Genomic DNA, 144,179 nt, shown 5'->3' on the forward strand with positions numbered 1-144,179 from the left:
AAATTCCTAATTCACACATTTAAGACACATGTAAGTTGTACATGTGACAGGTGGGAATGGAGAAAATCATGGGAGGCTCTTCCATGGGTAGATGCTTCTCCTCTGCACACAGTTGCCATCCTGATGTAGAAGCCAATGAGAAGGGCAATAGAAGGCTGAGAGGGTCACTGAGCCTAAGCACACATCAAATCCCAGAAGAGTTGGCGTGTAGTTCTGGTTTAGACTAGTGATCTGAGAGTCACAACATTTAAGTTTTGCCTGACCTAGTTTTTCACCTTCCACCCTTCACCTTCCAAAAGTAGTGGTTTTCCTACTTTTCTAATTCTGCTTTCTTTCTGTCCTTTTCTGGGGATTTCATAATTATAACATTTTGAGTTATAAGATCAAGAAATGACAAAGCATGATGACTTATGTGACAAGGGCAGCATCTCAACGGTAGACAAGCCACCTGGAATCAAACCTTTAGCTCCAATAAGCTTAAAAAGGAACTCCTTCTGAAATATGTCTTCTATCTCATTTTAACAAACACCTCTCATAGTCCTATCTCTTAGAAATAGGAGTGAATTTCTAACTCCAACCACTGTCCTATTTATTACACGCAGCTTTTTAAAAATGAAATTAACAGTAATGGAACCACACAAAACGTTTGTAAGTATTCTGGGAATCTTTGTTTTAAAACTAGGCTGTGACTTTGTTTTTAGATTTGTTAATTTGATACTTTACCTTTTTAAGCTGGTTTTTTTGTTTAGAGAGGTGGCATACAAGTATTGTATTAAAAGAAAAAATGCAAGGAAATTTTAGCAGTATTAATAAACACTTGCTATTTTAAGAAGTAATTCAACATATTTAATATGAACTTACAGTCAAAAACACAATATCCTTAAGCAGCAGCCATTACCTCTTATTTATAACATTAACATTGACTTTTCTTTGGCAATCATTTTAAATAACACAAACATATTCTCAGTTTCTTTTTATTGTACTAAAGTGGTAGCAATTCAATCTGAAATTTTAAAGCAGCAGTATCCATTAAAAGTAACAATCAAATTTGTATTGCCATTTTAAAACCATTACTTAAAAAACAAAAGTGTTACTAAGCCAAATCAAACCTTATTTCCCCAGACTAGGTTATATTTTTTTATATTTTGGAAGCAAACATTAACTAGTTAATATTCTTCTGCAGTTATTATGCAGCTTTAAGCCATGTACAGCAAGTCTTAATAGCCCAGAGGATATAAGTACAATTCCCATACACAAAACTCACAACCACTTGAGATAAAATGCAAAAGAATAAATAACCTCAGAAACAAAGATGTGATGTTTTTTGTAAAGCTGAATGGGGATCTAAAGTATGTGCTAAAGAATTATCTTGAGACATCAAGCCACAGTATGACCTGCTTTGCACGTAGGGCTTGTAGTTGAACCACCATTTGGAATATGCCTACTGTGCGGCTTGTCTTGTCATACAACTGCAGACCACCATGGTGTCTACTCACTGCAGCTTGCATATTCACAATGGCAGCTGGTGTGCATTGCTAACCGCCCCCTATTAACATATGCTGGCTTGTTTTGATGTGCAGACAAGCCCCTTGTCTGATGAAGAGGTTGCTCTAATTTGGTGGTTTAAAAAAGTCTTAGTATATGCTGGTTAATTTAATGTACAGGATAGTTTCAAAGGAGATTGGACGCTAGATGGGAAGCAAGTAGAAGAAAAGTTGAAGAAAACTTAATTGAGGGTGTCCTCTTGAATGCAGTGGTAGTTGCATACACAATGCCTGGGTTCACATGACATGGCAAGCAACCCAGAGCACAGATTTTGTTCACATTTACCAGTCAGATGATCACATAGTTGCCCAGGCAGCACAGTTGCTGCTTCCTCACACCCTAGTCTTCACCATGCATCCTGGAGCCCCAATAAATAGAATCCTCATCTTTTCCTATTTTTGCCTATGGACTACAGCAGCCTTCTTCTGATTGTTCTACTGTGGTTCTGAGGTGGGTTCCCCATCTCCCTCCTGAATGTACCTGCATGTCTGCAGCACTTCCTAACCACCACAGCATCCATGGAGATGTTTATTAAAAGAAAAAAAAATTGCCACGATTTCTCATTTCTCCCTCTGTATTTTTGCACTGTTTCCATTTCCAAAAGTAAACAGGGAAATGGACTTATCAGCCAATGGGAATTGAGTGAGCAATGACACATCTGTTGCTAGGTTGTTGGGAGCACTAGAGATCAAAGGCTAGAAGTGGTCACTTCCACAGTGCTCTTGTCAAGGGACTCTATGGTGTTTCTATACCAACAATGGTAAAATGGAGATCCTGGGTCCAGAAAGCCGTGAAGCATGGAAACCTTAGAACATGCTGTTGATATTCTCCGTGGTTTCAAAAAACAAACCCTACCATGCAGGTACTCCAGAGCTGGGCCCAGACAACACAAGATACCCATGATAAGATTTCTCCATGGTTTCTCATGTTGTGCAAACCCATTTAACACAAATCTCCTCTGCAGGTTAAAATGGGCTCCTGGAGTTAATTGCATGGTGAAATATCTGATATTCAGGAGCACTAGCAGAAAAGAGCAATGAAGAGCAAAGGAGGTACTTGGAGTCATACTTGGAGGTATTTCTGTCATAACAAATGGAATTGCAAATGAAGATTATATAGTTTCCCTGAGTGTTACCAACATTTGCTTACATTTTGAAAATGTTTCTAATTCCAGATGGTAAATTGGGCAGAATTTTATGATTTATAATGGATACATCTTTATTCCTGTAATTAATATTTACTTCTTTATACCTGTATGAAATATTTTACATTCAGAAGAGATTACACATTCAATTTCACATTCATAATAAAAAAAATAGAGCACAATCCAGTGGAGTTGTAAGTAAGCCTTTGAACTTGGAGGATTATAGGCTTCCTAAGCTGGGTGGGAGAAGTGTAGAAGCAATTTCTACCCTGTGTTCCTCCCACCCTGCACGTCAGTTGGATGGCTCATTTTGGCAGTCTCGTTGTGGTGCTTCAGACTGGGAGGGAAGGAGGATGAAGCACCTCCAGGATGTGTTGTGCTCCAGTCTCCTCTCCTCTCCCACAACACCCTTCATTAACCCTTCCCAGTGGGCACTCTTAAAACCTCAGAGAAGCAGCCCATGTGGTACTTTCTGTGGATTCCCAGCTCCAAGGTTGGAGCTCTTTTCTAACTTCAAATCTCAAGAATCCTATGGGAACAATAAGACTGCTCCGCTAGTTTATGAGTTAGATTGCATCAGTTAACAAATATATTAACAAGTGAATAATGATTCATTTTAGATCTTTAACATAATTACAACAGAGCATGTAATGTATGTTTAGGATTTCATCAGTATCAAAATGCTAACATAAAACCCATCACTAATCTGTAGATAAGAATACACAGGTAGCTTTCTATATAAAATGTTGAAATAGGTCTGTCTACATTGCCAGACTTTTGCACCGTAGAGCAGCTACTGGTGGAAACTAAGGAAAAGAGTGACACAGGTGAAATTAAAAACAAAAACAATTCTTGGCATTACATAATTAAATCCAAGTTTGTTGCAAGAATATTGCACAAAAGATCAAACCCCAACCTAGCCAAACTTAAGCACTAAAATTTCCAATGATTTCATTGATGAAATTTGAATAGATTCCTAACTTTTACATTGAAATAAATAGTAATTAAAAATGTTCAAGTTTAGCTGAATTTTGTCCATTCTGGGGTTTTGTTTTCTTATTTTGGAAGTGAAGGTGCTAGATCTACCACAAGTAGTCAGTATTTGGAGGTGGGGAGAAAGAGAAAAAGCAGACCTGTTAATGAAATAGAATTCTTTACATGAACATACAAAAATAGCCAAGTATAATATCCACTAAATTTAAAGAACAGGCTAACATTTTTTAAATATATAGATTTGTTTTTTCAACATTTATTTTCCATTTGTAGCCATTGGCATAGCACCCATACAACTAACACCTCCCCGTTTCCCTGATTTTACTCGTGCGTTACCAATACTGTGCTGTAAACAAGGCGCTGGAACCAAGAGCCTCTCCATCCTCCAATTAATTCACAATATAAAGAGTTGTCTCCAATCTTATGCAACACTGAGTAAACATCCAAATCTGCTCAGATGTTTAAGCACAGAATTGTAAACTATTTTCTTAGGAAATGAAGTATTTAAAATGCAGCATAGCAATATATGTGTGTGTATATATATATAATACATATGTGCGTAAAGACACACACACACACAAAGAGAGCTTTCAAGAATTGTACACACACCTTATGCACACATTCTTTAAAAATTCTCATAGCCCTATCAGAATTAAATTCCAATTCAACAATTGTAAAAGGCAATCATGATTTTAAAACTAGTCTAGAAAGCTTCCAAATAAAAAGTTTCCTTCTTAATGTTAGAAGATTTATTCTTCTACAGATCCTATGCAAATGTAAAAACTTAAAAAGCCCAATCCTAATGGATTCACCTAAAAGTAAATCCCTTTAAGTTGAGTGAGTGCTGCTTACTGGTAAGTATACTTATGCTCCAAGTCTTGGATTGTTAAAGTATTGTTAGAAAGGTGAAACATACATTTTATTAGAAGAATGCTTTATGGATTTTTGTACAACATACTACAAAGCTTACTATGAAGGACATGCTTACAGAAAGAACATGTAAAAAGACTTGCTCCATCAGCCAATTTGTTTGCTGCACGTGGAACATATTCTTGGGGAGTTCCCTTAAAAGTTTTACAAATCCAAAAGCCTCTTAAAAACAGACTTGTTCAGATACAGCAAATCAGTTGCCTTCATTATATAAACAGCTTAAGTATTTTGGGGGAAAAATAGTTCACTGAAGAAATATGCAAATTACACTAATTTGCCCCTGAAAAATATGTGGCAGCATTTTTCTAATCAAAAAAATAAAACCAGTGTAGAGTGCATTGGTAGGAAAAGTAAAAATGAGCTGAAATCTGTAAACGGTTTAGTATATTACCCTAGTAATTTACATCTTAATTAACCTGAAACTTGGTGATAACAAAAAGCCTCATACTATGAACTCTTTTTTAACAAGTCTAACTTTCCATATTTTCTATAAAATCACGTTCCACGCACTCCTCCAGTAGCTTCAAGGTCCTTGTGCTACTGCCAATGGGATAGTCCACTGCAGGAGACTCTGAGCTGTGTGTGTTGAGTGTCTTGTTGCTTTCTGTTTTAAAAGCACAGCTTAGTATACTGAAGAATGATATTAACTGTGTGATACTTGATATGGAACGAAGGTCCAAAAGAGGAAATCTATAGGTTTTTGTTTCTCTCTCATGGGTATTTTGTTCCTGCAAGAACACAGAAAATTCAAATTGTTAAAAATGTACACATTTTCAAGAAATTTTGAAAGTATACAATGTAAGTAGAAATTTGTACTGGATGCTCTCTTCATCTGAACACCACAATTTTTAACCTTATATAATTAGAATGCACAGTAAAACCTTGGTTTGCGAGCATAATTCGTTCTGGAAACATGCTTGTAATCCAAAGCACTTGTATATCAAAGCAAATTTCCTCATAAGAAATAATGGAAATGCAGATGATTCGTTCCACAACCCAAAAATATTCATATAAAAATGATCACAATACTGTAATATAATGCAAAATAATAAATACAAAATATAAAGAAAAATAAAACAAATTAACCTTTGAAAACCTTCGTGGCTGGTGTGAGGGAGACAAGAAAGAGGAGGGTAATTGTGCAGGACAACTTTCAGTATCACTAACAGAATCACTGCTATCTATTGGCTCAATGGAATATTTTTCTTTTCGTGCAACTTCAACAAGGAACCTATCCAATGACACTTGCTTTTGCCTCCTTTTGAGAATTTCACAGAAATGTGACATTGCATTGATGTTAAACAGATTCATCGCTCACACTGCTACAGCCTTATTTGGGTGGTGCTTTTCTATAAAATTTTACACATCTCCCTAATCTCATTTGAAGTGAGGGATTCCTCCACCTTTTTTTCCTCCTCCTCTGTAGATGAGATCTCCATAACCTCTTGCATCTGTTTTACCTTTCAGTATCTCCCTCTGGGAGAGGGGGATACTGAAAGGTAAAGCAGATGCAAGATTCTAACCTTGTAGTACAACACACCATGTACTCCTCCCACACAAGCCTTGAAGTCCACAGTTAAGACCTGACATGATTTTTAAACAGATCTTCACAATAAAACACCAAATATACACCAAATCATTGGAACAGTTAAGTAGAACCTGATTTAAGTTAGTCAAAGTCAGTGTACAGCACTAAACAACCCAAGACTCTAATAAAACAACCCCTTCAGAATGAGTGTATGCCTTGCAGTAACCAACAAGGAAATGTTTTCAGCTTAAAGCTGCTTCCAGTGCAATCCTATGCATGTTTAGACAGGAAAACAGTTCTGTAATTCCCATCATACCCTCCATTCCTGGAGGGATGCTGGTAGTTATAGGACTACAGCGAGTGAGAGACAAGAACCATTGGCTCAGTTGTGATCATGAGATGTTTGGCGCAGAGATAGAGAAAGAGCACAAGTGTGAGCAAGCCAGCCATTGGCTTAGTTGTGATCATGTGAAAATCGGTGTTATGTACTACTCATATTGCAAGACATCACTCATTTATCAAGTTAAAATTTATTAGAAAAGTTTGCTCGTCTTACGGAACACTTGCAGAACAAGTTACTCACAATCCAAGGTTTTATTGTATTTCCCCCCAGTAAAGTCCAAGAATGCAGCTTCAGTTCAGTGTACATGGCCAAGCGGTATTACCTCCTTCTTGCCAGTTCCATTATTACTGCCAAGGCAGACATGTATGGCTGAGCTGGGTCATCCTATGCAACTACCAAGGGATAATGCCAGCTTTTTCCCAGTTTACACAACTGGTAGTGTTCGGAAAGGTCTCCTGCATCACTCCAAATGCTTCACTGTCATTTTGCAAAAGTGCTTGAACAGCCCTGTATTTTTCTTAACATGGCAAACATGAGAAGTGTTTCTTGTTCTTCCACAAAAATCTCCTGCCATTTATTTTAATCTAATCAAGCCAAGGCACCTCACTTTAGATTTGAGGATATTTAGGAAGAAACAATACCACCTGTGTTAAAGATGATATACTGTTTCTTGAATACAATGATGAAATATGGATGCAGATTATAAACAAACCCAAGTGCTCACACTTCCATTATCTATGGCTATTCCGGTTCTCTGAACAGGCCAGGGGATGTCCTGTAGGGCTTCTAAAGCTGCCTGCTTGAGCAACATGTCAATTCCTCTCCCCCAGCTGAGAACAAAAGAGAATGCCTCTTGCAATGGATTTTATAAGGTTTCTCTCTACTACTATTTCAGAGTTTGCTCAGTATATACCCAGGCTCTAACTCCTGTTCATGCAGTGGGGAAGCCAATTCAGTAGGTCATAATGTTTCATTCTCACAGCAAAAGCAGCCTTTATCTACAGGATGATTGGTGAAAGCAGTTTCAATCATCCTGTGAAACTGAATTATTTCCAGTTTCTTTCTAACCAGTTGTTAATATCAAGTTCACAGCCGTAAAGCCTGAGCATGGCGATAAGAAGCTATCCTGGCTTTTGGATACCAGGAAACTTCACTACACTGGCAGAACCTATACAATACACCATTTGAGAACACTTCTCCTTTGAACACTTTTCTTTGAAAGATATATACAGTGGTACCTTGGTTCACAAATGCTTCTGTTTGCAAACAAATTGGTTTGCAAACAGGAAGTTTGGCAAAATTTTGCCTCCGCGAACTCTGCATTGGGTGATGACCACGATAGCGGCCATCTTCCACTTGCTCGGGCTGCAGCAGAAGCTCAAGATGATGCTGTGCCGCCCGCCGAAAGGGAGAGCATGATGCGAGGGGGAGCTGTGAGGGTGTGCTCGCCTTGGCTGAGGCCTTCTTGGCTCCTCGCTGCTGCACCACTTTCGAGCAGGAGGAAGGTTCCCTCGCAGGCGCTCGCCTGTCTCCGGGAGGGGGAGCAGGAGGCTAGAGAGGCGGGCATGGGATGGCTTCCCCGGCCGGGAGAGGGCCACAAGGAGGGAGGTATGGGCTGCTTCCTGCAGCCCAAGGTGAGGGACGGAGCCACCTCCCACCTCTCCCTGCCTCTCTCGCCGGCGGCAGCAGCTTGCCCTAAGAAGGCTGCGGCAGAGGTGCGGGAGCCGTGGCCCTGCTCCGGCTCTGCCTCGGCCCATCCGCCCCTGGGCTCAGTGAGGGAGCTGCGGCTTGGCCCGCAGCCTGGGGACATGGCTCATTTTTGTGGTTTTAAAAAAATTACATATCTATTTTAAAATTTTATATGCCATCCTTTATGTATAACATAAAGTTATGGTTCAGAACAGAATAACCTTATTTACATTAAACCTTATGGAGAAATTTGACTCAATTCGCGACCAATTTGGTTCACAACCAGAATTGTGGAACGAATTAAGTTTGAGAACTGAGGTACCACTGTACTTGTCCTGCTTTTTAAACCAAGCATGGTGGTTCTGTGCGCAAAAGACTCAAAAGAACCCATTTAATGCAGTAGCCTCCATACTCTAAAAGAACATGCTGCTGAAATTAAGACATGCACCAAGAGTGTAAGCTTTAGGTGGATGCTAAAACCATTTCTTTTCATCCAAGAAAAGATGTTCAGCTTAGGTTTTGTTGGTAAAGTATGCTGCTGTTACTCTTCTAGATGTGGGTATGCTGAACAGCTGGGAGAGGTCATCAGGAGGTTTGGACTGCAGAGTCATCAGTATGCTCTCATTTTCAACTAACCCAGGTGAGGCAGTGGCTGTCCTGAACCGGTGCCAGTCCAAGGTAATGGGCTGGATGAGGGCCAATAAACGAAAGCTCAATCTAGGTAAGACGGAGGTCCTGTTGGTGGGTGATTCGAGCTCCTGGGTAGGTGACTTGGGCCCTGCCCTGGACGGGGTTGCACTCCCTCCAAAGGACAGGGTCCGCAGCTTGGGAGTGCTCCTCGACCTGGAGCTGTCCTTGGAAGCCCAAGTGACAGCGGTGGCGAGGAACGCTTTCCTTCAGCTTTGGCTAATCCATCAGCTGCGTCCCTACCTGGAGGAGGATTGCCTAGCGCCTGTAACACACACATTGGTTACTTCCCGGTTGGATTTCTGTAATGTGCTTTATGTCGGGCTGCCCTTGAAGACAGCCCAGATACTTCAGATGGTACAAAATAGAGCTGCCAGGATGCTGTCGGGGACTGGGCATTATTCTCATATAACCCTAGTCCTCTATCAGCTCCACTGGCTTCCCATCAAAGTCTGGGCTCAATTCAAGGTGCTGGTGATTATCTATAAAGCCCTAAACAGTTTGGGACCAGGATACCTAAAGGAACGACTTTTTCCCTATATGCCCTCCCACCCTCTGAAATCGGCAGCAGAAGCCCTCCTCTGGGAACCATCTGTGAAAGAAGTTAGGAGACAGAGTACCTGGAGGAGGGCTTTCTCTGCGGTGGCGCCCCATCTATGGAATGTACTCCCCAGAGAGGTCTATTCTATGTTTTTCGGCACCAAGACCTTTTTATTTAATCAATATTTTAATACGTATTAATAGTAATTGTATTTTACTGTTTGTATTTTATTAATTACAGCCAGCATGGAATAGTCAATTTATTTATTTTATTCTGATTTATGTTGTAAGCCGTCCAGAGACACAAGTAATGGATGGCATACAAATTTTATAAATAAATAAATATTTGTACTGAACTTACATTATGGATGAAGGAAGCAGTAGAGAGCAGCCTCCCGGGACACTTAACACCCCCATGATTTTCTTGTATCCCACCAATTCTGTTGTGCAAGCAATGGATTCCACTGATTTTGTTGCACAAGTAGGACACACTGCTTGCTCAACAAGAAATGAATGCTTCCTAGAGCAAGTCCAGAAACTTATTTCTGTTTGGTCTTCAGAAGAAAGTGCTAAATCTTCATTCTACAAGACACTTGTTTGGGATGGAATTGGCAAGGCTAAGGGAAATCAGTAGAGGTATAAGTTCCCTGTTGGGTATTGCCCACTCTCACACAGGCAGACCTCCTCCTCCTCCTAAAAGCAAACAAAGCTTAGACATCTTATTGGGGCTGTTTGCATGTAACAGTGGGAAACAGTTGTTTAATTAACCTACACAGCATGTATCAGGCCAGTCAGTTGTTATGTGAACCATATAGGTTAAACATGGGTTACACAACCCAAAGTTAACCTAATTACTAATTGTAGGTTAACTGTGCCTTGTTTGACCCATGATTAACCTATATTTCTTGGATATCACTTGGCAACCCTTGATCCAGGCTTGAATAGTGAAAATAGTAATGGAACATGCCCAATCTATGTTGTGGCAAATTGTGGATTAACCTTGGCTACATGGGTCTCCTAATGCATTACCCATTTGTCGTCGTTGTTGTTAATTGCATTTATATACCACCCCAATAGCCCAGAGGGCTCTCTGGGTGGTTTACAAACACATTAAAACCCCACCAATCCTAAAATAAATTGGCTACACCATGACTGAGTATAAAATAACATGGTTAAAATGAAATAAATAAACCATTAAATTTAACTTTAAAATATTGGTTAAATAAAAAGGTCTTGACCTGGTACCAAAAAGCATATAATGATAGTGCCAGGCGGACCTCTCTAGGGAGCACATTCCATAGTCGGGGCGCCACCGTAGAGAAAGCTGTACCTGTACCTTGTTTTATGCTGAACATAAGTAGTGGCACATTCCGTTCCCTTGTGAACACACAGCAGTGAAACTAAACACTGAAGAGGAAATCTCTGCATGCCACTATAAACCACTTCTCTCTCTTCTTGAATTCATCTATGTGTTGTGCCTGATTATATAACATGTGCCAGACCACTGTCCTGAATGTCTTTCATATGCATTCCCCAAAGAAAGATCAAGCAACAAAGAAACAGAAGAGTGTTTCTGAGGACTGGGGTTGCCAAATCTTAGGACATACAGTCTTCTTGGTGAACAGAAAGGCTGCACATATTCCTGTGTGTGCTCAGCAGCATACAGATTAGTCTGAGGCACATAAGTTTGCTGCAGCTAAGCAGGCCTGGTCAATGCCTGAATTCCATCATGGAAGAAGAAGAGCAGGATAGAAACGTAATACATCAAATCAAATCTGGGCTTAGATCATCTAAACAAGGCATTGTCCAATGATGCCAAGGCATGGCCCATCTAGACCACAAATGTCTACCCCAGATCACATACCATCTCACCCTGGCCCCTCACTGGAGAAAAAAGCTTCTAAAAAAGCTTCTCAGCAGCTGCTAATCAGTGCCAAGAAAGCAAGCCTTTCTCAGAGCCAGGCAAGGAACATGCCTGCTTCCACATCTGATCTGCATGGGTAATTTGCAAAGGTGGGGCTAGGGAAAATATGTGCATGCATAGTTGAAAGAAGTGTAATTGTGTGTGCATGTCTGTGTGAATGTGGGGTGGGCACACCTGCTGCTGGTTTCATCTGTCCCCACCTCTCTAAACAAGCCACAACATTGTTAACACTGTGAAAAATATATGACATTTAGTGTTTACCTGACATCTCAGCTTAAGTAAATCCATTATTCTTACAATATGTGGTTTGCATTCCTGGTGATTTTCCATTAGATCTGAGGTCACATTGTAAGCCTGCATATCTACTTCTGGAACAAATGCCCATCTGTACCTGAAAACAGAGGCATGTTGAGGTAAGAAATGCAACACTGTCTTGAAAACCTTGGTCAATATAGACAGAGAAAAGGAAACACTAATATCTATTTGTTCTGAGTTGTTTAATACAAAGAGATCAAGTAGCTGACCATTATGAAGTCAAGCACCTATGCATCATCGGCTCCCCTCCCCATTATATTAATTTAATATTGTGAGAAGCAGAAAATTACTGTGACTAACAGACTAGAACAGGCTATAGATCACTTAGTGATTAATATGATTATTGTGACTAACGGACTAGAACAGTTGAGGCTATAGATCACTTAGTGAGACGTGGCATTAAACTTTTGAACTTAGAATCCAAAGTATGGCTGCGTAATTAGCTAATGCATATTAATGATACCTCCTAGTATGACTCAGAAGGTTATTAGCATGAACATAGAACACCTGAGCAGGAGGGGGAACATACCAAGGAGTAGTATGATGAAGGCAGGCGGAGAAGATTGTGAACTCTTAGTACCCCAGCCAATGGGAGAAAGGAGGCAGGGACTTTGCACGAGAAGCAGGGAATAGAAGACTGTGCAAACTGCTCCTCCAGTGCACTGCCTTCGGGGTGAATGCCTGGTCTGGCCAGAACATATTAAACTGTTGCTGCTTAGTACTCTGTGTCTCGTCTGTTAAGGGAAACTTTGTTCCCCACAATATAAAGAACATAAGCTACACAATTCTATTTCCTCCAACGCTGTGCTTGTCACTTGGAGAGAAATTTTAGACAAAGTATCTGAAGCCCCTGATAACTGACCAGAATGCTGGGAGTTGAAGTCCTGAAAAATCTAGAGATCAACTTTCTACCCACTCTTGCCCTGTGGCTTTATGCAGAACATTTATGTTGGCTCTTTAGTTTCCAAGCTAGAAGCTCTGTTATACCACGTTGACTAGCATTTCTAGTCTCTGAACATATTGAACAAAATGAGAAACTAGTTTGGACTCCAGTGGCTGTTTTGGTATAGTAATCCTTCTCTATTTGTAGGAAATTGTCAATAAAGCTATGCTAGTTCACCACTGCAGCCACTTTATACAAGACGAAGTTTGTTCTAGGAAACTAATTCTGTGAAGGAAAATGTGGGAATTTTCCATACAGCTCTGTGTATGTAATATGTGTAGCTATTTTGCCCCACAAACTTATTGGGAAGGGGTACGCAGCTAGGTACCTTTTCCGATGTTCTAGAATGCAAATCCCATTGGCCCCAGCCAGCATGGCCATCCATCAATGATCGCAGAAGCAGTGATCCAAACCATCTGGAAGGCCTCTGGTGACCTATCCCTGCAAAGCAATTCCTGCCCTCTATATGTTCATCATACATGAGCAAACAAGCAGATACAATAGAGAACATCTCTATTGCCATGCTGCATGCCTTTTAATGTTTAAATAACAGATTCCCTGATCAAATATGGCCACTAAAAGGAAATGCACCAAAAAGCAGTCACAGTGGAGACATAAAAGAAGCACCACAATGCAGAGATGGTTGTTGGGTAGGTGACTGCCCAGCTCCCAACTTTCTGAAATGTAGTCCATGAGCAAAATTGCCACCCTCCACTCCCACTGCTTCCTCCCCTAAGCCTGAACCAAGGAATGTTCATGGTCTTTCAGAATGCAATAAGCTAATAGTAATAAGGGTATGAGCTGATACACATAATGTTCAGTTCTCTGCTGAAAATTCTAAACAGTAGCAAGATCAAATGAAAGGCTCCAATTCAATACTGATGGCAATGTAGAATAAAGCACACACAGACATGTAGATTATTTTCAGTTAGTAAGGGGCAAAACCATATACAAATAACAGAAAAAATGAAGACCAAACGGCACCAGTAGCCTCCCCATTTCCTTATACAAACCCAGGCCCTTTACAAACAATCTAGTAGGCTGGATATCTTTCTTGGCTTCCAGAAGGGGTTAAGTGAAATGAAAAGCTCTCGCTGTAGCCCAGCTGAAATCAGTCAGTGTTAACCTGGCAAGAATTCAGCTCTGACCTTGAGGGTCTGGAGACTAAAACAGCAAGAGATAATGCATGTATTTTAGGGAGTGCATGCAGGCAATAATGAGGTGTAGCCTCATTCCAGGCAGCTAAATCTTAACCAGAAAATGGATGTCTTGATAATCACTAAAAATGAAAATCCACTCAAATGGAAGAAGCAGCAAAAACACATCAAACTAATAAACTTAAGAAGAGCTAGAGCTGAAGAAAACAAATCCATGCAGCAGAAAGATAAAAAAATTCTGAAAAAAACAAGTGCTGAAGTGGTAACGATGCCCAAGTAAAGAAGAAAACAGCCTGGGTCAGTTGTACATACTGAGTGACTCCACTTTAGAAGGGCCTCAAGAATCACTGGAACAAAGTGATGTGAAAGAGTTTCATCAGTTGTTTTCCTTTCTCAAAATTCAAGAACATCAATTAGCACACTTACATTTGAAATAACTGCATCTTGTCAGGTGGAAAGGAAAGTGCGGTGTCCAAGAACTTACAAGCTGATAAATACAAATTCAGTTCATTCTGCTGAATGTCACCAAACAATGGATCATTGTCATCTGATGATTTCTGTTTGTTTATTTTGCTGCTGTTTCTGTAACATTCATAAAAACAGAAACCAAGTATTGAAAAGCAAACCTAGTGAACTGTAATTTTATTTCTGATATTTTAGAAATGTGAACATTGAAAATAGGACAAACTACAAACTATATACAATACCTCATGGAATTCTGAAATACAGGTAGGTCTGTCTCTGAAGCACTACTGGAGAAAAGCAGCTGAGAGGTGATTTTAAAGGTGAAAAAAAGTGAATTGGCAAAGGGCTAAGGATCCATTCAAAGTCTCAAGACACCATAGCCATTGTTGAAGGTTCATTCCATGTATTTGGGTGTAACCTGTAGCTTGCATCAAAGACTTCGAGCAGTGTTCCTAACATGGTGCTCTCCAGATGTATTAGCACACAACTTCCATCATTCCCAACCAGCATGGCTGACTGGAAAAGGCTGACTTGGAGCCAACAGATATTACAAATGATACTGCCAAGTTAAATGAGCTACATTTGGCAAAGCTGTGTGAGGCAGACAATTCCCCCCAGCACCAGAAACAGGGCTTTTGTCACCAGCCTATTAACTGAGAACACCTGCCTTGATTTTCTCTTATGTAAGTAAATGGTTTGCATGCACTCCTATTGTTATGTGCCATCAAATCATCTCAAACTTAAGGTGACCATATGAATGAATGCCATCCAAAATGTCCTGTGCTTCACAGCCCTGCACTGCTCTTGTAAACATTCACTCTTATAGGAAAGAGTAATACTGCACTTGGCCTGCGACTTCAGATCTGCTCCTGTTACTAACAATATTCCTTAAAAGATGTGAATTTCTGATTATGCAAAATTTGACCTTCTCAGTTCATCAAATACTCTGTCCTATCCAACAAAGAAGAATTATTCTACTCCATATATGTTGCTTTTCAATATTATTACAACTTTCAGTCAACAATCTGAATTATAATTGTGGTATTAATATTTTGTCTACACCTTTTTTCCTTTCTACAAATTTCAGTTGATCGAGCCTAAGAATATGGACAAGACACTCACAGTGATGCAGCTGACCATATCCCTTATTTATCTTTGCCCATCTTGACTTGTTGGGACTATTCAGAGTGGTTTGCTGGGAGGATCCAGGGACTGGTTAGTATATATTTATATTAGCAAGTAGTATCAGCTGCTTTTAAAGCAGCAATTATGTGACCATTCCTGAAAAGGCCTGCTGAATCCAGATATTTATGGCAACTACCATCTAGGTAACCCTTTCTGGTTAAATTGCTTGAGAAGATGATTGTAACACAGCTGCAAAGGCTCTTGGATGATGGGGACCCATTCCAGTCTACATTCAAGCACAGATTTGGAACAGACTCAGTCCTGGTCATCTTTACTAGGAAAATGACTGGGGAGAACCTGCTGCTTCTACTTGATCTTTCAGGAGATCAAGCAGGTAGCCTTGTGAACCCATTCCATGAGGCTGAAATAGGATGCACTCCATGGTGATATTGGAAGAGATACTGCAGTCATTCTGTTCTTACCTGTGAAGTCAGTTTCAGGGAGTGATACTGGGGGATTGTGACTAAGCCCCTTGGTTATTATGCTATGAGGTACTATCAGTGCTTTATAACTTCTGTGATAGGCATAGTCAGGGGATTTGGGATGATGTGTCACCAGTATGCCAAGGACACTCAGCTGTGTTTTCCTGTTATAGCTGAATCAGGTGTGGCCATGCATGAATTGGCCCAATGCCTAGATGCAGTTGTGAGCTGGATGAAGGCCAACCAACAGATGACTACAATAGCAAAATGAGTCATCACAGAGCTCGTATCATGGAAAGAAACTTCAAACAATTTCCAATACAATTCTGTATTCACACAGTCAGCTGCTAGTCATCAAGTGCTGAGTTGCCAAATGAGAAATAACCTCCAGCTGAGGTAATGGGCTGGATGAGGGCCAAGAAACTGAAGCTCAATCCAGGTAAGAGGGAGGTCCTGTGGGTAGGTGATTCGAGTTTCTGGGTAAATGACCTGGGCCCTACCCTGGATGGGGTTGCACTCCCTCTAAAGGACAGGTTCTGCAGCTTAGGAGGGCTCCTTGTCCCTGGAAGCCCAGGTGATGGGGGTGGCAAGGAATGCTTTCCTTCAGCTCTGGCTGATCCATCAGCTATGTCCTTACCTGGAGGAGAACTGCCTGGCAACAGTGACACATGCACTGGTTACCTCCTGCTTGGACTACTGTAATGTGCTCTACATGGGGCTGCCCTTGAAGATGGTCCAGATACTTCAGAAGGTGCAAAACTGAATTGCCAGGGACTGGGCGTTATTCTCACATAACTCCAGTCCTCTATCAGCTCCACTGGCTTCCCACTGAAGTCTTGGTTCAATTCAAGGTGCTGGTTATTACCTATAAAGCCCTAAATGGCTTGGGACCAGAATACCTGCCTTTTTCCCTACATGCCCTCCCGCCCCCTAAGATTGGCAGCAGAGGCCCTCCTCCAGGAACCCTCTTTGAAAGAGGTCAGGAGACAGAATACTCAGAGGAAAGCTTTCTCTGTGGTGGCGCCCCAACTATGGAATGTGCTCCCTAGAGAGGTCTGCCTGGTTCCCTCATTATATGCTTTTTGGCATCAGGTCAAGACCTTTTTATTTGACTAATATTTTAAAGTTAATTAATTTTAATTGTATATTCATTTAATTAATTTTAATCATGTTATTTTATACTCAGCCATGGTGTAGCCAATTGTTAGGACTGGATATCGTATTTGGGGTTTTAATGTCTATAACCACCTAGAGAGCCCTCTGGGCTATTGGGGCGGTATATATAATGCAATCAATTAATAAATGTATAAATATAAAATAAATAAAATTAAGTACATGTATATGTAAACCAGCACACTGTCTTATCTATCCTGATCCTTTTAAATGAATGAATTGATATCCTCCTTTATTTGTGCAAAACTAAGGTGAAATCTTAGTGCAATCTGCGAAACATAAGAAAACTATTATCAGTATTGTTTACTCTCACTGGCAGTAACTCTCCAGCATGATGTCTTCCATCATCAGCTGCTTCCAAATGCAGATATTAGGATATTAGGGCCTGAAACTGGGACCTTCTGTATGCATTGCATATACTGTGACCTAAGATTCACTCCCAAAGCAGGGGAACCTATAAAACTGGTCATACAGTTGACAATAGCTACCATCACCTTATCGAATGTCTCATCAAGATTGTTCATCTAATTTGACTCTGATTATTATTAATATTACATTACATTTCTATACCACCCATAGCTGAACCTCTCTGGCTGGTTCACAACGTTTAAGTCACCCATCCATATTTCAATCAGGGCTGACCCTGCACAGCTTCCAAGAATAGGCAGGCACTTTGTTGTTGTTGTTAGTCGTGAAGTTGTGTCCAACCCATCGCAACCCCATGGACAACATTCCTCCAGGCCTTCCTGTCCTCCACCAGCCCCCAGAGTCCACTCAAGCTCACACCAACTGCTTCAGTGACTCCATCTAGCCACCCCATTCTCTGCCGTCCCCTTCTTCTTTTGCCATCTGTTGTTCCCAGCATTAGACTCTTCTCCAGGGAGTCCTTCCTTCTCATTAGGTGGTCAAAGTATTTGAGTTTCATCTTCAGTATCTGGCCTTCTACAGAGCAGTCAGGGTTGATCTCCTCTAGGACTGACTGGTTTGATCGCCTTGCTGTCCAAGGGACTCGCAGGAGTCTCCTCCAGCACCACAATTCAAAGGCCTCAATCCTTTGGCGCTCAGCCTTCCTTATGGTCCAGCTTTCACAGCCATACACTGCAACTGGGAAAACCATAGCCTTGACTATACGCACTTTTGTTGGCAGGGTGATGTCTCTGCTTTTTAGTATGCTGTCTAGATTTGCCATAGCTTTCCTCCCCAGGAGCAAGCATCTTTTAATTTCTTGGCTGCAGTCCCCATCTGCGGTGATCTTGGAGCCCAGGAAAATAAAATCTGTCACTACCTCCATTTCTTCACCATCTATTTGCCAGGAAGTCAGAGGGCCAGATGCCATGATCTTAGTTTTCTTAATGTTGAGTTTCAAGCCAACTTTTGCACTCTCCTCCTTCACCCACATCAAGAGGCTCTTTAGTTCCTCTTCACTTTCTGCCATGAGAGTGGTATCATCTGCATATCTGAGGATGTTATTTTTCCCAGCAATCTTGATTCCAATTGGTGATTCATCTAGGCCCGCCTTTCTCATGATGTGCTCTGCATGTAAGTTAAATAGGCAGGGCGACAGTATACAGCCTTGCCAAACTCCTTTCTCTATTTTGAACCAATCAGTGGTTCCGTACCCAGTTCTCACTGTTGCTTCTTGACCTGCATATAGGTTTCTCAAGAGACAAATAAGATGGTCTGGTACTCCCATCTCTTTAAGAACTTGCCACAGTTTGTTGTGATCCACACAATCAAAGGCTTTAGCATAGTCAATGAAGCAGAAGTAGATGTTTTTCTGGAACTCCCTAGCTTTCTCCATGATCCAGCGTATGTTGCAATTTGATCTCTAGTTCCTCTCCCTCTTCGAAATCCTGCCTGTACTTCTGGTAGTTCTCAGTCCACATAGTGCTGGAGCCTAGCTTGTAGAATTTTGAGCATAACTTTGCTAGCATGTGAAATAAGTGCAATGGTGCAGTAGTCTGAACATTCTTTGGCATTGCCCTTCTTTGGAATTGGAATGTAAACTGACCTTTTCCAATCCTGTGGCCACTGTTGAGTTTCCCAAATTTGCTGGCATATTGAGTGTAGCACTTTTACTGCATCTTCTTTTAAGATTTTGAGTAGCTCAGCTGGAATACTGTCATCTCCACTAGCTTTGTTGTTGCTCAGACTTCCTAAGGCCCACCTGACTTCACATTCCAGGATGTCTGGCTCAAGGTCAGTAACCACCCCATTGCGGTTATCAGGGATGTTAAGCTCTTTCTTGTATAGTTCCTCTGTGTAATCTTGCCGCCTCTTCTTAATCTCTTCTGCCTCTGTTAGGTCCCTGCCATTTTGGTCCTTTATCATGCCCATCTTTGCATGAAATGTTCCCTTCATACCTCCAATTTTCTTGAAGAGATCTCTGGTCCTCCCTATTCTATTGTTTTCTTCTATTTCTTTGCACTGTTCATTTAAGAAGGCATTCTTATCTCTTCTAACTATTCTCTGGAATTCTGCATTCAATTGGGTATATCTTTCTCTTTCCCCCTTGCCTTTCTCTTCCCTTCTTTCCTCAGCTATTTGTAAAGCTTCCTCGGACACCCATTTTGCTTTCTTGCATTTCTTTTTCTTTGGGATGGTTGTAGTTGCTACCTCTTGTACAATGTTGCGAACCTCCGTCCAATGTTCTTCAGGCACTCTGTCTATCAGATCTAATTCCTTAAATCTATTTGTCACCTCTATTGTATATTCATCAGGAATATGATTTAGGTCATACCTAGTGGCCTAGTGCTTTTCCCTACTTTCTTCAATTTAAGCCTAAATTTTGCAACGAGAAGCTCATGATCTGAGCCACAGTCAGCTCCTGGCCTAGTTTTTACTGACTGTATAGAGCTTCTCCATCTTTGGCTGCAGAGAACATAGTCAATCTGATTTCTGTGTTGACCGTCTGGTGATGTCCATGTGTACAGTCGTCTCTTGGGTTGTTGGAAAAGAGTGTTTGCTATGACCATTGTATTCTCTTGACAAAATTCTACCACCCTGTGCCCTGCTTCATTTTGCTCTCCAAGGCCAAACTTGCCTGTTATTCCGGTTATCTTTTGGCTTCCTGCTTTAGCATTCCAATCCCCCATGATGATAAGGACATCATTTTTGGGTGTTAATTCTAGAAGGTGTTGTAGGCCTTCATAGAATCGGTCAACTTCAGCCTCTTCAGCACCAGTGGTTGGAGCAAAGACTTGGACTACTATGATGTTGAATGGTTTGCTGGATTTGAACTGAGATCATTCTGTCATTTTGGAGATTGTATCCCAGTGCTGCTTTTCCTACTCTTTTATTGACTATGAAGGCTACTCCATTTCTTCTGAGGGATTCTTGCCTGCAGTAATATACCTGATGGTCATCTGAATTAAATTCACCCATTCCTGTCCATTTTAGTTCACTGATTCCTAAGAAGTCGATGTTCAGTCTTGTCATCTCTTGTTTGACCACATCCAGCTTGCCTTGATTCATGGATCTTACATTCCAGGTTCCTATGGAGTATAGATCTTTACAGCATCAGACTCTCCTTTCACCACCAGATACATCTGCAACTGAGTGTCCTTTCGGCTTTGACCCAGTCGCTTCATTCTTTCTGGCGCTACTAGTACTAGCCCTCCACTCTTCCCCAGTAGCATATTGGACACCTTCCGACCTGAGGGGCTCATCTTCCGGCGTCATATCTTTTTGCCTTTTGGTACTGTCCATGGGGTTTTCATGGCAAGGGTACTGGAGTGGGTTGCCATTTCCTTCTCCAGTGGATCACATTTTGTCAGAGCTCTCTGCTATGACCTGTCCGTCTTGGGTGGCCCTGCACGGCATAGCTCATAGCTTCATTGGGCTACGCAAGCCCCTTTGCCACGACAAGGCAGTGATCCATGAAGGAGCAATTTGAAAGCTTATGTTATGTACAGTTAAAAAAATCCTTACTTTGCTGGTTCTTCTTCCTCAGCTAAATCATCCTCAAGTTGTATAAATGTTTGAATCTAGGTGGTAGAAGAAATAGATGGTAACAAACAGAAAAGGCATTAGTGTATGCAGTTCAGAAACAAATTAAGCTTTAAAGTTATTATGAATGCAGGAACTGTGCATCTTCATGTATTTAAGGAAAAAAATCACAAGGCTCTACTGTCAATCCCATTCTATCAAACAGTATGTTTCAGCGCAAAAGAAGTCTATTTCTGTTTAAGAACATAAGAAAAGCCATGCTGGATGAGACAAAAGGTCCATCTAGTCCAGTGCTCCATACACATGATGGCAAACTAGTTGCCCAAAGGATCCCTGAAGCAGGATGGGTTCAAGATGTCCCACAGCCCAAGTTCCTCAGCAACTGGTTCATGCAGGCATGCCACCACTGGTAAAGGAAGTAACCCATACCAAGCAAGGCTAGTAGCCTCTGATAGCCTCCCCACTCATGAATCTGTTCAATCCCTTTTTAAAGCCTTCTTGACTGGCAGTCACTACCATTTCCCATAGCAGCAAATTCTATAAATGTAAAGAAATACTTTATTTCATCTGTCCTAAGTCTCCCACCAATCAGCTTCATGGTATTACCCTGTGTTTCAGTGTTATGAGAAAGGGAAAAATGTCTCCCTCCCTGCTCTTTCCATATCATGTCTCCTCTTACTTGCCTTCTTTTCCTAAGCTGAACAGTCAGCTGTGTAGCTACTTCTCGTAGGGAACCGTGATAATTTTTGCTGCCCTTCTCTGTACTTTTTGTAACTCAATGTCCCTTTTTAGCACTTCTGATTTCTATTGTGAGGGGGTGTCACATGGAGGTGGGTAGATACCTGTTCTCCCTGCAGAGGAAGGCAGTACGCATTCCAAAGGAGCCAAGCTCAAGGAACCAAGGTTCACTTTGGATGCCGGGAAGTACTTCCTGACAGTTAGGACCCCTAAGGTATGGAATGGGCTTCCATGGGAGGTAGTTGAAGCCCCATTGGTGAGGGTGTTCAAGGACAGACTAGACTTACACATGGTAGGTATGTCATGAGTGCAGCCGGCTGGAGCTGGGGGTCAGACTAGATGGCCCAGGAGACCCCTTCTGACTCGCTCAGTTGCTATTCTGTTCCTAATTATGCCTAGCATGGAGTCTGCTTTCTTCACAGCATCTGGGCACTAGGCCAACCTTTTCATCAAGCTGTTCACCACCACCCCAAGATCCTTTTCTTGTTCAGCCACTGCTAGTTCAGATCCCATTAGTTCCCAGATCCCATATTTGAAATTGGGACGTTTTTGCCCCAACATGCATTACTCTACATTTGCTTATATTGAACTGCATTTGCCATTTTAATGCCAGTTCTCTCAGCTTGAAGAGATTCCTTTGGAGCGCTTTACAATCCCTTTAAGCTTTTCAGGGTGGTTAAAATTAATGTCATCAACATGACACCTCACTACTCACTCCTAATTCCAGATCATTTATAGGCTGAAAAGCATTGGTTCTAATACAGAACCTTGTGGGGCTGCACTGGTGACCTCTCTCCTTTGGGAGAAATTGCAATTTATTCCCACCCTCTGTCTTTAAGTAGTCAGTGATCCATAAGAGGACCCTCCCCATTTATTCTCTGACTGTTTAGTTTGCTCAGGAGCCTTTGGTGAGGAGCCTAATGATTACTTACCAGTTCTGTCACCATGATTGGCCATAATGAAGTGAGATGCTGAGGGGAAATTCTGAGTAACAAAACCCTGAAGAACAGAAACATCTGTGCTGCTACTAGGGATGTCTGTCGAACACGCAGGGTGTCAGTCAATCGCTCTAGAATAAAGTTGAGTAGATAAAAAAGTACACATGTATTGAAATGTAATAAACTAGAAGCACCAAATGCAATTGGCTTAGTCATACCATTGTGAATTGATCCAATCTCGCTGCAGTCATTACCCCAAATGCACAAGGGATGGAAGACAGGGACATGGATGCTCATTGCACTCTCAGTACATATGTTCTCCCCATCCATTCTCCAGACCTTTGCATAAGATGGTCTGAAGGAGCTTTCTACAGACATCAGGAACCCTGCTTGATGAGGCTTCCTGAAAACAGGGAAGCACTTAAACACACTCACCTGAAAGTGTGTAACTGTGCTAAGAGCAGGGTGCAGTGAGAATTATAGAAACAGAGCGAATCAGAAGGGGTCTCCCGGGCCATCTAGTCTGACCCCCGGCTCCAGCCAGCTCCGCTCACAACATGCCCACCATGTGCATGTCCAGCCTATCTTTGAACACCCTCACTGATGGCACCTCAATGACCTCCCATGGAGAAGGAGATGGGGCAGAACTAGTTTTAGCATCCCTGCTTTTAGCTCTCATGTGTTTAGGGAAAGACTTGAACAGGGCTCTGTTGTCATTATTGGAAAATACTTTTTGAATGACAATGCATTATTGTTCAAATAACAGTGAGTTGTCAGTTTTGGTGGAGCTTCCCCTTCATTATGGTAATTTTTTTTTTTAACTTCCTTCTGTTAACTCACTCTCTCTCTCTCTCTCTCTCTCTCTCTCTCTCTCTCTCTCTCTCTCATTCATGCCCCCCCACCCCCAGGTGGAGAGAGATAGCAATGGAGGATGGATATCTGAATTAGTAGCATTTTGCCATATATATAAAAAACACACCTCAGTGGATGGTAAAACTAAAAAGAAAGGAACACGAGAGCACCGTGGGAATCAAGAAGACTGGCTTCCAGTAAATGATCCAGCAGAAAAGAATGCAGATTGCTAGAGGACATGAGCAGGAGGGAGCTACTGCACTTGCATCCTGCTCTGGGAACAGAATGCTGACCTAGCCAGGGTTTTACTCATTTCAAGCATGACTCTTCTTATGTTCTTAAAATTGCCTTTCACTTAATCTTTTTCAGTGATAAACTGTCAGTTCATGGGAAAAGATGAAAATGCAAGAATATGTAAAACTGTGCAAGCGACAGTGTAACATGGGGCTTTTTCAGTCCTGGCGATGAGGATTAACTTTGGCAGATTCATTGTCAAAGCAGAAATACACACCCAGAAGGCCAAACCTCTTGCAAAATCAGCTGAGTAATGACCAGCGCCCTGTTGCATGCCATGATGAGGCATCATGATGAGGCTTTGTGTAAACCATGCTGAGGCTTTCGCAAAGGACAGCATACAAATATCTTAAATAAATAAATAAAACCAGCCAATCTGGCATGCATGATGAAGAGGTTTTCTCCTAACCACAGGGCTATAAAAGAGCCAGTATGGTGTAGTGGTTAAGAGCACGGGACTGGGAGTCAGACGATCTGGGTTCTAGTTCTCACTCAGCCATGGAACCAACTGGGTGACTTTGGGCCAGTTACAGACTCTCAGCCCAACCTACCTTACAGGGTTGATGTTGTGGGGATAAGATAGAGGAGGAGATGTAAGCTGCCTTGAGCCCTTTGTAGGGAAAATGGCAGGATATAAATAATAAATAAATAAATAAATGGAAAAAATGGATTTGACTCTGGACATGCCCTCAACTGAAGTAAGGCTCATAAAGTTACTGGACGTGGCAATGCAGACACCAACTGGAAAAAAGTTCTCTATCTCCAGTGTAAATAAAGCAAATTATGGGCGAACATTGACACTTCTGCTGCTGGAGGTAGATTAGAGTTGGAAGAAGAGGGATGGAATTACAAAGTGTAATATGTGCAAACAGTTGTATTTTTCTCAGGCTGTGCTATTGATCTAGCAAGATATCTGGAATACTCAGTGAAAGGATCCTTGGGTAAACAGAACAGTCTCTAGTTTAGCTCAGCCCATACTAACCAGCTTCGTATGAAATCCTCTTAGCCAGGGAAAGTACTGAAGAATGGAAAGAGGAAGGCAGGAATTCCACCACAATATTTGTTTTTGCTCTGTGCTAGCAGAGTACAAGTGCAGAGACAAAACAGAGCCTCTGCCTCTCCTCCCAGGTTCTAAGCTGGAAGGGGAAGGCAGACACCGAGCTCGTCTCTGCAGCTGCAGCTGCAGCGGAACTGGCAGGCTCAGTCAAAGCTAGCCAACATGCCTCAGCCTCCCACAGTCAGCTCAGAGGTGGAAGGAAGCAGAGGCATGTGTTTCCTTTTTTTATTTTTTATTTTTTTGGCTTGTACCCAGCAAGTACAGTCAGTGAAGCCTCCAGGACCAAGCTGGAGGGGAAGGGGCGTGAGTTGGTTTTGCTTTGTACAGATTCTGCAACCTCTGCTCAGCTCCAAGCAAGGGGATGGAGGGTTATAGCAGAGGGATTTCTGCTGACCTTACACATTGTTTCGGACAAGGAACAAGACACACCATGTGGGGGACAGGCAAGGTCTTGAGTAGCCACAAAGCCATTTGGCAACCAAAAAGAAACAAAATTTATGAGTCTGCGGCTACAGCTATCTGTCAGGGTAGGCAAACAACCATCATGGAATACGAATTTACATTCCTTAGTTCTGGGAAAGTCAGCTCTTGATAAAAGCTACCCTCATTCTTATGAGCAAAGGATTGCGTTGTCAGACTGAAACTACCACTTGACCCAGTTCACTGTGGTTTGGTGGCAATTACTTTAGCGAGCGTCTGGCTCTGTGAGCCTTCCTTTTTCACCCCATCTTGCATGTTCTAATCCCCTCCCTTTTGCAGCAAATTATTGCTTTTACATCTGGTTTAACAAAATATGCTTTACGGTTAAACAACCGGATACTGAATCAGGTGTAACTTGTAATTACTTATGCATTTTATTGATGCATTTTCTTTGGAAATGTTTGAATGGATGATTTTTTATGTTTTCATTTTAACTTTGTTATGTTAGCTTTATTTTATTGTTATTTTAGTGGAAATGTGTAATATAAATATAATTGCAATTATGGGCTGGAGAGCAAGCACAAACTAAAGATTTGCAACTTTAAAGCTGATGCAAATGTGGAAGTGCCCAAATCTTACTCTTTTACATCTAGCCTATAGTTCAGCACTACATTTGAACTGAGCCTATGTCTTTGTAAGTTTGTAAACATGAAGGCTGAATTATAACAGGCTGGTCCAGGAGCTGTTAGTCCAACAGGAAAATTAGCCACCAACACATATATACTGTATATGGATTCTGACAATTAAAAACAAAAACATAAAACAAAACAAACCTCTTGATCTGCCTGTGCACAACTCAGGACCCCAAACTTCTATCATCTTATGTTACAAGCTATTGGTTGTTTGCATCTCTGAACTATAAGTTATAAATTAATTTTAATAAGCTTTAAAATTGACATCATTGAACATAGGTAAGCAGTGCAAAGTTTACGCTCACCTTGTATTAAAGGAAGGTAGAGGTGATATTGATCAATTTCTCCACTGAAAATAGCAAAGGCTTGACGCTTTATCAACATTGCCTTCTGTTCATAACTTGGGAAAAGTTTTAAGGAACTGCTCTGCATATCTGTAATCAAGATAATAATTTGTAGTAATATTAACTTGCAATAATTTTTGAAACACAGTTGCTACATTGACAGGTTGCCTTGACAGGTTACTAAAGAAATAAAACAAGAACAGAAACATTACATATCAGTAGCCTAGGTGGAAAGAATTAGGAAACATGTTTAATTTCTTGTATTCATCCTGTTTATTCGCATTTTACTGAAACAGAAAAATATTGATGTGGGGAAATACTTACTCATCAAATCTTTAAACATAGTTTTCTCATGTGTAAGAAGATGATCAACAATGGCTCGCCAACTGAAAAAAAAAGACAAATCAGAATTAGTCTAATGTTAAGTATAAACCTTCCATCTTCATGAAAGTAGATGATAAACCCTTGTGAATAAATGCATATGGGAGAAGAGCCATATGCATACTTCCCATATGGCAAACTACACAATAATTTCACACCATTAACTACAAAAGGCAGAAGTGACTTCTCTTCAGGAAATTTCCTCTTGTGTTAAAACAGTCCTGAGATACTATTTTTAATTTAACGTTCCAGGAAAAAATAAATAAAAACATACTTTAAAATTAGGTCTCAGGAAGAAATAGGTAAAATTATAAATGTATTGACCCAAGTTTTGAAGAAAAAACTTTCTCTGCACTGTGGTGGAATGCTGCTCTTTTAATAAAGCCCACAGCTGAATGAGATAATTCACATTCTGTTAACTACTTTTAAAAGAAATTTTAAATGCCATTTAATATTTATGGTTTGTGAGCCACCCCGAGGCTTTGGCGAATGGGGCAGCATAGAAGTCCCCTAAACAAACAAACAAATAAAAAAATACATTAGAATCCACAGAGGAGTGCCAGTTTGTTGATTTAGAGAACTAACACATGATTTCCCCCTCATATGTCTTACTGAATGCAGGAGGTGTCCATCTGGAAAAAGGCTGGATCCATATATAGTTCCAGAACATCTTTCTTCCATGCTCGCTTGGTATAGGCATAGCCACTTAGGGAACTGAGCAACTGACTGCTAGCCCGGAAGCTAGGAAGGTTGTAGGTACTGCAAACACACACACAATATATTTCTTAATGTATTTTATATCTATACAGATCATTTCTGCAATATGTCTGCAGCATGCTCCAGTGGCAAAAAGTCACGGCTCTTGGGGATCTTACCCATGCTGCGCCTCTAACATGCCTAAACAACACACTGGATGGAGTGCCCAGTGGTTGGTCACCCTTTTTCAATGTTGGGGTTTTTTTACACCCTAAATGCATGTAAAATTTGTTCATAAAGTGCCAGGTTTTTGTAGGTTTCATTGGAGAAATTGATCAGTATATCACACTTACCCTCCTTTCTTATAAGGAGAGTTTTAAGATTGCATTGCTTAACATTTTCAATGATACCAATTTAAAAGCTAACTAAAATTATTTACATAGGTCAGAGATGCATGCAATCAATAGCCCATAGTATGAAATAATAAAGGTTTGGTGCTTTGGAGTCCAGAGTTGGACACTGGCCAAAAAAAGACTCCAAATGATTTTTCCCCTCAAGTCAACCCAAACTGCAACTGCTCATGATGGGCTAGGCACCATTTCCCCCCCTTTTGCATCAAGATCCCCATGAACCTCCCTTTTCACTAACAGTTGCTTCCTATGCCATCAGAAATAGCTGGGGGGTGGGGGTTGGAAAGAAGGACATCAGGCAGGGCAAAACAGGGTAATTTGGTCATGAAAGTATACAGCAAAAATTACTTGCAACTTTAGTTTACCTTGACAGCTCACACTTTAACAGCTGACTTGGGAAAGCAAAGTGAAAAAAAAATCTTATTTGGAACCTCTCTAGGTAATATTGTGGGTTGATACATGGTGAACTTTGACAGCAGGTGCCTTCAAGACATTGTCTGGGCATGGGATCCCGTTATCTGACCTGTGCAACTGCACACCTACACAGTTGTGCAACTCTGACTAAAAAGAACATCGAACAGGAAATCACAAATAAGTCTGTGAACACCGGGGCATCCCCCAATCCCGCCCCTTTTAATGTAGCTGCTTGGGCCCTGCACAAGGACTGGCACACACTGCATATTCTGAGATATGCACAATATCTGGGAAAAAAGGGGAAAAGCTGCAGTGACCTAAGAAGACTTGCCGTCATGACAGAGAGAGGAGACAAGGCAGCTTCATGAGGTATCAGCTGCAGAACCAACAGGGAAGCAGGGAGAAGAGTCAATCCATGGGGAGCCCAAAGGTCTTTCAGGCACACAGAGGGCTGTTTGCAAAATATTGCCAGGGTGGGTTACCATGACTTGTGAAGACTGAGAGGAGATATGATAGCATTTTTCAAGTACTTGAAGGGTTGTCACAAAGGAGGAGGACAGGATCTCTTCTCAATCATCCCAGAGCACAGGACATGGAATAATGGGCTCAAGGGACAGGAAGCCATATTTGGCTAGATACATTCCTTACTGTTAGAGCAGTACAACAATAGAACCATTAAGCTAAGGAGGTTGTGGGCTCCCCTACACTGGAGGCATGTGAAAGGGATGGTTTAACTTGGAGTTCTTCACTGAGCAGTGGATTGGACCCAATGGCTCTCTGGCCCCCCTCCAACTCTACTATGCTATGATTCTATGACGCAACCCACTGTTTCTTATCTTAATTCAGTACTGTCAGCTCTGATGAAAAAAGAGTATCTGTTTCCATAGATTATTCTAAATTCTTATGTTGCATATTACCAAATTCCCACATTCTAGGTCATTCAGTGCTGACCAATTGTTCATTTCCCACCATTAGAAAATGTAAAAGAACATCATTATTAAGCACTTGACTCTCAAGCTTTAGTAATATAATATGTGTGCTAAGATTTCATTTGATCAGCACACATATTACACACAATGAGTCTTAAAGTGGTGCAGACCTTATAGCCAGAGTAGGGCCCACTGTTTCACGGCTTAAGTTACTTGTGTATAATTGAAGGAAAAATTTACCTGTGATTACGTAAATAAGGAAACACATAATACAGCAAACGAGAGATTAAAGGAACTGCTTTCTCTTTTTCATCACTTCGATAAACCATATCCAGGAGAGAAGCAAGAACCTAGAAAAACAATTTTCTACATTAAGAAGGAGCAACACTTCAGAACAGTGAAAACTGGGTATCCTCTGTGGATATGATTTAGCGTTGCATGCAGGTGATGCACTCATATTGCCAACTACAGAAAAGTAAAAAGTGGTGTATGCTCAAGGAACTCCAACTGTAACAAAGGATGGAGGAAAATTCTGTGACTTTTGAAAGGTTGCAAATGTGATATAGATATGAAGAGCATATATATGTGCATACTCTATAGGTAGGTAGGTAGAGCAGCTGCAAAGAAAAAAGGCACCAGAACTCACCTCTGCAAGGAGAGAGAGGGCTTGAACACTATACATTGATGGGGCTGAGGCAGAAACCATTGAAGAAGGTATTGCTGAAGTATCTGTAGAAGGAAGACATTTAATTTGTTCTTTTTATTTTTAGAATGAAGCTAAGATTTTTACTATAATAATAGAAGTTTCGGAAATATGACAAAAGCATATAATGTAGCTTGGATCCAAATGCTGGGTGGGTGGGAAGTTCTGCAGAAAATAGAAAAGGCTGGAGACAACCAGTCATTTTGTTGTCTCAAACAAAATTATATCCAATGCTTTAAAAAAATAAATTAAAGCAGACCTGGACAATTACGAGCAGAGAAGCAGTGTATGAGAAAGGGGTAAACATTTCTCTCAACCAACATAGGGAGTTGTGCATTCAAAAAAAGTGCCAGGAGTTGCCCTATCCCTTCTGAATGAGGGAAGCAGTGGGCAAGCGCTCCTCACTGCTTTGTCTTTCAAGAGTGCTGGATCCTTGTTTTACAATGCACACGTTAGCATTTAAAGCTTGGTCAGGAGCTTGAGGAAGAGTATGTATGCATTCTGTGCTTTGAGAACAGCAGATGGTGCAATTCTGTTCCACTTATTTTTGCTTTCTGGAGTCAACATACCTACAAAGACTTGGTTGAAGCAGAAGTATGGACACATTTAGAACTTGGCTGGGTGTGTATTGAGGGGAGAGTTTTGGAGCAAAGAAGTGGCTGTCCTAGAAAAGTGTCCACTTCCATTTCTCTGTTCCACATTGCCCCACCCAGCCTACTGCACTTAAAAAAAAGTGGCTGTGAGTTTGCTAGGATCTGAATTCATGTTGGATGAACAGTGCTAAAGGAATAGAAATCCCAACCCCCTCTTTCCCACAGCAGCCTCTCAAGCTCCCTGAAAATGCTACATAGGGGAGTGCTGAATGGGTGAGCAGTGGGGAGGAAGGGAAACCCCAAATCAGATGAAAGTTCCTTTCTCTCACAGAGGTGAGATCCTGGATCTGGTCATCTGCATGCAATTATCAGTATTGTTGATACTGAGTGGCAGAAGCTCTCTAGGTATTCAGGCAGAATTCATTCCTAATTCTACCTACCTGGGGTCTTCTGCATACAGAGCATGCACACTAAGAGTGAGTTACAACCTTTTATAATACAAGGACATATTATGAATCTTAAAGTCTCACTGACTTGGGTTTGCACATAACAATAAAGCACGATGTACTTTGTTCTGCCTGAATTGATCCTTGCAATTAAATGAAGCTTTGTTAACTGTCTGTAAACCACAAAAAGAAAGTTTGTTTTTTTGTTGGCTAAAATGTCAGATTTGTTTGACCCATGTCTTCCTTTGATGACTGAATCAACAACAATAGCTTATCCTTACCTTGTTTATGGTACTGAAACAGAAGCTCCTAGTAAGAATTGCCTGTAAACAAAACTGCTCTGAAGGTTTACAAAACTTGGCAAGAGACAACCCAGAAATCAGGAAAACAAGTCATGTTTTGACTGCCTGTCTGCTCACCGCTAAAAGCAGCAAAACATATTTAACATGAACCATGGCTTAAGGTTAGTATGAACACATCCCATACTTGTATATGGCCTCTGCAATTGTCTGTTCCTACTTCCTTCATCCATCTTTAGGCCGGAAAGGTCTACAGGTAATACGTTAAACTAAGCACAACATACAATACCAAAGACACCATTTCTTCCTGCCTGTTCCCACTTCATTTTAACAGTCTGTCAGTCTGAAGAACTGTGTATTATCAAAAAAATAGCTTATATTACTGCATTTTATTCACTAGCTAATCCAAGTAACTTTATACTGTTTCTCTTACCACACAAATCATCTTCAGCGTTGGATTCATCTAAAGAAATCTGAGGCTGGGCTTTCACTTCCAGATTTCTACTCAGCCAGCTAGTTTGTTCTAGAGAGGAACCAGCAACATTCCCCACAGCTTCCAGTATTTTCTGGGTTACCTCCTGAAAAATGTGAACAGAGAAAGGAAGAAAACATTGATACAGAGGATGGTTGGTTTTGTGAACGTAATACTTGTGTTATTTTAATAAAGGAGAAATGGGTACAAAGCAAGACCAATTACTGCTCAAATAATCTTCCAAGAAGACTGAACATTTTGCAGAGGTATTTGTGAAGGGGGATGGCAAACCAAGGTTAGTAATTTCTCACTGGTGAATCCATAAACAGGAAAAAAGGGAAGAAAACTCCAGCTGTTGAAAGAGGACCGCAATAGGAGTCACTGGAGTAGTCCTTTCAGTGGTAGACCATGGTTGAAATCTTGACTCTGAGGAAGATTCACTCAGTGAATCTTTCAGCATCTGGAGTTTCTTCCCTATTTTTTCCTGATAAGTAAGGCGAGGCATTTTGCTGCCTGAACAGCAAATACCACCCCATTGCTCCAAGTCAAGATGCTGGCACCCAAGGCCAGTTGAGTTAGTTTGACACCCGAGGCTAGAAATCTCTTGAGCAGCTCTCCTCAATCCCCATGCTAATACAATATTATAATTATAATAAATTAAATAAATAAAGAGGAAAAAGGTGCCCTTCCATGGCACCCAGAACTGTTTGCATAAAGCAGTCATCTCTCTCTGCCAGCCCTGGGTAAAATCAGTGAGATACTTGAAACTCGGCTCTTGGAAAGAAAATTAGGTTAATCCACAGACTGAATCAATTAAATATAGGTCTTCCATACACTAGTAAGTTAGTTACCAGGTTAGCTGCATGACCAAAAACATGTTATGGAATACCTGAAGGTCTTTCTGGTCCTTCTTATTTTCCTGGTTTGGCATTCTAGTCACAAAATCATTCAGGGTGCTGTAGGAGAATAAACTCAAATTAGCAAAATGACATATTAAGACTTACTAATGCATATAGTAAAGAGATAACTACTGTCATACCTGAGAAGCAAAAAATGCCCAGGTGGCACCAAATTCAGTTGCACAGATTCCTTCAGCACTCCTAACAATGACTGGAAGTTTTCCTGCAAGGCGATGGCAGGGAGTCTGGGGGAAAAAAGCATCATATCCATTAAAAAACCTCTTAAAGGGTTGTTGTTGTTGTTGTTGTTAGTCGCAAACACATCGCAACCCCATGGACAATATTCCTCCAGGCCTTCCTGTCCTCCACCATCCCCCGGAGTCCACCTAAGCTCACGCCGACTGCTTCAGTGACCCCATCTAGCCACCCCATTCTCTGCCATCCCCTTCTTCTTTTGCCCTCTATTGTTCCCAGCATTAGACTCGTCTCCAGGGAGTCCTTCCTTCTCATTAGGTGGTCAAAGTATTTGAGTTTCATCTTCAGTATCTGGCCTTCTAAAGAGCAGTCAGGGTTGATCTCCTCTAGGACTGACCAGTTTGATCGCCATGCAGTCCAAGGAACTCGCAGGAGTCTCCTCCAGCACCACAATTTCTTAAAGAGTATTTCAGTACAAATGCTATACCCACCAAAAGCCCAACTGAAAAATTCTCCATTCACCATAGCTGATAAGGTTTTGATGTCATCAAATGAGTTGCCATTAAGTGTTCACAAACATAAATGGCTTAACCAGGAACTAAGGAATTAACAGGGAGCTATGTTTAATTCCAGCTCCTTAACAAGTGTGCAGGTCATCTATGCCTACATCAATTGTATCCAGTGGTGTATTTCCACCAGCACAAAGTTTCTACTAACAGAAACCACATAATTTTTCTATAATATTGGATATATCCCAATACGCTTAAAACATGCACGAATAAAAATATTTAAACAAATGCAGGATGGAAAAAAAGAATTGTCTCCTTTCCACTCAGCACTTATTATGCCTTTATTAATGTACCTGCCACAGGTATTTTGCAAAGGACAGGCCCTTAAATCTGTTGCCAAAAAACAAAAAAAAACAAAACAAAACAAAACAAAACAAAACAAAAACAAAACCAATGCAGAATTTGTGGCACCTTAAAGACTAACAAGCTGTGGTGGACAGATTGCTGAAAACATTAATCCAATGCACAGCTACTGTGAAAAAGGAAGCTCTGTGTTAGGCATATTTAAGAATAGAATTGAAAACAAAACTGGAAAGATCACACACTGTTTATACAAATCTGGTGGTTGCACCTGCACTTAGAATATTGTCTACAGTTCCAGTGCCACACCTAAAAAAGAGAAATATTGATTTGGAAAAAGTGCAGACATGATAAAACTAAATTAAACTAAAATGATGAAGGAGTGGTACAACTCCTATATAAGGCATAGTTATAACAACTGGGTTTGCATAGCTTAAAGAATATGGGAGTAAGGGAGGCATGATAAAGGTGTTTAAAAATATGGATGGTTTGGGAAAGGCGGAGAGGGAGAATTTTTTGTCCCTTCTCCCATAATGCTAGAATCCAAGGTCATCCCACAAAGCTGACTGATGGATGATTCAGGACAGAGCCGGTCCCTTCCCTCCTTTCTTCTGGTTATCAAGCTCAGGATGGTCCTTTGATAGTGCCATTCTTTTATCAGAATAGTACGACTCTAAATAATCTTTTGCGGCTGCCTGCTACTTGATCAAAGTAGTTCTAGTTTCCTGCAGCACCAGGCACAAAAAAATTTCAATTTTTTTTTTAATAAGATGCTACTGCTAATAGTTACTGGAATATGCTTCAAGAGAGAAATGCTTGTTTCTAGAAGCCCATTTACCTTTGTATGAAAGCATAGCAGAAGTGGAGCACTGGGATATCCACTAAGGAAGATTTCTGCAAACGAAAGAAATCAGTGTAATTCTTATGTATTCCATTACTAAAATGTATGATGATTTATTAAATATTACAGGGATTTAGACTAAACCCTAAAATCTTTACTTTAAGTAGGGTTGCTTATGTTGTGACTGTGTAGAGAGAAAGCTGTTTTCTTCCAGTTTCATTTCTTACAAATTGCTTACAAGAATAAAAACAGAAATCAGGAATACCTGAAATAACCTCAAAGATCATTATGCTCACAAAGGCTCCCCCAAATTAGCCAGCTAATTTGCCAAGAGTTTTGGGCACATTCTTTTGATTGCCATTTCGAGCAATTCAAAAGTGACTATGAGAATTGTATGAACTGTAAATACTACCCACATATACACCACACAATCATTTACAAAGCAACAAAAGGGGCAAACAACTAGAGTACCTATGCTACCCCTGCCTTTCAGTGTGTTTCACCCTTTCAACTATCCTTTCATCTGCCAAAGCTTACAATTGTATATTATGTGTTCTGCAGATTGCAGATCTGGGACTGAATCTGAAAAAGGTTTGTTGGGGATCACTGGGAGTTGCAGGATGTTTTTCCTACCCTATGCATAGGCTTACAGCCTAAGGAAACATAGAAAACTGATGAACATCTGTAACTCAACAGCACAGATTAATTAAAATTTTAGCAAAATGAACTTTTACCTCTTCACCCTTGATTTGGGATGGTTTCTTTACCACTTCTTTTACTAGCTGCAGTATAGTGTCAATCTTCAGAGTACTAAGTGCACAAACTAAGTCAAGTAGTACGAGCTGAGATGCACTAGCAACAGGAGAAATCTGAAACAAAAAAGGCATTAAGAAAGAAAAGTCCCTCATACACAGATCTGTGATACATATTTTCTGGAGTATATATAGTATCTATGTAAGCTTTCTCCAAACTGATAACCTCCAGATGTTTTGGGTTTCAACTACCCTTGGTTCAAGTGAGCATGGCCAATGGTTAGGAACACTGGAAAATGAGGTCTAGAACATATGGAAGGCACCAGTAAGCTGCTTTATATTATCTGAATAAATATTGTTAACCTATGGCATCCAGGCACAGTGAAAGAAGAAACCAGACATACCTGCTTATATTCTGGAAATAATCTGGCAAAAACATTAAAGAACACTTGAGGACGTAAAGTCGGTGCATTAAAATTCCGGCATGAGCATACGTGTTAGCACTGCAGACATAAATCTAAGGGATCTCTGGAGGAAATCTAGCCACAGAAGGCATGATCAAAGTATCAAAGAGTCCTTGTTCTGACAAAATGTCAGAAGGAGCCCACTTCAAGACTAATTCAGTTCTGCTACTAACATTGAAAATAAGGAGGAAATTAATGAATGGTCAGTGTAAATTGATTTTCTGGCTCTATGGACAAACCAAGATTTATTTTACAACACTGGAAGGATAAAGGCTCCCCTCCTTTAATGCAGGACCATACAATGCTTGTAATATTTGAATGGATAATGTATAGATACAACCTACAAATAGACACTTATTTGGCGATCTGGGGGAAAGGTATATTTACATATATTACATGAATATTATTCATTTATTTAAAGTTTTTCTATACTTTTATTCATTACAGAATCTCGTGATGGTTTACAATTTAAAAAAAATACAAACAATAAAACAATTATAAATTCCCTAGTGCCAGTTCCTGATGCCAAAATAATTAAAATACGATTTAACAATTAAAAAACCATGTAAATAAAAAGGTTTTTGGCTGGCATTGTAATTAATAAAGTGTTGGCAGCAGGGGCACTTCTCTGGAGGGTGAGTTCCACAATCAGGGTGCTATAGCAGAAAAGACCATTCTCGTAACAGCCCTCCTCACCTCTTTCAAGGAGGGCTCTTAGACAAGGCCCTCTGATTAATATACATATTGATCAACATTAAGATACATACTAATTGGTGTGTGTGTGTATAAACACTTCATTATATATATGTGGTGTTATATATCACACCCAGCCACCCACCCAATGTTCCCTTTGTTTTTCCTTATAATTCCTTTTTGGTTGGAGTTTTACAATAAAAATGAATTTTTAAAAAGTCATGGTGGGGTACAATGATTGTGTGAACTGGCTGAGTCAAACGCAAACTCGCCGCTTACTGAATGCGTCTGAGCTGCTTTCAGCACTTTAATCTGGAAACTGATGATGAGCATGTGTGGCTCCCTATCTACTGAGCAGCAGCCCACTAAATTCAACGGTTCCCTTGCATAGCCCCCATTCATACTTGGTAGACCATGATCTTCCTTAGTCTTGGCAGAATAATCTTTCATGATACCTTTCTTCTTTACCTTTGTTTTCTTTTGCCGCTTATGAGATCTCTTGCTGTTCCACACTGCTGCTACTGCAGCCATAAACTGCATTCCAAGATGTCCAGTAAGAGGATTCAAGAAGTCTAGGATTTTATTCTTTAATGTCTATTAAAAACAAAATATCAGGTTTCTCTTTTGGAATGGGTTCTTGTGGAATTTGTTTTCCTAACTGCTATGCATCCTGATAAAATGCAATGAACTAGATCATACTATTCCCAATCAAACTTTTAGTTCTCACATTGATAAATCCTTGTCTGTAACTTCCTGAGATTTTGACTACCACAACAAGAACTACACGAACAGTTGGAATTCAGATAAATCTTTTTCAAGACAGTGGTTTCTTTCTGCCACAATTGGAAGTGGTTTCTGAAACTAAGTGCTTCAGTTGCTGTTGGGAATGTAAAAGAATACTGCTGCATATCTGCAAAGTGAGCTTTACCTTTTTGAATTTGGGCCTATTTACTAAGTCTACTTACTATTCAGTAGGACTTTTGAATAAGAATATTGAGAGCTGTGCTAAAAGCAATTTACCTAAATGCAAATTACCACATATGCTGGTACCAGAGCCACAGCAGAAGGTGAAAATGGTACCGATGGTTCAATAATAGTTCTACAGCCATGGCAAAAATGGATTCTTCATTCACAGTGCACATTTGTATAATTAATATTATTAAAATAAAATTTTAGTATAGGAAAATTTATTTCCCAGGTGCAATGGAACAAAACCAGCAAAAAAAGAAAAAGATGTTTAACAAGACAAGCAACCTCCTCAGACAAAGAATCAACAACTACCTTGCATGCAGATAGGTACCAATATCTGAGTTCTTTCCTTAGGAAGCAGAATGTATATGCACAGATGCAGTTATTATGAAAAAGGCAAAACAACTGTGACTGTGTTACTTTAAAACCTAAGACAACCCTCTGTTTACACTACCGTGTTTAGAAATGGAAGCCTTTGCAATTAACCAGTAGAAAACAGAGTCAAGAAGATCACACAGTTACCTGCTTTTGATGTAGCAATAAGTCAGAATACCCATGGAACTCTGACTTGTTGTTTTACAGGCAGTTTGCTTGGCTTCTCCTGAAAGTGGGGACAAATAAACAAACCATGTCCATGATTTATTCATTATTATGATAGAACTGGAAATTCTGCTTTGGTTTGTCTGGGGAGAGACAATCCAAAATTCCTGGTTTGCACATAACAATAAACAAACCATGAAAAATGTTTTTGTTTATTTGTTAGGTCCCAGTTAAGAAGGAGCCATGCAGGAGACATAGGAACAGTGCAGAACATGTTCCTTGAGCATTAGCTTATAGCGATCCCTGAGCCAGGCCAATTTCTATTCAGAATATTCTCCACTAGAAAAATTCAGAATTACTCCAACAGTGCAGCACCCTGTCCACATGTTACCCAAGAGTGCTGAAGCATTCTTACTTTGGTCGCCTTAAAGTAAACGGAAGAAGAGCCTTTTGTGCCTAGGAAGTCAGTTGGTCTTTTTTGAGATTCTTCCTTTTTTATGACACTCCAAAGGAGAGACATGGTGTTAATAATTCGGGGGAGTTCTTCCAAAATGGCATTCCTAGCATTTCTTAAACTTGTAGGGTCAGCAGTCAAGGAGGACTGGGAAGATCAAAAAGTCCACATTACAGATATGCAATAAAGAATTACTGCATTCAGAATCCTAAACAATTTATCATTAAAAATTAAACAAGCTTATCCACTACAAGAAAGATACTGTAAATTAGCCCTGTTTTATAATATTTTACCAAAAAATATACAATATCTTATGCAAATTTTTATTGATACATAAAAAGAATGAAAGAGACAGATAAACATGGTTACCTTTTTAGTTTGGTTTGGATGATCCAAAAGACAAAAATGGCCAATAGTTGTGAGTCCTTCCAAAAGAGTTAGAGGATAATCTGGTGTAATGTTCTCTCGTTTAGAATGTATGCTTTAAGGGAAGAAAATTCATTCAGTAAATTATTTCAGTGAGAGTTTCAGGGATAGTCACTTAGATCTATTATAGCAAGAACCTTTTCTTCACACTCCTTTTCCTTCAAACTCCTAACTTTCCATATTCTTACATTCTCCTTCCTCTGAAGATAATTTGGAGTACTCCAACACTGATTTTCTAAGAAAGCATGCAAATACGGACTGACGCACAAGCCAGAAGCTAAATTAGCAAGACATGAAACAGAACACGAATAGGCATTTCCTTACCTTACAGACACTTTTGCTGACATCTTCAGAGTTTCATGTTCATATTGTTTGACAAGTTCATCCAGGTTCTTGCAAATCTGTACAATAAATGGTGCTACTGTCCACCCTAAGGATTTCCCAAAGTATGGCAAGGAATAAGCAACCAAGCTCACCCAAGCTGGATGCATGCCATAGCCATACTCGGGCTGCAAGCCTCGGACTACAGCAGATACAAATAATCCTTGTGAAGTTATAGGGTGTGGATGCACATACTGCATAGCACCAATTGCCTCCTGAAAGTTAAGAGCCCTTTGCCATTCCTTTGATAGGCCTGTCTGGTTCTCTAGTTCTTCCTGAGTCTGTCCAAGATGATGCTCCAAGACTATCAACACTTGCAGAAGTTTCAGCAGCTCAATTTGTAAAGGATGCTCACTCCAAATCTGATCACGACCAAAGTTGATGAGAGTCTCCTCAAGAACACAGTCTTCACTAAAGCCATTCATCTTATCAGCTGTCATATGTTCATAGCATTTTTGACTAACATACATAGATGCAGATAGAGAGAGGAGGACAAATTCTTGTACTTTACATCTTCCCAGCAAGTTGTGTATAAATTCAATGTTCTTGCTTTCTGTTGCTTTGGCCATTGTAGCCAGCTGGGTCATCATTCTGATCAAGACTTCAACGCTTTTGACTTGGACATCCCTATTGCCAAGCACATCTTTGTGGGTCACCTTTAAGTAACAAGGATAATAAGAACGCAGGAAACTCAGACAAAGGTACGTCAGCAATTCTATTAATAATGAATGTGGGCATACGGTTGGTGACTGAGTCTGAAGTTTTCCATAGAAACTCTGTCCAACGAGAGCCTCCTGGTGGCGAGTTAGAAGATTGTAAATGAGATTTAGATGAGCTGTGGAGCTGGTATCCATACTAGTTGTGCCTACAGCTTCGATGAACTCTTTAGGATTTGTTTTGAGCACTGCCTCAAGTACAGAAAAAGCGTACAGCACCCTTTTGGAATCATATGGCTGCAAGTACAAGAGAACATGCTTAAATAGGGCCTCAACTATCTCCTGTTTTTCCTTCTGCTGTTTTAGCAATCGGGATGTGGTAAATGCCTGAAGCTCCAAGTCCACCTCCTCATCACTTGAGAAAGATTCTGATGCTTGAGTTTTCTCAGAATCTACACGTACAAGGTTTAACATGGTGCTAGGGGAATAAACATTGGAGGAACCAACATGTTTCTTGTTTTCTTTGCCATCTGTAGAAGCACTATAGTTTTCCTCATTGCTCATATCTTGCTGGTCCAGAGAAGGAGAAAACGATGACGTGTTATCACTGTCAATCGGCCCAGTGCTTGTGTCAGCAGACTCCGTGTGCTCACTATCCTCCTCTTCACCCATCATTCCTGGAGCTTCTGCACACTGACAAGGATCATTTATAGACTGTTTATTTTTTAGCAGACATTTCTCTGGAACTTTTTCAACTTCAGCCCATATAGCTTCCCTGTCCACTGCTGTAAACTGGCTCATTGGCAAACTTTCTTCAGAGCTGCTTTCCTGTAGTTCACGGGCTCCCAAGGTCTCCTGGAAGGACCCTTTTTTCTTTTTATACCAGAGATGCATGTCTTCTGAAAAAAACACAACAGGTTTGTTTTTAGAAAATCTCACTTATTTGGCAATGACCAACTTTGTGACTGTCCTTTCAGACAACCACCACATTCCTGCCCACTGTCTGAACACTGCAGAACCTGGATCATGAGAGCAGGTAGGCCTTTTCCTCAGCCTTCCCAAGCTTTAGATGTTGTGAACTACAACTCCCATAATCACTGATCAACAATGCTTTCTGGGGTTGTAGTCCAAAACGTCTATGGGGCAACAGACTGGGGACAGTCGTTTTCCTCTTGAACTATGCCATCTGCACTGGGTATCCACCAAGACTGTATGCACATTTAATTAACTGCTTATACACCAGTATCTTATGGGCTTTTGCTCTTATATTCCCACCTGTCTTTAACCTTCAGACAGAAGGAAAAACCACAGTCCGGATAGAAATACCAAATAAAACTTTGAAAGCATGTAATAGCATGCTGCTCATTTTTATTTTTATTTTTAATTGAAGTACAGCAGCTTTAATAAGTGCTATATTTAGAAAGCTATGTTCACTTTTTCAGCATAATGCTTTATTGAAATAATTCAAGTGGAAGATAGGAATGTAACATTTTCCCCAGGTAAATTGATGGAAAATGGATAGAATTATCATTCACAGAGAAGAGCTGCTAAAGGAAGAATCAGCAAGGCTTTTGCAAGGGAAGTTTTGCATGATAATCTCATATATCTATTTAAGCAAAACACTTTTGATAAAATTACTCAACAAAAGGATTCTGAATACATTTATTAGTCATGGAAAACCATCTTTTTATAGAGCAGCTATACAATAATCAGCAATGTTTCCCAAATATCTGTATCGGATCACTGATATTTAATTACTTAATAAGTGTTCTGGAATTGGGGTTCACAGTGAAATAACCAAGTTTTGGATAATGCCAAATAATAAAGGATAGTGAACACCTACATGGACTGTGAAGAGCTCCAAAAGGATCACTTCAATCTGCGCACATGGAATTGCAGAAGACATTCATTCAATCCAGGCAACCATACCCTACTGATTTCAGCGGATTTATTCTAAACTTGACTAAGTCTGGAACCAGCCCATAGTCTGCAAATGTAAAATGTTGGCCGCGGGGCGGGGGGATCCTAATTCACATGTATACTAATACAGCAACAATAGTGGTAGCCAATCATGGGAGATCTTAAGGTCATGCTGAACAGTGAAATGACACACTGTCATGGAGGATAAGAAAAAATACATTTATTGTCAGCCCAGAATCATTGAAACTCTTGCTTAGCGCATCCCTTTATTCAGTTTGAACTGTGCTTTCCTGAGCTTTGTAATAGTCTTGATTTTACAAAAAAAAGGTACATAAACTTAGTTTTAAACAAGTCTTTAATGTTAAACATACTGCTGTGCAAAACTGGAAGCATGTGCAAATGTAAGAGATAACTGAGTGGTGTTTTCCTGGTATTTAAAGTCCCTTTGTAATCCACACTTTCTTCCTGCCACTCAATGTTTCTTTTACTTGTTCCTGTTTTGGGGTCCTGGGAACAGTTATTTGGTATACATGTGAGCTGTTCTAGAAGACACCAACCGTCTCCTATGTTTGCCTTTTAAAATATTTTCCCAAATATTTTTCAGCTGTGGATTCAAAAGGTGGTTTTACTGTGTTGCTGTATGGATCTCTCCTGTGCCACAACCCTCTGCTGTGTGTGTTCTTGTTCAGATCTCTCCTTCCCCCATATCAAGTACCAAGTGTTCCAAACATCAATTGCTCCAAATATCTTTTTCAAGATTTGGAGGAAAGTTTTGTTTCAAAACCAGACAAGCTTTGTTTTAAAAATTATACTTTGGAAAACTCTGGAGTAAATTTCCTTTTCCAAGCAGTGGTGTTTTCTAACAGGAAAACTGTAGCACTTGTAAGGTGTGGTAGAGCCAACCAATCCACACCCAACCTTTCTGAACCATGATAAGTTACTATTCTTCACTGTATATAGGTCTTATGAAATTGTAATATTTAAATTAAGAGTGCTTAGTGTCTTTGCAAGAGAGGAAGATAATTAGATCCAGTGGGCTCATCCAACTGTGACCCTTTATAAATGCCCTGTCCTCTATCCCACCAGCCCCAGTCTGAAAAGCTATGACTTGTCTATAAATGGCCATTATCCATGACAGTTAAAGAAACCACCAGGCTCAAAGGCAGCAAGCCACCAAATATCACTTGGTAGAGTGAGAGAAAACAACATTGTTTTGGATTCTGAGTTGTGGGCTTCTCAGAGACATCTGGCTTGCAACCACAAGAAACAAAATGCTAGGCAAGATTGCCTTTTGATATGATCCAGGAAGTTGCTTCTTAAACACAATCTTACCTGATGAGCTTTTCTGCTTGACACACTGAATGGAGGTACGCTGTGTCTTGGGATGAAGCAGAAGCAGAAGAACAGGTTCAAGAATTCGTGCAACATCATTAAGTGAGAGGGCTCGTATCAACCAACCCTGTGCTGCAGCTCCAATTGCTCCATCAGAATAATTAAGACTGTCCAGTACAACAAAAAGGGACCTGCATGGAGATATTACAGTAGTATTAATACAGGAAAGTCGAGCTAAAGTAAAAGATTACAGCATAGTTGATAAGGAGCATACATTGTTAGACTACTTTTGATATCAACAGTAAGCTTTTTCACTATCTTGTATCTCTCTCAAGGCATGGTGCTGTTTATGTATATTCATGAGTGGGTGGGTGATGGACCCTAACATCAGGTGAAGAGAAGACTACACCTGACCTGAAATAATGGACTAAAAGCAAACCTCAGATTGCAAATACATGGGCTGTTTATGTGGTAAATGTGTAGCTACAGGGAAAAACAAGCTAAGCGTAGTGGACCTGTTGAAATAACATTATTTTTTGGTTAGGTACATTTTTAATACACATGAAAGTACTGGGCTACATCAAATATTAAGAAGAGAACTTTTGCAGTACTAGATTATCTTTCACTGTGGAAAATCCATTTCAAGGAGAACCTAACTTATCTCCAAAGTCTGGTTCAGAGTTCTCCAACCGTCTGCAGCAGATTTTGCCTGAAGAAAGAGCTGCAGGGAGAACAGGTATGCACTCTCTTGATGGACACAACCTGATTTCACTTTTAATCTTTTTAGTTCAATTGACTCAAGTAAATATAGTTTATCAAATTATACAAATGAGGAATAGCAATACCTGTCAAAAGACCGATTGTGGGAAGTGACTCTGCTGCCTTGAATTTCTCTGGTCAAATGCCACATGATAGAGAATCGAAATAGTGCCTCTAGCCTTGTCCCCTAGTCGGAAAGAAATCCAAAACAGTTAAGAACAAAAGTAGATAATATAGCACAATGTATTCAACTACACACATTTCTAAGTTATCCTTGCAAGGTACATAGATCAATAACTGTGAGAAACATAATTCAGTTTGTTGAACAGTTGCTCTAATGTGATTTTTTTCCAGTCCAGAGCTGCAGGTAGCTCAGTTGCTGTTAAGCAGAATATTTCTGCCCCTTCTATTATTCTTGATAAGACTCACTGGTCCAAGAATGAAAAGAAAAGGAAACAGGGTTTTATTGTAATCCTAAATGGTAAGAATTTGGCAAATGTTAGTCATCCTAACCAATGAACTGTATTTTTAGAAGATCTTGTTTTTAAATAGCATTTCATGGAATTCAGTATTCACCATGAGGAAGTATAGATAATTCTGAAAGAAATGGTCACCCCTCAGCACTTGATTATCCTGTTACCAGTATTGTCGGCAAAAAGCTATTGCTAGTAAAGAATATGGAGAAAAAGGATGGTTTCTTATAAGCAAAGGCATCAGAAGAGGGTGCATTTTATCTCTCTATCTGTTGTTGTTGCTATTTATTTCATTTCTATACCTCCCATAGCTGAAGCTCTCTGTTCAATTTGTATCTGGAACATACACAAAGCTGAAGCAGGATCAGAGGGAAAAGGAGTGAAAATCAATGGAAGAGAAATCAGTGATTGAAGATATGCAAATAATACCATAATGCTGGCAGAAGTCAGCAATGAATTGAAAAGACTCCTGAGGAAAGTCCAAAAGCAGGACTGCAGCTGAACACTAAGAAAACAAAAATCATAAATATATAAGAATTATACAACTTTAATGTCAACAATGAAGAAACTGAAATGATGAAAAATTTTGTGTATCTGGCTTAATCAATTCAAATGCTGATTGCAACCAAGAAATTCAAAGAAGAATGAGACTTGGAAGGAAAGCAGTGAAGGAAGCAGGATCATTAAATGTACAAATGTTTCACTAGGGACCAAGGTTAAGATCTTCCACACCATTATATTTCTGATTGCTATGTATAGGTGTGAAAGGCTGGAATAACATGGTACTGGAGGAATGTTTTGTGAATACCTTGGACTGAAAAAATGACAAACTAGTGGATTCTAGATCAAATCAACCCCGAACATTTCCTGGGAACCAAAAATGACTTCAACTGAAGCTCTTGTACTTTTGAGTACATCATCAGGAGGTAACTCTCACTGGACAAAATAATAATGCTAGGGAAAGTTGGAGAAGAAGATGAAAGAAGAGAAGACCACACATGAGATGGATCGATTCCATAAAGGAAGCCACAGCTTTGAGTTTTGAAGAGCTGTACAGGACTGCCAAGGACAGGGCATTTGAAGGACTTTCATTCCTCAGTCAGAGACGACTTTATAGCATGTAACCACAAGTGTAGGGGTCACAAAAGAATTTATGTTCAAGTAAATAGATGTACAATTGTGATGCAGGGCTTCCAAACGCTCATGCACTAACTTAGGCTATGCAAACATTAGTAAGCTACTTAGAACAGTAAGACCTACTTTGTCATGATCTAGTAATGCAAGGCAGATGATGTCTTCACAAATATTAGCTGATGGAGCCAGGCAATGCAGATGGTAGAACAGTTCTACACATGTGTTGTGATGCTCTCTTGTCTCTTTGTTTAGCTGATCCCAAAGCACTTGAGCCACTCTCTGTAGTAAACATGAAATCAATGAACTATTTCAAGCAGATTTGGCACACAATAAAGAAAACACTGTATTAGTGAAAATATTTCAAGTTTTACTGTTAAACAGAACCACTTCATACATGCAAAAAAGTGAAAACACAAAACTAACTCTGAGTAAAATTATGTCACACAGCAGGTGTGACAAATAAGATCTCACATGAATAAATACATGTTTTAGTTCTTATTATTGTTATTAATTTTATTTTGTACTGCCCAATAGCTGAAACTTCTTGAGCAGTTTATAACAACACATAAAATACAATAGAATGCAATATAAAATACAGATAAAAATGACAGCATCATAAAAATTACAATATCAATCTTTTAAAGTTTTTAAATCTTCAAATTTTTAAAAAGAAAACTAATAATATCTTTTTAGGCCAGTGATATAATGCTCCAGTGTAATGTTGAAACTCTCAGCACAGTCTTAACCTGGCTGAGAAGATCCAGCTAGGCCTCAATGATAAGCTCATTCCCTAACTGGGGGGCCACCGCTGAGAAGATGTTGCTCCTTGTTACCACCAGCAGAGCTTCCCTTAGAGGTGGAGGTAGGCCCCACATCTTGATTGTTGTGTCTTGGCAGAGTGTAGGTGGGAGAGGTATTTCGTCAGGGACTGTGGTTCCAAGCTGTGAAGGGAGTCTTTTTGAAAGAGGAGAAATGCCTACTTGGTGAAGGAGCAGCAAGTATATGTATATGCAGGGGGCTGTGTGGCTAATAGGGTGGGCTAAAAATCAATTAATCATCAAACAAACAATAAATCCAATCAATCAATCAAATAAATAAATAAAATATATGCACTGTTGCTAAGGTTACATAGGAGATTCTCTAAGTTCTAGAAGTCCCTTTCACAATTAACATTAGCAAAGGAATGCAGGACTCACGCTTTCTATTTTTGTTCTTAGCCATTTGCAACAGCTGTCTATTATCATTGTTGACCACTAAAATGCCTAGTTACTTTTACCCAGTAGAGAGAATAGTGTAACACCCGACAGAGTTTGCTATTGTTCCTTGTACCTACAGAACCACCACTGCTGCTCTTCCAGCAGCTTAGCTGCCATTTCATTGTATCAAGTGGGTGTGAGGAAAAGATATTGCTACAGCTAAATAGTAACACCACTGAACCACTATTCAGCCAGAATGGTAAATACTGGTAGACAGGACAAGGTCATGCAGACAAAGTCAGGGCAAGGTCATGCGGATCTGAGAAAAAGCAATCACATTATGGCTTTGCATGCATTTTTCTTTAAAAAAAAAAACAAAAACAAGTAGAACACCTGATAGAAATCTGTTTTTTCTGAAACAAGCTTTAGAACTGCAGGTGCAATGGGAGGAACTGTGACCATCTGTAGTTTTCCAAAGAAGGGATTTTGGCCTGGAATTTTATACCGCTTTAGCCTGTCTTCAAGAACCAGTGCCAATGACTGGGAATGGTTTATTATTTCCAGCAGTACTGAGATGGAGACATTCTGAATGTAGCGGTCATTCTCACAGCAACATATTGTCATCAAGGATTTGAGCCACAGGGGGAAAGTGGGTTCACAGCCTCCTGAAAAAAAAGAATCAAATAGATTAGCTACAATTTTGCAATGATAATTAATGGCTTCTTTGATATAGTTGAAAAGTGATATCCCCAGGTTAAATATTGACTATTTAATGCATATCAGTAAGAACCACAAAAAGTTGCAATGTATTCTTATCTGAATTGTCGCAGGGTATCTGAAAATAAAACAAAACACAATAATACCACACACCAAATTGTGCATGGAAAGTGCCTTTGCTTCCTCCTATTTATATCTAAACTGTACAATCTCATGCATGCACACTCAGAAGTCATTATGCACAATGCAACCTATCCTCAATTAAATATGCATAGGATTGCAGCCTAAGAATATTAGCTCTTTCCGGGACACCCCATTCCTAGCATACTGATACCCTTTTTGGTACTGTCTGCTTGATCTGTCTATCACAGTTATAGTCTATCATTTAGCAGAGTTGAAATGTGCTCAATACATTGTGCACAGTTCTCATGAAAGTCTCTTGCTTGGCCAAGACAAGCTTATTTCACATTCTTCTGCAAGGGGAAGTTTCTGTATATTAGTCTAATGAAAATGTTCTTCTTACCAGGCACTTGAAAGAGGGAAGAATAGAGCTGTTCAGTTTCTTCGTCTGAAAGATAGACGGGGAATGTAGTACAATCCAGTAAGAGGTAGCACATTGCTGCAAAAGCCTCTCTGCAATCCTCCTTCAAATCTCCCAAGTCAAGCATGACTTGGTCAAAGTCCCATTCTTCCTCCTCTTTCTCTCTTTGATTACCAAGGTCATCCACAGGAGACTGAGGCCCCAAACCTTTCTGTTTAAATGGAGATCCCCGGACAGTGAATAAATCGGACAGCATCTGCTTAAACTGAGGCACAGTGATTTGCTTGGAGTCCCACGAGTGCTTTTTCTTGTTGGTAGTTTCCTTGTTCTCCCCTTGTCTTACACATGCTGTCTGAACACTTCCATTCCCGGAGTCTTGTAAATGAACCCCAAATACATATTTACTGGCAAACTTTGCAACCAGGCCCTGGATACAGTACAAGGTCTTCTGCATGCTCCCACCCTTTTTCCAAACATCATCTTTCTCAGGGATTATTCTTGGAATTCTCAGATGCTGGGACAGCTCTGGGGATGAAGCACTGAGAGCAATACCACTGTCTTCTGTTTTTAGTGGAGGAAAAGAAGCCTCTTCTTCATTCTGAAGTACTTTCACTTCTGACCTCAGCTCCTGGTTCTCTTCCTTTACAGGGCTCTGAAATAAATCAACAAACAGCATGTGCTTCTAAATGTGAATGCTGAGATTTAGTTCATGTAACAGCATTTCAAAACAACATAAGCAAGAAAAAAATTAAGTTATCCTTGCAGTTAAGGGTTCCACCCTTAAAGGCAGCCTAGAAATAATTTAAATTAAATGAACTGAAACACTGCAGGCACATGAAATGAATGCAAGGCTGGCAGAGAAAAATTGTAGTTTAGATGTGTCTAGAACAATTTTAACTGGTCAAAAGTTACAGCCTGTTTAGCATCTAGTATTGCAAGCAGGAATATAAAGTAGTCAGTCTGAAGGTCAGACCAGAGATAAGACATATGTCATGTAGTTTGGCGTTGCATAGCTGTCTGCTTGTTTCAAAGTCAGAAAGGATTCTCATGCACCTCCACACTATTTGCAATGCATGGCAAGTTTCCTTTGACAACGAAGTGTGTTCTCCCATTACAAATAGCATGCAGTGACCTGCGCAACTGAATCAGACTGAGACTGAAGCAGGAGCAAATGCGTAAAGACCGCCTTTCCCCACACACTGTTCTGATCAGCTAGGGCTATTTTTACTAGTTACATAAAAACAGCTGTATAGCACCAAACTATGCAACAAATGTCACCACCAGTTTGGCCCTGAGGTAGACAAAAATGGTATTGTATATTATACCATCATAGTATTAATAATGTGTTGTTGATATTGCATAATGTTAAAATGCATAGGCTCTATGAATATTTTACTATTGCACCACCTGACTCAGTTTCCATCTAATTTATAACTGTGAAGTCAGTTCTCTTCATTTATGAAACCACTGACAAAGAAAATAGCTGAAAACAAGACTAATCTGATACTAATCATTATAAAACCTAGAGACTTTTATTTGGACACAAATATTGGAAATACTTCCAGATGAAAATCATTCCGTTGCACCAGAAATCAATTGGCAAGTGAAATGCATTTTTGAGGCAAGTTCACTGCCTACATTTAGTAGACTATGTTAATTTTTCAGATACTGCAGTATTATTATAGCCAAATGTGCTGGAGCATGAATACCTCTTATAATGTATAAGTCTGAGCAAACTGCTTCCATTAGCCTGCCAACATGTAACGTCACACTCAACATTCACGTTGCTCTTCACATATAAGAAACATGCTTTAGAACAAAATAGTACTGATACCCAGTTTTATTCTTTTGAAGGATAAAAGTAGCATGAAATGTCCCATTATGACACAAAAACAACACAAGCAGCCTTAATAAATCAACTCTTTAAAGATCTGATCAATCCGTTTTAACAAAGCATATTAAAAAATAGACACATGTTAATACCTACAGTATCTGAGCTTCCTGTTTCAGTTCCTAGATAGGCAGGAGGCATTTGCACTTTGCTAAGCACTTTGAAGCATGTCCTTAAGGCGTGGGTGAGCTCTGGTAAACTAAGAGTGTCCATGTTTTCAAGGAGAGATTGCACCAGGCAGCTGAGCATCTGTGGCAGGTAAAGAGACTGCACTTCCGAATAAAGCTCCTACAAGAATAAGGGATTCCAAGTAAGCAAATAATTAAGGGTGTGGCACATTTCATTTATTAATTGATTCCTATGTACTTTTAAAGAAAGATTTCCAAGAATTTAGAGAGATCCTAGAATAGTTGCTTTACTGTAGCACAAAGAATGATGAAAGAACATAGTCTAGCTTAGACATTGTTAGGCAATGTTAATTAAGGATATGAAAATGTATTTCCAGAATATTTCAGAACTCCCCATTATCTGGCATAAAATCTCACCATAAATGTAAAATATGCTTAGTGAAGGCTTTGCCACATTTCTTTATAGATATGTAACACTCAGCAGTGAGGAAAATCAAAATACATGACACTTGACAAGTAAAAATTTGATTTTGAGGATTTTTAATTATTAATATTGGCAAGGCTCTGAATGCAAAACTAAACAAGTTCACTTACCAATGGTATCACATCTAAAAGAAATACCAGTAGTGTGCAGAGTTCTGAAACAGTTGCAAGGGTGGTAGCATTCTTAGTCGGAAGTTGTGTCTGCATAGACGTACTTCTGCCAATGAAAGGAAAGCATTCATTAGAATTTTACTGTGTTGATCATATTATTTGCTCGCTGCATTTAGTAGAAATGCGGTTAAAACATGTACTAATATATATGATACAGCAGCACACACAGTTTAGAACTATAACTGGCATTAAATTCCTCAAAAACAAACAAACAAACAACAACGAGTGAGGGTTCTCATATTCAAAACTGGATCTCACTTAAAAATAAATCTTTCTAGTTATTTTCCACTCCAGATAATCTCTTGTCGGATATAAAAACTTGCCACAATTTATAGGAATACTATACTCTGGATGTTCAATTTATTTAATGAAACATGAGTGATAGGCAAATAAAGAACTTCAGCTGATATTTGAATTATAGGGTGTGATAGTAGCCAATCTCACATTTATTTCAACCAGTTATTAAAGAATTTCACAAGGTATATTTTTCATACTCTTAAAATTGTATAATTCAGTACCTTAAAGTACTGCTGAGGGACTCCTAACCAACCATTAAATCTGGTACATAGTTGAACACCCTAAGAATTTTAGTTATCACTGAAACTCTCAAGCTTCACAGTTAGAAACAGTAAGTTTACAAGCTTAGCTTGGAAGGATCTCATACACAAGGTTATATTACATAACGAAGTATCTGTGGTAAACAGAAAGTCTAGACTCCTTGAGAAAAGAGAAACTTCAAAAGGATGATAATGTGGTCTAAATATAACAGTTTTAATGCACTTCAATAAATGTTCTTCAAAAAGCCTCTCTTTGGGAGAATGTACAGATATTTTATGACAATTAAGCATTTTAGTACAAGGGCTACTTTCTCCTTAATTTTAGGGGGCAGCAGTAAAACTGATTTTACTTGGTCTCTCCTTCAAGATCAAGGCTCCCTACCACTAAGTTAACTTTTATTCAAAAGGACAATTGAAAGAAGAAAAGTTAACAATTTTAAAAAATAATAAACTGCATAATAAATTGCACAACTGTATGTCAGCATATGCCCTCACAGTATGAAAAGGAATCAGCAAAGCTATGAAGTGTTAATTAAACTAGCTCTTTTAATTCATCAGACTTCAGTCTCCCTCAGTCCAGATCCTTCTGTACAAAGCAACATTATATGATGTATAGCTACCTGAAGCAGTCTTCAAAACATCTGGTCATATAATCCCAGAGAAAATCTGTGCTTAAGGATGTGATCAACAGATTAACCGTTTTAACTATTTCAGATGCATTCTTGTTTTCTTTGATTGCACTAAAATGAAAGAGTAACCAGACATGAAGTAGTGTTCTGAGAGGAAGTGCTCAATTCATATTGTAAAGAAAAATGTAACCTTAAGAGAAATAACCCATTTTCAGATATGATAGTGCCAAAGCTTGGAATTCAGATTAAAAAAGTAAAGTGAATCTTACAGCCCATTTCTCCTCTAATGTTTAGGCCAGACACACGGCCTCAGTGCCAATCCTCTTTCATATACCTAACCTCCTCATTTTTGCATTCAGACAAAATGGAAGGTTATTGTGGTACCACCGTTATCAAACCTGTGCTGTCACAGCAGCATTCCAGGTTGGTAGGTCAGGGAAAATAAATGTCAGGGGAAATGCATGTTTCTTAGGTTACTGCTGTGGAGGCTTATGATAGCATCATAAATGTGAACAATACAGTTCTCATCAAGATAAAGATGTTTTCACAGGATTCTTGCCCTTGAATGCAGGTGATTGTCTAACAGAAGCCCTGCAGCAAATCTTCCCTGTGCCATCAGTAGGGCTATGGCAGGACCTTAACTAGGAGTGGGCTGAGCAGGAGTGGGCAGTTAAATGTGCTTAAGAACTGAACTGTGGTCAGTGACATAATAATTGTGGTCAGCAGAATATCAGCACAGGTATGGCAAATGCAAAGGCAGTGACTGATCAGGAAAGGCATCCTGGGGTGGTGGAGGACAGCTCAACTTAATGAAAATGTTGACCCAGTGAGCAGCTGCTTATACAAAACCTTGGTGTGCCTGCACTTAGAATATTATGTACATTTCTGGTTGCTTTGCCTATTATTCAGGATATTACTGGACATTACTGAGTTAGAAAAACTGGGGAGCAGGGAAACTAAAATATGAAGGGATGGAGCAACTCCTCTATAAGGAACAATTATAATAGCTGGTTACTTAGCTTAGGGGAAAAAAGCAAGTAAGGGGAGATATTACACAGGTGTTTAAAATTATGCGTGGTAAGGTAGAAGTGGAGGAGGAGACATTTTAAAAAAGATAAAGGAAGTACTTCTTCAAACAATGGAGAGTTAAAAAGGAAGTTCCAATTTGGATGACTTTAAAAGGGGATTGGAGGAGGAGACTATCAGTGGCTAATAGCCTTTATATGTTTATATTAGCCTATATATGTTTGCTGAGGAGCCTGGGGAGACAGAGATCTTGCACCTATCCTGTTTGAGGGATCCTGTGTATGGCTGGGTTGCCATCATGTGAACAGAGTGCTAGACATTAGGCTTATCCAGCCTAATGAAACATTGGGATTATCCAGGAGGGACTTCCTTATGTTCTAACTTCCATAAAGGCAAATAATGTACATAAGAAGAGCCATTATCTGGCCAAGGATCCATCTTGTACAGCATTTGGTACATACAGTGAACAGATACAAAAATATGAAGATGCATGTTTTATTTATTATTTAGTTAGTTAAAACATTTATATGCTGTCCTATTGCAGAAGCCTCAGGACGGCTTAGAAGAATAAAAATCCAACATAAATAACAATATAATATTATAACTAATGTAAAAACAATCTAGAGTAATACAACTGACTACAATACATCCTCTCTTCATTAAAAGACGGAAAAGAAATAAAGAATCAAGACATTATTTTTATCAAGCAAGAAAAGTTTGAATAATGAAGGTTTATGGTTTACCTTATAAGGGAATTGCCAGTCTGGGTATAGCTGAGTTTAAGATCAGAACCCAATATATCCTTGCAATAACTGTAGAATGCTCTAATTACTTCAAGAAACAAATCAGCAATAACTGGCGGTCCTGCAACAAAAGGTAAATAAATTAATCCAGTGAACAAAGCCTGATTATAATTAGTGCTAAGATCTTATTTTAGAATGCATGTACAGAGAATATAAATCCAATATATTGATTCTACATAGGGGTTCCATGTAACAATGTAGATAATTTTCAAGCTTTATTCTAGTTTCACTGGTGTAATTAAGAACTGGAAAATATGACCAGAATTTGTGCCCCGAATGCCAGTGTTTTGAGAGCTTCAGCCGTGGGGCAGTACAGAAATAAAATAAATAATGCTGCTCAATGAAAAATGGTTTTAATTCATTCATCAGAAGCTGTAGATTCTTAGCTAAAATGCTCACAAAAATAAACTGCTTCAACTTTAAGCTGTCACTGCCACAAACAACAACTCTTCTGCAAGGCTTGCTGTAAATGCTCTAGAAACATCGGTATTTTTTCTTGCTCACTGCAGCAATTCATATAGTGAGCTACAGGGCCATACATCATCACACACTAATTTATAAGCATCACTCCATCATCACCCAGAGTTCAAACACAGCAGCAGATAAGTTTATTACTCCCATTTCCCATTATAAGCAAGCTGTCACTGCATTCCTGAACATTGAAAGAGTGAAATAAATGTTGTTTATGTAGCACTGCATAAGCTTTACATGAAAAAGGGGACAAAAAGCATTGAGTATACAGAAAATCAGGACTACCATGAATTGATTGTAGTCAAGTCATAATATGAATTTTCATGTAAAGCTGAAATGTGACTGTTACTCTTGGAAATTTGCATATCCTTGACACTTCCTTCAGAGTGGGTAACTGATGAGCTTTGATTAAGATTGAATGAAAAGCAAAAGGTAATGATTTTGGTCCATAAGAAGCCCCTCAGCCTACAAAATCCACAGTCAGGCTATGAAAACAACAAAGGATTATACCTGCAATAAACTTTAGCCTATTTTCTTTAATTTTTTTTAAACTGAAAGGAAATCTTGTTTGCTAAATCATATACACCAATTTCAAGCAAGATTTTAACAAAAGGTTCACTATACCAAAAAAAAAAAAAAAAAATTCAAGGTGTTGATCAAGGTTGTTTCAACTAAAATACTGCACTGGCATATGAAATAATGGTAGCATTTGATACATAGCAGGATTTTAGAAGTATCAGCAACTTGCTTTTACCAATGGAATGCACTTCTGACTTTCATAAGAGAGAACCATAAAAAGCAGGTATACAAAGCACCTTCCAATTCAGCCACAAAAGATTCTCCAAAAGCAATTTCTTCTAAATGTTTAGAGAACTACAAAAGGCAGCTGCAAGAAGTAACCAAGCACTGTCAGCCAGTGGCCACAAACCTGATATAGACAAAACTATTTAGTAATATTCAATATTCACTGCATTTCTTGGAGGCAAACTGAAGTCTTGTTCATGATCTGAACAGAACATTTTATCTGCACTCATAGAAACATGGTTGGAAGGGACATCTAAGGTTATCTAGTACAATCTCCTACCAATGGAGTCAATTCACAGTTACAGCATCACCAATAGGTGACCATCCAGCCTGTTCTTAAAAGCCCAACACCTTCAGTTCCACTATCAAACAACTCGTACCATCAGGACATTCTTCCAAATGTTTAGCCCCTTTCTTGTCATCTCATTCCATTGGGTCGGCTCCTACTCTCTGAAGCAACAGAAAACAAATTTGCTTCACTGTCTCTGTGTCAGCCCTTCAAATATCATATGATCATTATCATATTGCCACTTAATCATATTGCTAAACATAACTCCTGCAATTCTTCCACACAGGACTTCATTTCCAGGCCTTTCATAAGCTTTCCTCTGCACACAGTTGATATACTTCTCAAATTGCAGTGTTAGATATCCCATCTAGTTCTATATCATGTGCAAATTTGATGAGCATCACCTCTGTTCCTTCACTGGAGTTTCTTAGGTTGCTGTTCCTTCACTGGAGATACAAAATTGGCCCAGGACAAGAATAGTGTGGCATCCCATTTTTCACTTCTGTCTAGAATGATAACCATGCTTTGGATATGGTCTATCAATAAGCTACTAATCAGCTGTTTGAGTTGGTAAGCTAGAATGGCCATGTTTATGTGTAGTGACTAAATATGGGGTAAACAACCCATAGTTATTTGGTCACCCTGGAGTGAGTGAGTTGTCTCCCTTGCACTCTCTGCTTGCACTTTGCATCCTGTTTATTAAACAACCCAGGAACACATCAACTCTAAGTTGTTTGATATATCCAAACCCAAATGGTTGTTGAAGGACAAACAACCCAAAATTAGAATTGTTGGGTTAAAACTGTATAGTTTCTCCCTCAATGACTTATATTCTAGGTTTATACATAACTACCATTGTTCAAGGATAGGCTAGAAATGCACATGGTAGGCATGTTGTGAGTGGAGCCGGCTGGAGTTGGGGGTCAGACTAGAAGGCTCAGGAGGCCCCTTCTGACTTGCTCTGTTTCTATGTTTCTATAACAACGAGCACCCCAGAAATGGGCGTTCCTGGGTTGTTTGCAAAAGTGACTGTGAAGCAGAAGTGGCAAGCATGCTGGAGGTGGCAGGCTTGCTCACTTTGGTGTAACCCCAATTCACAGTGATAATCTATAGTTACATGCAACCAGGTCAGTGTGCCATGAGTCACCTGAATTCCAACACACTGTAGTTCATTATACTGATGCACAGGCTTTCTTTAGAGACTTGCCTCTTACCTATTTCAGGTTTGTCAAGCAGGCTTATGAGAATGCGGAACGGCTTCAAGTATGCATGATACTGTTCTTCCAAGTCAGATTCTTCAAGTTTTTGCTGTAGTATTTCAATCAATCCCTGTTAAACAACATGAACATATTGATATGAAACCCATATTGATACAGAACTCAATATTGATATGGAACCAAAATACTGATATTTTGGTTCCATATTTGGACCCAAATATTCATATGGAACGCATTATTGAAATGGAAACCTGAAGCCCATAGAAAACAATTGATTTTATTCACTGAAGTTAGTCAATGTTTAATATTCTTTCTACCAATAAAGTCCACCATGTTTTGTGTGTGCATGTACAAGTGTTGGGGAAGAGTGCAGTAGCAGAACTTAGGTTCTGTAATCTCTGTAAAGAAATATGTTGTTGTCATGATTGTACTGTTGAGAAGAAAAGAGAGTACCACTGGTGTGAATGGTTGCTTTTTAGGATAAGGCAAGTTACCTTACACAGGGAGTGTGTTACACTACATCAACCAAGATCTTGAAAGCTATATTAATATACATACCTCAACTAAAAGATCTTTGGAATATTTTCCAAAGAAGTAGAGGGCATGGTCTTCTGAAGACATGGAAATAGAAGAATCTGGCACTAAAGTAACTCCTTTGATATCAGAACCTAAAAATTAACCAATGCATACAGTAAATATAAAAATAGCTTATATAGGATTTAGTCTTAATATATTTTAAAATTAATGGCACAAAGAATTATGGCACAGTTGGTACAGATTTTATCCTCTTGACACCATAACAACAACAATACTCCTTGCCATCATGATTTTCTCAGTGATGTGCACTGTGGAACTGGAATCCTGGTTGTGTTTTGTTGTTGTTTCCTTTTAATTCTGCTGGCCACCAGCTATTGGGTAGCATAAAAGTGTAATTAATTAATTAATACTGCACCTCAGCATTAGGACTAAAGATACCATACTAGCATCAACCAGCACATGCATTACAAAGCTAGCGGTTTCTGGGACACTGGGGGAAAGTAGCAATTTGCCACTGCTTTTCCCTAGTGCTACTTATGTTGCACAAGCATTGGATTACTCTAGCACAGTAATTAACACAGTAATGGAGTATTACCTCTTTACTCCATTGGAAGGAGGACTCACCTATAAAAAGCAAGCATGGCACAGCCTCTAACTTTCTCTGGTCTTTTCCACACACACACACACACGCCCTGTTTTATACTGGAAGGGACAGAAACCTACCATGTCACCTTCTACTAGGTATAACATAAGGATGCTTCCTGTGAGGTATGTAAATGAGAAGAACTTGTTTATTAGCACACACACCATCAAGAAAAATGTGCATGAATCACTTGGGCTTCCATTGCACACAATGATTCGCAGTAGTAGCTAAGTCCACACACTAGCTAGTAGTAGCTAGGTCAGAACTTGAACAGAGATTAACATTTCAACTAGATGCCTGCCAGTTGTTTCAAAACACATGCAAGCTTGACATGAGAGCTTAACAGTGATTCCAAATTCCAGAAATCTTTGGTAGCAGAGAACTAGGTGACTTGGTTATCTTCCTGTGAAAGCTCACTGTGTGGCACAGGAGAGTATGTTCACACAGTGGGCCATTCACTAAAATAACTGAAGACATCCTTGCACGCTCAGAAATTGCTTTGAAAACATACTGTCAGGTCATCCTGCTATATTACTTGCTATAAGCAAATCCATCAGCAATTTCGTACACACCACTGTCAGAAGTTGCCAGTGTGCTGCTTTAATATCCTGACATATAACAAGCATTTTATATAGGTATAACACATTCTGTAATGGGCTTTTCATTAATTTAATTAAAATCCATGGCACTTAAAAGTTGTATTTTAAGAATGCAAATTCAAGCCCACTAAATTCACATCACAGAAATGTACACAAAAGTGGTATGACTCTAATTCATACAGTACCTAGTAACCATGCATATAATCTTCTGTTTAATGACATATCTCTTCTTAAAAGAGTTTGGGCAGCAGCTGAGAGAAGATGGACAATATCAGACCTAGATAATGGAACAGCACTTTCATTGGGATCCTAAAAGAAGTACAAACAAGTCAGTGATGTGCAGAAGAAAGAAAGAAACTATAGAAACAAAACTGTTCAGGTGATAAAACTCTAGCAGACGAATCCTTACTTCACCAACTGTAATTACTCTCAAATATGAAAGAAGCTTAGTAAAGTGTGTGCTAGTGACACCTTATCTGAAGCCCTGGCTTGACTTTGGGTTTTACTTGACTGAAATATTCATGATTATTCCCAAGCAGACATGATAAAAGTAAAGAAAAAGAACACTGTCACTTGCCAACTTCTCCTTTATTGACATGGCCTACACAGCAGTAAATTTAGTCACAGGTAGATGAAGCAAAATGTTCTTTCAGTCACTAGGTGGAGCAATGAGGTACTTCTGTATGACTGCACTGTGTCCCCCACCCCACCCCGCCTTCCCCTTTTAAACAACATAAGCCAGAACACACACACTCAGACCAAGGGTTTGTTTGCTATGTGGTGTGTGGAAGGGGTGGGGCTGGTATTTTAGGGAACAGCTTTATGGCTTCCAGACATTGTCTGATGGGCCATAGGATACTGGGGACAGTGCTCTGCTATTAGGAATTCAGAAATATATACCGCCCCTCCGCCCCACCCCAGCAGCTGGTGCAGAAATAATCTTGGATCATTTACTCACCAGTGAAGAGTAAAATGGAAAGAAGAAGAGAACCACTTCTAAACTGTTTCTTTGTACAAGAACATTTGAATCCAGCATTGACTCACAAAAAGCTTTAATCTGTAGCAATAGTGAAAACAGAAGAATTACTTTTGATGCATCAATGAAGCCACAAAGGTTCTCTATCAGCCCATAGCAGGCCAATTGACTGTATTTGATGGCAAATTTGAAGGATCCGAGCCTTTTAAGTTTGTTTTTCTAATAAACAGAAGCTCTAACAGTTTCATATCATCTGTTTCCATTTCAATGTAACAGTCAAACAATTGACTAGCTGCTATCTGAGTGAAGAAGAAAGAAGGAACCTTGCCCCCACTCAGTACAAGACACAGTGGGGTGTTTCTTCCTGGGTATCTGCTCAGAGTTCTATTCTTACAGTAACTGTCAAAACAGGAGGGATTTCAAATGCATAACCACCAACTGAAATAATTTGATAGCAAATACAAAGTGACAAAAGGTTGGCAGTCTTTTATTTTTAAATAGTACAAAATAACTGGAAGAGTGGTCAAGTTCTTATCTTGAATTCTTATTCTTTTTAAAAATTATTCACGATCAACACTTAATCTATGTTCCTAAGTACTATAGCCTGAGGTATCTGTTGGAGCTTTTGCACTACAAAATATAGTTACATGCTTGAATTGAGAACAGGCAATTTGAGGTCATCCAAATGTTTTGGCCTACAGTTTCCATCCTCCCTCACCATTGTCTATGGTGTCTGACAGGAGCTGCAGGCCAAGTCATCTGAAAGGTCATAGGTTGTGCACCCCTAGCTTAAATCATGAGCTTCTGGTGCTACTGCTGCTAAGTACCCAAGAACTGGTTTTGTGTGTATATTCCCAGACTGTGTAATAATCATGATAGGAAAAGAAGCAACTATTTTCTGTACCCAAACAGCTTGGATAAGCACTGAAGAATCATCAGCCTGCCTCCCTAGAGGCTGTTCTGCCATTACAGTCCACTACAACAAAGAGGTTGCACTCTTACAATGCTTGGCAGAGAAGAGTTAACTGGTCTACAGAGTCCCTGGGAATGCAGCCTGTGGAACTAGTTCAGCGTGATTTAGAATTAAAGGTTGGCAATTATTGAAGAAAGACAAATAATATATAAATTCGGAACTACAGCTAGTATGTAGTTACATTCTACTAACCACCAAATGTTTTCTATGTACAGCAGAAAAATTTTAAAAATGTTATCACTCTAAGGACTTATATTTAATAGCTTGACCACGTAACTTCATGCTATCGGTAAATGCTAAAGAGGAATATCATAACTTGTTGTAATTTGCTGCTGTCATGATCCAAACTAGACAACTTCATAACAGAACTCATTGCCACTAAACTGAAACAGCTGCTATTTGGTGGTTTAGCACCACTGTGTAAAGCTCTAAAATGATACACAACTGGGTTGAAATGGAACATACTGTGGATGACTCATTTAAGCCACTTTGGCCACAAGAGAACTAGGTGCAGGACTACAACTGTAGGTGCCTAATATTGGTAGGAAGCACAGAAGAAAACATAACGCTAGTATGATGAATTTCCCTTTACTAGGTCCTTTCACAGAGGATTTGCTTTGGCTGTGCTAACATGCAAGATTTCAAGCCTTATTCCAGATTATGAGTTCAAGCAACGTAAGTGTAAAAGTAATTCAAAACACAAAATTTGGTACAAGTGATACTACAAAAGAAACATCTTTTTACAAAAAGAAAGGGCAAGTTGCTCCATTGTTTCAAAATCATCTTGTGTGCATTCCCTGAATCATGTGATTTGTAGGGCACATCTGCACATAGCATGTTGCTCCCAGCCTAGAATTGTAAGGGAACTTGCACAGAACCCCATGTGCTAAGGGACTGAAAACTGGGTCCACTAATTTGGCATTTCTGCTTTCATTGGAGGCATGTCAGTAAAAGAAAGGTGAGGTCCCTTGCCAAAGCAATCAGCAGGAAAAGGGCTACCACCTAAATCTCTCTGCACAAATGCCACTTTAGAAACACAGAAACAGAGTGAGTCAGAAGGGGCCTCCTGGCCATCTGTCTCCCGGCTTCAGCCTGCTCCACTCATGGTATGCCTACTTGTGTGCATGTCCAACCTATCCTGAACCACCCTCACCACTGGGGCTTCAACCACCTCCCATGGAAGCCCATTCCATACCCTAGGGGTCCTAACTGTCAGGAAGTACTTCCTGGCATCCACCCTAAATCTTGGTTCCCTGAGCTTTCTTCCACTGGAATGAGTCCTGCCCCCTTCAGCAGGGGAAAAAAGGTCATGACCCACCTCTGCATGGTGCTTCCTCACATAACAGATCCCCCTGAGTGTCCTCCTCTCAGGGCTGAAAAGACCCAGCTCCCTCAGTCTCTCCTCATATGGTGAAAAGGGGTAAAATGTTACATCCAAAGATGGCAACATTACTTTCCCTGGGTATATTAGTAAATCTATTGTTTGTTCATGTTTCTCTCATTGTTTATGTACAAACACATGCAAGAAACTCTGCTGTGTGACTTACCATGAGCTTAGCATCCGTGCCCAGCATATACTTCTGCTGTTTCCCTGATAATTCTCTGTTGATATGACTAACAACAAAAAGGGATGCAGGTAGCCTTATAGAAGGACTAACTAGGACACTTCCCCACAGGGCAGAATAGAACACTTCTTTCCCAATTACTAGGGACAGCTTCACCAGCAAGGCATCTGTTCTGTTAAAAAAAGGATAAAAGAAATGAAGGTGAGCTAGGCATTCAAAACATATCACTTCTTTGATTTTCACCAGTCTCTAGGCTCCAGTCAAAGTGTTGGTTTCAAGATTTAAATCCTAAAATGTCTTAGAACTTGGGTACCTTAGATGCTGCCTTTTCCCATATGTTTCTTCCTGCATTTTTTGATCCCCATCCAAGGCCTCACTCCAGATTCCCCAGCTAACAGGCAATGGGAAGTTATGAGAAAGAAAGGCCTAATTTGTGGAATGTCCTTCCAACTGAGACTTGTCAAGTCCCAGCACTATATGCATTAAGGCACTAAAGCATGGCTTTTAAGAGATTAGGCTGAGAAGTGTGGTGTACACGCACATGTGCCAGGTGTACATGATGTGAATTCTGTTCCCTGTCGATTGTGGTTTTAAATTGCTGTTCTTCCTAATCACATGAAATGTTGGCTTGCTATATTAACCCTGCTTTATATGAGCACAGGCTTTATATTCCTTATGATCTTTTATTACTATAACTTCATTTAAAAAAAAAGGTAGGGTATATATTTTTTAAATTAAAAAAAGATTTTGTTCAGGAGGATCATAAATACCGAGCTAAAAGGAGTTTTTCATGTTGTTCTGAAATGCCTTTTAGTGCAGGAATATTTGCATACAAAGATTCCTCCCCACCTGGAAGTGCCCATTTCTTTACCCTCAAAATCCTCCAGCAAGAAGCATTTTCTGTTGAATTACTATGCCCCATTCCAAATACAGAAAAAAGATATCTGAGTTACAAGTCCATAGGGTCCTGTCCTTTCTGTTTTCTTTTGATAGTTTATCTCCCCTATCTCTAGAAGCTGTGGAAAGACAAGCCCTGCCCCAACACAACATCAGTGAGTAACTAAATGTGGGACTCCTATTAGACAGGGAAGTATTAAAAGTAGGAGAGCTTTGCCTGCCACAGAAGCAGGAGATAAACCCACCTGCCTAAAAGCAGAAGATACCAACCTGTCATAGATGTCTGACCCTTCCTCCAATCCAGGGAGAAGACCAATTAAGAAGGCTTGAAGGCTTGGCAAGAGGCACTTTTGGAGTGGAAGAAAATACTTCTCGTACAGACCAAGAAGAACTGGCCTCACAGACATTGCTGCATTTGCCAGCAGGGGAAACAAGCCAGAGCTGCGGAGGGAGAGATAAATTTCTGTGGTACTGTTTTCTTAAAAGGAAACCCTGTTGGCTGAACTTGCATCTAAACCAAACATAGTGAGCCACAGACTTGTGAGCTCCTATGCCAGTGTGGCCATGAAAAGTTTGGAAACTTTTGCTTCCCTTTTAGTTTAACCACAGAGTTTTGTGTCATCCAAGCCTAGATAAAGTATGATTAACTTAAGTATAGTTTATGAAATTGGTTACTTTCATTGAAGCATTGTTAAGCATAACTATAAATTAAGGTTCTGACAAAATGCTGATTAATCTAAAGCTGAAACAGAAGCTTTGGGTTTTTCCTCATAGCTGCAGTGCAGGGAGGGCAGACAGCAGAATGCTGCGGCTCATCCTTGGCAAGTGTTTGGCAAGATGTGTAAATGTAGCCCCAGCACATTATGTATGTCCCATTGAGTTCAATTCAGTTTACTTCCAAGTACGTAGATATAAGGCTCCAGTCTCGGTTAAACTTTGTCATTTAAAAAACAGAACAGAGCAGGAAAATGCAGGAAGCTTACCTGTACAGAAATAAGTCCTTTGCCAGCCATTTTGTCCCAACTATTTTAAATATTATTTCATAGGTCTCTAGTGCTTTTAGATGCACTCCACTAGGTAAAGCCGGGTGTAAACATTGAGACAACCTTTTGCTGATAATTAAACGTCTTGGTAAAAGAGAGTACTTCAGGTTACTCTGAAGTGCCTGTAAAACAGTCATAAGAATTAATTGCTCACATCATCTTTAGCCAGTAAACATATCAACGCTAAGCTTCTACTTAATAGAAGCACAAATGAGAATTCCATAAGTTGCATTCTATATAACTGTATAAACTTCTCACCAAGTGCCTAGGAATATCTTGGAAACATCCAAAATTAATATACAACTTCATCATACAAATAAATCCTGTCTCATCATTCAAAACCAATTACAAGATTAGTGTCATACCAGTCCTTTCCCTTCCCACAATCCTTCAAAACAGAATAGGGCAAAAGGTTTTCAAATAACAGTCTTCATTATGTCAAAGCCAGTCAGTCAGGCTGGTTCTGTAATATAAAAGAACAGTATTGCAGAATTCGTGACCACTGGCACAAGCAAAGTCAGCCTGCTGTCCACTAGGGAAATGTGGCTTGGAGCTGTCTTCACCTTCAGGGTTGTGTCTGGATCTGGGCTGTTCGGGGGCTCCAAACAGAACCACCACCACAGTATTTGCAGGACCAGTCCTAGATGCTGAGGGAGCTCTCAGGTTCCTGATGAGTACCAGCTGGGAGACATGAGGGAAGAGCTATATAAGAGCAAGCTCTACTCTATATAGCTGTCTGAGCTATACAGGTCTTTCTGCTTGCTGTGGTTCTGGTTCTTGCCTCACCTTGTCTCAACTTGCCTTGTCCTGTTTTGTCTGGCCCTGCCTTGCTAGCTCACTTTGCTTGACTCTGACTTCTCAATCCTGCCTGATTGTCATATCTCAAAGTACCTGCTCTTTGGTCTGTTGTCTTGTCAGCTCTTGACATATGGCTAGTTTGTGACTGCATCCTTGCCTTGCTCTGACACATACTTCTAGTTCCTGACTTGCCTGTTTATTTACCATGCCTCTGCATCTGATCCAGCCACCTAGTTCTGAGTGATATTTAAACTCTGTCTTGCTTCCTGTTCCCCTGGTCCCAGTGCCTCTGTCTTGAATCCTGCCACTCATGTCCCTGACCCTTACAGGTGGTTCTTGCTGCTTATAGGCCAATTATTGAAAATATCTGGTGCTTCTCAACTGGTTTGTCCCTTTTACTATATGTCATACAACTGGACTGATTAGTTTACTCCTACCCATCTCTGAATGTTCAATTGAGTTCCCTGCAGAACATGAAACTTTCTGGTTCTTCTCAGCCCTCTGAATTATTTCTTGGCATTTGGCACTTGCTTATTTCTTGGCCTTGACATTTCAGTGAAACATGCCAATCCCACCTCTTCCTATAGTTCTGATTCTGAATCTGAGGCAACAACCTTTGAAGCATGTATTTTGTGAGAAAAGGACCTAATCAGCAACCTTAAAAATAATACACATTTCAGCAAGTTAATCTCAGCAGAAAGAGCAACTGTGGTAACAGAAAGCTTGCCTAGGAGTAAATGAAACAGAATTTAACTTAATGGCTATCGTGGCCCATTTAAAGGGATGTTTAGGTATTACAACTCTAGATGTGCTGTGACACAGCTGGATATACAGGTTAGAAAAATCTGCTGTTTTCTTTGTAAGAATAGGGGCTAAGTGGAAGCACAAGACAGGGAATAAGCCATTTATTAGCAAACTATTGTCTGTTAATTAATATCCCATTCACAAGACAAATTGTGTATAGCCGCTTTGTGTTTGTCATTTCCTACAACCAAATTTATTATCTGATTAGAGAGGCATTATCATGTGACAAAACCAAAAGTATTTATTCTATAATTATTGGATACATCAGCAAATGTTTATTAAGGAGCTTTCATTGCTAGAGATGTAATTCAGGAATTGAAACACTCACATGTTCTATGATGGCTAGTTATTAAAGATGCACATATTTGATTAGGCCATATCCCTAATGTGTGGAATCTATATCAAATGTTATAAACATGAAGTTTGGCTAAGATAATTGAAATATAGCATTGGAAGGACAAATCCACCCCCAACTTACAGCAATGGATAGTTGTGTGTTCTTCACCAACATTTGAATTGGTTCTGTCTCAATGGAAAAGCAAAGAAGAAAACTTCCATTTAATGTGGTCTAATTTCACTGAATTGCTCACTTTTTAACACACACACACACACACACACAATTTTTTCTTCTTTCTCTTAATTTCTATTCATATATTACATATATTAATATAATAGATACCAGGCCTGTAGTCTTTGTAAATTTAGATTATACTGCCATCCAATGCTCATAATACACTGAAGTTGATACTTGTATTTTTGAATCCTCTTTCTATGAGAATTAAAATGTAGAAGTTCCATTTATTTTTGGAATCAACTTTTGGCTAGATGCCTGACTACCTTAGTGCAACCTTGCTCTGGTCATCCAGTGGGAAGGCTTGAGGCCAGGCCTTCTTTCTCCATTTTCTTATGGTTTGTCTTTATGCCTACTGTGTTAGCCAATTTGTCCTTGGTGTGCTGCACACAGGGAAAGACAAACCTGCTTGCACTCCTTTTCCCTCCCTGATATCACAAGACCTCTGTCTTTTCCTTCTCCCTCTCACAATTAGCTTTGGGACCCCAGTTTACTTGGGCTCAGCTCTTACAATATTCTCAAGTTCAGCCCAACCGAATCACATGCTTTCCATGCATAAGCAGCCCTCAGCGTGGACAGACACAGAATGGATTTTTAATCCTTTGCCCCACATTTCAGATGCTATGCAAATAGCTATTTATTGTATTTTGCTCTGTGCTTTACCTATTTGATACACCCTGGATTGTTCATTTTATACACACTAACTGAATCCATATTAGAATTTGCAGAAGTGCCTTACTATGATTATTGGAAGAATCTAATTCCCCATGAGTGATGATATGTGCATGCTGATTTCTGTTAAAAAAAAAAAATCAATCCTGCTGTTTTAATAGTGACTGTATGGGTTCTTTGTAGCAAATTTATCTAGATACTGTACAACCAACATTAAAAAGACAAACACAGATGTATCTGTATATGCATGCACAGAGAGGAGATTTGTTCAGTTCATACACAAGTTTGAGAGTCAAAGTTATACAGCTTTTGCAAACATGCAGACAATTATAGTATGGTTGTATGCAAATGAAGAAAATCTTCAAAACTGTTTTTTTAGAAGTTTAAATCCAAGAAATAATCTTGATTTAGTGGAATTTAAGATATTATGCCAACACAATATTTTGCATTATGATTCATAAATTAGGCTACTATTTACTGCAGCAGTTTGGGCTTTAGTCGGTTTACTTAAAATAATCGGAGCAATTCACACACCCTTAACAAACACTTTACACCTCCATCTAATGAATTCTACATTTTATAGCAAAGTTACTTATTAAAAGTTATAGTAAAATAGAATGCAAATTAAAGTAACTTTGCATATTTACTATGCAGTAGGTCCCCCTTTTTGCAAAGAGGTAAAAATGTGATTGAGCATAATAGGCCATTGAGCCTATTCTGTCTTGCTGAGATCAACCCCAGTTTAAGGGTGAAAAAGAAACAATATTCTTGGTCAAATACCTAAAATGGACCTACATAGTACTGACCAACACCTACTTGCATTGCTTAGTGTTCTGGCCTCACTCTGGGCCAATGGTGGGGGGAAAACTTTTGTGTAATCTTCAGGTGTACATTTATACCTAATCTTTCCAATTAGTTCAAGGATAGAGGACTCTGGCCTGTGAAAGCTTCTGCCACAATACAACTGTTTATTTATTTGGTATTTATGCAAATGAAAATAACACTCTTGACTGTTTAACCTTGGCTACTGAATAGTATGGCAATAGTGCTCATTCACTGAGTACACCCATTTAGCAATCAAGATGGGAAACCTTTCAGAGATCCATGGAGAGAAGGAAACATGCAGAACAACTTCATTGCCAAGCAAAACCTATTTTTTCCAGTCCATTCAGGAAGAATTCAGGCTTTGGCATCAATGCTGTAATGCGGATCTCAGCAGATGAAAAAACAAAAGTAGAGCCAGCAAACAATACAGCTAATGCTTCTTCCAATTGTAAGCTGCAGATAAGAGGATGTAGTACCAGTAGGAAAGGAAAGTCGCATTTGTGGGAGCGTAAAGCTGGGTGTGACAAAAGCAGAACGGTTCTATCAAATTAGTAGGTAACAATCTGTACCATGTGTAGAATACCTCGGTTACACCAAGTATTTTCAGCAACAATTACACGAGGACTAGATTACATGTTTTTAGGACTAGATTACATGTTTTACAACATTAGTATGTTGTAGCACACCTGACCCAAGTTTTCTAAAAATTAAAGCAAATACAAAACAAGATTCCAAAGCCATAATATCTAATCTTGCATAAAACCACCAGCAGAAAATAAGTACCACAAAGCTCACAGGTACGTCACAATAGCAAAGATCTGAAAACTTAACGAATATCCAAAGATCTCCAAGGAAAAGAAACCAATATAAGGTTTCATGACTGAAATGTCTGGGTAAATAAAGAGGTTTTCATCTGGCACCGAAAGGACTACAACATGGGCAACAGGTAACCCTCACTGGGGAATCACTGAATGATTTTCTCTCTCATAGCCACACACTGCTTACTGTTTTCACAACACTTGGACAAGGGTCTAGGGAGATATTTGCGGGAGGAAGAAATCCTTCAAGCACTGGATTGGCTAACCCTAAACCATTTAGGCCTTTAAAAGTTATTACCAGCACTTTGAATAGTTCTAGAAATGGGCTTAGCAAGCGTCAACATGATAGGAACATGTTGCCCAGATCTAGTTCATAACCTTGCTTCCATATTTTGAATTGGATGAAGTTGCAGGCTGTTTCATTGCCCAGTAACTTCAGCTGAGAACTTACCAGAACTTGCTTTACTATAGCATGCACGCACACCCACAAACACACACACTTTCCAGTCTCACCACCTCAATAGATCTGTGCAAATCTAGGGACATTTTGATGCCCAGAACTGAAAAAGAGTTCCATTCTCAAACCAGGCAGGAAAAGGGGGCATTGCTATTGTAGTTACAATTGTTTTAACGGTGTATTTTAAGCTATACTTTTAAATATATTAAACTGCTTATAATTATATTATAATAAGCAGTATATATTTACTCTTATTATATTTATTTATATCCTACCTATTCCCAATAATTGGACTCAAGTTGGCTCACAATATTAAACATATTATGAATACATAACTAAAAGTATGTCACCAACAGACCCCGTCTGAAGAAACTCAGAGGGGATCTGTTGGCAACATACAGGTATGTGAGGGGGTGTCACACGGAGGTGGGTAGAGGCCTGTTCTCCCCTGCAGAGGAAGCAGGACACGCTCCAACGGAGCAAAGCTCAGAGAACTCAGGTTCAATTTGGATGCCAGGAAGTACTTTCTGACAGTTAGGACCCCGAGGGTATGGAATGGGCTTTCACGGGAGGTGGTTGAGGCCCCATCGGTGAGGGTGTTCAAAGATAGGCTGGACATGCACGTGGTGGGCATGTTGTGAGCGGAGCCGGCTGGAGCTGGGGGTCAGACTAGATGGCCCGGGAGACCCCTTCTGACTCGCTTTTTTTCTATGCTTCTAAATCTTAGATCAACTGCCAGTCAGAGAGAAAACATATTGCCTGTGAAGGAAGAGGAGCTGTGGAGTAAGGTCATGGACTGGATAGGAAATTCTTGTGGTACTGATGTTTTTCATGACTGCTTTAGCCAGGAAAACAAATCGCTTAACAAGACCCCTCTTTACATGTTTTAAGAAGTGGTGAAACTCACCACTCAAGAAGAAAACAGGCCACAATTGGTAGCTGCAACTCTGCTGTCATGAAATTTCATAGCTTAACAGGCATCCACGCAAACAGTTTGAAGTCATGCAGCAGGGAGGCCTTCATGCATACAGTTGTTCGCATGCAAGCTTTCATGCTATTCTGAACCTCAATCACATAGGCTTCCACAGCACATGGAAACCTAACATGCAGCTGTGGGTGAGGCTATGAGATATGATATCAGGAGATACCCTGATCACATGATGAATATCACCATTTCTAATCACTCCTGAACAGGACACCAATTTCAGCAGCTATAGGACCTTTGTAAATAATACACCAAGGCAGTAATGGTTCTCAGCTATGAACACCTGCAGTTTGCAGTACAACAGCATCAGTTGCAGTCTTAATGGACAGTTTGTAGTTACTGAACTAACCATGGTTTGTTAGAGTGGCTGGGTTCAGACAGCATGATCGTTCACTGTTCAACATCAACCCATGGTTCAACTCATACGCAGCACTTGGGTGTGTTACCACATCATCTGAACCCAGACAAGTCTCACTTAATGTTCCTTTCTTCCACTTCCTACTTTTTCCCCAAATCTTCAGATCTTTTAAGTATGTTGTTAGTTTTTGAACTAAAATGAAAATAATGTTGTTCAAAATGATAAAAAGCATTAATGTACCAACCATGCAATTACACATCTACCATGATTCTGCTTTTTTCACCATGGAATAATATTCTCTAAACTGTTAAACAGAGACAATAAAATATGTTTGTTACTGATCAGAGATTTTAAACCAAGTATATCCTTGAGCCAAAATAAAGTGCTTTTTTGTTTTGAAATGCTTAAGTTCTGATATATTACTATAAAGCCCCTGGTAAAATCCATTATCTAGCAGTGGTTCCCAACCTTGAACCACCACATTTTGGACTTCAGCACCCATCCTCTCCAGGAGCATGTCCAATGGTCAAGGGATGGTTGAAACGGTCCAACATCTGGGGGTTTAAGTTTTGGACTCGGTGAACTAAAGATTCTACTGCAGTTCCTATAAAACTAAGAATGCCTTTAGTCTGGTAGTGTTTTTTAAAACTATCTGCTACTGCTATTCGTACAAGGAGAAAATAAGTACAAAGGAGCATGTGCAATCCAGACTTCTCTGAATGTGTCATACTTTCCGTAACATTTCCCAGCATAAATGTGTGTAAAATGTTGTTATGCTACCACAGGACTCATTCAACTTTCTTTTTTAACTTTATATGGCTAAATTCCTTCAATAGAATTGAATTGCTGCATGAAGATCTCCTGCTCATTTGTATTTTTCTAGAGAAGGTGGATCTAGTTTGTTAGTGTGGAAGGCTATGTAAGCATAATTGCACATATCTGATATTTATTTATAAATAAAAGAAAACATTATCTTTCCTATTCTACATATGTATGAGAAAAATACAATTTTTTCTGGGATTGTGAGTGATAACACTGAAATGAAATGCGACAAGCATGCTAGCCTGAACACTGCATAAGCAGATTAAGGAAATAAGAAAACTGTAGCAGATGGGCTGGTGGAACATAAAAGCTGAGTTTTGTAATCTAATCCTAGTCTTACTGTGTTGCTGCATATTTTACAACCTATAGATGAGAATAAGCTTCTTTAACTAGCAAATCAAATGCATATAACTTCTATTGCTCACTGAGGTAGGAAAACAACCAAAGAGGGTAGATCTCTTTGAGTTTAGCAATCTGAAAGGCTCTCAGTCTTGAATAAACATTCCACTGAAAGGCAGCAATAAGATTAACTTTTGACTGGGGAAACTTGATTTTTTTCCCCCCAAAAAACACATGTGAAGCTTATCACCAACCAGTCTTTGTGTGACTGTTTTCTATAGAAAACAGCAAAGGAATGCAACACAAGAAAAAACAAAAAGGTTATAAAAATCAGAAGTAGTTAATTTATTTTATTCTTAATATCTGTCTACCATTTTATTTGCCAATAAACCATCAAAACAGTGCACAGCACTTTAAAACAATACAAAATAGATCATCAAACCAGTAAAACATCATAAAATTAAAATGACAGAATTAAAAAAGCTACATCTTCACACCCTTTCTAAAGTGCCAAAGCTTAGGGAGCAAATTATAAATTCTTAGAGAGTATATCCTGTAGTTTTGAGAGTGAAGCATGAAAGCTTCTTAGAGCAAATATTTAATGGCTTCACTGGGGGCGCCAATGTAAGGTTTATTTAAAAGGTTTATTTAAAAGGTTTATTATGTATCAAATACTATTTTACTTGTTAAATTATTTTTAAATTTTGTACTTTGGAAACAATTATGGAGTTTTATTGTATTTTTATCACTTTCCAGGAACTGCTCTAACTGCCCCTGAAGTTTCAGCAAATGGGTGGTTTAGAAATGCAATAAATAAATAAATAAAATCTAAAGTCTAAAACATTTTAAATAAACAAATAACATTTAATTCTGCAACTCCTCTAAAGCACAATTTAAACTTCCTTTTTATATGTTTAAACATTTAGATTGGTTTAGCACTGCTTCCAAAAGGTGAAATTGAAGCTACAATTTCAAACATGAAAGATTTGTCCTGCTACATCCATGTCTAATTTGCTGGCACTACTTTCCCATTTGGGACTAAATTTAGGAAATTTATACAAACTTATGACACAGAGCAGACAGCTGCTGGTTTGTTTCCTGGTAAGTGTATGATCAATGTGTTACTGATTTTTTCATTAACACTTAAAATATTACAAAAGAACATTACATGCAGATGATTCAATCTATAGTTTTAATTTTTAAGTCCTTTCTTCTGCATGAAAATAGCTTTTTAAAGTTAGCTTTCAAAGTTAGCTAATTTATTAGTTTAGAAGGCCCACTCTTGCATCAGCTACCAGGATATTGCTAAAAGATAACCATCTACTCTATCCTTAAAGCAGCACAAAAGGACTACAATGTTTCAGTCTAAGGAACACCACTAAGATCCTGCTGCAAGTAGAAAGAGAACATTTAAATGTCAGCCAACCATACAGTACTCTTTCAGTATTGTAACAGAAACAAGTTCTATAAACAGAAATTTACTACCTATTCTTGTTAACTTTTATGTAACTTGTTTTGTACTCCTCAGAAAATTTTAGTATTTCCATCCTTAATCTAGTATATTGAACATTTTATTTCACAATTAACTTTTTCCTATTCTATTTCATCCAAAATCTGCTCATGAAAAGCTTGTCAGAATGATATGTAAGTTATAAACCTATCAATTAGCACCTAAATACCATACAAACTCAATTTCTAAACAAAGAAAACTAAGATATGGTACCTTGTTAAGTTTACCAAGTGAAGATATAAGATCTGCCCATTCACTTGAAGATTCAAAGTTCCTCAAAGCTTTATCAATTGCTGAAGCATAATTTCTGTATTTATAATCTCCAAGCAACTCCTGCTCCTCAGGGTCCATTTTAAGTTTTCATAGAGAAAATCTTCTGGGGAGCTGAAACCAACAAGCAAAAACCGTGATTTGACACTCTGAACACATTCTTGGTCAACACTCTATGCAACTATCTGTAATGGCACACAGTATATACAAAGTCAACATTAAGAAATATTAATTTTATATCCTACATGAATAGTAAAACTCTACAAAACAGTTGCAGCACTAAAGTTCTGGAGCTTAATTTCAGTACTTGGAATGCTCTGGAAGTGCAGGAACCATTTGCGTACTTTCATACAGAACCACAGAAGTCTGGATTTACTCATCAGTTTTACTGAAAATACTCAAGTGGTATTTGCATTAAGTACTAAAAATGCACTCTTTCACTAGGATACCCTAGCACAAAATACCAGCTAAACTTGCTATAAAAGTAACACCTATCTATATTTAATGTTTGATGTTTTCTTTGTAAAATTAAATGTAATTAAAATGCACTAAAGTCAAGAAGTTACTTCAGGGAGATTGACAAGTCCCTTATCATTCTCTGTAACTGCCCACAGACACTGAGCTGTATCCAATGTGCCTGTTCATCAGCTGTACAGACAGAACAGGTTCCTCCTCCTCTGGATCCCCCTCCATCTGCGTTCCAAACTATCAGTAGCAAAGGAAGATCATCCCTGATTATAGTTCGTAAGCCTACCATTAGTGCCTAATGCTAAAATCCTTCGCTATTAAAACCAAATGTGTTTTTGCAATTTCTTCAATGAACTTGAGATGAACTTCTATGTAAACTCTTTCATGTATATGTAATTTACAAATGAGTAGTTTGCTCAGTTAGGATATCATTCCACTTCCTTAACTTCAGAAATGGCATAAATATTACCTATCTCACTAAGTTTTTATTTTGAACATATTAGCAAAATCAATGTGATTACCTTAGATTACTTATTTCATTAATTCATTACCTCATTGATACGGAAGTGTTTTAAATGAATAGAGGAACATGGTAGCAGACACGGAACATTTTGCCCAAACCACAACAACCAGTTAATTTTAACAGAAGCTAAACCAAATCTACATAGAAAGGGCTGCTTTCCTAGATCAAGAGAGTTCAACATACTTTTATTAAGTCAAGGACGTTACAGAAATACATTGGTCACTTTAATTTTACAGGTATATTTTTAGTTGTCAGTAAACTAAGTATTTGCATTTAGGTAATAACCACTTAGTAGTTTTCAGTACCACAAATATAGTAATTTTCTGGAATGCCTGAACTTGATTTGAGACACCATTTTAAATTGTTTTTAGTCCTTCATGAAGGGCATGTTCTAGAATGTGCTGCTTGGTAGGAACTCCTGTTATTACAAGAGGTGTTGATCTATGGAATTCAACAGTGTTCTATTTTGCCCGTCATGCTATTGAAAAATATGCATATCATCAGTGGGAGAGAGTGTTCAGTGCCGCTAAAATGCAGATGACACCTACCTCTATCTCTCCCTTCCTATCTCAGTCCAAGGTTCAGGATTGGATAAGGATAAACTTACTGAAACTTAGTTCAAAAAAGACAGGGATGCTCTTGGTCAGAATGGGATATCAGGGAATAGTGCAACCTGTTTTGAATTCTTTTAAGATAAAAATACACGGTTGACTATATTCCTGGTTCCAGGAACATGGTCAACTGTGTGTGCAAGCTTGGATGGGCAGATCTGGCCAAGATGACATGTCTTAATTCAGTTATTGTGGAGTGTCCTGAGATATGCTCTCTAAAATTGCTCAGAAACTTCACTTAGCCAGAAAATAATAGAATCATAAAATAGTAAGTTGGAAAGAGCCAATAAAGTCATTAGGTACAGCTTCCTGTGCAATGCAGGAACTCCAAGTTAAAGCATGGCTATCTAGCTTTCTTGTGCCCAGAACTGGACGTGGTACCAAGATTTGGCCTAACCAGTGCCAAGTAGAAGGGAACAGTACTTCACATGATTTTGAATAATACTTCTGTTAATCTAGCCCCAAATATCATTTGCCTTCTTTGCAGCCACATCACATTGTCAACTCATTTTCAGCTTGTGCTCTACAGCCATTTCAAAATTTGTCCTGCTTGTAGTACTGTTAGGCCAAATATCCTCCAGTTGCATTTGGTTTCCTTTTCCAAGGTGTAGAAATTAGAATTTGTCCCTACTGAATTTAATTCTGCTGTTTTCAACCCACTATTCCAGTTTATCAAGATCACTTTGAATTTTGCTTCTATCTTATCAGGATATTGACCATCCTACCCAATCTTCAAACTTTTGCACCAATTTATTTTCTATGACGCTGTCTGATGGATTTAGCTGGCTGTTTTTATCTGCTCTTGTTTTTGCTTATCTGTCCTATTCTGTTTTGATCTAGCTTCTTTAGTTAATGCATTTTAAAAAAATGGTAATTGCTGTTGTCACCCATCTTGAAAGTTTAGTATGGAAAGTCAGGGCAAACATTTAATTAACAATTACTATTGTGATATTTATTTAAAATGGCCACCTCTGAGATGCAAGTCCTCCCAAAGTAGTATTATATAACATTATAGTGATAGAAGTGATAAAAGTAATAAATTAGTCATTATTTAATATTTCAAATTCCTTAACACTATCAAGAATGATATGATCATATTCATCAGTGTAATATATTCTGAAATTCTTTGTTATGATTGTAGTTTAGATCTGTTATTTCCTGAGGCCAGAGATAAGATGCCAAGAGCTTATTTTTATCAATGTATAATTTATTATCTAACCACTTGAGTATACATTAAATATTATCTCATCTCTACATTTCTAGAAAGCTACATCAGGCATCTCCCCAAGGTTTGGATTTCTGCCTTACTGCAGAGGAACAAGACTTACTGAATAATCCTATTCTAATTGACAGTTTTGAAATTATACACTTGTAGGAATATTTGCATACTTAGTATATCCTCAGTGCAACAGCATCTGAAAGATTTGGATGAAACAGAGCCACTTATATGTGACCACAAAATGGGCATCCTAGTTAAGCAGGTATTTGAACCTGTGGGCATCCCACATTCGGATTCAACAATCGGGTCACACAACTGTATCTATTTTATCCCACTGCTTTAGAGAGGGATAGAAGGCACAGTCATGGTCTGAAGCTACACAGAGCTCATGCAAAAAGAGCTATCTTATATTACTTATATCTTAACACTTATTGTTTTTAAATTTTGTACTATAAACAACCTTGTGCATCTGACAAAATGTTGAAATAAAAATTTTCTAAGACTGCATCTGTAAGTTCAGGTGCTTATCTCTAACATAGGCAGAAATAAAGAAGAAAAGAAGCAGGCAAGAATGTTGTGGTCAACTCTACCTTCAAAACCTATTTGAAAATTCTGATGGTCTCCCAAAAAACAGTTTGAAAACTAAGCAGCAAGTTAGCAGCACTCTGGCTGTCCTATGTAGACTCCAAGAGAGTAACCTTGATCTAATGGCAGCATTCTGAGTGGTCCGCAGTAGATTGGCTGCACTGGAATTTGGACACTCGATATTTTACCAGAAGCAACAAAACAATTCTTCCAACACCCTGAATTATATGACTGAAATTAAGAAGGCTTGAAGTAATAATCATTAGTGGGACTTTATGTGGAAGGACTGTGAGCTCTGTTCAGTTCTGCTACAAAGCACAATTCCTGAGCACAGCATTGTTTAAGAATGTAAGGTCCTATCTAGGCCAACATTCTGTTCACAAAGTAGCCAACTAGATGTTCATGAAAATGTTTTGATACTGCCTCTGATAGTGGAAGTACTATGTCCTAGCAGTCACTGATAATCTTACATTCCAGGAATTTGTCTAATTTAACTATATATCTTAAATTAGAAATGTTTGAGATACATTATAAAGAGATACAAAGAGAGAAGACAGCATCAGCTGCAGCTTCTTTAATCATAATAAAGCTGCTGCACCTAGTGAAATTCTTCCTTTCTTATGACAATTAATGGCACATAAACCATGCTTCTCTTAATCCAATTATTCTAAATTTTCCAGCCCACTATATGCATGGTGCTGGAGGAGGTTTATATAACTAAGAGAGAGTGTTGTGCAGCAGTTACAGCGTTAAGACTAGTTTCTGAGAGATCCATGATCAAGTCCTCACTCACCAATGCAGCTCACTGAGTGTTTTGGAATGGTCACTAGGTCAGCATGAAACAAATGGCCACTGTCAATTTTTTATTTCACAATGTACACGCTGAGCCATGCTTGATTGAGGCATATATGTCCATTCTTGAACCCTCAAACAACCCTTGGTGGTCAGGTTGGCAAAACACAGCACATGCGCTAATCACCCCAATCAGGGGTTGCATATTAAAAATGGCGACCATACATGCCTGGGACAAGTTGCAACTCATTGTGGGTTATTTAACCCGTGATAATCCACTCTGTTGTGCGACTCAGATCACTGACTCTTAGCCTTAGCTGTTAGGTACATTTTTTAGTGTAAAAGATGGAGAGAATTGTCATGAATGCTGCCTTGAGCTCTCTACAGAAAATGATGAATATACATATAATCAATAAAATAATTTAAAAAAATTGTGACAGCTTTGAAAACAAATAAACAGAATATTACAGGTACAGGATAAATATCAAGGAGAAACATGAAGCAGCGCAGAATAAAACAACTGCACTTGAACAAAAGATACCTTACCATTGTTCTTTAAATATAGTTTTTGGCAAATGCTCCAAGAGACTTTTATAGCTGTGGACAAACAAATACCATTCTTCTAAATATCACTGGACACATTTTTCACTGCCATCTTCTCTCCATTTGGCTTGTGGACGAGGAGAAACTGCAGCGTGCGGCAGTGATGTATGTATGCAGTGAGTATAGCCCCGCAGGAGTCAAACCAGTTCTAGAGGGCCTGTTTACCAGGAATGAATCCTCTCTCCTGCCGCCGCCCCCCAGCCACTTTCGTTTCAGATGCCCTGAACAATGGAAGCACGTGAAGCTGGGCAAATAAAGCCAGGCAAAGGAAGAGATCGCGTCGATTCTGCAGTTAGCAGCCTTTTCTTCTGGTCTCTGGCAGGCTGCTGCACCCACATGGCAAACACAGCCCAACAGCTGTTAGAAAGCGGTACCAGCAGCACAGACGACACAGCACGAAGCTTGCGAAAGCAGCTTGGGGCAGGCGGCAACCTGTGGAATCCGGGTACACACACACAGACGTGTACGCATTACACGCGTCGGTGCTTGCGTGGTTCAGGGGCTAAGAAGAGGAAGGCAGCACTTTCTTCGTCTGCCCGGCTGGGATAGGGAAGAAGAGCCCGTATTACAAAGGCAGGCAGGCAGGCAGGCAAGCAAGCAGGACACGCTCTCCCCCTCCCACGTCCTGTTCCGAAATGCACCTGGGGCAGCTCCGTCTCACTGGCTGGTAAGCAAAGCGTCCTCTGCGTGGAGAGAGGGGAGAAGAGGGAGCAGCAAAGAGGCAACCAGGGTGCACTGCCCGCTCGATCTCCCAACAAGGCAGCAGCATCAACTACCCCTCCATCTTCCCTGCTCACCATCTGAAGGAGGAGGCTGGGCGGAATGCCCTGCCCTGCTTTCCCTGCCAGATGCACCCACCGAAACAGAAAGCGCCGCTGCAGCTGATGTTTCTCCTGCTGCGACGACGTGTCCCAGGACGGGCGGGGCCGAGGCAGGCGCTCACACTACAGGAAAGGGGGAGAAAGTCGAGAATGGAATATGCCGTAACCATGGCGGCCAGTCTAGGGGAGGTGCCCCACGCCTCCTCCCTCCCGCCGCCTGCTGGGGATGTACCACTTCGAAGTGCGAAGGTGGTACAAGTGATGATAAGATCGATGGATCAATTTACTCTGCGCTCACTTCTCTCAACGCCATGAGCTCGGTGACTCGGACGTTGGCCTGCTCGGACGGACGGACGGACGGACAGCAGCCTGGCGAGATACATAGTACAATAGCGCCCGGTGGCAGGAGCGCGAGCTCCACCTAGTGTCAAAAGCGTGAACTGCAGACAAGCGGGAGACAGCTTGTTTCGGCGAGCGTCGTCCTGGATAAATGTTAATTTGAGCCGCAACTCACCTGGCTCAGTGCCTGTGCCTCCGTGAAAGACGATCGGTTCAGGAGCATACAAACAATAAAAATGCTTTTCCTATGACATATTCGATGTATATGGCGTGTTACAAGGGTGACTGAGGCAGAAAAATAACAATTCCTGTCGAAAAGACATGCAGTCTGAAAAGCGTGTTGATGAGGTCTTCCAGAGTGCCATGCTTTTCTTCTGAGTAAGCATGACCTTTCATAACTTATCAGAGATGGGGCAGTTTCGAGACCCTGCTTCTCTGTGTCAGCGTAGAACATAGCAACTGAAGGTGTCTCTGGTGGACTCCAGATGTTCTGGACTGCAGCCTCTATCCTCCTGGATGACTCTATATGCTGCTTGCAGCTGCTGAGAGTGGTAGTCCAAAACACGTACTGTAATGCACTCAGATTATGGAGGACACTTGGCCAAGAGACCCTCAGTGGGGCCCCAAGCTCAGCAACACTGCCTTCTCACTGCTTGCTGTGTTCAGCGGCTGATGTGCCTTCTCTTCTTTCCCATCACTGATGTCACTTGCGGCTTGGCAGGCAGAGAACAGGGGCACCTCCTCCTCCCCCCCCTCAGCACTGGTGCTGCTGGGACCAGTACAGCAGCTAGGTGAACATGGAGTCTCAAGGAATGGTCGGGGCAGGAACAAGTTGAGGCCATTCTTACTAGAGGGCCCCTGCAGGCCTCTCGGCTGGTGGCCTGACCATGCCTCTCTGGACATCAGCCCTGACTATAGCGTATAGACTTGTTCTTTTAGCGGGTAGCTATGCTTGTTTATAGGTCCTGTAGTCATGCAATATTGCTGAGAAACTTAATGTGTGACAAGACATTTACCTGGCTGGTCTATTCACACATTCCTGTGATTCAGTCATACCCACCATTCCAGTTCCACATTACAGAAAAAGTGGGACTCTGATGCAGTCCCTTCCCAGATGACTATGAGGTCCCTTCCTGATGTGCAGGCAAAATCACAGCTGGAGTGTTATGGGGTCTTTGCCTTAAGAATGTAAGAAGATGCCTGTTGGATAAGATCTAGGACCTATCTAGTACAGCATCCTGTTTCCCCATGACCAGCTTGGTGCCTCTAAGAAGCCCACAGACAGGGCATGAGGGCAAGAGCCCTCCACAGCTGCTCTTTCTCAGCAACTGGTCTTCGAAGACATACTGCTTTCTATATGAGAGAACACACAGCTCTCCCAAGCAGTGGTGCAGCTAGGACTGGACCTTGGGCCAAAATCCAGGGTGCCATTGGCTAGGCCAAGCCAAATAACCAGCCTTGGCAACTTCTGCTGCAGTTGCCAAGGGCAGCAGAACCTAACTCTTTTTTTTATTATTTGTGGTGCTATGCTGTTGCTTTAAGTGGGTTTAAAATGCAGAAGGGGTCATGCTCAGAATTGTTAAAGGGTTGTAACAGTTGTGTTTCTCAAATATGAGGAACACAAAAGCAGTGGTAAAGTATGGAGTGGCAGTTGTGAGGTGAGAGTGGGGAAGAAGACGAGGTGCACCCATAAGGCCATGATGTCCAGCAACTAAACATAAAGTTCAATTTGCACTGGCTGCTTACCCTTCACCATTACATGTCCTGCCATGCAGCCCAGGCCCTGTTACTATGCAACTGCCGACACTGCAAGTGCAAGCCTACTAGCAAGGCACACATTTAAAAGAAATGAGCAAATGGTATTCCTACTTCGTAGACCCACAGTAATCAATCTGTTTCTGGATGACTAGGGAAAAGGAATATGTCAACATTGCTAAAGGGCCTCGAATTGTATGGGGACAAGATTAACCTTGGTCTCTATTGTTCTGCCTTTCTGGATGAAGTCGTGCGCTTCTGAGAATTCAGAGACAAAATTCCTCTTATCAGCTTCATGATAAGTGTTCTTCAGTGGTAGAGCAGGAGGTGAATCTGTTTGTATCTGGAGGGATTCTACTCCCCCACATTAATGCCCATTTTTCTTGGTCATGTTACTGGAAAAACATATGATAACTCTTTAGAGAAGTTAGATGGTTAGAGATTGGAATCTAGAAGGGTTCTAACACAGAAATGCAGTTAGACCTCTCCTATATAGATTGCAGTGTAGAAGGCTACCATGAATGGTGGCAGCTCCTCTGTAGAGGAGGGAATGGTGTCCCACCCGCACAATGGGAGTAACTTCTAATCTACTTGTAAGTGATTAGAACTTGGGGTAAAAAGATTTCCACGACATCACTCAGCAGGGTGAGGGGAAATGCCTCCACAGACTGATTATGATTATGATTATGATTATGATTATGATTATGATGATTATTATTATAACATTTCTATGCCGCCCCTTGCCGAAACCTCGGGGCGGCTTACAACATGATAAAATACATTGAAATACAATAGTACATAATAAATTACCATTAAATATAACAATACAAAAAATACATTGATTTACAAATACAAAATTAAAATTATCAGTATAAAATAAAAATATAGGAGGAGAAAGAGAAGGAAGAAGAAGTTGCCCAGGCCAGATCATATGTTTTAACAATTGAAATGATGTTTAAATAAAAAGGTCTTTACCTGGCGCCGAAAAACCAGTAACGACGGTGCCAGGCGGACCTCTTTGGGGAGTGAATTCCATAGGTTGGGCGCCACCGCAGAGAAAGCCCTCCTCCGGGTACTTACTCTCCTAATTTCTTTCATGGAGGGTTCCCGGAGAAGGGACTCTCCCGCAGATCTCAAAGGGCGGTCGGGCATATACGGACGTAAGCGCTCGTTCAGGTAGCCAGGACCCAAGCCGTTTAGGGCTTTGTAGGTCATAATCAACACCTTGAATTGGGCCCGGGCTTCAATGGGAAGCCAGTGAAGCTGATGGAGGACTGGAGTCATGTGAGCATGACGCCCCGTCCCCGTCAGCAACCTGGCAGCTCTATTTTGCACCAATTGAAGTGTTCGGACTGTCTTCAGGGGAAGCCCCACGTAAAGCGCGTTACAGAAGTCTAGGCGGGAAGTCACCAGCGCGTGTGTCACCGTCGCCAGGCAGTCGTATTCCAGGTAGGGGCGCAGCTGATTAATCAGCCGAAGCTGAAGGAAGGCGTTCCTCGCTACCGCTGTCACCTGAGCTTCCAAAGAAAGCTCCGGGTCGAGGAGTACACCTAAGCTGCGGACCTTATCCCTAAGAGGGAGTGTTGCACCATTCAGGACCAGGTCAAATCCACCCTCTCCGAAACCCGATCCGCCAACCAACAGGACCTCCGTCTTGTCTGGGTTGAGTTTCAGTTTATTGGCCCTCATCCATTCCCTTACCTCGGCCAAGCACCGGTTCAGCACAGCCACTGCCTCATCTGGATTAGTGGAGAATGAGAGGTAAAGCTGGGTATCATCAGCGTATTGATGATTCCGCAGCCCACACCTCCTGATGAATACCTGTTTAAAATACAGAATCACATTAAATTTGTGATACTGTTCAGTTCTGGGATTCTGTAAATATTCTTGAACAGGCCTTACTTATGTTTAATCCAGCAGTGGATCAAGTTTAAATTTCAGATGAGTACTTGCCAACACTTTAGATTATTTGGTGTAACTAGCTGATGGATGCAAAATAACATACCAAGTTTCTCCTTTTCTTAGATTGCCTTGACAAAGAATATTTGAAAGGATAATCTCATAAAAAGATAATCCCATCATATTCTTATGACATAAGAAGCTCCAGGAAACTAAGTGGTTTTGATATTAGCTCCACACAATGGGCTCAAATCTTACAAAAGAATAAGCAAATAATTATTTGTCTGGCTATTATCAAAGTATATTTGTCAACCCAATATACCACATTCCTTTTGCATAGTAATTTGGCATGCTAATTAGTGGCAGGAGTCATGTATGAAGATGCAAAAAGGCAACATTAGGGATAAGATGCTATGCCTCCCCTGGAGGACTCATCCTCAAAGGTTGAACACAGGTCCTAAAGATGGAAGCCATTAGCTATCTGTGGTAGAAAATAGCAGGAACTTGGGCTCTTGAAGGAGATGGCTGCAGGTCCAGCCGTGTCAGTGTGAGGGGACTCTTTCCTTGAGGCAGAGGCTGAGCAATCTCCTGATCTCTGATCATGTTGTTGCCTGGACTGACAGGCCAGTGGGGCTCCAATGAGAAGGACTCCTCAGGAGAAAGACCCTGTAGGAGCAGCATCCTTGCAGGCAACTCTGATGGACTGCAGCTGAGACTCAAGAATCTCTGCTGTTAAAAACCTTCAGTTATTCCTCTCTGGCCCTGGAAATGTCACTCTTTCTCAACCCCAGAACACGCAGCTTTGTTTTCTAGACCTTGCCTTGATGATGGATGTTCTGTCTTCTTGACCCGTGCATTTTTAACTGTCCTTGTTTTTAGATTGTGTACATATCTGACTGTTCAGCAATGTTTTTGATCCCTGTTTTTACCCTGACCACTCTTGCTTCACTGAAACCTCAGCACCTGAGCATCTGCCTTGCAGAGTTCGCTGCAGTCAAAGCAAGGCAAAGCATCAGAGCAGCATAATGGTGCTCACTGGGACCGGCTGCTTAAAACTATGTCATGAGGATGGCTGTTTACTGCATATGTGGGAAGGCCAAATGCACTATATTCCTACAGCTCCCAGTTATCAGCAACCTTCCTCTTTCAGAGCCAACTGCAATATGGCAGAGAATCCCAGTTATTTCAGGACTAAGATAGGCTGAACTATTTTTTACTAAGGTATTGGGATTGAGACCCATCAGCATCAAAGGGTAAAAAGGCCAAATAAACTGGAGATTTGGTGGTTTTGGGACCTGTTGTGCTGGTTTTGACCTACCCAGGGCCAGAGGCATTCAGGAAAATACTATTGCCTTTCCTCATCTCATTCAACATTCTTGCCCGCATTCTGAGCAAAACCATCACTCCACATTGGACACTCCATAAGCAGTATTTGGCCAACCCTTCTGTTCAAGTACTCCCGTTTTGATGCCTTCTGTTGGACTTTCCATGCACTTCATCAGCTCCTCTTCAGTGATCATGTCATTCTGAAATGCCTGTTTTAGGACTTGGCTGCATCTGGCAGGTGCTATGATACTCAAGGGACTGGATATATTCAGTGCCCTTCTTGTGCCAAATGAGAACAAGGCATTCCATAGTCAACTATGCTCTGCAAAGTAAGGGCAGATGGAAACTAACCATGCTGCTGGCAAACTCACAAAGAATGCATGAGCAAGTAATGTTACGCATGCTTGGAGTGGAAACCTTTCTATGACTACCTCATAGAAATCCTAATATTAGAGCAATCCTTTGGAAATTTAAAATATGAATACATATTAAGTGCTGGGAGGATGACAATGTGAGCAGCAGTGCATGTTTGGATTACCTGGGCTCTTTCTTCTATGGCCTGGATGCTTTGTTGGCTCCTTAGAAGGTATCCAAACAAAAGAACACAAAACAAAGTCAGTGTGGTGTAGTGGTTAAGAGCACGGGGCTGGGACTCAGACTATCTGGGTTCTAGTCTCCGCTCAGCCATGGAGCCAACTGGGTGACTTTGGGCCAGTCACAGACTCTCAGCCCAACCTACCTCACAGGGTTGTTGTGGGAATAAGATGGAGGAGGAGATGTAAGCTGCCTTGAGCCCTTTGTAGGAAAAAGACAGGCTATAAATTGAAAAATAAATAACAAAACAAAACCACTATCTATTCGGAGTTTTTTTATGAAGACTTGCTTTTTGAGGATGGTGTGTTTGGAGACTGCAAGGAATGAAAGGACACAGGTGTCCTGATCAGGACAGAAATTCAAAGCCAGTAACATTCAAACAGAGTAGCATGGATAATTATGTTTTGCTTTCCAAAGAAGCTGCAATCACCCTACAGAGCTGTCTCACTCCTTTGTGTACAAAAATAGCCAAGCAAACATTTTCCAGACTTAAAATGAAGGATGCAGCTAATAAAATTAATACGTCTTCAACTGTCAAACGGAGACTGCCAGACAGAACTGTGGAGCTGTGGAGGAGTGCTGGGTGTTGACCAAACAGACAGTCCAAACTGTCTTTGAGCGTTTGGATTTCATTTTTAAGAACCTGGCTCATTTGGATTAGAAGCTCCAATACACGCTTATACCTCCAGTAACATAAGCTGAGGAGGAGCAGAGGATGCCTAATTCTGTGTTGCTAAAGCTAGAGAGAGCTAAAGAAGAGTGCCTGCTCTTGCAAAGTAGCTTAGTACTGAGATCTTGTGAAGTTGTTTTGCAATTTATTAGTAAGAGGGGATAAGTCATGATGGAGTTATAAAACATTATGCATGGTGCTGAGAAGATGTATAAGAAGTTTTTCTCTGTCCCTGCTAGAATCCAGAATCATCCAACAAAGCTGAGTGGGGGGTGATTCAGAGTAGACAATATGAAGTACACAGCACAGGTTTGAATTATAAACTACAACTTTGATATGATGGCTGCCAACTTCTATGGCTTGAAGGGAGATTAGACAAATCCATGGAGGAGGAGTCTGTCAACAGGTTCTAGACACAATGACCAAGGAATGCCCCTATTACATTTCAGAGGCACTCAAAAATAGTTGATGGGGGACAGAAGCAGAATGGTGTTATTGAACTCATGCCTTACTTGGAGGCTTTCCGTAGGCATCTGGTTGGTTGTTTCATGCAAGAAAATAGTGACATTTTACATTTCCTTTTGCTTTGATCTGGGCTTTGTTGTCATTCAAAATACACAATAAACAGTAAATGAAAAAGTGTGCTTTAATTCATATCTGGCATGGCTAATGGTCAGGGATTGTGAGAACTGTAGTTCCAAACAACAGGGAATGTTGGCCCACAAGCAGTAGGGCTATATGATTTCCTGTGAAGAACAGAGTCAGCTCTCTGCTGCTTTTCAGATTCAGACTCAGCATAGTCTAGGTGGCTTTCCTGGGGACTCGGTGGCAGCTGGAAGGCCTAGAAAAGGCAGGAGCAGGTCAGCTGTAGGCATCATAGAAGCCAGTAGTGGAGAACTGTAGGGAGCCAGTGGAGAGCAACCTGCGAGTTGAAGAGGGTTGTCTGAATGGAAGGGGATGAATAAAGTGTGTGAGAAAGTGAGGGGGGAGAGAAAGAAAGGGCTTGGGGAAGATTTTGCAAGAATCCCACAAAGTTTTTTCATGAACTTGGGATGGATGTGTGTGCATGCATTAGAGACACTGAGCAAACTGTAATATACCAAACAAGATAGTTTTATGAGCAAAGTAAGTTATGCATAGCATATTCTGGGTTCTTAGTCTATGTCTGACCAACAGGAATGTCAGCAAGTAGTTTGTGAAACATGACTCTTTCTAGAAACCAGGAAAAGCAGGAAAAAACTGAAGGCAGGACAAAATCTAGACAACTATGAAGGTTTATTGTATTTTGATATGGTGACTCTGCTCACTGAGCATTACTCAGGGTATCCCCAGATGCCTAAAAGATACACTAGATCAACAAGGAATGGAAGAAACAATAAATAAGAAGCTTCCCCCTTGGAGGGAGGGAGGTCTTTATTTCTGGATAGTTTGTATCTCTAGTCTTTCTATGAAAGTCTTATTACAAGGTTTTTTGAAATAATGGTGGGGGAAAGTAAATAGTTGTTAGCACTGTGATAAAGTGCTTAAGAGTTCTAGTTTCCCCTTGGCTATGAAGCTCATGGCCCAGTGAATCCCAGCCTCACCAACCACACACAGTTGTTGTGAGGATAAAGTGGAGAGATCCTTGTAGGTTGCCTTGGTTTCCTTGCCAAAGAACATGGGACATACATATTCTTATTTTAAAAACAAAATCTTTCATAATCCAAAGCTGTTCATTTATTCCAATCTTTGAGAAAAGCCCCAAAACAGTCTTTAAAAAATTTTCCCCTCCAAATTCTTCCAGGTCTTCACATCTTAATCTGTTCCACAATCTGCTTCTTGGCTTTTGCTCCTAACACAGACTTAGTCAGTCCCTTTCTTCACTGAAGGGGTGTGTACAAACAGGATGTTTTTGCCAAAGCATCTCTCACTTGAAGGAGGCAGCTCCAGCTGCTTCTTACCTGCTGTTAAAGAACGCTGACTCTGTTAATGCTCTCCTATCCAAACTGCTACAAAATGCTTGCTCAAACTGGGTCCTACAGAATACTGTGGAGCCCTAAGCAGCTCATGTGCTGTGGAAGGTAGTCTAGTGTATTGACACAGCCAAAAACTCATGTACCAAGGGGCGAATAGCAGCCCGTAAAATTGCTTTCTACAGCAACCAGAAGGAAGCAATTGATAGGAGAAACTTGGAGGCACACAGTGCTGCTTTTCACTGAAATAAAAGTAGTCAAGTTAAGCCTAGGGCATAGCCTGGCCCAGGACTTGAGAAATTGCAGTCTCTGTTTCTGTATGAACCATTGCAAGATTGCTCAAGGTAAAAAGCCTTTATAGCACACCTAAGGGTTCTGTATGTGTTTAAAAGGGAGAATAGGCTTACAGATTGCACAAACCTTCTGCAACAGTAGGCAAAATTATATCTGTGAAAATAATTTTTATTTGATGTTAGCATACAGTAAGATTAGATTTCAATAGCTTATCCAATATGCTATAAAAATAACCCTGACCAAAAATGAGAAAATTAGGCACACACATTTTGTAAAGAGTGAATGATTAACAAAATAGTAATAGTCAGGTGAAGCAATTGAGTGAGTTGCTCAAATCAACAGAAGAAAAAGCACTATAAAAGCCTCTTGTGGGTAGCTGAAAATATCATCTAGTGAACAGATGTGTGGACAGGCAGTCCTATATAACTTTTTCCCATTGTTATTTGCCACTGATCATCAATGAATGGTTTTCCAGACAATGTGGGACTGCAACTCCTATCAGCCCACATGAGCATAAGCAATGGTGAGACATGATAGGAATTGCAGTCCAATAAATCTGAAGGACCATCTCCCACCCCTGCTACGTGCAATTTTCTCTTCTCCTACATAACTTTTTCAATTTGTTGCACATTTTGATCAAGCCAAGTATCTAGAATTTCCAGTGTGTATATCCAGGAGCATGACTGAACAATTACCACTTCTGTACTTTCTTTTCACTAACATGCTGTCCGTGAGGCCCATCAGCACCAGGAGGTAAAAGAGCCAAATAAACTGGAGTCTCAGCTCCCTCATCTGGAGATTTGGTAGCTCTCGGACCTGCCATGTCAGTTCTGACCCACCCAGGGCAACAGGCGTTCAGGAGAATGCCATCACCTTTCCTTGTTTCATTTAACATCCTTGCCTGAATTCTTGACAAAACGGTCACTCCAATTTTGGTCACTCCATAAGCATGATTTGGCCAACCCTCCTTCTCATGCACTCCCTTCTTAGTATCTTCTACAAACTTTTCCATAAGCTTCACCAGTTCCTCCTCAGTGATTGTATCACTCCGAAACTTCTGCTGTAGGTCTTGACTACATTTAGCCAGTGCTGAAATGGCACACATGCTAGAGATATTCACCACTCGGCCTATTAGAAGAAAAAAGTGTTACAGGAATATAAGCTATTTTTTGGCCTTAGTTAACGTTGCTGCCTTATATCAGGGTTGGTAACATGCCAGCCTAGCTAATGGGAACTGCAGTTCTACAACCTCTGGAAGGGCACAAATTGCCCAAGCTTGGTCTTAGGTTATTTTCAATATTCCAAGGCTACCTTTTAAGATCAACCCCCCTAAAGGCAGCTTACATAGAAATAATAAAACTTAATTCCAATAACATAATTTTTATGAAACTGAAGTCAAAACATTCCAAAAACATGTTTTATAAGAAATGTCAGCATCTAAAGATACAAAACTGGCAACATTATAAGCCATTAAAAAGTTTGGTATGATATCTTAACTAAAAACAACTTGGAGTAAATAGGTCCATTTAAAAGCCTGCTAAATACAGGTCCCTTGGGAGAGAGGTATACAAATAAAGGCCACCAGTGAAATGTCCTTCTCTGCTCATGACCCATTATACCTTCACCCCACTACCTGTTGAGATAAAGAGCAGAATGATTCTTTTTTCTTAGGGACTGCAAGATTGGCTAGGAGTCTTGAAGGGATTTTACTTCCATATGAAATGTGATGTACAGCTAAGGGTACAATGCAGTGCTCAGAAAAAGATCCTACAAAAGGCCCTACAAAAATTCATGGCAATGTAAGCATTTGGACCAGGTAACTTTCAAGTCCGCATTAACAGCATGGCATTGGTACATGGTATTACATATCTGAGATAAATGCTTTCTTTGGCAGAACATGTATTCATGAGCTAAATGTTCATTAGTGGATTTTAGAGCATCAAATTCATTCCAATTTAAAAAGCCAAATATTTTCCCCTTTCACAAACATCTTGTAAAATGGTTCCTTTGGCCTAGAGCCAATGATGTGCAAACACACTGCTGATCATGCAATGCCATTCCTTATCCTCCTTTCCACTGGCACACCACCATCTCCCAGTCTGCTCTAGACACGGCAACCTCTTTTCATGAGTGTCTCATGCATATGTGTGGGGTCAGTCTGCAATAATCACAGAGGATGGTCTGTCTATGTAAATCCATGTCATAGCACCAAGGCTGTGAAACCTAGACTAAGCATGCACAGTAAGGGTTGTCCATTGCCTGGTTATTTTGTTGAGGGCAGACTGCCCTAATCAGCTTGTAATTTTGCAGTCCAAATAGTCTGAAGTCAAGGAGGTTAGTAAACTGAGGGACAGAATTACACACCTCTCCTCTGCAGAGGAGGAACTCCCCCATGGAAAAATGGAGTGGAAAGCATCCTGCTTCATGGTGCTTCCAAAGAAATGTGGCTAGGAGCAGGGGTCTAGGCATGTTTAACATTATATGTTTAAGAGATGGGAAAAATCATTATTGTTGAATTTAAAACATTTGGCTTAAGGGATTTCTTCTATGATGGTTTCACCTATTTGCTGATCGTGGTGTTTGTGTTGCATTTTACTTGACAGATGAAAGGAAGCTAAAGCACGATTAGCTAATAGCTGTCTGTATTTGGTGCAGTGCACTTACCGTTGGGTTTCAACAGTGGTAGCAGCTCTTTGCAAACGTTTCTGGTTGCAAAAAAGTTTGTTTTCATTGTGACTTCTGCTTGCACAGCAAATGGTGCTGTATCCGCAACTTGTTTTCCACATTGGATAGAAAAAGCAAACAAGAGTCAAGATTGATAATAAACAAATACAAACTTTGAAACCCCACCCTTTTCTTTCTTTCTGAAAAATTTAAGGGTGGTTTTAAACATTATTGTATATGTATCTGAAGAAAAAGACCATATATCAGGAAGCTTATGAAGCCAGAAAGGTGTTCATATAAAAATATCTAATCAGCTTTCTACCTCCTAAAGAGCCAGTGACACAATTTATGCCAAAATATGGCTTCCAATGATTGCTTCATAGAAAATGACTTGGTGAGATTTTAAACCAGCATTCTTATACCCAGTTTCCTGAGAATAATCCCTACTGAACTAAATGAAACATCCTTTTGAATAGACATGTTTCATATCACACTCTATACCAAGTTAAGAAAGTGGAATCTGCAATAATCAAATATGTCGAACTCCACAGATCGAGGAAATGTTATTTTTTTAAAAAATGAGCTACGCATTGCTTCATCCATGACTTTCTAGCATCACTTAAGTCTGCATTCAGAGTTCTCATGTGGCCAATCAAAATAAGGACCAGTGTGTTGGTTTTACCATTAAAGGCAGCCTACAAATAATGTTAAAGTTGCTGCCAAAACATGGTAGAACAGCAGGAACACAAAATGGGAGGGGGATTTTTCTATGCCACTAACATTTGACTGAAAACCAAAATTTACTTTCTTTATGTCAAAGCAACTGCCTTCCTTTCTAGCTCCTGCCCTGCTGAATTCCAGTGGACAATTAGGAGGTAGTGTTTGTACAGGGCAGAAAACAAAAAAAGCCAGCATGTAACCCATATGCTGCATTTTGCACAATATGCAATTTCTGAATAGTCTTTCAGGGCAATCCCTCACCAAGTATATTATAGCAATCTAGTTTAGAGATTACCAGAAGGTGAATTATGGAAACCAGGCTATCCCCGTCCAGACAGGAGCATAACTGGGCCATTAGTCGAAGCTGCTGCAAGCCATTCCATGCCTCTGAAGTCACCTGCGCCTCAGTTAACAAAGATGACTCAAGGAGTGCTCCAAGCTACGAATTTCCTCCTTCAAGTGGAGTGCAACCCCAACTAGAACAGGCTGAACACCTTCCATGGGTTTAAATCCCACGTAGATTTACGTAGCATCACTTGGTAAATATACCTAGACCTTGCAAAACAGAAGGTGTGTAGCAAAGTTGTTGTAATGGGTCTTGCCTCTGGTGATCCATCCTCTGTTCTACCAGCCACAGTGAACAGCAGCTGCACTGAAGCAGCTCAATAGGCAGTATTGCAAGTGATACACCTCTAGTTTCCCAAGAACAGAGATGGCCAAGACTTCAGTCTGGAGTCAATTTAGGCTGCTTAAATCCTGCAGCCTAAGGGTACAATCCTCTGAATGTTTACATAGGAAAGGACCTACAAGTCTTAGCATGCCCAAGCCAGCATGAGTTTTTCTGTCCAAACATACATGGGCTGATGTCCTACCGGACAAAGAAAACTTAAGTTTAAAAACATAGCAATAGTTAAGTTTTTATTTTTACCCTGGAAAAACCACAAGGGGCCTGTTCTAGATTAGGACCCTAGTGGGGTGTTTAGGGGGCTTTCCTCCTTCTCCCCTTCTATTGGCACACTCTGGATCATGTCCAGTAAATATGGTCCTTGTGTAAGAAAACATCTAAAATTAGTCCTTTAGTATGTAATATTTTAAATGTCCAAGATGCTTCATGAGCAGCATTTTACCTTTGAAAGCAATCCCTGCATTGTTGACTAGCACATTTAATCCTCCATATTTCTCCTTCAGGAAGTCGCGAAGAGTTTGGATACTCTGCTGATCATCGATGTCCAGCTGGTGGAAGAGCGGCTTCAGTCCTTCCTCCTGCAGCTTAGCCACTGCTGCCTTGCCCCGTTCAATGTTGCGGGATGTCAGGTACACATCTCCAGAAAACTGCTTGCATAGAGCCCGTACAATGGCGAACCCAATGCCTTTGTTGGAGCCAGTCACCACAGCTACTGGAGTGTTAGACATCCTTCCTGCTAAGTGAATACCAAAGTATAGTGGTACTTGGCTCACAAACTTAATCCGTTCCAGGACTCTGGTTGTGACCCAAATTGGTCGTGACCCAAGTTAAATTTCCCCATAAGGTTCAATGTAAATAAGGTTAACCCGTTCTGCAACTATTTGTTTTAATCAGAAAAATGTGAAGCAAAGTGACAAAGAACAACAAAGATTGTGGCCATTCCCCCCCCCCACACCCAGCATGAGCGTGGCCATCTCCCCAAACCCCCCAGCACAACTGCGAATGCGCCCATCATCCCTGCATGTGCCCATTATCCCAGTGTGCTGGGGGGGGGGGGAGATAGGTGCAATCGTGGGCACGCTGGGGGGAGAGACGGGCGCAAATGCAGGCACACCTGGGAGGGAGATGGGCGCAATCTTGCTAGGGGGGACGGCTGAGACTGCGGTTGTGCTCGTGCAGGAAAGATGGGTGCAATCACAGACGCACTCATGCAGGAAAGACGGGTGCGTTCTCAGCCATCTCCCCCAGCATGATCGGGGCCATCTCCCCACTTGGGGTGAGGGTGGGGAGATGGCCGTGATCACGGTCACCACCCAATGTGGAGTTTGTAATCCGAGTCAAAATTTTAATGAAATTTTTGTTCGTGACCCGATTTGGCAGTGAACTGAGGCGTTCATGAGGCAAGGTACCACTGTAACTCCTTAGCAAAAATTTAAATGAAAAGGATCAGAAAATAATTTGCTTACCACAAGATGAGTAGTGTTTGATACAAACACCTGTGTTTCTAATTGCCTTTAATCTAATACATGAAGCAGTAGGGGAAAAAAACTGGAAAAGAGCAACAGTGCAACACTAATCTGTCTACTGAAGTTTTCATTTCAGGAAGCTTTTCTTGCTTAATAATGATTTGCTGTTTTTATGGGCTGCTGTTGTTAAATGGCTATGATTTCCAGCTACTGGCTGTGGCTTTAGTATTCAGTGTGCAGTTTTCCTTTTAAATTTTGTTTGAAGTTGATCATATCATTTTCAACATTGAAGAGCACAGGGCTTTGGAAGCATACAGTGAACTGGCCAGCCCATGGCATTGGGTAAAAGAAAATTAATGCAAACTGTGCTGCAGTGTTTACCAGAACATACTGTCCAATATCCAAAGGGAAGTCAAGAGAGACTTTTGGCTATTGCACAGTATAGAAAAATAAGATTAAGTCATCCTAACTTAGAACATAATCCTGTATCAGACATTCCCCAATATCTCACTGCATGCTTGAAACACCAGGAAACAAAACCCGGGCCCAAGCTAATGCAATGCTATAGAAGAACAGAGAGACCCCTGTTTTGTAGTATGCACTTTTCCCCGTAAGCACACAGAACAAATGGTAATCCTGCAGCTCATTTTATGTAATTCAAAGAGATTTGGACTTTAGTCTCCAATCGACCAGGAAGCTCATTAGGTTTGGCCTGACTCTCAGCCTAATCTACTCCACAGGATTGTTGTGAGGACAAAGGTCACGAATGTTGTTTTGTGTTCCTTGTAAGAGGAAAAAGAGCAAATAGAAATGCAATGCAATTTAGTCATCATTGGAACTACGATAAAAAATAAGCAAAAAGGCGATAACAGCGTTTAAAAATTCCCGTGTGCTTTTAAACCATTTCACACTAGCGGCATATTAGAAAATTAAATCTTATAATGCAGGACTGGGGTCAAAAGAAACATCACTTTAAATGTATGCTGAGCAGCTACATCCTCCCCCGCGCCGGCATTTTTGCTCTAAACTAGCTGCGAAAGTCCAGACTAGATCGTAAACCCGCCTCCCCACCCTACACCCTCACGGTCTGAATAGGCCCTTGTGCCTATTTTAGAAAATCCCACAATGAAAGCAGCAACCCTAAAAAGAACGTGGGGAAAGGAACACTGCAAATCAAAGGAAGCTGCAAACCTGCCGAGGCGGCTCCGTTGCGTCACGGCCCTGCCGGAGGAGCGTTCTCACTGCGGGAGCGACGCCCCTGCCCAATGGGACGCGGGCCTCTTGCGACGTTTCCCGCAGCCAACGGGCAGCCGCGAACGCCGCGCTCGCCCCTTCCTGTTCCTTGCAAACCGGGGAAGTTCGCTCGGATTGGTTTTGCTGACTGGGGGGAACAGCAGAGGAACGTGCCTCCAGCCCCGGAGGGAGAGCGTGGCTGCGGAGAGCTCGGCCGCTAGGCAGGAAATGGATTTCGCAGCATGATCGTCGCCGTGTTTGCTTCGGCTTCTTCACCCTCTTCTGCGAGATTGATTCGCGAGAGAGGCTGCCGTTCTCCGTAGGTTAACTTCAGAGTAAGCCCCATTGATCATATTGGGACTTGCGACTGAGAAACATGTGCCTGTGTTCGGCATTGCAGCCAGCGGAGGGTTTATATTTTATAGAAATGCAGCTGTTCATCCCCCCGCCCTATAAATTCTAATAACACAAGAAGAGAATGTGCATGCCGAGCGTTGCATCGAGTTAACCTAACCATTGGTGCATACAGCCCAGTGTTATTGCTACTGATTGGCAGGTCTTGCTCGAGTTTCAGGCTGAATCCCCTTCTTTGTCTTTTTGAAGATGCCGGCGATTGACCCGGCGATCTTCCATACACAAAGCATGCATACATAGCTTAGACTGGCATCCTCTTTAATTCTGTAGTCAACCAGATGCCTCCAGCAAACACACAGTCAGGGCTTGCAGTGAAGCAGGTAACAGTCAACCTTTGCTGATGCTCCTCAGAAATCAGTGTCCTGGCATGCTGCCTCTGAACAAGCCCTGCTGGGCTCTACAAAGCCACAGGTGTGTTTAGTGGCTGCATGACAGCAAAAGTGATAAAATATTACTCTTTGTCTTTACATATTCAGTTTTCCCATTGCAAAATAAATACAACCATGTTTAAGTATGTAGCCTATGCAAGTTTTGTCCCAACATATTGTTAAAACAAGGCGGAGTGAATTTTTTGTGTATCTATAGCAGTGGGATGAATTTTTGTAAGGAATATGTTTGTTTTTCATGTGTCTCTATGCACAGGTTGCATTCAGAATCTGGAGGCCTTTGGTTAACATGAAGAAAAGCAGAGGACGGACATGCCGAAAGAGACTAAGAAAACAAGCTAGAAATTTTTCCTTAAGTGGTGGTAATGTGATTTAAAAAACAGCAATTACTAAACCCCCTTTGGTTCCAGAACATTAATTAAAATAGCTAACCTCTCTCTCCTTCTCCTGAGATAGATAAGGACATTGTTTTCTGCCTTAATATGAATAAGATTATGGCTTTAGAGTCCTGTCTTAACATGTGCCAGGACAATGTATAATTGCTTGGGATATTTATTTATTTATTCTATTTGTATGCTGCCGCATTAACCATAAGACTCTCTAGGCAGCTCACAACATATACACAACAATTAATACATCTCACAATATAAAAACAATAAAAATCAATAAATTTAATAAAATAAGCAATAAGATAAAGTGAAATGGAATGGAATGAGAGGAGGACATACAATTAATATACAATATAATGAACCTTTTAAAACAACCTTGAAATAAAAAATAAAAGTATACATAATTAAACTAGATAAAATATATGGTGCTAAAGTCATAACATGGCAGCAGCAATTTAACAACATAAAACAATTAACTGTTAGAACCAAACAAATCTTCCATCAAAATAGTTCCAGAAGTGGAATCTTTGTAGTTGGCATCTATATTGTATTTTTATGGATGTTGTGAGCTGCCCTGAGGCTTTGTTGTGATGGGGGCGGCATAGAAATGTTTTAAATAAATAAATAAAAAACAAAGGAATGACGCCAAGTGAATTCCACAGGTGAAGTGCTATTGTATATTAAAGATACAATCCCAAAAGTATTTATTTATTTAGACATCTGTATGCCGCCTCCTACTCCAAGTGGAGTCTCTGGGTGCTACTGAAGAAATATACCAGCCTCCTGCTTTTCATTGGTGTAGGGGTGGAATGTTAGGCCATCACTGTCTACTGCTATACTTGGCTTAATATTTATGAAAACCAGTGGGCTGATACAATATAATAAGGTAACCCAATACATTCTTTCTCAGAAATAAGTCTTCTGTATAAAAGTTTTACTAACTTATTGTATGGACTCTAACAACAGAATTGGGACGATTGTTAAGGGTCAACAGTGTCCAAAACCCAGCATAATTTCATAAAACTATGTTGAAACTATGTTCAGCTTGTTGGGAAGACCACCGGAGATAACTGCCTCAAAGTTGCCTGCCCCAATCATTTTACAGGCATATCTCAGAACTATCGCTGGTTCAGTTCCAAACCACCGCAGTAAGTCAAACATAGCAATAATTCGGGGCACATATAATTAGACTGCTGGCTTCCTGTTCAGTGCAAGAGGCCTGTCTTGGTATTCAACATGCCTTCCTCACTAAGATCAATCATTTCCACTGTAGGGCTATTATAGTAATTGACCTAATTTGCATATACATTGTTGTGTCTCTGAATAGGGAGGCCTGAAGGGAGGAAAGGATGTGGACGAAGGTCAAAAGACCCCCAAAACAGTTACAAAGATCACCGTAACATCAAAAGTTGCAGATAACCAGAGCAGATAGACAGTACAATAATTAAAAAAATTGAAATACAGTGCAGAATGGCAAGAATTACATTACCAAAACAGGCGACAAAGTGAGTGACCCCTGTTGGAAAAATGGCACCAATAGATGTGTGCTTGCACAGGGTTGCATCCTGGAAGTGGAGTGCAATAAAACAAGGTATACCTGTATAGGCAAGGGCCACTATTGGTGTGAGAATGAAACCATTTGCCTTTTTGAAGTGGCTTTGTCAGGAAGGGAGGTTGGCACCAGAGTGCCTACTGAACACCCTGCAGTAGTGGGAGAAAGGAACTTGACAAGGTGCTGCCTTTTATTCTTGGCTTAAGGATAAGAATTTCAGTGTGGACAAGATTGTTGTCATAATGGGTGTTTAAAAACGTAAATCTCAATTTGCTGTGCTTATAGGAGCAGCCATATGAGTATTATGTACACTGTTTGAGTTAGGAGGCAAGAATTCCTATCTATTTTCTTTTGAGTGGAGAACAGTTTTAGAAGTAAAGTTTTAGAAGTGAAGAGTTCAGTATTGTGTATTTATTTTCTTATGCTAAAGGGATTGAATTGCACTTACCTATTTCAGTATCTGTGGTTTATGGTTTATTATGTGTAGTACTTATGAATTACCTTTTTTGTAAATCAGTGTGGAGACGAAGTATGCCTTGAAATGATAGATTTTTTCCCTGCCACGTTTAGTAAATCTTGGACACAAACGTGAATACATACTCCTTAAGAAGTGGCTGAAAGAAAGAGGCTATAATGATAATCAGTTAAAGCCAGCACAATTTCCAGGTAATGTATTAATATCTTTATAACAGACTGTGTGTTTTGATTAGTAGACAAATGAGACCACATTGTCTACAGCATGCTATCACCTATCCAGTGTAGATGAAAGTTCAAAATGATCTGGAGTAAGCAGTGAGGCAGCCACGTTTTTGGACAGCAAGTAGAGCTCTAAAACAATTTATCTTAACTTTGTGAAGAAAATGGAAAATGAGATTCAGGGTGTAATCCTATATATGTTCAAAAAAAGTCTTACAGTTCCCAACATTTCCCGGTCAGCATGGAGTTGTAGGATTTTTGTCTAAACCTGAATCGAGTTGCATGTTCAGTGTAAGTGTAAAATCCTGTAGACTGAAGCAAAATACCCTAACTTCATGTGTGCACTGATGGGATGTGAACTGATGGTGGCTGACTGGAAAGATACCATGTCAGGGATGAGTGCAACTGGGACAGCCCAAGATTGACCCAGTGGGCAGCAGCAATGAAAAGGACAAATCTTGTGCTAGGGTTTATTTCATGAAGAGTAGAAATTACGTGCAATCTATGGCATTCTCTTAACCCCATCTCAAAAGTGAAATAAGAGCTGGAAAGGTTGCTAAAGAAGGCCATTGTGGCTGCACTTATGCACTTAGGTGGGAGCAAGACAATTATTCGGGGCAGTTCACAATAACGTTTAATAATACATCAAAATAGATACAATACTATATAGATTGTAGTTGTTGCTAGTTGCGAAGTCATGTCTGACCCATCCCAACCCCATGGGCAACATTCCTCCAAAATACAGTGCAAATTCTAATATACAAAATTTAAAAGCTTTAATTATGTATCTTCCTTATGAGTAAACATGCCTAGTATTGTGATGCAAGATGACTGAGGGATCAGAATTTCCCGTGTGAAAAGATTTAAAATTTTTTTTTAGAAAAAAAGGACTATTGGGAAATATAGAAAATTATGAAGAGCAGAACTATATTTTTGCCCTTTCTCAAAGGATATCTTAGAACTTAGAGTAACTACATGAAATTCACAATAAAGTACTGACAAAAAACATCAAAACAGTGTTGTGGCACCTTAAATTCCAGCTTAAATTTTAATACAATTATTCCAAAATGTCAAGACCTGAGGCAGCTTCAGGCCTCCCTCTGCTGGCCGAGGACTAGCACAGCAGCCCGGGTAATTGCAGGATTACTACCCCCTATCTACTGCAGCTGCCAGGGCTCTCATTAGCTAGATAAGAACAGACTGCTCTCCACCCGAGGAGAGTGCCGTGCTGTGGCAATAAAGATTTTCTGAGTTGTCAGGGTGCTTCTGGTTGTGGACTCTTGGACTTTGCTCCTGGAATTCTGCCTGTGATCTTGCTGCTGGCCTTGTTCCAGCCCTTGAGGTACCTGTTTCCCTTGGCTTGTCTTCTCAGTTCCCTGACTCTTGGCTTGTCTGACCATGCTTCCTTTGTGAACAGACTCTGCTTTGTGCTCTGACCTGTTTAGTGTTTAACTGTGCCTTCGGACTGGCCCTTGTGCCACACCCTGGTTGCCTGGGTCTCGGTGCTCCCGTCTTCTAGTCAACTGTCCATGCCCTGGATGGTGACGCAGAATAAGCTTTCATGGACAGTAATTCACTTCCTTAAATGCACGGAGTAAAGTGCCTTGAGGAAGTATTCATCACCCATTGATTTTTCCTCGCCTTTTGTTGTGTTGAAATGAATTTAATTAGCATTATCCATAACTTGAAGTATACAAGTTATACAAAATATGTATTTGTGAAGGTGCAAAATAAGTTTACTGTGGCACCAAAGTAAATCATGTAAACGAAAATGAACTGATACCCAACTAGGACCCTGAATGTTTTAGAATGCCAGAATCAAATCCCAGACCTCAATCTGATAGAGAATCTATTGCAAGATGTGAAGGTTGCTGCTCACCAGTGGTCCCCATACAACCTGACAGACCTGGAGTGGTTTTGCCAGGAAGAATGGGCAAACAAGTTCCGACCTGGTAGAGGCTTACCCAGGAAGGCTCACTACTGGGATTGTTGCCAAAGGTATGTTTACCAAGTACTGATGGTGTCACAGTCTGGAGCTTGGGTGGCAAGAGTCTTGGCAGAGGCTGCAGAACCTGGGCAGGGTTTAAACACTGTTCAGAGCCTGGTAGCTGGGGCAGAGGTGGAACTGTGATCACAAAACAGGCCAAGAACCCTGAGTGCAGATCAGAACAAGGTAAGGGTATGGGTGTGAACAAGCCAAAGTTCAAGAGCTAGGAAAACAAACAGAGCAGCATGTGGGTACCTGATGCAGGGTAAGCAGGCAGCATGCAGGAGAAGCAGGAGGTATAGCAAATGTGGACAGATAGTGAGGCAGAATCTGGCAAGGTAACGCAGGAGCCTGATCCAGCAAGGGTCAGGCAGGGTACAGGATCTGGAACACACTACAACTAATAGGAAGACCTGTTCTGCCAGGAGAAATACCAGAGCTTGCTCTTCTATAGCTCTTGCTCATGTCTCCCAGCTGGTGCTCATCAGGAGGCTGCGTGTTCCAGCTGGGCCTGGGCCCAATCCTGAAATCACTATGATGACCACTCTGGTTCTGGCCACCAGATGGAGACCCAGGGTTGTGTGTGAATACTTAAGTAAACAAAAACAGAGTGATTACCTAACTTTTGTGCCAGAATAACAGTATGTGCCTTCACAGTGTTGAGTGTTATGTGTACATCAAGTGGTAGCAGTGCCAATTACATCCCTTTTCAGTTCCAGATTGTGGCACAATAAAATGTGGAAAAGTCAAAGGAGGTGAATACTTTTACAAGGCACTGTATTATGAAGTTTCAGGGTTTTTTTTTTTTTTTATAATACATATAGTGCTGGGGAAGAATTGTAAGTTCTTGGAAATTTGATGCAGAAAATACTGTCAGTGACAATCGCTTTACTATCAGCATTCAAATTGCATTTGTTGCTGATGCCACAAACATCCTAGTGCTAGGAAAGACAACTAACCCATGTAATTTTATTAAGATCCTTTAATCCTGCTGAAGCGTTTTCTGCAGAAAAAGCATGTTTGGTTTATGAGATTTGCTGCTGCTACAAAATGCAACAATGCTGCCCTCTGTTTTAGATGACTTTAAAAAGAAGTTAGACAAATTCATGGTGGACAGGTTCTGGGTACCAGCCAGTGCTGGACAACTCAATGGACTTCTTTCTGAATATTAATTACTAGGGAATAAATGGGAGTGCAGTTGCCTTCCTGTTCTGCTTGTGGGCTTTCCTGGCACCTGTTGGGAATGGGATGCTAAACTAGGTGGAGCTTCTGTCTGCTCTTTTATATTTCTAACCCATCCGGTTCAGATGTGCAACCAATGTGATGGAAGTATTGAAGCTGCCTATGGCTTTTATGTAATTGCTCATCTGTAAGTGTGTACTGAATCATTTGCTGGCCAGTGCAGACTTCAGGCTCTTGGGAAGTTAAGGGACCTTGATTCTAAAACACATTGGCATACCTGGTATGTACTTGTATATTCCATCTCATTTATTCTGGCTACAAGCCAAAGAACTATGAAAAGAGTTGTGTTATCTGATGGAGCATTTTAGGATTCTGTCTAATCATATTTGAATGCAAGTAATATTGATTGGACTGAGTGTACTTAAAGTAGGACACATATTGGATAAAACCCTACATCTTGTTTTCCCAGAATGGGACCGGGAGCCTATCTGTGCAGTGTACAGTTCATAGAAGATTTTGCTGAGCTGCTGCAAACCCTCATCTATTTCTGTACTTGAACTGCTCCTGGACACCTTTTTATGGTGCCACTGTATTCTGATAAACTGGGGGATCAATCCCATGTGTGTTTAGACAGAAAAAGGGTCTGCCAAATTCTGGCATTCCCCAGCCAGCTATGCTGGGAATTGTAAGACATCTTTGTGTTAACATGCATAAGATTGTAGCAAAGGTGAGCTTTTCCATATGAAGGCTATAACATTATGGACAATGTAAAGAGAGAAAGTGCAGCAAATCATAGTATCACTTCAAAAATGCAGTGCAGGATTGCCATACATTTCTAAACCACTTCTGTATTTTCCTTATCCCGTTTTTTTGAGTCTAAGCATTCTGCAGTAGGATTCTGGGGAAGCTAGTAAATTTCACTGAAGCTTTTTCTCTTATTTTTAGAAACAGGAAGAGGGCTGATGACCACAAAAACTCTTCAGGTTAGTATTCCTATTATACATGGATGGAGAAGTACATGGATTGAGAAATGAATATTTGTTTGTGGCATTCTCCTGCATTACTATTAATACTTCTGTAGTAGTCTTAAAACTTCTTAGATCTACAAAATGAAATTCTGAATTGTTAGGAAAATGTATATTAAATTACAGCACCATTTTCAAATCTGACTTTTGTACAATTGTTGTTTAGTCAATGCAGCCTATCTATTTATGTTTGATATTTCACTCCTGGTCAGTCTTAAAAAGCAGCTTACAGTAATTTAGAAACACAAGAATCCTTTACAACAATAAAAATTTCATAAAACTGTTCCTGACTGTGGACTGTGATTGCTGGGGTGGTGGGAGCTGAAGTCCGAAGCATCTGGAGGGTATCTGGTTGGGTAAGGCTAGAACAGAACTTAAAGGTGAGTGTATGAGCAGGGCTTCTAAAGCGAAACAGAAGCCCTGGAGAGGTCTGCATGGTTGTAAGCCATCTTTCAGATAGCCTGTTCCCAAATCATGTAGGGATTAAGAGGTGCTTCAATTTTTTTGGAAACCCAGTAGCAGTCGGGTATTAAGTATTCTGGGAGGTTGCATTCTTGCACATTGGAGTTCCTGAGTACTCTTTGAAGGTAACTTCATGGAGAGCACACCACAGTAGGCTAGTCTGGCTGTTTTGCTTCTCCACATGGTATTTGTTATGCCAGCCAAAATGATTGCAAATTAAGAATTCATGGTGGTGAATTTCTTAGAAAGTTGGCATGTGAAATTGAAAACAAGAAATCCTCATGACTTGACTAGGTTAAAAGTCAATGACTGGGTTTGGATAGGATAGAAAAATGTAAATAAATGAGTAAATAGGACTTTGTATTCAGTAAGTGATCCTTCAAGGGTCATTTTGATTATTATTAGGACAAATAATTTGAAAATGGTGGTATAATTTTGTATATACATACAATGAACTATGGTACCTGCTCAGACTTTGAGGATCATTTAACCCTTGCATAACCTATGCTTTCCACATTTATACTATGGTCACTAAATAGGTGTTGCATAGTAAATGCAAATGGCAGCCCCACACACCCCACAGGAGTGCTTTTATCCAGCTGTAAATTGAAGCTGAGATATATTTGCCTATTTTAAGTCTAATCAAGTTGTCTTTTCGAGGATCTTGACAGGAAGACATATTTTTCTTAAAGGTAAGATAATTTAGCATTTAATAAACAAAGGTTAGCTCTTGTTGCTAAAAGAAAATGATATCTTTATTTTAAAATTGAACTTGGAAATATGGAATAACTCCTTCATGGTAATCCGTTGTTTTGGTGTCTTAGCTCTGAGGTTGGTCAGTATATTCCCTCTGATGTGGAGATAGAGTTGTTTGTGTGTTTTAATATTCTATAGGAAGAAGAGTTGATTATTTCATTGCCTGAAGAATGCTTGCTCACCACTAAAACTGTACTTAACAGTTACCTTGGAGAATACATTGCAAAGTAAGTTGATAGTCACTTAACAAAACCTTGAATTGCCTGTTGGGAATTCATAGATCACTCACTGAAGCTACTGTTGGGATGTGTTACCCCTTCTTAATGATTTCTGTTGCTTTCAACAGAGCTGTGCAAAAATTGCATCTTTCACTATAGGTCAGGGATGGGCCACCTGGACTGCAGATGTTATTGAACTGCCTTGGGTATCACCTCAAAACACCTAGGCAATATTGATGGATGATCCGGAGGGCTATAATTCATTTACCATTTCTCTTACAGCCAGATAGGTGATGGTGTATTAAAGGCAAATATATCAAAGGAATGCTGAAAAGGAAATCAGACATTTAGAGTGCCATCAGGTGGTTTCCTATAACCTTCCAAATCTGGCAGATTACTGGACATCTAATATTTATTTAAAGCTTTTCTTAAACTGTTCAATTGGCAATAGCTCTCAGAAGGCAGGAGGAGAATAGCAGTCGTAGAATGGCACCTATGCTCCCTTTGCGCTCCAAAAAATGGAGACAGATGATTTTGGCCACTTAAATGTTTTCCCCTTCTTTGTGAGGAAAGATGGCAGAAGCACTAGAGGGCAGCATTGCCTCTTTCCTTCCCTCCCACTCTGCCGCCCTGGCTCTGAAGGGGATCTTCCTTCTCTGGAGCTGGTCTGACTGGAAAGAACTTTACTGCTGTGAGGATGGGGTGAGGGCCTCTGAAGCTGTCTTCTGAGGCCAGAGCCGAGACTCCATTTCCAAGTTCTGAGCTGGGACTCCAACCTATTGTATTGCCTGCCCTCGTCCTCACAGGATTTCATGCTAAATCTTCCGTTTATGTTGAAAGCTGTCTTCCTCGCCCCCCCACCCCGCCCCGACCCTTCTAAGCCGATCAAGACAATGGGCTTCTAACTACAGTCTTTAGTATGCCAGCTAGGCCACTTTGCGATATAGAAGGGACATTGCATTAACGTTAATGATCTTGAATATCATTGACAAAAGAAAAGAGCTAAGATAGAAAAGCAGCTCTTGGGGAAGCATAGCTCATGCTAAGAAGTTGATTGAAAACAGAATCCCTCTTCTTCCTTCCCAGCCCAGTGGAGTTAGTTCTGACCTTGGGGTGGTTCCTGCTGCTTCTGAGCCAGGCAGTTGAAATGTCAGTTGGTCTGCTCTTCTGATCAGTTGTGGAACTATGAGGCTAATCATATTATCCTCCCCACTCTGGCTCTGCCTGTACAGCAGTATTTTCCCTGGAACCAAACATGGTCTGATTCCTGCCAGTCTTTTGGGGTGTCTGACCTTGGAATATTCCATTTTGAGGGGAGTGGGCCACTTCCTACATTCTGACACTTACTTGGACGTAAGCTCTGATAACTAAATGGGACTAATGTCCAGATGAACATGTGTTGCTTACACTGCACAGATCATTTACAATAATGATGAATAATGAAAAAGAAAATTAATTTCAAAATCTGTTTTTAAATATTTAGAACTACATATCAGCATGCATGCCAAACTTAAAGAAAAAACAATAGTAGAAGAAACCAACATGTTATTTAGGAGCAGATCAAAACAAATCTAGACTGCATACTTTCCTGGAAATAAGTCCTGTTAAACCCCACGAGTCTTATTCCTGAGTAAACATGCATAGGATCGCACTGTAAATAGCAAGCCCCGAACAGTTGAACAAGACTCCTGGGCTAATTGAAGCACCACTGATTGCAGTCCAGTTTTATATTGTTTAATGCTACAGCCTTCAGTTCAATTCGATTACATGCACAGTTTGACTGTTTTAGGCTAGGGCTTTCCATACATAAACATAATCAGTCAACAGGTTGCCTTAAAATCTTCAAGAAGTTAAGCATACGTTACTTCCTACAGTGTGTGCCTGGAGCATTTGCCTTTGATGACTAACCAGTATAAGTCAGTGTGGTGTAGCGGTTACAGTATTGGACTAGGGCTGTTGAGATCTGTGTTCTAGTCTAGTCTGGAACACTCAGTGGTTGATGACTTTGAGCTGGGGCTGGGTCCATGATTAAAAAGGTAAAGGTTTCCCCTTGACATTAAGTCCAATCATGCCTGACTCTAGGAGGTGGTGCTCATCTCCATTTCCTAGCTGAGGGAGCCAGTGTTTGTCCGCAGACAGTCTCCGTGGTCATGTGGCCGGCATGGCTAAACACTGAAGTGCACGGCACGCTGTTGCCTGCCCACCGAAGTGGTACCTTCTTATGTACTTGCATATGCATGCTTTCGAACTGCAAGGTTGGCAAGAGCTGGGACGGAGCAACGGGGACTCACCCCATTGTGCAGATTCGAACCGGCGACCTTTCGATCAACCAGCCCAGCAGCACAGTGGTTTAAACCCCTGTGCCACCTTAGGCATGCACAAATTGGCTGGTAGAAATAGACTTCACCATACCCTCTGCCCACAGAAGATGCTACCATCCTGTTCTGGAGTATTCCCCATTGTCCTCACATCACATCCTTTTCCATTCAGTTGGCTCCTTTGGCCACCTGTGTAGCATTTGGGGTAGGAAGCTGGTGGGGCTGCTGTAGAGAGGAAGGCAAAGGGGAGTCTGCTTTCACCAGCCTGGCTATATACTCCTAAATCTGGATTCAACCAAAGTGTTCGGGGGTTGCTTTTGTTAATATATTAATACTTTTAATGCTTTTTTTGCCTTTGTAATAGATGGAAGCCCTCCATTTCTCCTTTGATAGCACTCTGCACATTTTTAGTGGCGGAGAAGTATGCTAACAAGAAATCTTTGTGGAAACCATACCTGGATCTCCTACCTGAAACATATACCTGTCCTATTTGTTTGGAGCAAGAAACTGTGAACCTTTTTCCTGAGCCACTAAGAAGGAAGGTCCATGAACAAAGAGAACTGGTTCAGGAACTGTTTGTTTCATCCCAGCCTTTTTTCACTTCCTTGCAGCCTTTGTTTCGTAGAGATGTGGTGTGTCTCTTCAGCTACACTAACTTCCAGTGGGCTTGGTGTACCATCAATACAAGAACAGTATACATGAAACATTCACAGAGGGACTGTTTTTCTAGAGAGCCGGATGTGTATGCCTTAGCCCCATACTTGGATCTGCTAAATCACAGTCCATCTGCCCAGGTAAAGAAATTCTAATCAGGCATGTGGGATATGTATAGGTGTGAAACTGGAACCAAGTAGTAGTACCTGCAGAGTGTTGTGCTCCTGCTCCTGCATCTCTGTGTTCTTTTGACCCCATAATAGCCAGCCAGCTTTCCATACATGCTTACTAGCTGCTGGGCCACTAGGGCCGAAATGCTTTTATGAAATCTTATCAGGCAACAATAGACTCTTGCAGTAATAGAAGGACAACCAACTCTATCCATAGCAGAGCCACTGTGATTCCACACAGAAAGTTGCTAACTTTCCACATACCTCGCTTTTTGTAAGGGTCCCTGGTGAGAGATACACCTCTTGCCAGTGGAGAGATGCCCCATCTAATCCTAGTTTCCTTCAGCCGGCTGGATTTGATGGTTAGTGTTTGGTTGGTCTGTCCTTTTGACTGTTTCAGAGTATTATGTGTTTCACTTTAGTCCCATTGCTTAAAATGAAGCATTTGAGTAGTATTCTAGAACAGCAGATCAACTCAATCACACTGCCAGGCTAAATGATCTGAGGAAGATATGCATGGTGAAACATGTCCATATACTTCTCTGGACATTGGTACAGGCCATGTCTAACAGAGAACACAGCCTTCCACTTAACTCCTCTTTTAAAATGTCTCCAGTTTGCAAACATGATGCCAAGAATATGGAGTTTGATTGGTGGATTGCAGATTTCTGAAGGCCCTTTATTCCAAGCCCTATGTCAAATGCTTTGGTTGTGTTGCTGAGTGGTTAGGCCACATGGGGAGTGAAAACCCTCTCTAGAGTCTCAGTCAGAACCTTCAATCACACTTCCCATCTAAACTGAAAGACAGCAAGATAGTTAATTATCAGAAAAAGTTTTACAGAGTAAGAAAGCCAGTATACACCAAATAGAAAATGAAGTCCCACTCTGCAACATTCTTAATAATGGGAGAAACAGTGGCTCTTAGGTAGCTTTAAAGTCTGTTAGACAATCTTCTCATGCACTTTTATTTTCTCCACCTCCTTCAAGGTGAAAGCGGCATTTAATGAAAAGACAAAGTGTTATGAAATAAAAACACTTTCACACTGTCAAAAATACAATGAAGTATTTATCTGCTACGGAGCTCATGATAATCAGCATCTGCTTCTAGAATATGGCTTTGTTGCCAGCTGCAACCCTCACAGCACGGTGCATGTTGGGACAAGTAAGGCTGTGATTTGAACTTGATGTTGGGTGATGCACAGTGACTGGGGGCCTAGGACAGGGATGGCTGACTCTCACTGACTGGAGCACCGAATGGTTTAGGGGCTCCAGCTGCAGCTAGCCCTGGCTTCATCTCAGCTTGCCTGATGTCTTGGGCTGGTAACATCTTTCAGAAGTGAGCAGGGTGAGGTGTAGTGGGCAGGCTGTGCCAAGGTTACAGTGAGGTGGTTCTGTTGCAATATGATAATGGCAGTATTACTGGCTTCCTCTTCTCACCCCTGCACATCTTCCCCAGTGGGCTTACAGTACCATGGAACTGATGGGGATGTTTGAGGCCACAAGCTTGCATTGTCTTGGTACATGCATTCCCCTGGTATTGTGGAGGCATGGCAAAGCTGCCCATGCCGGCAACGGGAGGAATTCTAGCAAGGATTCCACTGTTGTGGTTCAAGGCATCCCACGTTGCTCCCATGAGGTGGGGATGAACAGTGCTGCTGCTGCAGCTCCCTTGCCACTGGTTAAATGTTGCCTGCTTTGAAATTAGAATTCTGGTGCTTGAGCAGGGCCTGGATGCAAAGCCCAGGGGTGGCTCTTTCCGCCCAAGGCTGAATTCCATGGTGGAGGAGCATTTGGTGGCTGCATTGCAGTGTAAGCAGGACAAAGGAGGTGGGGCCAAATGAAAGAAGATGGATTCAGACAGGGTTTTACTTCTGGTCTTCCAGCATGGCAATCCTTGGATTAGGAGATTGGACTGCTGTGACACAAGAAAGTGCAGAATTTCATATGTAAAAATATTATTTGCAAACACAGTCAGAATGAAAGGAAGTACTATTTTAAATAAAGATCCACAAAAACTGCTGACGCTTAATTCAGAAACAGAAAAGCAAATCTGGCAGAGGTCCTCTCCCCTTCTATGAACAAAAAGTTGTTCTTTTGGGGTTGAAAAGGAAGGCAGGAATCTTGCTGTTCAGGTACAAGTCTATTTTATGTGTGAGTCCTATACCAACATAAAATCCTTTGTTATAAACTGAGTGTTATTTTAAGTTGGTATAGTTTCATTTAAGCCCTTACCCTAAATATAAGTGCCTCTTTTCTGAAAACATCATTTCTGACATTTAGACTAGTTCCAAAGGAAGTCTGTAACTTCCTCTTTAGCATCTTGTCTCTGTACCTAGTACTTCTCTCATGAACCTTTCTCAGTCAACAGATGACTCTGCTGTCCAAATTCACTCCATTTCAGACTAGGCCTATAGAACCAATCTGTTACCTCCTTGAAAAGCAGGACTGGGCTTAGTGGTGTTCAACTTGTATGAGCAGGGAGTGCAACCACCCTGCTCCTGCGATTTGCTTTTTGATTGTTTAAATGATTCCTGACTCACCTTTCAGCATAAGATGGCTTACAAAGAATTTACACACACACACACACACACACACACACACACACCTCTTCGGTACAATGTATTAACCAAAATGCTGACTGGAATAAAACTCTTTTTTTCTTTTGGAAAAACCAACAGTGATAAAACAATTTATATTTTTTTTCTGGGGAATGTGTTGCAACGGTATGGTACTACCATCAAGGAAGTTCTGGCCCTGCTACCTGCTAACCTACCTTGACCAGAGATGACTGTCAGGCATTGATATTAGACCTTGAATAGGCTCACAGTTCAGGGAAACTTGGTAGCCATTTGAAACATTGTATGGTGGGTAGGCTGGAGACACACACACACTTTGCTTCCCTTGAACAAAGGAAAACCACATGGGATGGGACCACTAGCTTTTACAGTCAAGCTATGTTAGAATTATAGAGCACTCTGCTAGAAGAGAAAAAAAGTGTGCATTTCTATTGTTTCTAATATGTGTAGAGGAAATACTATATTCTAAGTCGGTCTTAGTTTGGCTTTTACCCAGTGACTAATATGATAAAAATAATACTTAAAATGTTATTTTTGACTACTACAACTATTGGTTGCTTTAAACATTTTTCTTTTTTTCAGATACCTTACTTAAATATCTTTTTCCAGAAGATAAGCAGAGGCAGATGAAACTTTCCATTTTACAAGAACACAGACTTTTAGAGTAAGTTATGAGTGTGTGTGAGTTAAAATGCTATTTGTTTTAAACTCAGCATTTTCTCCCTTCTGAAGGAACTGCTTGTGGTAAAAGCAATAGTCATTAGCCCTTGTGTGGAGCTAGCACATGATACATCAGGACATACTGCCTTTGACTGCAGTTAATAGTTGATATTAACTAACAGCCATTCATTCATGTGTCAAACGCCATCTTTTTACTGCTGCTGATTAATTTTGGATATGTGGGATAGGTAGATGGAGAGCGTATTTTCTGAGCAATATATCAAATATTCTGGTTTTAGATTTTTTTTTTAATTCTCTCTTCCAACTCTAGTGATCTGACATTTGGTTGGGATGGACCATCTTGGAGGCTTCTTACAGCACTCAAATTGCTATGTCTTGAAGCAGACCAATTGTAAGTTGCAAATACTTGTTGAAAAAACCTGTGACATAGTACCATTTTTAATGCCATTGTTTGACTGCTCAGAAGTAAGACATACAAATATGTTCAAACCTCTTGGTTATAGTACTTCCTGGAAGAAAGTTCTACTTGGTGAGGTAAACTTGGAGAGGAATGAAAAGAAGAGTTTGGACCTTGCAACAAAAATATGTATGTCATTAATAGAAGAAACTCAGTATGCACTTCAGAAGGTATTCATTTTAATTGTTTAATCTGCTGTAGCACAAGGCCTGAGGGTGGATCACACTATATTGAGAACTACATGAAAAATAAATTAATAAAGTTGAGGTAATACAGTTAAACAGCATTAAAATTCCCAAGGAATAAAAAACAGTCCTGAAACAGGCATCTCTCCTACCAGCTTCACTGCAGCCACTGAAAGCCAGATCCCAAAAGGAAGAGGGCTCACTTTGTAGAGAAGATGTTTTGCTAAGTCTTCCAGAAGAAGAACTAGAATCGTGGAGGCAGTCTTACCAGGAAGGTGGGAAGGAATCAGTGGGTATTCAGAAGGTTCTCTTCAAGCAAAAGTAAGGCAGTGTGTGGTAATTTTGCTAGAAGGAAGAAGTGAATCAAGCTATATTTGGAAAACTTCACCATTGGCTGCTTCTGCTAGTCCTGAAAAGGGACAAAGATTTGTAAGTCAGAAAAGCCCAGTTCCTGCATATGTCTAGGCAAGCACCAAAGGAACTGCCTCCAAATTATTTTCTGCCTCTGAGATTTCACCAGCTGGTGGCTATAATGAAGCCTAGCTACACAATCTCTTAAGGTCTACATGAGTGGGTGAATGTATTTCACCAGGTCTGCCTGGTGCCGTCGTTATTTGTTTTTCGGCGCCAGGTTAAGACCTTTTTATTCCAGTGGTATTTTAATACATTTTAATATTGTCTTTTCTATGTTTTTAATTGCAGCCAGTGTGGGTTGGAAATTTTATTTATGTTATTTATGTTATATTTTACATTGTAAGCCATCCTGAGGCTTTTTTGCAAATAGGACTGCATATAAATATTATAAATAAATATTTAAATGGACCTGATTTTTTTAAATTAACGTTTCTTTACTATTTTATTTTTCAGGTTTCTCTGTTAAAACATGATCATGTGCACCTTGTAGACCAGCTAAGTTTGGTAGAGGCATTGCGTACTGAAGACCTACAAATCTTGCAACTGTCGTCTCAGATACTTCAACGTTTACTTTCCTCAACTATTTGATCTCCTTGAAGTAGAATTTAATCTTGGAATACAATCTTCGATAGGCAGTTAGGGCAGCTTTCATAGCAGAAGCCACAAGCATTATTTATCATTTACCTCCCCCACACCCAAAAAAATCAAACCAGCATTTCTAGGGTAAGGGAGCACTATAAAAATGAAGAGAAGAAATAGAAATCCACAAATCCTAAAAGTCCTTTCACTTAAACTAAAAGTTACAAATAACTGAGGGAAGATGCTTGCTGGACAGGATGGTTTTGTAGTAGATAACAATGAGGTCAGATGCTTTTGTCTGTAAAGACTATTCTATGTGCCTCAGTAGAGGCGGCCATTTTGTCTCCACCAACTTAACCTTCATCAACAGTACTGGAACAAGAAAAACCTCAGACTGAACAATGTTCCTGAACTGGTTGTTGTGGGAAGAGGTGGGTTAGATACTTATTTTGGAATCCCTATTAATAGTACATTAAGAAACCAGGAGAGCTCAGTGTTAGTGTAAGAACCTTCTGGTCTAATATACTTCACTGTCAGGGGAGGAAGGCTTTGTATTAAAGCAGATCCCACTACCCTCTTTTAATAGGGGAATTCAGCATGTGACTTGTTACTGTGTATCGCTAATACAAGGTCAACAAATGTGTATGTATATGCTAGTTTATATTAAACTTGTCACCAGTTAAAGGATTCATCTCAGAGCCAAGTGTTTCAGAGGTTTTTGCAGGCATTTTAGAACAACTGAGTAATTAAGGACAGGCATTACAGTGTAGTGAACATATTGATTTTTAACTTGATAGCTTTACTTTTTAGTGTACCAGTTTGCTTTTACTTGAAACTCTGAAGACAGCTCTATTGGTTCTATATATATTAAATATATTTTTCAACATTGTAAGTCTTTGTTCATTCATTTCCTTGTGTTGCTAACAGGGAAGAGAAAAATCCATAGCTGAGGAACTGGTTGAGCAGTTCAAGTAAAGCAAGACAGAGTAAATTAATCAAAGGTAATTTTATGTCTCTCAGGAGATCCAGATTATATGCTGCTTAAGGGGCCTGAATCATAATAAGAGCAGTACAGAGCTGTGCATTGCCCAGAATTCCACTGCGGTCGTAACAGCACTGCAAGTTATATTGGGCAGTTCTGGTTCTCAGCACAGAACATGTGCTCATCTTTTCCCTTCCCTTTCCTAAAAAAAAAGAGGGGGGATTCAGTTAAGGTAGATCTGGATTCTGGCTTTACATTAATACACATATTAGCTGTTGCTTTTGTACTTGTAGGTTTTAATATGTCTTTATATTGGTTTGAATTGTCTAATTGAATTGACTAAACTTGGAAAAATTAGTTGGGGTAAATGTGTGAAATTAATGAACATGTGGTACACTCCTGTACATGTCTAATTAGGCATGCATTCAATTGGATCCACTCTTGAGTGTGCATACAAGTTTGCTTCCCTAGACTGCCAGTTTAGCTCATTTTAAAAGAGTAAATATTGCATTTACATTATTTCCCTAAGAAACATGACAGTTCTAACATAAAAATATCAACAGTACAGTTTGTCTTATGTGGTTTGTCGGTTAGCTATTGGAACTTAGTTTACAAGTTTTTATAAAAATCTAAATTTTTCAACTTGAGTTGCTGCCAATAATGTTTCTTTTTCAATTTGCAGTCTCCCTGGTTATTATTCCCATCCAGATATATGGCTGAGCAGAAATACCAGAAATATTCGGTAGATGTTGGTCTGTGGTGCCTGTATTAAGGAAAGGTTTAAAGGGAAGCTACACCTCCACAAACCTTTTTCCATATTTTTATACATTCATCGAGTCACACACTTGTATCCAGGAAAAAAGGCAATTCTGTTCGCACCATTTTAGTCGTGGTCTGGTTGTTGAAAGAAAGGATTGGGAACTTTCTTCAGCTTCGCTCTGATTCTTCTTCAAAAACATTTAGCAGAGTTATTTTTCCTAGGTGAGGTCTAGAGGTCTAGGTATATTAAAACCAACCCCCACCCTGTTCAGACAGGCAAGAAGTTCTGCAATTCCCAGTAGGCCTAAGCCAGCTTCTGCTGCATCTAAAGAAAGAAAAAAAAACCAGGCTACTTGCTAATAAATGACCCTCCCCTGCAACCAAGCAAAACAGAGCTCATCATGAAAAATCAATTAGTAATTTGCAGGGGAAGGGCACCCTAAAGTGCATGGTGATTTTTCTTTCAGGTTTGCAATTTCCATGTTGACCACTGGAGGAGTTCATTCAGAGCTGTGCTCAGTGTTCCTGTAAAAGAAATTGACCTGCTTTTACTCCCAGCTATTTATACAGTTTGACAAATCACTGCTTAAGTCCTGCAACAAAAGCAAGTTTAGTGAGTATTTTCCCCATAAGAATGTAGATTCAGGCATATTGAAAAATTATATATTTTTACAGGATTTAGCTTTTGCTACAAACAGTTTTTTTCCCCCAAAGGATGCATGAGAGGAGTAATCTGAAACATAATGCTGTTTAAGTTCCAAAGCAGAATGTAAATGTAACAATAGTGTTACATACAATAAAGTTACAGGAAAGCAAGATATCCTTTTGGCACTTTTGCAATGCCAATGGAAGTAACTGCATTTTATTTTATTATTTTTATTTTTTTATTAGTAGAGTTATTAATAGTTAGGGTCTCATGAAAAAAGGGGAATGTGGTGATCTCAGAAGCTCCCTTGATATCATTTTACAGCTCTCATTAGACTGGTTTTTAGTTTCCCAGCTTCAGCTATAAAATGTAGGAATCATTCATCATGGGTTAGTGCTTTTAGACCTGTCTATTCAAGAAAGATAAGATAGTATCAACTTTCAAACTCTGTTAATTAAAGCTTTTAAGTGCATTATGAATGAAATGTCAAAAGATGACACTAAGGGGAAAGATCTGTAAACGATGTCTTCAAGGATTCACTTGTTCTTAGAAGTGAAATACCCTTTAGAAATATGAAGCTGTGTAGAAGAAAGGACTCCTTTACAGTATGAATTATATGAAGTAATTTCCAGTGTGGTGCATCCATGAGCATAGATGAAGATACTGATAAAGAGGGGGAATGGAAGAAAATGTTGGCACTGCGGCAAAGTAAAACATGCCTAGCTTGTTTAATTGCAAACTAAATGCAGGCTGGACTTGTTACAAGGATTGTAAAACTAGGCTGTGCTTCACATTGCCTGGGGCAATTTTTGCTTTTGTGCTAATAACGCACACAAATTCCTAGCATTTTATGGTTGAAATGTGCAGCCAAAAGGAACTTAAGATAGTTTGATAAGCATATAAGCAGGCTAAATGCAGATAGTCTGAATTTTGTCACATACTGGATAAACTTCTCAACTAGGCTAGTTGTTTGGAGTGCTGGACAGGTTGGAATTCTAGAGTGAGTCCGTCCGTCCGTCTGTGTATGGCAGGCACACACAGGGCAGGCAAGGGGAGAGAAAGTGTGTATGTCTATCCAGACTGTCGTCAAGGTCGGGTTCCGCCACTGAAGAGCAAGACATACTCTGGACTCAAGCTAAATGCTTTTAGGGAAAAAGTCCATCCAGTAGTTGATACCTTGTCATCTGATCAGTTTATACAATGGGTTTGTGCAAGTTTCTCATAGAAATCTTCAACGGGGAACAGTGCTACCTGCCTTGGGCCATGACTTATTTATTTATTCTTATTGGATTTATATCTTGTTCCCTTTTTAAAGAACACAAAGCGGCTTATAATATTCTCCTCCTCCTGCTCTTAATCTTAGCACCACCGCAACAACCTTGTAAGTTAGGTTGGACTGACTGGTCCAAAGACACCCATTTGGTTCCATGGCTGAGTGGGGACTAGATCCCAGATTACCTGTGTCCCAGTCTCATGCTCTGAACCAGTACAGCACACTTTGAACTATGCTGTTCATACAACATGCATGAGCAACCTTGTGGCCCTCCACTTAATTGGAAGATTAGGCAGCATTTTTTACCTGTAAGAGCCAGAGTTGGCAACTTACAGTGCTCCAGATGTTTTGGTTTTCCGTGTCCATGGAATGGGAATTGGAATTGTTGGCCAAAGAATGCTGTAAAGTGCCAATTCCTGTTCTTACAGGCAAAGAATACAGGCTAATCTTAAAATGTCTGGAGGCCCATGCTTGTTGCCCGTTGTTCCAGAAGATAGGACCAGCAGAAATGGATGGAAGCTGCAAGGAAGCAGACTTTGGTTACACATTAGGGAAAGTGTTCTAATGGCAAGAGCTGTGTGAGGCTGAAATGAAGGGCTCTTCCCAATTGGATGTATTTAAGCAGAGGGTGGTTGTTGGAGATGCTGTAGTTGCTTCCTGCATTGCAGATCCTGCATGGAGCAGTGGGTTGGACTATGTGACCCTCCAAGAACTTATAATTGTACGTAATTCTAACTTGTTATTCTGTTGCAAGCCACCCAGGGAGCTTCATCTGTGGGGTTGTATGATGGCTCTTGGGTCCCTACAATTTTGTCATTAAATTTCACCTTTGGGATGGAGCAGGCTATAAATCTTAAACTCAGTTTAGTTCAGTTGTTTTATCTTCTCTGTTTTGGCATTTACTCAGTCACCACTGAGCATAGTTCAGCATGGTATTGTTAACCCTGAGCAAGTTGCTCTTAAGCCTCAATATCAGTTCTGAGAAATAGATCTAATGATTTGTGTTGCAAATGAATTGCAGGGATAGTAAGTTAAGCACCTTGCATGTTAAATGTGCAGGAAAAAAGCCTAAGAATCAGGCTGTGTTGTAGGCTACAGCTATCATTTAGCAAGCTGGCTGGGATTGATAGCAATTGTAATCCAAAACACCTGGAGGCTACCTGGTTGGGGAAGGCTGCCACAAAATTCCAAATCCTCTTCAAAAAGTGCAATCCTCTTCAAAAAAATGTAAGTCATGTTAAGCTTTACTTTGCTTTCTTGGTGAACAATACAATGTGCTAACCTCAGTACAAACAGAAAGGTGATTAACCATTTTATTTGGCCAATAATTTCTCAGGAACACTGCTATTTTCATAATGGTACACTAGAGGGTGTGTGTGCACTGCACAGGAAATTAACCTTAAAAATGCTCATTCATTTATTTTTAAAGAACAGCAAAAGGTCTTCATTGATTTCTGTAGTAAAAGAACATCAAATAATGAAGTTTAAAGTGTTCTAAAGTGTACATAAAGTTGTTTCATTCTTTCCTTTTGTTTTGTATCTAACATGTCCAGGTTCTCTAAACTAGATTGCATTGTGTGTGTCATGCAAATGTAGCAGCGCTCATGAGGGATAGGAACAGGTGCTCAAGACCCCTCAAGGTGCAGAGGCCCAGTGGGAGAGGGCTGCAGCCTTTATGTTCTTCTTGTGGACTTCTCAGACTTACGGGATTTGTCACTGGGAGAAACAGGATCTGGACTAGATGAACTATTGATTTGATCCAGCAGGGTATATCCTACCTTTTAAAGCTGCAGTTACTTTCCCCTATTGTCTTTCAAAATATATTTAATATTCATACCCCCAAAACTTAAATCAGTGGTTTTTCAAGTATTTTGCCATATGCAAATTAATCTGTCAAGGAAACCTTGTGATTGCAGTGGTCTCTCTCTCACACACACATACCCCTATGTCTCAAAGTACACCAAAAGCTCCAGTGTTGGCAGAACCTTGCAGGGGAATGGTGTGCAAGCTGTCTCACAGCAGCCTCTCCACTATTGCTGGTCTTTCTACTGAAGAAACCTTGAACATTTGAGAATCTCAGAGTTTCTGAGAACCAAGTTTGGACAATATTGACTGTTTTGGATCCAGTCATAATACTGTCTTAAGAACACATTACAGTGAGTCATACAGGTTGCTTCTGGTTTGGGGAAGTGATATACTGAAAAGGTATTTTGAAGTTTCAAGACATGATTTGTTTCCATATTCCATTAGTTAAGAACAATGGGGTTACCTACTTTTTCTAGTAGATCATTGCATTTTAAATGTGTATGTTTTAATCTAGTCTAAGACATACTGGGGCCCATGAAGGTGTCTTCAGATTGCCTCCTGTTTGTACTAATAAAAGTTTTGAGCAGCAGGTGAAAAACAGTGTATTGAACAGGACTGTTAAGCCGCAGGCCTGTGGGTCAAATCTGGCATGCCTGGGCATCTTATCTGGCTCTTCAAAACTGCCCAGGTGGCCACGCCTCCTTTCTCCTGTTCCCTTCCCCTTTCATTTCACAGCAAATCATTCCATGGTTTCATGGCTTTTGAATTTTCAACAGTTGAACTGCATCTCCTAAGGCTTAGTCACTGACAAAAAGAACTTTCAGCTGCAATATGCTGGTCTTTTGGTCCTGCTCCTGAATTCATCTCTCAGGCTGAAAGAGGTTCCCCAGTTCTGATATAGAAGCTAGAGCTATGACCAAGATGTTGACAGATCACTAGGTGACTTGGAGAAAGCAGAGTGTGTTGCTCCTAAGAACAACCAATTTTTCTGAATGGCCAACCATTAATTTGCCAGCCATGAATCTAGCCATTTTTGAATCTCTTTTATCTCATAGCAATGACCCCATCACAACAACCAATTTTGCCGGCTACTACTTTACACTGTGGATCTTAAACTTGGTTTGTCTAGTCTGAAGGCACATAATGGAGAACTATTGCTAAAATTGAGCAAGTATTGTCAGTACCTGTGTGGGAGCCTGTCTAAAAACCCTAATTATGCTACCAAGTTCCATGATGAAGAAAGATGGGAAAGCAGTATAAAGAAATACTGTCTTCAGCCTGGTCTATTTCTCTGTAAAATCCTATTTGTTTTAGCTTCTCTCCTGTTGGAAGGACCTATGTGAGATACGTAGCCTTATTATCAAAGGTCAGGGACATCCTAGGGCATTTTGCTGCCTGAGGCAGATGGTGAAATGGCCACCTTGGTTCTCTGCAGAGAAGCTGACTGATTTTGACATTGCCAATGGTCATGCATTTCTGGGGACAGCAAACTAGCTTGAAAAATGCAGGACAGGCCAAACTAGGCTGCCATCGTTTTGTCCTACAGCACTCCTAGCACCTGAGCTAGCTGCCTCATTCTGCCTAACGGCAAAGCCTGCCCTGTTGAAAGTACAAATATTTGGGCTAAAATAAATATGAATGTATATTTGAGGATTTGGGTATGTGGGAAGTGTTCATAAATACAGAGTCTTTGGGGGGGGAAATCCTCATGCCCACTTGTTTCCATTATTTCTAAAAAAACAGAGGAAATGTAGTTATCTGAGACAAAGACCTGTGTATACTTTAAGCAACTATACTCACCTACTTCCATCAGTGTACCTTATAGTAAAATTAAATCTCTTTCAAACGCCGCTGGTCCGTTGTGTTCAAAGGATTTTAGAATGCTAGAGTTTGCATCTTTGGGCTTAGGATCAAGGGGTCTTGTCGATAGGATCCTGTTCTGTATGCATCCTGCACAAACAGGGTAAGGAATCATTTTCCTCATTAGAACACTGATATTGTGAAGAATGATGTTGAACAGGGGTACCGTATTAGCTTGTCTTCCTTTGTTTGAAATTAAAAGAATATATGTTTTAGAAGTCATGAAAATGAGTTTTGTCTTCCTTTCCTCTTACTGTCAAACAAAGTTTGCCTCGGCTCTCAACTTCACATGGAATTTGTCATGGACAGGAAGCATATACCTTACCTTGTGAATATATAACTTGTAGTCGCCTCTTAGGAAGAAAAGAAAAAAGAAAAGAAAAGGAGCCCTTTCATCATGTTCAGTTTTCCTCACTGTTTTATTTCACTTAAAACATCACTCAGGACCAAGTGGTATTTGTCAGTAGTAATTGGCAAAGGCTGCAGGCAGTTTTCAAGGCTGTCTGGGTGGAAAATCTCAAAGCAGTTGTCTGCGTTGAAAGAAAATATTACATTTGATCTTTTTTCTCTTCCACCCCCCCTCTCAATCTCACAGACATGATGTATGTCTGCATTCCATAGTTTGAAGAGTCCTCGTTTTTAAATGTCAGGAAGTAGCTTTCTTTAGTAATGTACAGTATTGTCTGGGAAGTAACCACAATGTACATATAGTTATTTCTGAATTCTTTTCAAAAGGTTCCATTTTATCATCCACTTATTGTGGTTTTTGCTAGCTGGCAAGGTTGTGTGATGGTTGTATCTATTGCATGTTGACTTTCCCCCACTTTTTTCCTTAAATGCAGGCATAGATTTCTTCCTGGGTGTTTCCTTTTTGAGTAATGACTCTCACACGGGGACCTCTGTGCAATTAATCACTTTTCCTTTAATTCAGCCATCCAAATTGAATACAGCTTCATCACCTCTATACGTGTGCTTGTCCACAGTAATGATAAAAGATAGATGATCAAGTAGTACAGCTTTAAAAAGTCAAGCTTCCAGGCCAGCCACCCCCCACCCTTGAGATGCGTTGGGACTACAGCTCCCATCATTCCCAGTCAGCACAGACAGTGGTTTGTCAAGAACTTTTCAAGTACTTTATGTGCAATGTGTGCATGGACTGGGAACAATGGGAGTTGGAAGCCAACACATCTGGAGAATGCCAGCCTGGTCAAACTTTTGTAGGGTGTATTAATTTATTTTATTTACTTACATATATTTATAGGCTGCCTATAATTGCCAAGGCCTTCCTAGGCAGCTTACAATGTAAAACATACCAACAGAGTAAAAACATATTAAAACCCAATTAAAACATAATAAGTTAAACATCTATAAAAGCAATTAAAAAGGGCCACAGCATACAAAAAAATCCTAAAAAGATATATTTTTGCCTGGCGCCAAAAGGAAAATAGAGATGGCGCCAGGCAAATTTCCCTAGGGAGGGAGTTCCAGAGATGGGAAGCAGCAGCAGAAAAGGCCCTTCGCCTAGTTGCCACCCTTCTCATCTTCCTGAGGGGTGGTTCTCATAGAAGGGCCTCCTGAGCTGATCTAAGGGGGTGGGTAGGAACGTATGGGTGCAGACGGTCCTTTCGATAGCTGGGCCCCAAGCTGTTTAGGGCTTTATATGTCAATACAAGCACCTTGAATTGAGCCCAGGCCACAACTGGTAGCCAGTGAAGTAGGGTTCCCCCCTCCCCACACACGCACACATATTGTGACTACGTACACGAGGCTTTGTTTAATCTTTGCTATTTTAGAATGACCAGAGTTTAATCAAAACTAACATCGTCCAATGGCTTGCTTTCATACTACATGTTTAGTAATTACATGTCTTGCCATGTGGTTTTCCCCTGTGCACCAACTCCTGAGGATAAGCTCCTAGGGATGTCATGCAACTCCCCCCACCAATAGTTCAGGACTTTGAAATTAGGTCTTTGGTGCATGATCTGTATGTATCATAGGGTCTGAACAGGTGCTGCCAGTGCAGGGAGGATGATATGGGCCAAATGATGGATTCTTGGGGGAGCTACATCAGCAATGTGATGAGTAGATATGGCATTGGAAGGAGCGCTAGCCGGGTGAGGAGAACACGGTCTAGACAGTCATTGGCTAAGCTGTGTTCCAACTTGTTTTGCACCTACAGGTTTGTTGGTTGCCCTCTCGGTTTGTCCTCCGGTCTTTGGGTGCTTCTCTTAATTGTCAGATTGATACAAACTTCTCTCACTCATGATCTAATAGTTGATGAGGCAGCCGATCTGTCATGTATAACTGAGCCCTGGATGGGTGAACAGGAGTCTTTCCCACTTAGGCCCACCTTATACTTGGTTCAGCTTGAGGAGAGAATTAAGAACTGGGAATTCTTATAGTCTATAAGGCGAACTCCAGTGGTTATCTAGGTTTTAAGTCAGTCTGAAAGAAACATAAAAGGGGATGGAGTTCAGTCACTGAATTAAAGGCCCAAGGTCTGTCAGGTGGATCTCAGGCTAGGGAGTCTTGTGGTGCTACTGTGGGCCTCAGCAGGCCCCTCTGATGGTGGAGCTTCTGCTGATTTCAGTGCTGCTCTGGGAGGACAGAAGATGTTATTACCTTCTTCTGTGATCTTCCCCCCTCTGAGCCTTCTGAGACTCTTGCCTGTGGCAATCCTCCAGGGTTGAAGGGAGCTGTACTCCAGGCTCCTTTCAGAGTTCCCAATCACAGGGGCTATCTAAGAATGTTCAGCTGGACACTCAAGCCCTTCCCCGAGTCCTCACGTTCAGTGCATGGATATTGTTTAGTGAAGCTGCAGCACGGGGATGATTCAGGGTGGGGTGCAACAGAAGATAGATCAAAGAGAAAGCAGGAAGCATGGAAGGAAGTAGGGTACATTAGAGAGAGGTAATACTGATGTTCAATAACAGCAAGAAATGATGCTCCCATTGTGTACATCGGCCCACATTCTCACTGTTCCAGAATGGATTAACATAAGATGGGAGACTCCCCGCCCCCTGCCTTTTACCCCCCACCCATGTGTATATGTTTGAATTTCAGGCTGAAAGTAAGAAAATAAGAAGAGGAAACCAAAATTCCACCTCTCAGATCCCTAGGTCTTTATCCTAATTGGGTCAGTGTGGGCTTACACCGAAGCAAGAAAGCAGAAAGTTTAGTTTTGCCCTTAGTTACTGACAGTAAGAATGTTAAGTTAAAATGTGCTGGTATTTTTGCCTGAGATCCTATTGCTTCTACCCACACCCGTTTTGCCTTCAGCTCCAAGCACCAGTGGAATGTGGGCTCCAAGAATTTCTCTGAGATTGAATTTGGTCCTCGGGTTGAAAGAGGTTCAACCCGTGGCCTACATGTTCTCTGTCAAATCCTGAATGTTATGAAATGTACACCTCCTTGAATGGTGGATGGATGTCCCAGGGATCCATCAGCACACTGCAGGACACCTTCTCAGGCATGTTGAGTATGCAGATGATGATAGGGTGGGAACTTCTGGTTAACCTGCGTGACCTTGTGGCTCCTTCATGAATGAGTGTGTGAGTGTCGATCTGAATTATCTCAACTGCTCCATGTTTCAGTGGTCTTATTTTTCTTGCCCCTAGTTCAGATTCACAAGACCTGAATCTGTTATGGAAAAACTTTTATTCATTGACTATGGTTTTCTAGATAGATAATGAGGGTCCTAATTTTAAGTAGAAAGTATTTAGGGGTGTGTGAGTGTGTGTGTGTGTGTCACACAGAAAAAATAGCCTAGCAATTCTAGGAAATCATATGGAAATTAATTGTGTTCTTTAATAATTACTAACATGGTTTATAACTGAGAATGTTCTTATTAAGAATTTACAATGTATCTATTATTAGACATCCTAATGCAGTGCAGGCAGATATCTGCTGAATTCAGTTACAATCTGAGAAAAAGGAAAAATGTTTACTGGAAATTGTAACTCATCAGGTTTTTGAAAAATGATCTGAACTATGTGTGTATGGATGGCTAAGAATGGCTTTATATTTACATAGCCCAAGGGAACACAAAGATTTAAATAGTGAAGCCCTAATTCTACATGGATAAATGGGATCAGATTCCTCATCCTTAAAGTCCTGATTTCCAAGTAAGTGTGTGTGTGTGTGGGTGTGTGTGAAAGAGTAAATCAATAGCGCATATTTGTCTTAAGTCTACTGAGATTTCCCTCGCTCTCTGTACATAAAGAATTGGTTCTGTTGAAGCCTCTTAACTAGGGGTACTGTTGCGTTCTTGTGTGGCCACCCCTGAATGGCTGGGCTTTGTGCAGAAGAACATCCTGAAACGAGGATTTAGAAGGAAGTTGTCATGGCTTTATGAAAATTAATTTCAGGGGTCTGGTCCAAGTAGTCCATTCTTCTCTGCCCTGCTGGGACCTTTCCAATCCATATTGCATTACAGTTCTTGGTAGAGAGGGAGCAGAGTTTTGACCTGATGGTAATCATTCTATTACCAAAATAACATGCCCCCTATAATGTAGGGATCTAAATGTGTAATCCATCCTAAAACCTAACAGAAAAACCAGAGCAATCATCCTGAAAACAGCAGGTAGAGTTGCCATCTGTTAAATGGATACGGAATAAGGGGCAGGCGTTTCATGCTTTTAGGCCTGCATATTTAGCAGTTATTAAAGGCATGGTGCCTCCATCCACAAGCACTTGCCTGTCCTTACTTTGTGACATTACAACTTTTTTTCTGGGACATGACAGATGGCATTATATCTCTCAAGAAAGATCAGAATTCAGGACCAAATTCAGTGTTTAGGAATTACATTCTAATTTTTTATTTTATATTTGGCACTGGCTCAACACTCCACCTAGGAAAACCAGGGACTCCAATCTGGAGGTCTGATCACCAGTAGCAATGATAAATAGTGACATCAGCAAAACTGTTAATATATCCCTAAGTTCAAAGAGGGGTTTAAACTGGCAAAGTGAGTTAGCTTTAAATCTAGGATATTTGTTCCCAGCAGGGCTTTTGGATTCCAGGCATTTTAATTCAGAAGTAGGCAGTGTGGTGCCCATGGTCAACTTTATTTGTGTCCGCCAAAGTATCCTTCCCCTCACAATGTAAAAAGTAACACTATTTTCTTACCAGCAGCTGGTTTTGCTATTAAACAGGTTTCTGCTGGGGCTGAGAACTATTCTGGATTTGTTTAGAGTGCCAGATAAAACTGAGATCCCCTTTCTGCCTTGCACTCAGCCTTCTGGGCCATGTATTTGTCATTTTGGCATTCATTTCTGGTGATACCCAGGATAATTTCTCAAATTGCTGAATGTGCCTTCTGTTCAAAGAAGTTGCCTACTCTTGCTCCAGATGATGATGTTGGCTTTTATAAAAACATAAATATAACATTCTTTTAAGTTCTATAAACTTCTCTTAAGTTACAAATATAGGATAAGTTGAGAGTGCTCCCAGATTGCTGCTTTTCAATCCTCAAATAGGAAAGATCACACAACACACAGGAAATGCTCAATTATAGCAATAAAATCAGTGTTCAAATGTATTTTTAATCAATGTTTTAAACTGTTGTTTGCTTTTCTTCACTAGTATTCATTATGCAAGGGAGGGTAGAAGATATTATGGTGCTTGCTTATCTTTGAGATTGTTTGAAGGCCAAACCACAGCCATGCTGGAGAACACAAGTGTGGTTAGATAGTGTAACTCTAGGAACACTTCTCATGGCTTACCACAAAAACCTCAATGGAGATACACTGGAAAGTTGATTGAAACAGTTCTCTTATGTGCTTTTCAGGGCTGAAGCCACAGTCAACACTGGTGACATATTGTTGTAGTTAGAAGGTAATTTTGCCTTTTCATTCAGACAGCTGTGAATCCTGGTTCCTTTTATTTTCTAGATTTGCCAGAAAGGAATGAAGATACAGAATGCAGTTTATGCTCAGTAAATGTGGCTGTGTGTCTTTTAATGGAACTGGATAATTGCTGTGTAAACTTTTTTTGTAGGACTGGATATTCCACAGAGTTTGTGCTGAAGATGGATATCTTTTGTAGGGCAGGTGAGCCTTTCTGAAGAGTTTGAGCCTTCCAAAGTTCAGATAAATAGGCACAGGAAAATAGGCACAGTCTTGCAGAAGGATACCAAAAAAGGACATGCTTATTTCTTTATGCTTCTTGTGGGAATAGCAGATAATAAGTAAGAAAAGTGCAAGTTTCAGAAGGATAGGTACAGTGATATTTGTAAAAATGAAGTCCATAAGTGGGAGGGGGAGTCCTTAATGGTCCTTTTTCTCCCCCAGTGTTTTTCATGCAGTGTGTATGCAAACAGCATAGAGATGCTTCCTGGCATGAGACATGTAAAGTTTTAGAAGCATAGGTCTAGGGGCTAGGAAGGTACAATGACTTTTTCATGGTGAAGCCAGAAGGTGTTGAAAAAATAGTGATTTCATGGTCCCACAAAGAACAGTAATCGGAAAGCCTATAGTAGAACATGCCCTGGGATTTGAAGATGGGTCTTCTAATTGCTTGACCCCCTCCCTCCTTCCCCATCAGCATTTAAATAAATTTAAAAAAAATTGCATCCTGCTATCTGCCTTCCAAAGATGAATTGTGAACAAAGCCTTTTGCAGGACCCAGCTTCAGTTCTGATCAGTTCAGATGGAAGTCTGCTTTATCTCAGGAAGCTCCAGAGATGATCCAAAGGGGCCAGATTCAACTCGAGCATAGGCCAAATCAGCTGCGCATCCCTAGCCTTGACATGTCAGTTTCAAATGATGCAAAACAGCTTTGCAAAGCTCCACAAATGACACCCCTCCGCATCACCAGCTAGCCCAAATATACCTGTGCTAGTCTTTTCTTGGCCAAGAAGTGAAAGAGGAGCAACCTTATGCAAAGGCCTTCTGAATGGAAAGAGATTGTTGCTTGTCCAGTCTGTTTTATGAATGTGCCTTAAATCAGTGAGGCCTCAGATGCTGAGTGCTGATGAGGACAAGTCTTGGATGCTTCATCTTCCCATGCTGAATTTCTCTATGACCAAAACTAAAAATAGTGTGTGAATTCTCCGGATCTGATATTCTTCAGGAAATGGTCCTGATTCTCCCCTCTCACTGGAAAGTATCTATTCAGAGGAGTGCTAACAGCCAATTTTAACAAAAGCTTTATTAGAGCTTTGAAAAGCTTTAAAGACAGAGGATGTCCCCATGCTGCTTCTTAGTACCTGCATTTTAATCTGTGAAAGAGGGTCAGCAACATGGAAAAAAGCTCCAGCCTTTGAGGATGCATACCTTCTGTACATGCACATAGATGTATTGAATAAGGAGCAAGAATAGAGTTCATTTGCATGGACTCCTGGCACGTGGGTTGCTATTGAATGTTTTAAATCCCCACCTTTTCCCTAGAACAACTTTCTGATTAGTTATTTTGGGTTTCCACTAAGAAGTAGCACACCTTCCAAAGCAAACAAACCCTGCCCTGCTGTGTCATGAGAATTTCTTTCACTGTTAGCCTCAGACTACAGGTTAAATGGAATTCTGTGACTTTCTTTTCTCCTGCATTTTTGGAAATAAGAACAGACTGGGTACAAGAAGTAGAATGGTAGGGAAAGGCAGCTTAACCCTTCCCCTCTTTATTTCCTTTTTTCTTTTAACCTAAAAAAATGCCACCCACGAATTTTTTCACCACTCCAAGCAAACTATTTGGGCATGCCTAGCATTGGCCAACAAAACATGTGGACACCTGTTGTCCCTTCTGTACTCTGTCACAGGAAGTTTAGCAAATCATGAAGTGATTTCTCATGCCCAGACTTCTCCAGACACTATATTATTTGTTTTCTCCACATCCCTCTTTCCTTCTGCAGAACTCAAGCCACATACACGCACAGTTCCCAGGCGTTGACCAGACCCAGACCTGCTTAGTTTCAGAAAGTTGGCTCTACACCATGTCCCTTCAGAGCTTGCCCTGCCTGGGACCCTTCATAAAGTCTGTGCAGAAGAGTAATTGCACGACATGCTGTCTTGAAGTCCTTAATGTTTTGCCACACAGAATAAATTCACTGAACTTTCCTTGAGTCAGATTTGGAGTCTATGACCAGTTCAAACAAAGCTTCAGTTGAACACTTGTAGTTAAACAGCAGTTGGAAGAAAATGGAGATACCGGACAGTGAAGTCCTGGCTGTCCCATACAACCTGCCTGTTTCTTTGTCTGTGATGTGCCTACTCTCGCAGACCCGTCAGGGTTGATTTTTAGAACCCAAAGAAGCCTGACACAGCTGCATCTGGGCAAAAGAACAGGGGTGACTTGGGATGTGGTGAGGAAGAGAATGGTTCCATTCATTCTTCTAGAGCTTTTTCACTCCTTGGAAGAAAGGTATATGGGGAAACATCTTTCAGCTTAGTTTGGTGAAGCAGAAAATACAGGATGACTTGACTATTGCAGGATGTCATTTGCAGCTAAATAAAAAAGTTGAGTTCCAGCTCTTACAAGATAGATAGGAATATTGAGGAATATTGTGGGTGGCAGCAACTTGGCACTATTTGATACACACTACTCTTGTGTCAAGTTTTCAAGAGAGCTCTTTCATCAGCAGCTTGTTTCCAACAATTCAGATAAACTTATTTTTCATGCCTCAGTTGAGGCATATAGCTCCATTAAAAAAAAGGATGATCAGTTCTTTTTACTGATGTTATTGTTAACCTTAGTAAAATATAGGAGCCCCCAGAATGAGCCATGGTGAGTAGGGAACCAATTGGGTACACAAGATAAAATATTTATTATAATTCCATGTTTTTCAAGCCCTGGTGGTCCTTTAACATTAAAAGGTGGCTGAAGGGCCAGCATAGTGTAATCGGAAAACTTCTGAATTCTGTTGAAGAAGAATCATTAGGGTCTGAAACATATGGGAATATAAAATATATTTTCTTTTGTCTACTCCATTGCTTTTCTACTCTTGATTGACATGAGTAAGTCTGGATGGAGGTATCTATTATCCTATGGGCAAGTATGAAATATCAGTTTAGGATTTACATGATATTTGGCAAATTGATAGCCGATATCATTTTTGTTGACAAGACCTGTTCAATTCCCTTTAAAATATTTTTATGATAGCCTGTTGTACCATTTTGACAAATTAATAATAGGGGAAGGGGAGAGAAAAAGGGGAGAGTTAGCTAATAGCATTCAGGTTGCTGAATAAGGCTTGTTGACTGACATCAACATCCAGAATTGAGGATAAATTTGGAGCAGGTATCTAGATGGAGTCACTGAAGCAGTCGGCATGAGCTTAAGTGGACTCCGGGGGATGGTGGAGGACAGGAAGGTCTGGAGGAATGTTGTCCATGGGGTTGCGATGGGTCAGACACGACTTCGCGACTAACAACAACAACAACAACATACAAAAAGATCTGCTGTACACTTGAGGATCATGGAGACTCCAGTACATGACATTTAAGCATGAGGGCTATGCACTTGAATGGGACCTTCCCCCGTCCATTGATACTGATGGGCAGAAACTCCATGTACATTTTTCCCTCCTTAAAACTGAAAGCATAGTTTGATTGCATATGTTTATTGTTGCACAGATGTGATATAACGTTGCCAGAGAAGACAGCATGGAACGGGCCACAACTCTGGTCATCTGTTTGTCCCAGTGCTATTTGTTTTAAGAGTTTTTTAAAACACATCTTCCAGACTGGAAACCCAAGGCAATGTCGTACAAAGGTAGCTTTTGACAAGCCACATAAAAGAGTTTCAATGGAATAAGCTCTCCAGCGTTACTCAGATGTATGATCTGATTGAGAACGCCTGTGCTTCAAATAAAGGGGAAAACAATTAGGTTATTTTCACTGCCAGCTCCTGAAATGGGGTATCTCAGCAACGCAAGCAGGAAACATAAAAGATAGAAAAGTCCCACGCCCATTTTGTAAACCCAGCACAGGTGGTTAGAAAGAATACTTGGACAAATATCAACAGTTGCTTATGAAAGTTTCATTGTTTCCAAGTTTGCTGTAGGTGGTTCCTGCAGGCTTGTGCGTCCTTTCATTTGGAACCATAGGTGGGAAAAGGGCATGCAAGAGTGATTGTGCATTTGTAATCTTTACAAATAACTTGATCGGTATTATATGTTTGTATTGCTACATTTTGTGCTGGAGATGCTCAAGCACTAACCTCAGATTGTATTTCCAGTAGGAAAACGCTCATAGTTATGCACAGTAAATGGCTTTCCATTCCTTACAGTGCCTATTGTATATTGACTGGCAGTGTGTGCATGCTGGAATCTGAGGACTGGAGTTCACTGTCTTCTGAATGGCTTTCCCCTCCATGTGCCATTAGAATTCATGTCCCTCCCTCTTGCACCTAGAAAACTACATAAATCCAGCAGGTTTGTGGCTGAGTAAGCCCAGTGCCCTCCCTTGGGGACCATTGACGAAGTGGACCTCAGTCAACCGAGATTCACTGCAGAAAAAATCTGAGCTTTAGCTTAAATTAAGCTTTCTGCTAGCTGCACACAGATAGTGGGAGCTCAGCTGCTTGTAGGCATAGGACTGGATCCTTATTTAATCATGCTTAGCATAGACCAGTTGGGATCAATTTACATTTTGTTTATGCATATGTTTATTAATTTCTGTATTTAGACAGGGATATTTCACATTTGTTTAGAAAGTAAATTCAAAGAGGCCTACACAAAAATGCATAAAATGAAGCACTGATAAATCAATTTCAGACAACAAAACTATGAGCAGGAAAGGAATGATGATGATGATGATGATGATGATGATGATGATGATGATGTCTTTGTTATCAAGTCTCAAGGCCTCTTCCTTGGAAACAAACCTGTATAGACTGGGCAAGAACTTTGCCATTGCATTATTCAGATTTCCACTCACTGTATTTACTCAGCTGTTCAGCACTCTTTACATGGCTCCAAAGAAAGATTTGCGTGGGAAGCTTCCATATTCCAAGCAGCGATACTGATTAAATACGTGTGAAAGAAAGCATGGCGAATAATCAGAATGTCATCAATTATGACCCATTTTCATTATATCTGATTGTGTTGATTTGCAAGTGCTTTTAGGGAGTGTGTAGGTGTTCCTATTTGACAATTGCTACACTGTGTAGCATGAGCTTTGGTCAGATTTGAAATTAATTAATGATTTTCTTACCACGCAAGTATTAAATTTTCCTGACTGTTACAAATATTTGTGGAGCAAAGGAGGAAGGTGGTGGTGGTGGTGGTGATAGCATTTGGCCAATATTCATTCATCTCTTAGGATATAACTTAATCCAATGAACATTTATGCTTCAGAAAAGAAAGACTGCGTTCCCTCAAATATGTCACTTGAATGATTTACCAATATTTGCTTTCATTTAGTACAAATGGAATATAGATGATTTGGTTATTAAATCAGAGCAGAAACAATTAATCCCTCTGGTTGATCCTCACAGAAATTCACCACAGAGTTATTTTGCACAGTTCAGCTGGCAGAGAGGCAGATTGTCCTCTTTGTACTTCTCACTTGCTGAAACAGCAGGAAGCCCCAGGGCAGCTTTCCAGGATCGCTTTCCTTAGTGAGACTTGCAGCATTCTCATAATAGCTCTGCATTTGCTTAGAGACAGGTTGAGTAGAGGGCAGCAGGTGGCCATGCAGGCCTGCCGCCTTGCTTGCAATGCTGCCTTGGCTACACCACAGAACTGCTCTTGCCAGACTGTTGCAAAGCTTCGTTCCTTCTCATTCTCTGCCCTCCTTCAGATTCCCTTCTGTGCCCATCTTGTACTTAGGTACTCGTATGACTTCAGTTGCCTTCTGCAGCCGTAATTTTTATATTTCTCTAAAAGATCCTTTCTCAAATTGAAAAAGACCAATTTTCAAATGGAAAAAGACCAAATTGTTGGACTGTAGCTCCCATTATTCCCAGTCAGTGTATCCAGTGGTCATAGTGGCTGGGAATTATGGGAGATGTGGCCCCACACACTTGGAGGGCTCCAAGTTGAGGAAGCCTTCTCTATACAGGGACAAGGCTGTTTTCACCCTGAAACCCCCAGTTCTTGTGGGCAAATGTCCAGGGCCTACACGCCAATGGTGGGCAGGGCCAAAGCCACACACACACACCAATCTGCATTCCTCCACTTCTCTCCAGCCACTCCCACTAGTACAATTTGTGTACCTTCTTCTGATCTGTTTTTGCTCTTCAATATCCCACTTATGCATAATCTCCTGCCTTTCTCCTCTCGCCTGCCACCTTGCTGTCCTTCATCTCAATCAGCTGAGGAGAGGCTTACATGAGTGGAACCCCAATGAGAAGAGTTCCAGAAATGAGCACATATGGTAGAGAATGCCTTGGTGCTCTGGAAATGCAGGATTTGTTCATGGAGAGCATGGGTGGTTTCAGAACAAACTGAATCTGTTGGAGTGCTTTCTTCAGGCACTGATTGTGCTTCTGAGTTCGGTGGCCATGATTTGGTGCTGGCTTCACTGCATTTCACCTTTGTAGATCAAGGCAAGGCAAATTAAAGAGGTGGGTGGAGTGAAGTTATTGTGAGAGGGGCCTGGTGGAAGAGCTGGTAGACTGGAGCAAGAGATCAGATTCAACCTGTGTGCTCCAGGCATTTCAGGAAACACCTGTGATTCACCATCAGCTTAGAGCCAAACCAGTTCAAAACCAAGCATGTTTCTAGTTCTACTCCACTGCAATTTCTAGAGTAATCATAGGAACACCCAATGCCTTTCAAAGAATCAAGCCCTCTTCATCAAGAATGCCTGATTTATGTGAATGGGTTATCTCCCATCAGCAATCACTGATATATGTGTTGATCATGTTCATGCAATGTCTGCTACTGGTTGCATTCTTACTGACTGAGATGTTGCTCCTACCATAGCTGCTGCATCCATACACTCAACAATACATCGTATTGATGTGCCTCTGTGCTTTATTATCATCTGGTGCTCTAGGATTTTAATCCCTTATTTTGTGAACTGCCCAAAATGCTTTGGCTGTTTGGTGGTAGACACAAATAAATAAACAAATGCATCAAGTGTTTTCCATGTCCAATGCAGAAAAGTGTGTTTTCCATTCTAGTTTAATTTCTAATTGACTTATTGTCGTTCGCAGGGAAAAAATATGCACACCTTTCATTGCTAATGGGGTGGATAGTGGTGGTATTTAGAATTAGATAAAGCAAATCTAAGGGCTCCTGATCAAAATTTTGGGGACAGGTCCACCAGATCAAGGCTAGAGTGGAGGAGTTTTAAGGGAACAGTAGCTCTTTCATTTGTGGTCCTGACTCTGCACTGTATATTTTTGCTGCTGTTTTTACTTTTCATGTTCTTTGGAGGTCCTGGATTTTTGAAGAGAAATAAAAAGTAGTGATGAAATGTGGAGAGTTTACTTTCTAAAGATGTCTGGATCATCTGGAAAATCTCCTGGGATTATAGCTAAATAAAGGCCACTGTCTGCTAGCATGGGTGTATTTTTCTCTCTCTGCATATGTATTAAAATGAAATCCCATTTAGATACATGGCTTAGCAAATCAAAGACTCAAGTGTAGAGGTGATATGATGATACTGTCTGGGATGTTTTTGTCCTATAAAAGCCTCCTAATCACACTTCAGTATTTATTTAAAAACCAGAATGCATTTAACCCATCAGCATTTCAGTGTTGATGGGTTTCAGCATTGCCTTGTATCAACTTGTAGTTTTCCATAGAAAATACAGTCGCCTGCTATCAGGTGGATGGATTGATATCTGTATAAGCAAGAATACACAGTTTAGGTTTGCTTTTTGATGTCTCCTAAGCTCATAGAGTAGAAGCAGGCCCTAGTCACACATTACTTTGACACAGTAAAAAGTTCTTGGTTTTTAAAGATTTTCTGAAAATCCTTCTTTCCAAGAATCTCATATGTATCTCCCAGCCTGAAGAGAAGCATTGTGATATACTTAAATATAGCTGAATTCACAGATTGAGACTGAATGACATGAAGGTACAATGGTAATATTAGGTAAGGTTTATCATGGAGGTGGAGAAATGCTTCCCATTCTTTCTATGAAACCCAACCTTATCTCTAGCTATTTTGGGACAATCACAGGGTGAAATATGCACCAGCTGCAAGGTGAGCTTGAAAACATTATTTCTCCTTATGGCTCATTCCCAAATCCATAATGTCCAGCAACAGGTACTGTTGGCACTTTTAACCATCATGGTACTAATTACTTTCACTACAGCAAAGTAAAAATACTCCTTTCTGTAGAATTACTGGCATCCCTTTGCAGTTTTACTTGCAAATATTTCCTTGTTTGTGTTAATGCCAGATTCACTCAAGCCAAAAGCAGTGTTTGGTTATATGTTTAGCTTTTCACATGTCAAGTTTACACACCTTTATCTTTCAGTACATTGGAACGCTATCGAATCTTCCTCCACCCTCTATTCAACATGGCTTTCTTTGAGCTTTTCACAACTATTTCATTCTGTGTGCACTGTCTAATGCAGCAGTATAGACATGTCAACAACAAAGTACATTTTCCTGTCTTGATTTCCTGGGAAAGCTTAGCTGTCAATATATCACATTTCATGTTAATTTGCAAGGTCTGGTCTTTGAAGGCCTGGTTAATGATGTGCAACATACTGAACCTGCAAACTGAAATGAAGAATAGGGTACCCAAACACTGACCAACACATATGTTTGCTATCAGGTTGCTGTGAGGTGTTTTGTGGCTCTCCACATGGATAGTCATTCATACCTGCTGAACAACTATGCTACCTGTATATTATGGGTGGCTGCTGCTGGTGTGGAAATAGATGATCCATGTAAGCTTTGGACCATCTTTTGATTAATTCCCACAAAAATTGGTAAACACATGAGGGGGAAGTCAGACGGGACCATCTAGCCACCCCCTTAGAGGTTCTACATTTACTTTTTGAATCAAAGAGGCTTACCCATCTCAACGTGATCATGAAGAACAGTTCTGATTGGTTAGAGTACTTGCTTGCTTGGAGGAACCCATGCACGTAAAAGCCAAGACTTGCAGACTGGACCATGTGGCCACTGAGCTATGTAGCCAGTGTCACGGGAAGTTTCGACCAGCAGATGCCGTTCCATAATACTCACTGATTATGTGAAGCAGATAATGAGTGAGGAAGGCTAAGGAAGTGTGAGAAACTGGCAGGGTGTCACATAATGCAACAAGTCATGGTGGTTTGTTTTGTTTTTGTTTTTGACCATTGTTGGTCTGTCATGTTATCTGAACCGAGGCGGTGTATTTCACCATGCTAAGTTTGGCCTTTAGAAACCACAATAAGAAACAATGGTTTATCCTGCAGTTTTTCTGTACCACCATGGCTTGTTGTGCTGTCCGAACCCAAGATCATGGTTTCCTCAGTGCTGGTATGCAACCACCAAAGTAGTCCTCTAGGAAAAGCAACAACTGCCAGGGCCACTCCAGCCATCTAGCTTTTATGTGTGGACCAGCAAGGAAGAAACAGATCACACAGAAAGGGAGTGATACACTTTGGGAATGACTTTCAGGCACAGTGACTGATGGGATACATGCCAAAAGTGGGAGGACTGAGTAGGGAATATGGAAACCATGATAAAGATGAAACCACTAGCTCATCTGTCAGGTAGATCATGGTAAAAACATGAATTATGGTAACAGGGCAGGGTTGTGTTGTGTGAACACAGCCAGTGTCTGCTTTTCTTCATTTCTTATTTATCTTCCTCTCTCCCTCTTTCTTTCTCTCATCGCTAGTTTTCCATGAGAGTTGGGAGAGAAAGGAGCAGGGAAAGTTAGCCTGAAGAGTGGGGAGGGGGTTGAAAGGCTAAACAACTGACAAGAAAGGCATTCAGTGACTGATTCTTTGCTGGACTTATTTCTATATCATACACAGTGGCAAGGCAGTGGTTGCAATGGTTTGAGCTAAATACATTTTACAATATTTATACATATTACAATAATAATTACAAATACAATATTTCTTCACGGTTGTCAGGGTCTGCAGTATTGAAGAAGGCAAATTTAGGAAGGGTATCAGTCAAAAAAACTGACCTCCTTTGGCCAAACATTTAACACAATTACTTAAGAACTGATAGAAAATGTTACTTTCAGTGGTTTGTTTGAATTAGCTTAAAGTGTTTTTTCAGTTGAATAGAGATCCCTCCTCTTCAATAATATACATTAAAACATTGGGAAATTTCATTTGATGTGGGGGCATTTAAAAGAAGTTAAACAATGCAAAGGATACTATTGCTGAACTTTTCAAAGTGTTACCTGGTTTGTAAAACTAATGTTGTTCTGCAGTTATTGTTGGTGGTAAGAAAGACAGTGCAGAAAATAGAGCTGCACCTTTGAAAAACAAATCACACATCTTTCTTTCAAGGCTGTCAGGTTATTTTTTTGATGTCTTTAAGGCTGCTAAGTTGTTGTCTAATCCTTACCTCAGGGCTAAAAGCCTTTCAAGAGAACAAAAACACATGTAATATCAAAAAGAAAGGGTCTGTACACTACACCCTCCAGAGCAGTTTGTCTGCTAGAAACTCCTTAGAGGCTGCATTCAGATGAGCAAAATTGACAGAGATTCCTTCGGCAATAACAGCTTCTTCAGTCAAAGGCATTGGTGGCATTCCCATCCATTGAGCTCAGCTTCTGAAATCTTTAAAGGAATAGAAACTGCCATACAGTAGGATCGGTGCAGTGTTTGTAACAAGGCTCAGGCAGCCTTTATTAAGAGGGTGTGTCATGAAATTGAAGAATATGGGGAGTTTCACATTGCTTGTCTGGGTTGCACCTGCAGAACTGTCTTAGCAAATGTGAAAGGAGAATTATTAACCTCCTCAATTCCAGAAGTAGACCTTCTCTATTCACACTTGGTATACTATCTTTATAATGGGCAGGCTGTACTATTCCATATTTACATTATATTTATAGAGCCATTTATATGCTGCCTTTCCAGCACTGCCTTTCCAGCACAGTCTTGAAGGTGCCACAAGATGTTTTGTTGTTTTTTCTGCAATAGATTGACATGTCTACTGAAATTAACCAGCACCATCCCACCATTTCTGGTTAGCCATTTTTGTTTGCTGATTTTCCACTTGGTGTAGCCTCATTTTTACAGTAATCATTCTGTTAACTAACCATGTTTTGCTCTCATCATTGGCCAGATAAATTAAGAAAAGATCCAGATAAATTTCATTTCAGAAGACTTTAATGTATACTAAATACATTCCCCTTCCCTTTGTTCTTGGTGAGCTAATAAATATACATTTTATGGGGAAAGTTATATAGGAACGACCAACAGATTTTCAATGTGTGTTCCAACTGGAGAGATGGGGTGGGAGGATACAATATAAGTACCAACCAGTATTTGGAAGTAAAACAGGGAAGCAAGAAGTTCAAGTGATCACTGTGTATAGCATCTGGGAAGAGGAGATCAGACCTGAGGAGCAGAGACATCAGTCACTTTCAGGATGTCTTTTGTCTAACAAGGAATCTGCCTGCCATAGATTTTGTGTTCTCAGCTCTGAAATTTTTAGTACCATCTATACTACTCGTGCTACTACTAGTAGCATCTATACTACTCAAACTCTGTAAAGAAGACAAGGCACAAATTCTTCTTCTGTCCATCAAAAAGGTTATACTTGATGTGGATCTGAGACGTCATCAGTGTGAAGATGGGGGCAACCATATTGATAGCAGACATCATAAGGCCTGAGCATATTGTGCAAATTTGGGCTGACTGTGTTGGTTTTTATCTATAAAGCCTTACATGGCTTGACACTGCAATACCTGGTTTGAATGTACAACTGAACAGGAACATTCCTAGCAACAGAGTTTTATGGCCCCCAAGCATTTCCCAGCCCCCTCCCCCCTCAGTTGGGAAGAGACAGTGTACAAAAGGTATCCCAGGTCCAGAATATTTAAATCCCAACTAACTGACTGAGTCCATTGATAATCATGCCCTGCATTCCAGCCGAAATAGGCCCCCAAAGCAGCCCATCAGTGTTAAATTCTATCATGGGGAAACATTATGAAACATAGCAAAGAGCCTTGTCGCACTTTAGCAAATTTATTCTGTCATACATGTACATGGAAACTTATGCCAGAGTATTTTTTTAGTATTTAGTATTGCAACTTTCCTCCACATACACTATGATGGCTAAAATTTACTATAAAATGGAAATCACTACTATAAATGTCAAGGATCAATGGGTGGGCATGGCAGTTTCCCTGGATCTTGGAAGCTGCCGGCATCGTCTAGATTTCAGGCTCTTCCGTCCTAAGGAAGCCAACAGCCAGCGGCTTGGGGAGTGGCGGGTGGCCCTGATGCAAATCAGCAGCAGCAGCTCCGGTAGAAGGCATTCCTGCTGTGACTGCACCAGCTGGTGCTGCAACAGCACAGCTGTGACCACGGCCAGCATTTGTAACATGAGCATTACCTTAACTGCTCACTAGATGGCACCAGTTACCCATAGTAAACATTGTCCCTGGGTATCGCCTCTGGAAGAGAGAATAAAGCTTTCCCGCTCATAGTTTAAGCTTCCTTGACTGAACATACAGGGCCTATTCTGCCTTATGATCAGAGGCTAGTATTTGTGCTGGTCAGAAAACCAGACTTGCAAATCCTGCTGCAACATCTTTTGGGGCATGGTGACCTCTAGATATTCACTGGGCAGAAAAGTCTGTTCAAATCAGGTTGAATTGTGCTATCCGAAGAACATTGGGTATGGACACCCTCTATCAAGAAGGACAAGATTTGACTAGATTTTAGAAAACCCTGGTGAAAAATTGACAAGTTATCATATCTTAGGAATGTTGCTTTTGGCCAGACTTGCTATATTTCCTGTGATTTTTGAGCCCACTTAAAAACACTTCCAATTTCTCCTTTGGACAGTTGAAATTATGGCAAAATTCAGAGTTATACTGTAGATGTCCAATGCTGTGCAGTTCTAATTTTGGCATCTAGGTGCTCACCATGACAATCCCTGCAGTCATATTTATTTGTTTAGTTATTTAAAATTTTTCTAGATTATCCCTTATTTGGGATATTTATTAATTTATTTTATTTGGGATATTTCTAACCTGTCCAATCACTATGTGTCTCTGGATGGTTACAATAAATACAACAATTGTTGTATTTATTGAATCTAACAATATTTATTTATTTATTTAAAACATTTCTATGCTGCCCCCATCGCAACAAAGCCTTGGGGCGGCTCACAGCAAGAACCAAATTATACAATAAAAATATTAAAATCTGGTGCATCTCGGCTTAATTTTTTTTTCAAAATCCTACAAATAACCAATAAATTAACACTTAAAATAAGTTTTAAATAAAAAGGTCTTACCCTGGCACCGAAAAACAAATAATGATGGCGCCAGGCAGACCTCTCTGGGGAGCGCATTCCATAGGTGGGGCGCCACCGCAGAGAAGGCCCTCCTCCGGGTACTCACCCTCCTAATATCATTCGCAGAGGGTTCCCGGAGAAGGGCCTCTGCTGCCAATCTCAAGGGGCAGGAGGGCATATATGGACGCAAGTGTTCCAATATAGAAATTATAAATACCCCTTACTGAAGTCTCGGGACAGTTTAACAATACAACAGTGTAAAATAAAACACAGCATCCTAAAAAATTCAACAGACTATAAAACCCCAATTAAAACAATCAGATCTTAAAACATTGGGAAATAAAAAGTTATTAACCTGGTGCTGAAAAGAATAAAGTGTCAGTGCTGGGCAAGCCTCTATGGGGAGTGGATTTCACAATTGGGGTGCCACCACAGAGAAGGCCCTTCTCCTAATCTCCTTCAGGGAGGGCACCTGGGGAAGCGTGTCCGTCCCAGTTCTTAAGGGCAAGAAGGCAGGCTGCCTACTTTCAGGTAGTGGGTTTTGGTGCTGCTTTGTTGCGTGGCAGGCTGCGGCTATGGATTGGGTCTGCTTCCCGAGCAGGGGTCCTTCAGGGAATGAGGCAGAATGCAAAACAGCATCACTGCAATTTCCACATAGTGCTGGAGCCGGAAGCCAGACCAAGGTTTCTGTGCATTGCTCCAGCAAAAATCAGAGCAAAATTGAAGCTGAAGTACACCATTAATACATATGAAGTCTTTTCAACATCCCAACACATCAAGTACTAGGCAGCTGCAGAGAAGTAATATTTTGCTAGATCCCTACCCCACAAACAGTGCTGAGATGCAGATACAACTTTAAACAGAAAGAGGAAAATGCCAAATATGTTTTCGTCTCCACTTTTCTTGGAGTCAAGGGATACCACTTGTCGGAATACTCTATTAGGCCATTATGTCGCACAAACCACTGGTGAGCATGAAAGCCACGGGGCAGTTCTCTCCTAGCTAAATGCCAGCCTCCTGCTTTCCGGCTAGAGGGCATGGCAAGGGTTAGTGAAGGGCAGCACATGCCAGGAGAATGGGCACAGCGTTTACCAAAGGCAGGTGCAGAAGGAGCAGGCAGACACAGCATCTCCAGGGAGGCCCTGGTAGAAAAGAATCCTGCATGGAAGCCTGGAAAGCAACTGCCAGTGAGTTTCACCAGCGCTGGTCCAAATGGACCCTTTGTCAGGATCTGCAGAGCAGCCTGAGCCCCCTTGCAAGCACTTGTAGGACTGGTCCAGGCCCATAGCTGCTCGTGGACATTAGCACCACTGCAGTCAGGAAACCAACTGGAAGCCAGGGGAGGCGAGGCCACGGCCTAGTTTTGCCACAACAGCACAATTCGTTGTGGGGGCTGATGAGTGGCCCCTCTCCAGTTCAGCAATGCCTTCATCTGTGCCTTGCCTCTTACACTGCCTTTGCCTCTGGTCCTGCCATGGCTTGTTGATATCTCATGCTTGCCTCCTCAGGGCTTTAGCTTAACCTCTGGTTCTGCAATGCCTCTCCAGGCAGCCAACCCTTGCCTATTCCCGACTCTGCTTTCACTTCTTATTCTGCTACCTCTTCCTGGATATTTGCTGATCTTACCTGCTCCTGATTTTGCCTTCATCTCTGGTTCCACTGTACCTTGATGTGTTCTCTATTAATCCTAGTCCTACTATTCTAGTTATTAAAAAAACAACAGTGCCCTTGCTGCTTTTGTCCTGAGGCTGATGCCAATGGTCTGACTCAGCAGAATGCAGATTCCTAGGTTCCAGTTTTGGTGTTAGGGTGGTCAAGCCCCCCCCCCTTTACAGAGGTTACACCTCTGTTTGATGAGTTGCCCAGTTTGATTTTAAAAGGCAGCAGTATAAGACAAGAGCCCTGAAGTCACCCATCAACAGGTAGCACCTTGGATAGCAGACTATGCAGGTACAGTGGTCACCAGTTGAAAACCCAGTTTTCCTCAGGAGGTTTATGGTATTATATCCTCATTAAATTATAGTAATGATGTCTATGCTTTCACCTAGAAATACAAATTAGCACATGATATTATTATGCAAATTGGCATAATGTTTGTTCTATTTTTGGTGATGTATTTCTTCTTTGACAATGTGTAAGTGACCACCCTGTTTACTTTCCCACCTCTCCGCCTACAAAGGCCTTAGGCTGAGCAGCCAAGAGTAAGCAAAACGGCACGGAGGCCAAATCAGAAGCAAGTAGAATGTGTGGAATTGTACGTGTGCTGCCCATGTTGTTTTGATTGTGACCTGCTTTCCAGATAAATTGTGTCTCCCAAAGCCACTAACACCAGTCAAGAAACTAAGAACCACAAAAGGCAGACATTCAATGGAAAGAAAGCGGAGGCAAAGGATAGAGGAGGGAAGCCATTTTGACAATGCCAGCACAAAATGGTGACTTGTAAACAAGAACATGTTATATTCTATTATGTATTTGTCCTGGCAAAACTGCATTGTGAGGGCTTGCTCAATTATTAATAGTAACTGTAATAGAATTCACTTTGTGGAGGATCGGTTAAGTTGGGTGCTTTGATTTGCAAATGTCGTGCTTTTCAGTGCCTGAGTGAATCTGTAAGCACCTTGCTTCATACATTAAGCTGAAGGTGAAGGCTTTTTGAACCTAGAATTAATGATCTGAAATGGAGATTCAAAGAAATATCATCACTAAATGTCTACTGAAAAAACTCATAGTGGTGTCATCCTGTGACACAAGAGTCACCCTGTAAAATCAGAATCTTATAGCAGAACTGCTATTGAACTTAATAGGGTCACATACACATTCAGGAGGACAGATACACAAATTGTATTCCTGTATTGACCCACCAGGGTAGGGAAGGGAGAAGCATCCCAGGACAGTTGCATGTACAGGGAGAATATTATACTGGAAAGCATGTTTTGATGACTCAACATGGCTTCTGCTGCAACGTGTCACTTGACCCACAGGAACTGCATGAACTGGTAAAACTTAGAGCTGATTCACACTTGCCCACAGTGAGAAGGGAATGTGTGGATAAAGGAATCATGTGGGTGGGATGAAGGAAGGTTTCCTTTCCATGGGAATGTCAACTAGGTGGGAGTAAAGGTAACATCTTTGTGGGAAGGAGCCATATAAGTGTTGTTGTTCATGTGATTTCCTTCGTAAGTTGCTCCTGGGGGTGGTGCTGGCAGGAGATTGCACCACAAGGAAGCAACTCCCACACTGTGGTGTGAATCAGCCCTCCTTGAACTGGACTTCACCAGCTGTTTACCCAGCCTTGCAACATTCCACTTATCTTAAAGCTGCAGGACTTCTATTTGCTTCCAAATTTAGAATTATAAGAAGAGACATGAGATGATTTAGTACAATTAGCTAACAACCCATTTAATACATAAAATAAAGTATAGGTTATCAGAAAGAAAGAAAGAAAGAAAGAAAGAAAGAAATTAATTCATATTTCCCTCTTAAAATATTCACTTGAGACACCAACCTTGAAAAACAGGTTAAAATGTATGTCCATTCATTTATCTTTATCACACATGGTAGTACATATGGAACACATATTTGTCTGCCTGGCTTTTAGAAATTAGATGAAGTGAGATTCACTGATGATCGTTTATAACCCGGACAGATAATTCTTTACAAAAAGGGAAAGCATGTTTGCTTAAGCAAATAGTTATGCTTTCCGAGAACAAATACAAAACAAAATTCTTCTCTCCCCTCAACCTTGGTCAGGTAGTGTATAAAGATGCTTTGCATAGACCCAGCAGCTAAATTCCATTTGTTAAAACATTTGTTAAGATAAACATGGAACTAAGTATTTTTGCAGTTTTTCTGTGTGTCTGACAAGTGTGTCTGAAACCCAGTTTCTCTTCAGCATTGACTAGCATCAAACTACAAGGAAGGAGGGTATGTCCTTGTGAAAACAAAGCACTCTCCTATATTGTTTTAACCACAGAGACTAGACTTCTTTGCTATGGCCCTCATATATTGCAGCTGAAGAGCAGTATATCTGAGGTTCCAGAGGTGATATTTGGCTATGCTAACATCCATATGCCATTCTTTTTAGTGTCAGAATGCTTTTGTTCACACTCTTGAATACTGCTGTTTCCTCCCAACTTTTTGGAAATCACTGGTGGGCATGACTGCCATTGTAAGCTGGTGAAGTCACTGGCCATTCTTTGCTCTGAACATGCCTGGAAATTCACCAGGATTTTCATCCTGGTGTGCAACAGCTGTGCATTCTCGTGATGTTGTACTTGCCCCAGCTGTTCCTGCTGCTATTGGCCTGCTGATATGCCTCCCTTGAGGTTACTGTTCAGCATCTGCTTACTAGAGTGTGGACCACCTTGTGAGTTACAATTCTTCCTGCTCTGAAAGCATATGGCTACCCCATGAATTAAGTAATATAATGGCAGGAATGAAATTCATACCGGAGGCCAGCGAAGGTAAAAGGGCAAAGGGAGGTGAGGCCAGCAGCTACCTCCTTTGGGCATTCCCTTGAAATGTGAGATCAAAGGAATTTGGTAGCCATGCTTGGTGCTGGGATTGTATAGATAGTACACAAAATGATAACCAAGAACATCCCATCATAGAAGGGAGGAACAGTCAAACAGGGACTTGCCATCACTTTATCCCTTTCTCTTTTCCTCATTAAATTCTCAGATTATCTACTGAAATGTTAAACATAAAAATGCAGATTCAAAACACATATTTTCATATTGAAGGTGAAATGTTGCCTCAAAATGTGACTGCATTGTGCTATACTGCATTTCTGGGCACACTTGGAAAGAATTCTGAGAGTTCAGTGGGGCTTATTTCCAAGTAAAGGTGACCCCAAGTTCTACTCCCCACTTGGCAGTGAATCTCACTGGGTCGTTAATCCATCTTATAAGGCTGCTGTTGTGAGGCTAAAATGGAGCCATGTAAGCTGCCTTGAGTTCCTCATGAGAGGAAAAAGACAGGATACAAATGCAATATAAAAATGGGATTGGACCTTTGTGAGTGACCACCAGGAAGCAAATGCAGCATATTCCCAGGAATGTGATTTATTGCCTTTGATTCACCCTTCTGGCAGTCATCAAAGAAGGAGTCTCCTAAACCGGCAGCCATCAAACCCTGTCAAATATAAATCACATGTCAACTAGCAAATGCATTCGGAAACTTAATGCCATTGCATGGCAACATAAAATATGATTGGATACTAAGTAGTATTGCATGTCAGCCATTGTATACAGCCAAATTCCCTTATAGATTGACTAGTATGCTCTCAGGTACATGCTGACTATCAGACTGTCAAATAGCAAAAGCAGAGAGCAGGTGTTAACTGGATGTGATGTCCAGTTTGTGATGATCTGTGAGCTTGTGGTAGCATGTCAGATACATTAAAAAATGGCTACCGTATGCTACAGGGCAAATTACTCCTGGAGGGGTCCAGTAAACAGAAGATACCTTTGCACGTGTTTTCCTTTCAAAAAGAACCTGGGGGAAATCTTTGATTTTATAGCTCACCGCTTCATACTGGGCCCCAGGTTTTTTTGAAAAACTTTGCAAATGAAAATGTGTCGAGTCTTCACACAGTTAACAACATGTCACTTCATGAGAGAATTTTCATAATTAATGAACTGGTTCAATTTGCTCTGCTGTTTGACTTTGATTAATACATTTTTGAGTGTTCCCACTGGGACTTTGTCCAGTTTGTTTAGTAAGCTCTTATGTGTATATCCAGTTCATACATATGGATCAGAGTGCTGGCACCAAATACCTGCAAGATGCAGTGGCGGCACAGCCATCCTGACTCTGTTTACAAAGGAAAGAGAAATATATCTTACACACCAAGTCTTTTATGAGTCATTAAAAGCAAGGAAAAGGGGGATTTTACACATTATTATGGAAAGGTTAGATCACTGCAGAGTATCACTTTATGCAAGTCTGGCCACTGAAATGGCATAATAATCCAGTATTTAATTTCATGCTGACCTAAACTGGCAGTTTCTTTGGTGTTAAATAGGGACCTGTAGAACATGTATAATTTAGCAATGGGAGAAATATTATCCAATGTCCTAAACTACCTGCCCTTGAACTGACTGGTTGCAGACAAAAGAGGAAAAATCTTTCATGGCAATGGTATGACATTCCTTGGAGCTGTTCAGAGGTGACTGTGTCCAATTGAAAGTTAAGTTGTACCTGGTAAAAGGTATATTCTCAAAAATGCCTAGAAATCTGTGACCAATAGGAAGTGAGCACAAAATTGTCTAGATTGGTTAATGGGTAGGTCCTATGTGATTATTGTTGGGAGCTTGAAGGACTGGATAGGGAAGAGAACTGGCCTTGAGTTATGTGTTTCCTCAGGTGTGTATTCTTCATGGCCAATTCCCCAAGACCCAGATGACATGATCCCAGCCCTTTTCACCCAACACGAGCTGCATTAATGGGATTGGGAGC

General features: G+C 40.5%; 3 protein-coding genes across 10 annotated transcripts; 1 reads left to right on the forward strand and 2 right to left on the reverse strand.

Moving 5' to 3' along the window:
• Positions 1-958: 958 nt before the first annotated feature.
• DOP1B (DOP1 leucine zipper like protein B) lies at positions 959-78,487 on the reverse strand. Of its 5 annotated transcripts, XM_044442426.1 has the most exons (38): positions 78,194-78,371; positions 77,496-77,546; positions 72,695-72,865; positions 63,463-63,644; positions 62,750-62,920; positions 61,565-61,754; positions 59,027-59,125; positions 58,254-58,377; positions 56,848-56,957; positions 56,287-56,401; positions 53,449-53,569; positions 51,671-51,790; positions 50,434-50,539; positions 49,808-49,999; positions 47,803-48,472; positions 46,956-47,227; positions 45,493-45,645; positions 43,846-43,946; positions 43,001-43,191; positions 39,036-40,647; positions 38,655-38,766; positions 38,247-38,432; positions 36,791-36,916; positions 35,148-35,282; positions 34,411-34,466; positions 32,649-32,753; positions 32,499-32,565; positions 31,571-31,715; positions 29,743-29,825; positions 29,337-29,446; positions 27,260-27,406; positions 26,591-26,652; positions 26,228-26,356; positions 22,602-22,738; positions 20,914-20,969; positions 14,165-14,320; positions 11,585-11,714; positions 959-5,340 (listed from the first exon to the last, which is right to left on the reverse strand). In XM_044442426.1, the coding sequence occupies exons 3-38, from the start codon at positions 72,830-72,832 to the stop codon at positions 5,083-5,085; spliced, it is 6,867 nt and encodes a 2,288-aa protein (XP_044298361.1). In that variant the 5' UTR covers positions 72,833-72,865; positions 77,496-77,546; positions 78,194-78,371; the 3' UTR covers positions 959-5,082. The 5 variants fall into 5 exon arrangements, with proteins under 5 accessions (XP_044298361.1, XP_044298360.1, XP_044298365.1 ...); XM_044442425.1 differs by lacking the exon at positions 77,496-77,546 and having other exon boundaries at positions 78,350-78,487; XM_044442430.1 differs by lacking the exons at positions 77,496-77,546; positions 78,194-78,371 and adding an exon at positions 78,411-78,433.
• Positions 78,488-87,349: 8,862 nt separating this feature from the next.
• LOC123029332 (carbonyl reductase [NADPH] 1-like) lies at positions 87,350-94,036 on the reverse strand. Of its 3 annotated transcripts, none has more exons than XM_044442205.1 (4): positions 93,929-94,036; positions 91,714-92,004; positions 89,867-89,974; positions 87,350-88,330 (listed from the first exon to the last, which is right to left on the reverse strand). In XM_044442205.1, exons 2-4 carry the CDS (start codon positions 91,997-91,999, stop codon positions 87,894-87,896), a joined length of 831 nt encoding a protein of 276 aa, XP_044298140.1. In that variant the 5' UTR covers positions 92,000-92,004; positions 93,929-94,036; the 3' UTR covers positions 87,350-87,893. The 3 variants fall into 3 exon arrangements, with proteins under 3 accessions (XP_044298140.1, XP_044298142.1, XP_044298141.1); XM_044442207.1 differs by having other exon boundaries at positions 91,714-92,007; XM_044442206.1 differs by lacking the exon at positions 93,929-94,036 and adding an exon at positions 92,738-93,717 and having other exon boundaries at positions 91,714-92,007.
• Positions 94,037-94,097: 61 nt separating this feature from the next.
• SETD4 (SET domain containing 4) lies at positions 94,098-111,963 on the forward strand. Of its 2 annotated transcripts, none has more exons than XM_044442204.1 (11): positions 94,098-94,305; positions 95,027-95,132; positions 97,282-97,377; positions 101,522-101,559; positions 102,958-103,046; positions 105,720-106,149; positions 107,167-107,341; positions 109,338-109,419; positions 109,747-109,827; positions 109,940-110,063; positions 110,946-111,963. In XM_044442204.1, the coding sequence occupies exons 2-11, from the start codon at positions 95,060-95,062 to the stop codon at positions 111,078-111,080; spliced, it is 1,323 nt and encodes a 440-aa protein (XP_044298139.1). In that variant the 5' UTR covers positions 94,098-94,305; positions 95,027-95,059; the 3' UTR covers positions 111,081-111,963. The 2 variants fall into 2 exon arrangements, with proteins under 2 accessions (XP_044298139.1, XP_044298138.1); XM_044442203.1 differs by having other exon boundaries at positions 94,098-94,289.
• The last annotated feature ends 32,216 nt before the right edge of the window (positions 111,964-144,179 follow it).

The sequence above is a fragment of the Varanus komodoensis genome, unplaced genomic scaffold (genome assembly GCF_004798865.1).
Source record: "Varanus komodoensis strain SLA01 unplaced genomic scaffold, ASM479886v1 scaffold4, whole genome shotgun sequence".
Taxonomy (NCBI): domain Eukaryota; kingdom Metazoa; phylum Chordata; class Lepidosauria; order Squamata; family Varanidae; genus Varanus; species Varanus komodoensis.

Bases quoted from the DNA above. Each gene is read 5' to 3' on its own strand.
- DOP1B (XM_044442425.1), bottom strand. From the start codon at position 72,832: ATGGACCCTGAGGAGCAGGAGTTGCTTGGAGATTATAAATACAGAAAT. The intron at 45,646-46,955 runs GTGTTCTACTTG...TGTTTACTACAG, and splicing joins AAAAAACAGATTTCTATCAG to AGAGTGGCTCAAGTGCTTTG. The intron at 26,653-27,259 runs GTAAGACATATG...TTTTTTTTTCAG, and splicing joins ATGGACACCTCCTGCATTCA to TTGGCGAGCCATTGTTGATC.
- LOC123029332 (XM_044442205.1), bottom strand. From the start codon at position 91,999: ATGTCTAACACTCCAGTAGCTGTGGTGACTGGCTCCAACAAAGGCATT. The intron at 89,975-91,713 runs GTAAAATGCTGC...GTGGAAAACAAG, and splicing joins TGCAGGGATTGCTTTCAAAG to TTGCGGATACAGCACCATTT. The intron at 88,331-89,866 runs GTAAGTGCACTG...TTCTTCTAATAG, and splicing joins ACCACTGTTGAAACCCAACG to GCCGAGTGGTGAATATCTCT.
- SETD4 (XM_044442204.1), top strand. From the start codon at position 95,060: ATGAAGAAAAGCAGAGGACGGACATGCCGAAAGAGACTAAGAAAACAA. The intron at 101,560-102,957 runs GTTAGTATTCCT...AATATTCTATAG, and splicing joins TGACCACAAAAACTCTTCAG to GAAGAAGAGTTGATTATTTC. The intron at 110,064-110,945 runs GTATTCATTTTA...TTTATTTTTCAG, and splicing joins CTCAGTATGCACTTCAGAAG to GTTTCTCTGTTAAAACATGA.